Source organism: Lottia gigantea (assembly GCF_000327385.1).
Source record: "Lottia gigantea unplaced genomic scaffold LOTGIsca_5, whole genome shotgun sequence".
In the NCBI taxonomy this organism is placed as follows: Eukaryota; Metazoa; Mollusca; class Gastropoda; family Lottiidae; genus Lottia; species Lottia gigantea.
The window spans coordinates 1,567,890-1,697,038 of NW_008709715.1; the positions used below are offsets into that span (position 1 = coordinate 1,567,890).

The 129,149-nt window shown below is 32.9% G+C and overlaps 8 protein-coding genes across 8 annotated transcripts in view; 4 read left to right on the forward strand and 4 right to left on the reverse strand.

Annotated features, from left to right (window-relative positions):
* LOTGIDRAFT_106770 (hypothetical protein) overlaps positions 1 to 4,678 on the reverse strand; it is a gene marked incomplete at both ends in the record, with an annotated part of 19,245 nt that extends 14,567 nt beyond the window's left edge. The window contains 4 exons of the mRNA XM_009061813.1: positions 1 to 219; positions 795 to 906; positions 1,721 to 2,008; positions 4,396 to 4,678. The exon at positions 1 to 219 is cut by the window's left edge and continues 8 nt beyond it. Coding sequence (XP_009060061.1) covers positions 1 to 219; positions 795 to 906; positions 1,721 to 2,008; positions 4,396 to 4,678 — 902 coding nt within the window. The remainder of the gene's footprint in view (positions 220 to 794; positions 907 to 1,720; positions 2,009 to 4,395) is intronic.
* A 5,811-nt stretch (positions 4,679 to 10,489) lies between these two features.
* On the forward strand, positions 10,490 to 17,519 carry LOTGIDRAFT_154089 (hypothetical protein; the record flags this gene model as incomplete). The annotated part of the gene is made up of 16 exons (XM_009061814.1): positions 10,490 to 10,593; positions 11,016 to 11,117; positions 11,397 to 11,612; positions 12,360 to 12,537; positions 12,912 to 13,102; positions 13,237 to 13,333; positions 13,615 to 13,797; positions 13,945 to 14,060; positions 14,377 to 14,525; positions 14,854 to 14,963; positions 15,225 to 15,378; positions 15,618 to 15,768; positions 15,997 to 16,127; positions 16,407 to 16,561; positions 16,919 to 17,086; positions 17,277 to 17,519. 16 exons carry the CDS (start codon positions 10,490 to 10,492, stop codon positions 17,517 to 17,519), a joined length of 2,448 nt encoding a protein of 815 aa, XP_009060062.1.
* Positions 17,520 to 22,370: 4,851 nt separating this feature from the next.
* LOTGIDRAFT_228958 (hypothetical protein) lies at positions 22,371 to 30,982 on the forward strand. The gene is made up of 8 exons (XM_009061815.1): positions 22,371 to 22,725; positions 24,677 to 24,852; positions 26,226 to 26,331; positions 26,805 to 26,897; positions 27,806 to 28,023; positions 28,564 to 29,821; positions 30,223 to 30,366; positions 30,586 to 30,982. Exons 1-6 carry the CDS (start codon positions 22,525 to 22,527, stop codon positions 28,697 to 28,699), a joined length of 930 nt encoding a protein of 309 aa, XP_009060063.1. The 5' UTR covers positions 22,371 to 22,524; the 3' UTR covers positions 28,700 to 29,821; positions 30,223 to 30,366; positions 30,586 to 30,982.
* Positions 30,983 to 41,494: 10,512 nt separating this feature from the next.
* On the forward strand, positions 41,495 to 74,511 carry LOTGIDRAFT_228960 (hypothetical protein; the record flags this gene model as incomplete). The annotated part of the gene is made up of 37 exons (XM_009061816.1): positions 41,495 to 41,519; positions 44,037 to 44,113; positions 46,071 to 46,101; positions 51,036 to 51,568; positions 52,192 to 52,372; positions 52,725 to 52,891; positions 53,077 to 53,710; positions 54,260 to 55,726; positions 56,116 to 56,307; positions 56,645 to 56,853; positions 56,992 to 57,142; positions 57,425 to 57,525; positions 57,781 to 58,671; positions 58,845 to 59,083; positions 59,428 to 59,624; positions 61,195 to 61,461; positions 61,713 to 61,888; positions 62,276 to 62,444; positions 64,298 to 64,383; positions 64,602 to 64,667; positions 65,225 to 65,350; positions 65,793 to 65,915; positions 66,144 to 66,249; positions 66,516 to 66,592; positions 66,975 to 67,232; positions 67,640 to 68,024; positions 68,186 to 68,436; positions 68,680 to 68,907; positions 69,175 to 69,276; positions 69,495 to 69,610; positions 69,883 to 70,048; positions 70,290 to 70,562; positions 70,721 to 71,345; positions 71,467 to 71,720; positions 72,278 to 72,449; positions 72,703 to 73,733; positions 73,986 to 74,511. The coding sequence occupies 37 exons, from the start codon at positions 41,495 to 41,497 to the stop codon at positions 74,397 to 74,399; spliced, it is 10,566 nt and encodes a 3,521-aa protein (XP_009060064.1). The 3' UTR covers positions 74,400 to 74,511.
* A 1,568-nt stretch (positions 74,512 to 76,079) lies between these two features.
* On the reverse strand, positions 76,080 to 83,146 carry LOTGIDRAFT_228961 (hypothetical protein). The gene is made up of 4 exons (XM_009061817.1): positions 83,006 to 83,146; positions 78,001 to 78,230; positions 77,241 to 77,406; positions 76,080 to 76,897 (listed from the first exon to the last, which is right to left on the reverse strand). Exons 2-4 carry the CDS (start codon positions 78,225 to 78,227, stop codon positions 76,718 to 76,720), a joined length of 573 nt encoding a protein of 190 aa, XP_009060065.1. The 5' UTR covers positions 78,228 to 78,230; positions 83,006 to 83,146; the 3' UTR covers positions 76,080 to 76,717.
* A 3,546-nt stretch (positions 83,147 to 86,692) lies between these two features.
* Positions 86,693 to 87,916, reverse strand: LOTGIDRAFT_106290 (hypothetical protein; the record flags this gene model as incomplete). Its single annotated transcript, XM_009061818.1, has 1 exon — positions 86,693 to 87,916. The coding sequence occupies one exon, from the start codon at positions 87,914 to 87,916 to the stop codon at positions 86,693 to 86,695; it is 1,224 nt and encodes a 407-aa protein (XP_009060066.1).
* Positions 87,917 to 89,894: 1,978 nt separating this feature from the next.
* Positions 89,895 to 95,068, reverse strand: LOTGIDRAFT_106123 (hypothetical protein; the record flags this gene model as incomplete). The annotated part of the gene is made up of 11 exons (XM_009061819.1): positions 89,895 to 90,131; positions 90,567 to 90,689; positions 90,980 to 91,115; positions 91,354 to 91,448; positions 91,748 to 91,959; positions 92,636 to 92,879; positions 93,053 to 93,239; positions 93,812 to 93,894; positions 94,142 to 94,337; positions 94,581 to 94,694; positions 94,995 to 95,068. Coding segments are annotated over 11 exons (1,701 nt in total), but the record flags the coding sequence as incomplete, so codon positions are not given.
* An 8,747-nt stretch (positions 95,069 to 103,815) lies between these two features.
* On the forward strand, positions 103,816 to 114,658 carry LOTGIDRAFT_154096 (hypothetical protein; the record flags this gene model as incomplete). Its single annotated transcript, XM_009061820.1, has 9 exons — positions 103,816 to 104,506; positions 105,831 to 106,056; positions 106,327 to 106,519; positions 106,739 to 106,849; positions 107,397 to 107,875; positions 108,196 to 108,672; positions 108,804 to 108,989; positions 109,296 to 110,164; positions 110,706 to 114,658. The coding sequence occupies 9 exons, from the start codon at positions 103,816 to 103,818 to the stop codon at positions 114,656 to 114,658; spliced, it is 7,185 nt and encodes a 2,394-aa protein (XP_009060068.1).
* Positions 114,659 to 129,149: the final 14,491 nt, after the last annotated feature.

The following is a 129,149-nucleotide window of genomic DNA, read 5'->3' on the forward strand; positions in this document are numbered from 1 at the left end:
GTAACATTAGCTCTAGCAAATATAGTATCATAAGATGGTCCACCAACTATATTTAATATAGCTTCACATTCATATACACCTTCATCTGATTTTATTAGGGTTATTATTTGTAACTGACGGAAAAAAGGACTAAAACTATATTTAGCACTCTCTACTATTTTACTTTTTGTTCCATCAGCTTGAACTCTGTACCAGCTTATCCTTAAATCTGTCAACGGTCTGAAAAATATAATTCATGTACAAATAACATATCCAATATTCATCAGTAACTTCTTTAAAAAAAAAAAAAAAGTAAAGATGGATTCCCTTATTTTCATTTTTAGAGGTGTTCTAATGACTTGGAAAAATACAAGTTTGTCTCACATGTCCATAGCTAATTCATAATTAGTTAACTTAGAAGAGAATTACCAGAAGAATTTCAATGAGTTACCGATCAAGAAAGGTCACAAAGTCTTATTTTGTTTATCCAGATTGTACATACATGGACATTTATGATTGGTTAAAACTATTTTTATATGCTAATACATGATAATTCATTAGAAACACCAATTAATCAAATAGTTTGCTTAATTTGAGAATAAAAAATATGAAAATTCTACAAATAGCTGAAATTGAACTCCATCATCTTGTAAAGCAAAGATGGTTGTATTCCTATGAATATAAGCAAATAGGTATTTGCAAACTCAATAACAATTAAGCCAATAGTTAGTTTTTCCCAATAATCTTTTCCTCATCTTGAACTCCATAACGCCAACTTTATTGAAGGGTTATATGTAAAAGATAGTAACACTGACCTAGCATTAACAACACATTCTAATGTCACTTTTCTATCTTGAGTTGTAGCAGTAGTATCTTGTGGAGCTACAACAAACTGAGGGGCTATCTGGGATGACGGATCACCAGAACCTGAAACAGATCAAAGCAAGAAGTTATGTCAGGTATAAGGTATAAGATTTGATAATAAAATTTGGTTAATGAGTCATCTTGAAGACTTTTCGTGTTGATGAAATCTCAGTGACTATTCTGTGATTTTGCTTGGATTCATATACCCTTTGATGGGATTGAAAAGATGTTTTCTATGCTTCTATTTCCACCATTCCAATTTTCAGGTGATGACTGGTTGTAGATATATCATCATTAATATTATGCAGATAAGCATTTCTATGATTACAGACGTGTTGAAAAATTTTAATTGTGTATAAACACTACCGCTACACATATAAAAAATTTACAACCTCTTAAAGTTAAATAATTAAATTTTAATTTCCCTATCCATGTATATCAATGTGTCAGCAAAATTACATGCCAATATAGTTTGTATATTATATTATTGATGGGCTGAGATTTTTCTGTGCCTGAATGCTTCATTTAAATGATCAATCTATCAATACATGTCTTTATCACACACTCATTCAATATTCAAATTGCTCAAGGGAATTGTTAACAAAATATGTTGAAATTATCAAACATTTTAAATATTAATGTATGACAATCTTTTATGAGGAAGATGCTGTGATTGATTTGAAAAAGTTTATAAGTTAATTTGTACTAAAACGTAATTATTGTAGCATACAATACAATTTCATAACTAAATATAAATTATAATGGGGTTCATTGAAATAGCAACTGAAATTCAAGCGGTTGGTTTTCTACAAAGGTATTACTCTTTTATTGAGATGTCATTGATATAGTAAGTTAGATTCAATTAAGATGAACTTACTTGTTACTGTTAAAGTATAGTTTTTATGTAAATAGGTTTCTGTGGCCACATTATAGATTCTAGCTACAAAACGTTTATTATTACTAGTAGAAGATAATGATAATAATATTAAATCTTGATTTAAAGTCACTTGATGGTACATATCCTCTTTAGACATGGTGGTTCCACTATCTAACCATTCTACTGTTGGATCTGGTACACTATTTATACTTGGTATATTAAAAATACTATGGTTTCCTTGGTTAGCTGATTTTGTTACTATGCTGATATCAGATAATTCATCCATGTCTATAATAAAAAAAAAAAGAAATAATTACATTAAATCTTTATATATTTAGCAACAGAATGTGAATGGATTTGAATTGGTGAGAGCTGTTAGTAGTCTGACTACAAAGAGGTCTACTCCGAGTCTGGAAAGTCCAACAGAATCCAACAATTTCAAATGGACTGAGATGAATTGACTTTTCACACGCCTGATAGGGTGGGGGGATTGCCCAATGGCCCACCCAATAAATACGTCTTTGCTAACAGCCATAATTTACAGGTTCGGAAGTTGACTTTGCTTGGTATAGGACTTTTTTTTGAAGATTTTTTTACTCGACAAAAAACATTTGTGAGCCATTATTTTGATGTGAGAGTAAGAGGAAAAGTAAATGGTTTTCTACAATTTGTAAATAATTAAATAGCTGACTAAGAGAATGATGGAGAAAAGACAAGTTGAATGTGTATTGTTCTATTGATTGTTCTATCCTTCCATGTCATGTTACACCACGTACCTAGTTGATTTTTATTCATTGATTTGTGAACCTTATTTGCTTTATACAAAAACAATTCAAATTACATGAGGCTAGATTATCACTAAATAGATATATCTAACTAGGTCAATATGTTTATAAAACCGTCATAATGGTTAGAATGCACTGGCCAAGATCACCAAGAGCCTTGTTCATCTTTAATCTTTGAACATGAATAAATTTGGTAACTTGTTTTCAAAAATTGAAAAAATTAGCAGACTTAAGTGAACAATACTCTGCAAGTGTAAGCATTTAAAATTTGTGTGACATAATATGTAGATCTGTTAAATTTAGTAAAGAATTTTTCCCACAGAAAATAAAGTGAATTAGACAAATTACATGTTACTATTTACAGATAAAGCTGATAAAGGGACCAGTTATAAAAGGATTGGTATCAAATAAAAATATTAAGAGATCTATTATCTCATGCCCTGTAGTCAATGTTTAGTCATGTGTGATCTGGTTATTTCTACCAATAATAATAATCATGATATTCTAGTATACTGTTTTATAGTCAATAAATATGAAACTTTGTGAAATATTACAAACTCTTATCAATTATTAATCATCTTTATCTATTACTAATTACACTTAGATATCGCCATATATATTGTATATTGACATATAAAACCTCATATATACTATATCACATAACTAGGCTATCAACTGATGATTTAGGTAATGAGTAGGTCTGTATTCATGTAAATAGTGAATAGGTTATCTCAAACTTGAACAGAGAATACTTCTATTTAGGATGTAAAACAGACATTATTTTAGAACAATATAAATAGGCCATTGTTTGTCTCCTAAAACAAGTTGAATGATTGCAGTTACAACAAATATACAAAATATCATGAAAACAACCATCCAGATTATATAACAGGACCTAGTATGCATATCTGAACTTAAAAGTACTATCAAAAGGTATATTTATGTAAAATTAAAGATCAAAATTGTGAATATGTGATGTGGGATAGATAACATAAATATCTTGTTGTAGAACAGAGAGCATATCTAAATATCTTGTTGTAGAACAGAATATATATATAAATATCTTGTTGTAGAACAGAATATATATATATAAATATCTTGTTGTAGAACAGACTTTATCTAAATATCCTGTTGTGAAACAGAGAACATATCTAAATATCTTGTTGTAGAACAGAATATATATATAAATATCTTGTTGTAGAACAGAATATATATATATAAATATCTTGTTGTAGAACAGAGACTTTATCTAAATATTCTGTTGTGAAACAGAGAACATATCTAAATATCTTGTTGTAGAACAGAATATATATATAAATATCTTGTTGTAGAACAGAGATTGAGAACATATTTAAATATCTTATTGACTTGTTGTAGAAGAAAAAATATATCTAAATATCTTGTTGTAAAACATATCTGAATATCTTGATGTTAAACATCTAAATATCTTGTTGTAGGACAGGGAAAAGGTAATATATTTTGTTGAAGGACAGAGATTATATCTAAATATTGTGTGATAGATCAGAGAATATGTTTAAATATCTTGTTGTGGAACAAATAAAATATCCAAATATCTTGTTGAAGAACAGAGAATATATCTGAATATCTTGTTGTAGAACAAATGATATATCTACATATATTGTTGTAATACAGAGAATATCTTGTTGTAGAACAAATAATATATCTAACTATTTTGTTGTAGAACAGAGAATATATCAAAATATATTGTTGCAGATCAGAGACTTTATCTAAATGGTTATCTTGATAATATGTTTACCTGAATAACTTTCAGGAGGAGCAGACATTTTGTTGACTATCTAAATATGACTATCTAAATACAGAAATATATCTGAAAATTTTTATGTGAAAAAAAAATGAATATTTACTTACAGGCTACATCAATATGCACAGCTTCACTTAATAGAGCGCCTTTAATATTGCTGGCTAGGCATCTATAATAACCTGCATCAATACGTTGTAAATTTTGGAGGGTAAAAGCTGTACTAGAAGTATTTTGAGATACAACTGTATTATCTTTAATCCATGTATATACAGCGGGAGGATAACTATATGCATTACATGTTAATCTTTTACTGCCACCTTCTGGTTTTGGAACACCTTCCACTGGATTTTCACTAAATACTCTCGGGGGATAATGTTCAACACCTGAAATTCGAAAAGAAAAAAAATTATGGACTTGATAAATGGCAATAAATGTTTATACAAAAATCTTCTGAGTCTATAAAAATTTAGATTTTCAAATAAATATCAAGCATACCCAGAAGCTACTTCCATTTTTAGGTCATATACAGGTCATGACAATATCAATTTATCTTCTTATAACTGGTTATCTAATGATATTAAAAAAAAGTTCAGTTATCAATTTATAAATAATTCACTTGCTATACACTCACCTGTACAGTTATTGAAGAGACATAAATAATAGATAATAAAACAGTATCCACCAATTCTAGATACTAGAAACTTCTTCTTATACATAGTTTTTATTTATAAGTAATCCACACAGTTGAAAACATTCAATCTTCACGTTACACCTGACTAAACTTCTTGCACCTTGATCACTTTGGCTCTTTGATGTGTCAATTACTTCACTCTACACCTTAACTTATAACTCAACCGGCCACTCAATATACACATTATTCTTACACAAAATAAAAACAGACCTTTAAGGCGATTTTTTCCGAGAATAATCCATTCCGAGAGATAAATTAAAGTTTAAAAATTGATGTCAAAGTATTTGTTGATATTTGGACGCCATGATTGTTTTCATTATGACAAACCTGTTGCAGTCCCAACTTAGTAATTTTCTCACACCGTATCACGCCTAATAAAACACTTCCACTTAAACTATTCCATGAAATATCGGCTAGAAAATTATAATCCCATTAGAACACATCTAAAAAAAATGTAAAATTCAACTAAATATTGAAATATTATAACATTTTCAAGTCTTAATTAACAATCCCATGCTTTGTGTTCAAATACAATTTATCACGTGACAGATGGGAGTAAGTTGATTGGTCAAGAGATGATTGACATTTCAGGTAAAAGGTGAATACCTGTGTCATGACGTGTTGTGTCTGATCACAATTATTAATGGGGAACCCTCTTAATGTGATGGATAATATAATATATTGATGTAGCCCACACAGCTCTTTAAACCTTTTCACAAATTTCTCCTTCAATGGAATGCAGATCTGAAAAAAATTATTAACGTTGTTAACTTTTCTTCGCGGGACACATTACTTTCAAAAATTCCTCAGAACTTTAATTGACATAAAATTGATGGAAAAAAAAAGACGTTGCAGATTTGATTTGATAAAATATTGAAATGGACAAAATAGGCATTTTAAGATTCCCAACAAAAACTGATACAAACTGTGCCAGTGCCAATTCGAAATTTATCAAGGAAGGCTTCGAATATGTCGTACCCCAACTAAACTGTAACAATAAAAATAAACGTCCACCCTTTATCAATAAGTATTAAATTAATTGGTTAATATACCGAAGGGTTCAACATGTATCAGACATTCTTTTCATTTCATCCATATGATAACACTTGTCTAGTTCAGATAAAGAGGTGAATGGGGTGAATAATTGTATTGTCTTGTAATTTGGAAGGTTAAAGAGGAGAGGGCACTTAGAGTCCTATATCACATTGTCTTAGATCAGTCTCGTTATTTTAAACTCCAAGACTCTTTTTACTTGGGGTTCAAGAGTATCGATATCAAACCACAGAGAACCACTAAGACATTTTGGGAAGGTTAGGAATCATCTTTATAAGGCTTCAAAGATAATGTGATGGTTGCATCTATATTGCATGTAGAAAACGTAAAACATTTTATTGCGATTAGCGCTCTAGCATTATCTAGAAAAATAACAAAAATAATTAACTGCTATAAGCGCTCTATGTCTTACATTATCTAGAAAAACATAAAAGATTTTACTGTGATTAGCGCCCAATATAACATCGCATCTAGAAACAGACTTATAGATCATTTTTCTGCGAAGAACGCTCAAGATATAACATTGCACCTATTTTTAAAGGATCTACGATGATCTCTCAATACATAACATCGCATCTAGAAAACACTGTCTTACCAGATGACATATAACACCTGTACTTAAGGTACTACCAAGAACTATTTAACAGGATATCATGGCATGTGAAAGGTGCTCTTACACCCTAGCGATTACCAGTGGTGCATAGTTGCAAATAACGATAGTGGCAATGAGTTTTCGAACACAACTCGCAACTCAGTCGCATGAGAGATGTGTTCTAAACTTATAACCGCAATACTAATTCGCAACTCGTGATCGTTACGGTGAGAGGGCCGCAGGGAAGGCAGCAAAATAAATATTGTAGATTACGTTAAACACTGTTATACCCGTGAGATATCATAACTGAATAGAGACCTCCAAGTATTCCTTACATTATTAAAAAAAAAAAGCCCAATGATATGGTTTGATGAACGTGATATATCAAAGTAACGGACAGGCAAAAAATCGATGAAGCCATATTTCCAGTCTATACAATAAGTTAATAAGCCTACATCTGTGGTTCAACATTAAAAAGGCAATTATTGTCAGCACGTGCACTTCAAAGTCAGTTTCAGAGATAAACAGATACAATCAATATCTCCCTCATGTAACAATATAGAAAGTGGCAAAATGTGGAAATATGTTACCGACAATTTACATTTATCACATAACAAGACAGTTTTTTTTTTTGCTCAATAGCCTATGTAGCCTATTTAATTTTCACCCAGATTTGCATTGCACATTTCCGAATCATTCTCTTCTTGGATATTTTCTTTTATACAGCGAGTAAAGAAAAAAATCAAAGAGCCTTATAGATCTTAATCGAACCTTCAACTTGGCATTCGATTGGTTGATTTTTCAGGGAAAAAAATTGAATACACTTCAGGTAGGCCTATGCACCACAGAAAAGGGCGCATCTACATGTAATCAGCAATTTAAAAGATTATAGTCCATTGGACATGTTTCTGAAAGATGATAATATCTATATCAAGCACAAGTATATATCATAGAGTCCAGAGTATCGGCATAATGAATGGCCCATCATTGTCAATACCATCATGAAGTATTTATTGATTGAAGTATGGACAAAGCCAACAAATGTTATTTGAAGGAAGAATTTGCGAAGTTTAATTCCTTGTTGAATAGAACAGAAACTGTATGTTGAAAGAGGGATTATATTTGTTAATCGGAGATCAATGTCAATGAACTTTCATACGAGGAAGTAGTACCGTACTATATAAGTCATAAATGAGTAAGCATTTTATATTGAAAGTTGATGTTCAGAAGAGTTAGCATACACTGCGTGTTGTCGTACTGCCCAACATGGTGCACGACAAACAGGAAGCTAAAAACTCGAAATAATATTGTTCAAGGGAGGTAACTGATGAAAATATTAATATTTAATTTTGAGCAGTTCAAGGGAGGGAACTGATCACAAAAGTTATATTATGATAAAAAATTTTTTTTAAAGTAGCCTACGCACAACAATGAGTAAGCATTTTATAATGAAAAATGGCACCAAGTGTCCAGAAGTTAAATTAAGCACCCTGCCTTAGGCCACGTACCCGTCATTGCTGCACAATACTAGACCTAGCTAGACTAAATAGGGATGCAAAAGTACTGAGTAAAAGTCGACATAACAATAATGTGATGACAACATATGATACGTCACATGTAAAAAAAAACATGTAGGCCTATTTAAAAAGAACTCTTACTGAAAATGATTTCATGATGTCGAAAATATAACTTTTTCCTAAAACTTACAATTGCGTTCAAACCCTTAGAGATAAAATCGGCGTGTTTTGGAGCAGCAGTTGAAATTGCACTGATTATTCCAGACCTTTTGCTGATAGTACAGCCTACAAGTAATAATATTTCAGGCCAAATAGTGTTTTCGGCGCGTTTTCGGAGTTTAGACTCCACCGTCTACTACATACTAAGATTAACCCTGTGCCTGCTGTTCTTCATCGACGGATTATGACTTTACCATCAATCAACATTTAGAGAGCTAAAATTTTACATAAAAAATAGTTTTCTTTCAAAGGAAATAACATTATAATTTATGACAAAAAATAATAATAATGATTTACATATCGATATTATGACTTTCTCATCCGTGTTCTTTTTTCTTTTATGCCGACAATAGAAATTGATTTTAGGTGGCCATGAAAACAAATAATCTGTTGAAATGTTTTTTGTACAAGCAAATATTTGTGTAAAACTGTTTTCTTAGTTGATTTTCATTGAATTTACTCAAGTGTTGTATTCAAATTGACTCAGTCCTGTCTTAATCCACTCTGCTAGGTTGGATTACTGTAGAAAGGAATAGCCTGTATATCTTATATTTATTATTTATTGGGTTTTGCTATTTTTGTATACTACCGAGAAAAAGAAATATAATTCAGATTATTATTGAGCAAATCTAAATTATTTTAAGGGAAAAAATGAAGGTTATTTTCCTTTCATTCTACCTAGGCCTATAAATAGGCCTATAATCCCCATGTATCATATTTTTTTTGCACAGACCTTCATAAGTCGTTATTGGGCTATATTAAAGTGACAGTCCGCTTTTTGTTGGTCGAAATTTTTTTTTTGGCTCAAATTTGTGAAAACTTTAAACCAAAACCTTTTATTTAGAAATCGCAATAAGTAGCTAAAAAAACCCAAGCGTTCATTTTCTAACGTCAAAAATTTACCGAAAATGTTACGTAACCTTTTAAAGATCGTTATGCTTTTTTGCGAGTTGTTAGAAAAATACCGTACGGATTTGATAAAATAATGTCTCAAGATTTCAACTAAATATAACCAGCCATTATAAAGCCAATCAACGAAACTAGGTCAAACTGTTTAATTAACAATTAGTAGGCCTACTCTCAGTTTTAAATTAACCCTTAACAAATTCAGTTTGATCAAGTAGATATACGGTACATAAATATAAATAGCATACTTCGGGTATTATTTACGACGTCTTGTGTCCTACAAGAAAGCGGAATGCCCCTTTAATATATATAACAAGTGATGACTGTAAAACAAAGCCCGAAATCTAAAATAACAATTTGGGAATAGACTTCAAAGTAAAGTTTAGATAAAAAAAAAACAAAAAAAACAGACACAATCGTTTCATATCCAGTTCTTAAATTTAAATACAAATATTTCAAAATTCATGCCCTGTAAATTGGCACTCATTACCATTTTAATTAAACTCATTTTGGTAATATATTCACTAATATTTTTGTCTTTACAGTACAGTTGTGCTTTAGTATTGTGATTTTAACTGAAAACTCGGCATTAATTTTCATCTGTATATTTTTGAAAACGGAAGCATTGACCACATCTTGGTGTCTAGTTGTACCCTACGAAGGGAAGTAACTCTTAAATTTTAAGGTTAAATCATAATAAATTGAGAAACGAAGTTTAGGTTAGACTGTTTTTTTTTTTAGGAAAGACTTCAGATTTCAAAACTTCTGAAACCTTCACTCTTGTGGAAGGTGTATTTGGAAGTTGTAAGAGATGTTATGAATCTAAACCTGAATAATATATATGTTTTGCCAAAAGAATCTGAATCCGGATTTAAGAAATATGGGCTCTGACCACGTTTAATTTCCCCTTTGCTAGAAATGAATGGATTTTTACGTCCTACTTTTTTGCACTATGTGGGCTAACGCCATACAGGATACGAGAACTATTACCAGGACATAGGCATTAGCCTGCTCTTTTTCGATTTCCATCTGTTGAGGGATGGTCGATGTGAATAGCCTGTAGACGCTTTTACCATGTCAGAAGGATTATGACAAGCCTTGTGTTATTGTGAGCCACCCAGTGACTTAATTTCTTAATATATTACATTTGAGTCAAATTTTTGTTTCAGGTACAAGTGTAGTTCTTTGTAGACCTAATGTAGATAAGTTGTCTATTCTCAAAGATGGCAGGCTATATAAAATCATTTGTGGGTGGAATATTCAATGCTGCAGCAGCTAATATTAAACCTTTCAAAGTACAGATTACAAATCAAGACAATATTAAAGGGTATTTATTGATTATAAAATACTTTCACAAAGATAAGGTATAAGATGCAATTAAAGGGACAGGTGCGCCATTTTGTAGGTTGATTTGAGGCTTGAATATATGTAAATAGTCTTCAAAAGTAATAGCAATCTCATAATCCCTAAATATCATAAATATCTAAAACTCAGAATTTCTTTTCCTATTTCTATGTATGTCTTTTCTATATATGGCAAGTTCTCAAGATAATTCTGGACACACATGGATTTGAAGGCTCAAATATGGATGGTGAGCTGTGAACAGTATGATTGGTCAAAAAAATGTGACATCTGTTCTTTTAAGTGATCTTTGTTTTTTATTTTCAAATTTTTGACCATTCATACTACAGAAATAAAACTTTAATGTATGTTCTGGTTGAAAATGTCTTTGCATCTTCTATGTTTTAGTTTAACAAAAGTGAATGAAGATGATTTTTTATATCTATATAAAAGACCAGGATGTTTTGAATGTGTGTTAGTCGGAAATGGTATCAATAATAAGATTTACAGGTAATATCACAGTCATTCACAGATTATTTTGACATAATCACAGAATCTTGTGATTTAATCAAAGATTCTTGAGATTTAATCACAGATTTTTGTGATTTAAGCACAGATTCTTGTGATTTAATCACAGATTCTTGTGACATCATCACAGATTCTTGTGACATCATCACAGTTTCTTGTGACATCAGTTGGATATTGAAATCTGTTCTCTTACCATTTTGTGGGAGAACAATCAAGTTTGGTACCTTATGATTTGAATAACTGTATTGAATTTTATTTCAGTTTATTTCGGTTGACCAAAGAAGAAGAAGCAAAGAATGTTTTTAATAGATTTTGCTCAATTTTATTACCATTGGTAGTTAGTAGTAGTTCTGTTTTTCAAGAAGATATTCTACAGAAAATATCAGATACTATTAGAGAACACAATGGATGGAATGTAGCTCATGTTGCAGCTTTTGTCGGATTGTTTGAAGCTTTTCGACATCCTTCTATATCGAAGTAAGTAAAGGAAAAATGGTACTGAACATTTTTAAGTTGTATTTTTTTAAGTTGGGTAGGAATCTTGACATCATAAGTTTGATATGTTTCAAACAAAGGTGGAAGTTTTTCTTTTCTCATTATTTTAGGTAAACCTGCAGATGAATACAGATTAGTAAAGAGTGCTGGTAAATGGGATCCTTGTAATCCTAAGTTGTTATCCTTCTAAAAAATGGATGTTTCTTTCTTTTTTTCAGGCTCTATTTTTGCCTTTTTTGAAATAAAAAAATTCATGCCATAAGAGTAATATTAAAAAATTAAATGCTCTTGAGTAAATCTGTACGTCAAATATACAAGCTGAGGTGACTCAGTGAGTTAAACACTTGCTCACTAACACAGTGGTCCATGGTTCAATCCCAGCATAGTTTGAGATTATATCTTGAGATTTGTCGACCTGTTTTCCCTTTTTAGTAATTCAGGTAGAAATAGCTGACATCGAAAAAAACATCTAGGCATCAGGGAACAATAAACTAAGGTGTCCTGTGTCCTACAAACTATTAACAATAAAGAACCCTTGACAGTTGGAAACCTAAATAGATTATGCTGCTGTCCTGGCAAAATTTCCAACAGTGCACACTGCATGGCATTGGAGTCTTCATTAGTCCAATCAGGTGCTGTAAAGTAGAACATAAAATCCCAGTGAACTGTGTGGAAGAGCTACACAAAATTTAAACCTTAATAAAATAGTTATTTTATTGCTTTTTTCAGGTATATAAATTCAACATCTACAGATAACGAAACCAGTGCTCTAGGATGTGCTATCTATGGTCTACAAGTTCAGTGTGTACAAGAATTAATGAAATGTGATTTTAAATTAGATACTTGTGATAAGAATGGCAATACAGCCTATCATTTAGCTGTACAACATTTACCTTCTGTCATTCCAGTTAGTATATTATTCTGTACATCTATGTTTTGAATACTAAGAATACATTGAATACAAATATAGCATGGTAGATGCTCTGGGTCCAACCAAATTACCTTCTGTGTACACTGCATGTCATTGCCCTTTTTTATTTCGCCCAATTCAATTGAAAACAATTGTTATTCCTTGTAGAAAAATTAAATATTTCTTTGTATAACTGCTGTGAGGAGGCACGACTTTAGATATTTGAAAGGGTAGATTTCTTTGTTTCCACTGGGTATGCATGCATAGATAAGAAAAACTACTAATGCCTAACTAGCTTTTATGAGTATAAAATTTGATATTTCAATTGTATTGGTTGTCAGTCTGCATTCAAAATATTTTGTTATTATCAGATATTAATGAGGTATGATAAAAATGAAGTGATACAGTGGGTAAATGGAAAAGGTGAAACAGCTCTATATTTATCATGTAAATTAGATTTAACAGATGCCACTGAGATGTTGTTACACGCTGGCTGTGATCCTAGTATTTCTACTACTGATGCTTTACCAATACATATAGCTATACATGAAAATAGCTTGAAGTAAGTTTCAAATTTCTTCTTTGTTCTGATTTGTTCTTTGGCAATAAAGTCATTCAGTTGGTTGCGTTTTTCTTATGCCTGACTATTGTTCTATTAGCTGGTATAGAAAATTAAGGTAAAATTTTTTTTTGTAGATCAGCTGAGTTAATTCTAAGGGACCATCCAGACCAGTTATCTGTTGTAGATCATAAATATGGCTCTACTGCTTTACATTGGGTACAAACTAAAGAAGTAAGTTAAAACTCAATTTTGTTGACCTCGGTAAATCTTTAATATTAGGCCCTAGACATGCAATGACTTAAAGAAAATGTGGCCATGGATTCTAATCCCGGTCAGTGACAGTCTAGTGACCTTTAATGCCATCATTCAACTGTAAAGGGTTACAGATAATCAGGGAAAATTAATGCCAAGAGGTTTGATCAAGGACCTTGTGAACATTATGGTGTTATCTTTGTAAAAAAAAAAAAGATTGCTTCTGTCTTTTGTTCATTACATGTATTTTATTGCATTAGGCTGTAGAAATGTTGACTAAATTTGGATGTAATATGAATGCTGTGAGTAATTTTGGTGATACTGCTCTACATGTTATTGTTAAGAAGAAACTATTAGATATTGTTATGTCTCTGTTATGTCATGGTACAGACTGTAATATATTAGATTCTAATCAAGAAACACCACTTCATTGGGCTGTAATGGTAAATATTATATTTTCACGTTTATTTTCTTATAACTATATTTTGAATGAACTGAAAAAACTTTGAAAAAAAAAAGTAATCCAATAATATATATCCCACAACACCCTTCATTCTTTGCAATTTAGAATGTCAACTTAATGATTTCAGAATGACGATGTTAATTTTGTTCAAGTATTTGTTGTATTTGGTGCCAATGTAAATCAAAAGAACAAAAATCAACATTCTCCAAGGCATATTGCTGCCACATCGCGAGGAAAGAACAAGTAGGTATATTAAGCAGAGATTCAGGAATCATAATCAGAAGTAGAGACAATAAATCCTCTAAAATAAAATGGATGAATAGTTATAACATAATCTAAAATCAAGGATGAACTTCTGAATTTCTTTTCAGGTTTCTCCCAATTTGAAATGTCCCTTCATAATCCAATAATCCTTTTTAAGATCCATAACTTGAAGATGATTGACCTACCTCCCTCTCCCACCATAATACTGGACTAGAAATTATTCTTTTGTGTTTTAATTCTAGTATAATTTTAGAAACTAGTAAAATGGTTAACCTATATTACTAAACTATTGTAGAGAACTGATATTATACTTACTACATATAGCTGGGGCTAAGAGATGTAGTGTGGATATTAAAGGATGTTTACAGGGCTGTGTAGCAGAAGGCTCTCATAATGGTATAGCTAATGATACTATGAAAGGTTTACAGAAACTAGACAGTGTAGGTAAGTACCATCATTTTATTTCATTTTCTTCAAAGTTTATTAATGAGTTCAAGAAGAATGACATGTCATGTATAATGGTCTGAAGTGTATAGGAGCCCATCATTTTGATCTTGACATCTTCCTGAATTGAGCTCTTTAATATGTATCTTATGTCTGATAGCGTTACTATCTTGGCACATTCAGTTGATAAATCAAATTTTACTGATGTTTTCAGAGAATGATTGTAAACTTGCAAAACTTTATATTTTCATCAATCAACATCATTCTAAAAATATCAGTCTACATTGAAGTTGAAATTGAAATTGACTTTTGAAACATTTTTGTCCAGCATTATTTGATGAACTACTCTCAGCTCATGTTGCTTGTGGTGCTACAATGAGTCATAAAGAAGGATCTGTATTAGATATGGTTGGAGCACCAGTTAATGCTGGAGATAGAGTAAGTTATATTTGATACCATCCACTTCTGATGAAAGAGTATCACCAGCTGGTTAACACTATTACATGTAATTAGAAACCTTTCTTAATGTTTGGCAAACAGGCAACAATCAGATTCATTTGTATAAGAAAATTAAATGTACTCTTATGATCCTAATTCCACAAACATAGTCAAAGTGCTTTAAGTCTGCATAAGATTGGAGGAGCCTTCAAAGGTCCTGAAAAAGTATGCTCAAAGAAGTTTGTCATCAATTTGTTATAGGTGCTATGTTTAGATGGTGGTGGTATTAGAGGTCTAGTATTATTACAAGTATTAATGGATATAGAACAAGCCATTGGTAAACCTATACATCAATGTTTTGATTGGATTGGTGGAACTAGCACAGGAGCTATATTAGCTCTTGGTATTGCTAAAGGTAATATGGCTCATTTAACATACGGTTATATCTCACTTACCTTATATATACCATTGAGTCTTGTAGTCAAAAATCAATGTATCTGAAATTTGACAGTTTTTGGCTGTCTCCATGTCCATCCTAAACGAGACTTGTGATTATCAGATATTTGGGATGGCCTACGGACATGTCCAGAAATAGAGTCAAATCAATAACCCTAATATGAGTATTTAAAGACAGTATCCTTCTTTCCAATATAGGTGTATCTCTACAGTATATGAAAGGGCTGTATTTCCGACTAAAGGATGAAGTACTTGTTGGCAGGAGACCATACCCTTCTGAAGCTTTTGAGAATTTATTGAAGAAAGAATTTGGGGAAAGTGCTGTAATGTCGGAACTGAAATATGCCAAGTATGTACCATGTTATTATTTGTTAGATCATCTGAATGTCCTGATAATTTACAGGTTCATACATTTTTCCTGACATTAATTCTATATTTGAATGGATAAAGGACTGTTTTCTTTATGACTGTATTGTGATTGACATATAAAGCCCCGCCTTTAACACATGCATAGACTTGATTCAAAAATAGCAGTGTATATTTATGTATTAACTGATCAAATGAAATATTATTTCAGAGTAATGGTAACTGCGGTAAAAGCCAATACCTTTCCTGCTAAATTCCATTTATTTAGGAACTACACCAACCCATTTCAAATTCCACATACCCATGATCCACCTGCTGGTGATGAACAAATTCCACCTGAAGGTACAGTTAAGATTTTCTTGATATGCTAATTTTATATTATATCATCTTTCATTTAGAAGAATACAAATATTTCAAATACTATTTACATAAGAATTTCAAAATATAAACTGTATTTATCGATTTTCATTATATGAGCTTTTGGCATCACAGTCCTGAGAAGCTTTTCTAATTGATTGTAGCAAATTTTTTATTGCTTTTGACATGGTATTGTCTTACATAGACCAAAAAATGCAGAAGAGTTCCTGATGTCATTTCATAATATGGTTGTTATTTTATTAGAACAATTAATATGGAAAGCAGCCAGATCTAGTGGTGCTGCTCCAAGTTATTTTAGATGTATGGGATGTTTCTTAGATGGTGGTTTAATGGCTAACAACCCAACTCTAGATGTTTTAACAGAAATAAATGAATATAATCAGGGACTAAAGATGGAGGTAAGGAGAAAAGATAGTCATCTTATTTTTTTCTTACATTTCGTATGAAGTGGTAGGTAGGTAGAAATTTACATTCGCTTCCAGTGGATGCTGACATTGCAAACTAGGTGGTTGTTGTAGTAGTTGGTAGCTGGATTGGTTCAATTTGGATTAAGTCTTAGATCTATACTTCCTTTATGTAGTGAACAGTTCACTGTGAACCACTCTTCCTTGTCGAGGTAACCATGCTCATGTAAGCAGGGCTTTACTCTTTCCAGGTTATAAATATCATTATACTGTACTTCTTGCAACACTTTTTATGAAACTTTGTTGATGCATGCCAAAGAAAGTGTTTGACCTGTAATATTTTATTTATAGAATAGATATGATGAAGTACAACAGATCGGCTGTGTATTATCAATAGGAACTGGTAGAGTTCCAGAAGTAGTCGTTAAGAACTGTGATGTATTTTTTCCTGATGGTATATTTGATGCTGTTAATTCTGTAATGGGTTTAACAGCTTTAGGCAAACTTCTTGTTGACCAGGTTAGTTCTCATGCTTTTACTGAATGGAAATTCATGTATATTTTATGAGAGGAGTTAGTATCATTAACCACTTTCTTTACTTGCTGTATTGGTAATTTTTTTATCAGTGGTGTTATATTGATTTATATGTGGAATTGTGTATAAAATATGACCATTTTGATTTTTTTTTTCAAATTTAATTTCATTTTAGGCAACTTTATCTGAAGGTAGACCAGTAGATAGAGCTAGAGCATGGTGTAATATGATAAATGTACCATATTTTAGATTTAGTCCCCAGATATCAGAAGATGTACCATTAGATTGTTCTGATAATAAAACATTGATTAATATGATGTGGGAAACAACGTGTTATATGGTGGCCAATAGACAACGTGTTTTAGATATAGCTGCTTTATTGTCTGGGGAACAAATACCTTGTAAAAATGACAAATAATATCTTAGGTTTGATGCTAATTTTTATCTAGGAGCACAATCTGATTATAATACAGCTCGAGTAGTATGTTTTTTTATTGATCATACTTTTCGTAAAGATCTGAAAAATTTATTTTTAACTTGAAATTAGTTTTTAGAAGTTTTGATTTATTCACAATTTATTCTCCTGAATTAGAATTGTTCTGTCTGATTTCTTTAAATTAGTAGTAGGCCTACTTGATAAAGCTCATATATAATAATATTTCTGTTTTAGTAATATAATCAGAACTAGAAGACTAAACTTCTGTCAAAGATATTTTATTTGCAGGAACCCAAATTAAGGTTAGGTTTACTTGAATTAAGCATTCCAAATACTATCATCTTATGTCGACATTCTAGAGAATTGAAGGTTGAAATTAACAAAATAAAAGATCTGTATTTTAATCAGATTGACAATAGTTAGTTTAACAACAATAATGTTGATGGAATAGTTTAAATGTTGCTATCACCAATATATTGCTTTTAAAACATGCAAACAAAAAGTATTATTCCTTTTCAATCTTATTTCTTGAATATTACTTATATCAGCCTTGTCATTTCTATGATCTTGTTTTGTTGATAGAAAGCTGGACATATAAATATGTTGAAGATCTATACCAAATACATTAATGTCACTGAGATCAAATGACATAATTATTTTGGTATTTCAATAGCTGGCTGTGTTTAATAAAGAAAACCAATTAACTTGAAGATCAAATTTTTAAGCCCAACACAGACGAGGAACATTTCTGTCTACGAACAGAAACATCGAACAAATATATTTGTTTTCAGTTATCCGCAGACGACAAACATAATTCCGCAAAATGACCTCAAAATGGCGACGTCCGGGAGAAAATGTAAAATTGCGTTAGCTATTTTATTAATTTTAAAAAGACGCCAACGTAGACGGCGAAAATAGGAGCATTTGGGTCCGTACCTGGATTCAAGGTCGTAAAGAGCAAGGTGTGTTCGGCTACCTTGTACAGGAGCTGTCTGCTGACGATCCAGCAATGTATCGGCGATATTTCCGGGTTGACAAAGATGGGTTCAACACAATATATTGAGGCAGATTGCAACCACATATTTACTAAAATCTGCTCGTTCTCCACAGTCCAAAATTTTGTGTTGGTGGATTCACTGGACGTCGCCATTTTGAGCGTCATGTGGTCTGGCTTCGATCGCTGATTGGTCTTTCGTCGATGAATGTTCAGTGCTAATGTTCGTCGTTAACGCAGACGGCGAACAAAGAATTGTTCGGGAGGCGAACAATTTTAAAAAATCAAACATGTTTGATTTCATGAACAATTCTCTCGAACATTTTTGTTCATGTTTCTGTAATCTGCAGACGGTGAAAAAAATGATCGATGATTGTTTGCTTAAATTGTTCCTCATCTGCGTTGGGCTTTAGAAATAATTAAACATTTTACCTCAATAATTTTTTACCTCGATTTCGTTTATAGGAATTTTAAGCGGAAACATCTTAACTTAAGACTCTTTTTGTTATAAAAGTTGAAGATATTCGATTAGTTTTCATAATAACTACAACAATAATAACAAACCATCAACAATATTAACAATCAATAAATAATTTGAAGAAGAGATCAACAATGTTAACAAATCTTAACAATATGAACCTTGTAAATTTCAACAACCAGGTTAACAATTAACATAGGTCAACAAGTTTTGATCTTATGCAACAAGAGGATCATTTTGTCAGATCAACAAAACTTAACACATCTAAGATAACAAATTTTAGATATTCAGGGATCAACAAATTTTAGATAGTCTGGTATCAACAATATAAGCACTATGGAGCTCAACAAATTTTACCAATCAGGGATATTATATATGAACAAATAAAAGAACAAAATATGTAAACCTTTAGAGATCAATAATTATTAACCTTTACGGATCAACAATATTATCAAAGTTGGAAGTCAATGAACCACTCAAAATATTTAAGTTATATAACTGGAATCTTAAGGAAAGACGTTTTCTGGTGAAAAGATCCTGAATGTTGTTTTTTTTTTCTGTTTTGATTGTATTATACAACTTTTGTGATCTTAACTTATGATTTATTTAAGTTCAAGCATTTATTCTAAAGGTGCATACCATTTCTGTTGGCTTATTATAATCTTATGTACATAACCAGATAAGACCTCATATGTGTACAATTCGACAGAACATTAAAGAAATTGATACATGAATTGAATATAGATATTTAAGATTTTAGATTCCCTTTATTTTCATATTAAGAAAGACTCTATTAAGTGCTATGTTTGTGTTGTATACCTTATATTTTTATTTTGTTCTTATATCTTTTTGTTCTTTAGTATTTATGTTATAATACCATGCACATTATGTTTATAATTTATTTTGTTAATACTCAATCATTGTTTTATAGCAGTATTATAGTATTCTAATTTTCTAGTATATTTATTTATATTTTTTTTTTATTTATATAATCTATGTGTGCTTTTGTTATGTTTTATTTAACACTCAAAAATGACTTAAAAAATCTCCAAAAGTTGATTATTAGTCTAATCCTCAGTAAAAATGACAAATTATATAGATATTGTGAAATTTAAATTTGAAATATATACTAAAGATTATAAAATATGAATTAAAAGTTTCAATTATAGTTTGAATTATCAATATATATTTTAAACGTATAATGTATATTGATTGATATCTGTAGTCAAATGCTAATGATATCTGTAGTCAAGTAATACTGATAACTGCAGTCAAGTGCTACTGATATCTGTATTCAAATTTTACTGATATCTTTATTAAGTGCTACTGAAATCTATAACCATGTGCTAATGATATCAGCTGTAGTCAAGTGTTACTGATATCAGTAACCAAGTGTTGCTGATGTCTATCTATAGTAAAATATTACTGATATCTGTAGTTTAGTGTTACTGACATCTGTAGTCATGTGTTACTGATATCTGTAGTTTAGTGTTACTGATATCTGTAGTCAAGTGTTACTGATATCAATGGTCGAGTGATACTGATATCAGTAGTCAAGTGTTACTGATAACTAGTCAAGAGCTACTGATATATGTAGTCAAGTGCTACTGATATCTGTAGTCAAGTGCTACTGATATCTGTAGTTAAGTGCTACTGATATCGGTAGTCAAGTGCTACTGATATCTGTAGTCAAGAGCTACTGATATCTGTAGTCAAGTGCTATTAATTGTTACTGTCACCTTTATTCAGATATTGCTGATATTTTTGTTATCACTGGTTTAGTTAAATGTTACTGATATCTTATTATATCTGTCACTGGCTAAATATTTTAAGGTAGTTGTTGCTTATAATTTAATCACAAGAGCTAATATCTTTAATAAGGTATGAGTGTTATTAGTTGGGTTTCTGGCCCATTTTTCTTAGCTGGAAGTTCACTGGTAAACTATCACTGGCATCCTTTAGCTTATGTCTTATTACTAACAAAAAAAAACAGGTTGCTGTCTGAGATGATTTATATTTTGTGATGTGTTATAGATATAAGATTCAGTCTTTAGTGAGCTACCATTGAAATGATCAGTAATGGTAGTAGGCCTATATGCTATATAATCTTATTCTTATTAAGTTAGCTCTTGTACGATATAATGTACATGTGTTCATTCCATTGTTTGATGCTTAGAATTTGCTATTAATAATAATTTTAATGTATTCTTTTCTTTCTTATTTATATAAATGTGTGTATTTTGTGACACAGTCTAATAGAACACATTAAATGTGTGAAAGAGAAGACTCCCATTAAGTAGTTGGATTTGACCATCACATATATAATAAAGAACATGCTATTCTGTAGGCAGTGGAAGTAAAAGGATCTCAGCAAATCTTTTAATATCACTTCTGCTCATTATACCAGCCCATGGTCTTCAATGAGGAAAAAGACTTTATTCAAAATGGTTTCCATTGAGATTAAACAACCGTTATCCCGTATAGGCCCCACAATTATACAGTGGTGTAACCTATTTTCGTGCATATAAGGATTCAACACCGAATTTCGTCAAAGTTAAAAAAACGAAATTATTTTTTTAAGTCTTAGATGTTTCCTTAGATACTGTACAAAATAATTAAAATTGGTTTGTTTCGATTTTCTCTATGAACCCTTCACTTTGACCCATTTTTCATGAGCAACCAACTCAGCTACGGCGGCAAAATGCGTCACCTATTTTCGTGAACAATGTTTGATACTATAAATAAGTTGAGAAAAACACGTTTTATGGATACCCAGTGGTATAATTAACTTAACTATCGTTAATATCAATTCATTATAACTAGTGACAATTCCTTCAAAGAACCACGATTTTAAAGAAAAATAGTGACTGACAAAATAAGATACGTCACTGAAACAACATAAGAATATGGCCCACTTTGCGTTCCATAGAATTTTTCTGCTGACACGGAATCCGCTAGTTGATCACGTGATTTCATTCGTTGGACTACGTTCTAGCAGACGACACTTGGAATTCCGATTACCGCTTGGGATTATAAGGAAATTCAGCCGATAAAAAATGGTGACGTTTGGTAATAACTGAAATCCGCCATTTTGTATTTGTCAAAGTATACATTAATACATTTTCCCTTGCTTGAAACTACTGGATTCATTCTGCTTGCTGATATTGTAGAAATAACCCATGTTTATCAAAACAAGCAAATGCGGATTTCACGCGAGGCCGCACATTTAAATTATTAATCCTTTCCGTAAATGCACGAAAAATAGGTTAGCACGAAATTAGGTTACTTGATTGTAGTAACATAGACAACGGCTCTCTTGATAAATGGACTGTAACAAAATTCATTGGCTAACCTGTTGATACGCTACTCTAATGCTGAATTATGGCCGTGGCCTGTTATAGTTAAATATTAGTGTCAGAAAGTGAAATGTTGTATTAGATATCGGTGTATTACTAAACCAGTGCGACAGATTGTATTTCAGTGTGAATGTACGGTGATAACATATATTGATAATAATGTTTGTTTACTATATCGGTATACCGGCTGCCGTCTTCTTGACTGTGCGCTTCTTTCGTTTTAAGCAAATTCCCAAGGAAAATGTCGACTCATTTCTTAACTCATTATGGAACAAAGACGAATACAAGAGACCTGGCATCATTATGCATAGAGGTGGAGCAATAGAAACGCCAGAGAATACTTTAATAGGAATACAACAGGTATACAGTATTAGAATAAATATCAATTTCTATATTTTACTATCCAACTTATCGCATTAGATGCCGAGCTTGCGTTGATGAAGTTAGGTCGTGATAATCGGGTACAAAAAGGTCCGTAGGTGATCACCAATTTTATCATTAGCTATGTTCTAAAATATGTATGTATGCGCTTATATCTTCGTTGTTGAAAATATTTATATGATATCAAACTGACTACATGTATAGATAATAATAATATTCCATTGATTTCATATTTCATTAGTGTCCATGCAAAAACTTAATACTGTTATCAACATGATTGGATTGTGGCGTTTTCTCTTGGAAATCGGCATTTTATATAGGCTTCTGTAGGATAATCTCAAAGAAAATATATTTATAGATAAAATAGAGTAGAAAGTCTTAGAATAATACATATTTCCACCGTGAACTTTGTTTTAACTGAAGGCAATTTGTAAACAAAACTCTTGACTATTGTCGATCGAAATGTTAAAGGACAATGTAAAAAAAAAAAAACTTTCAGTAAGTTATGATGAAGATGATTTTCCAATTCACTTAAAAATAATTAGAAAAAAATATCGATAACCTTATACTGGCAAGTGAGAAGACAGTATTATGATTTTTCACAACTTGTGTTTGAAATGAAATTGGGTGGGTCTAAAATTAACATTTTTAATTGTGTCTTATACAAATATTAAGGACAAAGATTGTTATTTCTAGTGCGACCTAAAAAACTAAATGGCACAAATTAGGTCACATAGGTTATCAACCCTAGCTTTGTAATTCATTTCGGTCGAACAATGACCAACTTTGACTATATATTCAAAGTCCTAAGTTGTTCAACCATGACCACGATCATGACGTGGTAAATAATCAAAAGTTTGGCCTACATTCACTCTTCACTGGTTGACCAATCTAATAAAAAATAGATGATATTTTGTAGTTTCTTCTGATATTTTTCTTCTCTAATGTAATCTAGCAAGTTTTTTACCACAATCCTGTTCCAATTTCGCAGTGTTTCTGTAACATAGAGAATTGTGGGATAGCGAAACCAAACGTAGAGCAATCTGACAGCCATGTGTCCAAACCACACCCCCATTCGTCGGATCTGTGGTAATACAGTTGAGGAAAATTACGTATTCATAGATAAATATTGATCAATCAAAATTGGCCCTGGAATCTTTGTAGGAAAATTTCAGCCAATCAAATTAAACGCAAACGTAAACAAAACAAAAACAGCACGTCATTTAATGTTTTGACTAATATGAACGATACAGAATTAAGTAAGATGTTGAAATTAAGCCCAGAGAAAATCAAACCTTTTGGATATTTATTTTAGAAAGTGGAAAGAATTAATTCTTATCTCTTTAAACGAGTGGCAGCAAATCGATTTTGTGTTTTGTTTTCCCAATCTACCGATCTGATTGGTCAGATTTGAATAGCACCAATCTCTTTCCCACGCCCACAAACCGAATTGTAGTGGGCTGAGTTTATAACGGGTTAGTAAGACCATGTCAATACCCGTATTCGGGATACGTTGTCTGACACTGCTATCAAGAAACAGGTCCTGTGTGACACGATTTGATTGGTAACAAATATCGTCATCAAAACAAGACTTTGAAAGGTTGAATTTTTCATGCTGGTGATTTTAGCAGCTCTGCTAAATGCTCTTATTTAAAAACAAACATATTAGTAGGCGTATATTGACATTCCTGCCAATTTATAAGTATTTGATTCAGCAATCAATATTCGACCTTTAGATAGAATCTATTTCGCCCTAAATTTTATTATTTCGTTGATCAAGACGTTATTCTATGTACATGCCAAGAAATAGATATTTATGTAACTACCAACTACTATCACAACCAACAACTACGAAGCTTGCATTATCAGCATCCTCTGGAAGCAAACTGTAACTTGTAATCTACCAACCAAGCTTTTGTATGTATTTCAGGCCAAGAAAGACGGTTGTTGTGCTGTAGAAATTGATTTAGAGTTTACTAAAGATGGTGTAGGTGTTTTATTACATGATGATACGGTAGATAGAACTTCAAATGGTACTGGTAAAGTATCAGACTACACTTTCCAACAACTACAAACATTAGATGTTGCAGCTAAACATCCGAACAGGTTATTGGAACGACATCGTTTAGTATTTATTAGTCCGACACATCTGTCTCTATTACAGCCTCTGATAGTTATTGTCAAATGACATAAAAATCATAGGTTGACTCGGAAGGAGTAGTGCTACAGCATGAAACGTAGTATACATGGCATTTCCTGATACTAACAGTAGCAGCATTGTTTCTTTACAAATCAACCGACGCTGATTGGGTGATTTAAGACTTTGGAAAGTAAAAACAGAGACTCCACCTTTGTCTTCTTTGGAAGATGAGAGGTGGGGCGTTTCCACTACATATACTGTCCTTTGTCTTTGGCACGAAGTGGTGAACCAAACACTCATCTTGGGTTAGGAAAATGGCCCGACCTGCTTCAAAAAATGCCAAGTTTTCCTGTGGCATGACCAGCATGAGTCCTTTTGATCAAAGAAGTGTCTCTGGTTCTATTTTTTCTCGACTCACTCAAACAGCGTCAGTTGATCTAATATGAAACAATGTTGCTAGTATAGGGGAATTTAATGTATTCCAAGTTTCTTTGCTGTATAACATCATCCGAGTCAGCTTAAGAACTTTTCAGACCACTCCAAGTATTTATATATGGTGGTGATAGCGGAGGGGATGATTCGACTCATTGACATGACTTACAAAATTTTCTAAGATTCTATTCATAAAGCAAATAAATGTCTTGTTACATTAACTGAGCCGAAAGGGTTGTGTGGCTTTGATAATTGTTATATTAACGTAAAGCCTAAAAGTGCGGTTGTACCAAACAAAGCTGGCAAGCTTTTGCCTGATATAATGCTCTTGTTTTATATTTTGATAATTTGACTTACTGCCAACAACTAGGCTCTTAACCATGGGTAAACATTTCCTGCTTGGGTATATTTAATTCAATTGAATTCATTTAATTTAATTGAAAATTGATCTGAATAAAGGTTGTGTGTTAAAAGCTTGGATGAATACTAAACATATATGTGTATTGTGTCGGCCTTATAATTGCTTTCATTGGCTATAATTTTAATAATAAACACATTAAAATCAGAATAAAATCAAAACTAATCAATGAGTCAATGAGAAAATCCCCGAAAATTTTGATTTTTAAACTTCCTGCTAATATCGTGTGAAAACACGAGTAATCTTTTTATTGTGCTAACAAGCTGATTTTAACAATTTTACGAAGATGAAAAAACTATCAATATCTCATTATATCTGCATCTACATACAAAAGTTTTATGAAAATCGAAAAAAAACTCTATTCTACTCGGCTAAATTCTGAAGAAATGAATATGTAGTTTTTTCCTATATCCTGTTAAACAGAAGCAACACCGTTTTATATCTTGAATTTGAATTAAATACTGATCATTTCATTGATTCTGATTTCAGTAAAAAGCTAGGACCTCATAAAGTTCCAACTTTAGAAGAGAGTTTAGATTTGTGTTTGAAGTTAAATTTGAAAATATTTATCGACTGCAAAGGTAAAGCGAAAGAGGTAAGTTCTACAATGGAAAGAAATAAAGTATGATCTACAATGAAATGAAATCAGTTGATATGCAGACAGTATATAAGACCTTGACCTACATAATAGATGGATCATACCTTAATTCTGAGTACACATGTACATGTAATTAAATTCTAATATATTTGAATATTAAATTATTATCTACTAAGTTACGCCACTATTGCAAAAGTTTTCATTGAAAAAAAATTATTTAATGCATTTTTTTGTTTTGCTGAGTTAACACATGTTATCTGTATTGTGACTTTTCATGCCTTTTAATCGCTATCATTAGTCAAGTCATTATTTTTTTATATACATTTTCATGACTACTCAAAGATTAATTAAAGACGTGGTCAGGGGAAATACAGAAAGTAAAATCATACTCCCTTTAAAGGTTGAATTAACCAAAATTATGTTGATTTTCTCCTTGCTTTTCTTCTCCATTTTCCTGATTTCTATTTTAGACTGCCGAGCTGATCTCCAGATTATATAAGGAAAAACCAGAACTTTATAAAACAGCTGTAGTGTGTTCATTCTATCCAAGAGTTATATATGAAGTTAGTTTATCGATATTTTATTTAGGATTTATTAAGGGTCAAAGAGTCGGTTGAACGACAGCGATCTAACCCATGATTAACAAGGTCCATATTCTTGTTATTATGTTTGACTATGTAGGCCTAGATTCACTAAAAGAAAAGACTTATTATATATTACTTTCACGTGTCGTTACCTTGACTGATGCTAATGCAACATAATTATGAGACCTAAAATATGGAAATCCTTAATGAAAACTGTTCTGAATATAGTATAGGCCTCATATTAATACAGAATGGGCGTTGTTAATTGCAGGGCTAGGAGTGCTGTTATTATCCGTGTCAATTAGGACCTACATATACAAGCTGAGATATTCTCAACTTCCATCATTTCAAAATGTCGCCACTTTCGACGTTCGTTTGGAGAGTTCTTTAAAGAATCAAAACAAAACTACCAACGTTATTAACTGCATTTAAATGGTATTTTTGGACCAACTTGGAACATTTAGTTTTTAGTTATGACCTACATTGAAATATACAATATCTAAAAATTCCTGCATAAGTTATCTGCTTTGAAGTGGAAAATTTATAACGATTTGTAAAGAATACTTGCCATTGAGATAATAAAAAAAGGTTGCAAATTGCCTCCCTTGAAGCAGTAGCCTACAATAGTAAATATGTTACCTGCCTTTTAAGGACCAATGGTGGAAGCCTAGTATAGTCTCCAGCACATCGAACAGGCAATTTTATTCGGTGCATTTGCTTCTTTCCAATTCGCAACATTATCTTAACGCTGTTAACAAATAGCTCAGAAGCTGTGCCTTTGCAGTAGTCATTCAACGGCAGTTATTTATTTCCAATGAGTGAAAATCTTACCCTAAAATTTCTTTCTTTCTATCATTCTTTTATTTTTATGCCGTTTTTGTATTTAGGTAAGGAAAAAAGATTTAGCTATTATGACAGCGCTGACTTACAGAGCAAGATTCGTCAGTTCAACTTCCTCTGACCCTGGTGCTCCACCACGATTTACTGGAATTAAACAAAAAACAGCTTATGCAGCAGATTATGTGGCTGATTTTGCCCATGCATTTGTATTGTGGTATATTTTTGGAAACTCATTTTTTCTTCTGAATAAAGATCTGATATCGAAGTGAGTAAAATTTTGAAATTGTTACTTTAACATATCTCTTTCCCAGTCTGTCTGCTTTCGGCTCAATACTATTATCTGTTTCAAGCTAATTTGTCATATAGTTAGTGTAACTATTGCAGACTTTGGAATGTAATAATCTCAATGAAATTGGATTTCTAAATAGAAGTCATTTTATATTGATTTTTTCAATCACTCAATAATATATAGAACGTTACACTTATTACTTTTTGTCGATTAAATGTCATTGCATAAAACAATCATTTTAAAGGAACTGTACATTTGAAGTCGTTATAGTTTTAGAATAATATATCATATGATGAACATGTTTATTGGTCCCATCCAAACGACTAGACGCTTTTTCCATGCTAGCCCCTCTTACCTGCATCACTGACGGGGAGACCGAGTTGAAAAATCCGAAGGTATTATCTCGACCTATGCCGTGATTGAACCCTGGTCCCTGAGGTTAGCGAGCAAGCATCTAACTCACTGAGCCACCGCTTTTAGAAATATGAGAGACACTGTTGTTAAATTTACTTTCAGAGAAATGATGAATAGATGGGAGAAGAATAATGTACATGTTATAGCATGGACTGTAAATAATCCAGTTGAAAAAGACTATTTATTAAAATCTTTAGACTGTCCTATTATAACTGATGGTGTTAATTCAAAACATTAATCTATTTTTCATCTCATTGTTGCTCTTGCATATTCAATTTCTCTGCGTGGTCCAGCTTTTAACAAGAGCCACGAGATATTCCTTCTAAGGGCAGTCTACAACATGCATTACCATAGATTGCGATCAGTTGTTAATTGAACGGAGATTGCAAGTATGTTGCTAGTGGTCGGTCATTGCAATGACATTGCTCGTAAAATGTAGGTTCAAAGGGATACAAACATCGCATACAAATAATCCGCATTATAGATAATTTCATACATTTATTCTTTAAAAAATACTGTCAATGTAACTGTCATTTCACCTCATTTTGTGTGTCTGTAATCGAATCTTGACAAAGCTTTGTATAAAAAACATATTTGTATTATCGTAACATATTTTATTACATTGTCTTGTAACTAGATGTCTATCCATTAACAACTCTCCAGAAAGTACTTTGTGATTATGATTTATTTCATAAACATTTTATCTACGCATTTTTGTCATTATTTTTGTGTTATTTCCCCATGGTCGTACCCAGATTCTTCCCGACAGGAAGAAAGTCAAATGCACTAAAACTCTCTACCCAGGATTCTTATCAATAAACAACCACCAGTAATTCCTGTTTTAGTTGTTTACATCATACTATCTGGTGACCATTGAAAAATGAAATCGGGTATATCCTCTCTAATTGATCGAAATAATTAAAATACGACTGAAACGTATAAACCATAAAAAATTAACATATACAGATATTTCCTTCAGATTGATAAATTCCTAACAGATCGAGATGTTGCGTTTCGTGATTTTTGTGGTTACTGCACTCGTAATTATCTGTAAAACCACAGAACGAAACTTCTGCAGATTACGTAAATCTTGTCTAAACTAATATTGTTCAATGACACTTTCATGTCCGCCATAATGTAAGGTATTTTCATGTCTTGAATGAACATTAAATGGCACTGTTAAATATTTCTCAATGTCTTCAACTAAATTCATAGGATCCGTGTTGGGATTAAACCTTTTTCTGGTCATTCCCGATCTATCCACTAGGAAGGTTTCATAGTTCCAACTAATATCTCCAACTCTGATAGGTGAATAGAATAAGTTAGATTCGTATGTATTTTGAGTTTGTGGGCAGTATTTCTGAAAGGTATAAGTATTATCTTAGTTAGGGACACAAACTTATTACATTTGAGAATGTTACATATAGAAGGATTGTTCCTATATTGAACATAAGACACGTTCCATGCAGCGGACGAAATATGGTTAAGAGAACCATTTTCGAATGGAGCACATCGTTGAAAAGCTATAATAGTTCTGGAGAATCTGAACTTTCTATGCAATCTGAGTTATAGAAAATTCGACAATGGCTCATTCCACTTTCCCTTTATAAAAGATAAAAAACTAGTAGACTAATGCTACTGCGCCAGTACAGTTCATCCCAATGCGGAGCACAATATTAGTTTTCATTGATATGAAATACCCTGATATACCAAATGATTATTCTGGCCTGCATACATCTAACTAAGACGTCGGTATCTCACCTTTAAATAAGTATACAATGGTTCTTCTGTCTGACCATTGACTTGTATTTTGTGGAACATCTGAAAGTTTGGAACAAAGCCACCACCAGGACGAACATATCTGATAGCATTCATAATCTCTGTACCATTAGCGCCTGGTTCCAACTAAAATTGATATAACATTTTGTTTCGTGGTTGATTTGTGAAAAAGAATGTCATTATGACATGGATGACAACTGAGAAGCCATTCCTTAAAGAATTGTACTATTTGCCATTATTGATCTCTATCAGTTGAAAAGAATTTTGTAATAATGCAATTCTTTGTCATAGTATACGCGAAAAGAATTGCTTTAGGACATAAGAATAAAATATAGATAGACTTACCAGATTAAATTGATTACAAGGGAATCCTAGAATTTGGAATCCCCTGGACCCATACATAGTCTGTAGTGCATTTAGACCATGGTAATGGGTGGCTAAACCTCAGTAAGTCGCAACATTTACTATTAATATAACATCACCTCGATATTTACTTAATGTTATATTCCCCTTCTCATAGATATCAGGAATACTAAAGTCGTAAATGGTACTAGTAGATTCAGGATGACAGTCGACTCCCTCACCCTGGCTACCCTGAAGGCCAATGCAGGCCGGCAGTAGTACCGACAACAGCGAATTCATTTCAGGTGGACTAAAATCATCGACAATATTTGTATCTTATATACATGTAGCCTAGTAGTTTCAGATATTTTCAATCTTAAAGGGATTTTGCCTCTAGCTTTCTGGTACTGAAATATAAAATCGATGGGGCTTAACCACAAAGCAGTTCATTGTCGTAAAAGAATTGTTAGCTGTAGAATCATCGTACTCTGTCTTATACTCTTATTTTAGGAGGTTGTGGCATTATCGTAGAATGTCTTCGTGGAATGTCTTGAGCATCGTTCCAGAATAAGTATACATTACTTTAGAAAAGAAATATTGTTCTTTTTTTTTAAATGATCCCACTTTAAAACACCTTTATAAACATGTGACTTACTCAGTAAAAGATTAAGATAAAAGAAAAGTCATGATTGCTATGTCATTCATCTTGTGATGAAGAATTCTTTATCTTAATAGATACATTTCGTCTTACAATCTACATCTTAATTGTTATCAGTTTCGATATCTTTAGAAAACAAAATTATCTCATTCGTTTGACTCACTTTGAATTCTTTTGACCTTCACCCTTCCCTGAAATTGGTAAATTTCGTCTGATGACTTCGTGGGAAACACCCCATATTCTTTATCATGTCCAAGCGAGTGTAGCCAAATAATGGGTTTGGGTCTGGTATACAGCTTTTTTAACTCCGCTTATTCACTTTTCATCTCTACAGAATTTGTAGTTTACATGTGACAATATTGACATTGAAGTCATTTTATTGATTGTTTCTTTTTCTAGGTAGTGATAATCAAATTTTGATGCTCAAGGAAATCGCATTTGAATAATTCCACCATTCCCCCATTGCCCCTCCTTATAAAACACTTATATCTCTCATGTCATGTTCTCAGTCATTCAAATCAAACATAACGGTCGTAGCCCTTTTTCAAATGTTTGCGGTATCTAGTCTAGACTCAATCTTATTAACTTAAGTCCGGCGCACACACGTGCCATCTGCTCAGGCAGGATTCATTCATGCACGTCTCCTTAAGGCGATAGATTCCGTGTGCGTAGTTGAAAATCATTTGATAAAATCAGCCACGTTTGATTTTCAACTTTTTGCCACGAATGACCAAAATCTTACATAAATTTACCCGTACACGGATTCTGCCTAATGTATAATTGGATAACCAATAGTCAAAATATAACATTAACTGCAAATGTAAGTGTCAGAATTATCTCCCAAAGTGTCGAAATTTCTAAGCCTACATATCACTTGACAAATCACTACTATATATCGGAAGTAAAGAGTCTCGCCCAAGAACACACAACGGAATTTCACCATTCGTTACCGAGTCAGATTCAGCTTACGGAAAACTGCCGAGGATAGCCGAATGATCTAAATTATGACAATGAATTGCGAAATAGCGAAACCCAAAGTAGACGAAATGATGACAAATTATAAGAGGGCCGAGACCTGCTTGTAAATGGAGAGTGGTGCGTGATTGATTGCTAAAATTACTTGTGACGTCACCAGGTACGCGACTTTGGTATAAATATCGTTAGATTACATTGGAAATCGAAAAAAAAAATTAATGAAACGAATTTGTAATGTAATTTTAATTAGAATGTTCTAAACAGTTCTCAGTAACTAATGCATAGGTTATAAAGATCATAGTTAATGTTCGCTTGATTCCAATGTTCTCGCTTTTTTTACAATTTTTGTGTCACTCATTATTTTATTAACTTGATGACATTTTTTTCTTCTGTTCTGTACCATGACTTAAATTATCTTATAATCTTTTTAAGTAACAAATTGATTTCCTATAGAGCATTAAATAATTAATGTTCAAAAACATATTTACATACCGTGCATGACGTTTTTCTGTTGTAGTCGGAATTGATTTTCAATGGAAATAAAAATAAGCATAGAATGAGAGGTTTCTAATGAATTAAATTAAAATGCAGTCGATCTATAAATATGAAGATATTTATTTCTTGGCTGACATATTGCCAGATTGCGTATCTATCCAGTGTCAAATTTTTCTAATCTGGATTAGTGCACAGCACCTTGACTATGAGATATAGATTGTCCAAATTATCAACCAGTGTAAAATCTATCAAATATTGCTTGATAAAAACTTTTCCATCCTAAACGTTTGAAACCATTGACAAATGGTGAAAAGATGATTTCGGTTCAAGCATTTTGATCTTTGAGACTTTTTGAGTAGTTTGGATTAGTAAAACCGCCCTGGAATCATAGAACAGTATACAGTTCTATGCTGGAATGGTTTGATTGAATCTATTGGAAGAACTCTGTATAAAAAGTATTTATTAATAATATTGAAACATAGCACGACTGATTTGAAACAGTTGAATTCACCGCTCAATATGTTTGAATGTATAACGAGTCATCATAGTACAATGATTTCAATAAGTAGAATAAATGAATTTAACTAGCACAGAGTTAGAATTAAGCAAACATTGATTATTGTTTATCAGTAAACAATATCTACTTGATTAGTATTATAATTGAGTAGCGCAAATAATCATATCAATTTTCATTCGTTTGGAATATAATATCGATTTCCATTTCTAATTAATAGTCTGAGGCTTGGTTTCAAAAAAAGTTTAAACAGAATTCAATACACCAACCTATTGACTTTGCCACGGTATACTGAGAATTTTTAATTTTGAAAGTGATGGTAAAGTTGAAATCGATGTTTTCATCTCTATCACAGCATTGTCGATTACGATATTTTCTGTTTATACCTCTATTACGATAGTCTCAGTTTATACCTCTATTATAATGGTCTCAGTTTATACTTACATTACAGTATTCTCAGTTTATACCTTTATTACAATAGTCTCAGTTTATACCTCTATTACAATAGTCTCAGTTTATACTTCTATTACAATAGTCTCAGTTTATATCTCTATTACAATAGTCTCAGTTTAAATCTCTATTATATTGGTCTCAGTTTATACCTACATTACAGTATTCTCAGTTTATACCTCTATAACAGTATTCTCAGTTTATACTTCTATTACAATAGTCCCAGTTTATACCTCTATTACAATAGTCTAAGTTTATACCTCTATTACAATAGTCTCAGTTTATACCTCTATTATATTGGTCTCAGTTTATACCTCTATTAAAATAGTCTCAGTTTATACCTCTATTACAATAGTCTAAGTTTATACCTCTATTACAATAGTCTCAGTTTATACTTCTATTACAATAGTCTCAGTTCATACCTCTATTACAATAGTCTCAGTTTATACCTGTATTATAATGGTCTCAGTTCATACCTCTATTACAATAGTCTCAGTTCATACCCCTATTACAATAGTCTCAGTTTATACCTGTATTATAATGGTCTCAGTTCATACCTCTATTACAATAGTCTCAGTTCATACCTCTATTACAATAGTCTCAGTTTATACCTCTATTATAATAGTCTCAGTTCATACCTCTATTATAATAGTCTCAGTTTATACCTCTATTACAATAGTCTCAGTTCATACCTCTATTATAATGGTCTCAGTTTATACCTCTATTACAAAAGTCTCAGTTTACACCTCTATTACAATAGTCTTAGTTTATACCTCTATTATAATAGTCTCAGTTCATACCAAAACTGCACATACCACAGATTATCTGACATCATTACCTCTTATACTTAGCGTGTCGCTATTGTTTAAACGTAAAATGACGCATCTTCGCCCAACCGGAAATGACGTAGGACTTTAACCGTTCATTTTGTCTTTCCAATACCTGCTATTATTCTGAATCTATTTTGAACATAATTTTTGTGTTGTTCATTACTTTGAACTAATGTCTAAAAGATAGCAATTTAAGAAATTTCAAATTTTGACTTTTGTCGCTGACTTTTTGAGATTTTATTTAAAGCATTTTTTAAACTTCCACAATTTTATTTCAATCGGTCTAAAAAATTAACAGTAGATAAGCATTTTGATTCCCGACAAAAATCTATTTTCAAAATTTCGATATCACTTCCGGTTTTGACGTCATTCGCCTCTAACCTTGAAATTTCAACTTCCGGAATTTTGTAGGTATTTGAAAAATTCTTTTTGAAATTAGTTAAAATTGTCCCTATAACAATTTTGGAATCAAAAAATTTGACCCAGAAGTATTGTGTAAGACGCCATCTTGATATGACTCATTTTTATAAAACTCAAAATGGGGCCTCAGGGTAAAATTGGATGTGCGTAAATTTGATGTTTATGTAAACTACAATCGATTGCTAACAAAACATGGGAAGCCGATTTTTGAATTTTGGCTTTGTATGTTTTTTTATTTCCGGTTTTATGTTTTCAGTAATTGTCAAAACTATTAAGGCTGATATCTAGTGACTTTGACCTTTGGTGACCTTGTGACCTGAACAAAAGTTGTTGCCTCTTACGAGATCTATCCGATTATATCCCCACTTTTGTTGTGCATCGTTAACTTCCGGTTCTACAGCCATTGGAAAATCGCGATTTTTAACTTTGAAGAACTCTGTCACGTGACATGATTAACATACGACAAAAATTCTTATATATTCTTAGAGTGCATGATCTCTCCTTTTTGGCGATATATCACATTTGATATTTTGATCAAAATTGCGCGTTTTAAAAATTGAAAATTTTGTACTGACTTCTATAGTAACTGTGCGTAAATTCACGGTGTCTATAATTTACCGACAGTCACCGTTGCCTTAAAAAAACATTTAACTACGAATATCTCATGATCTAATGATTGTAAACACTTGAAATTTTGAACATTATTCAACAATGTACACAACATCACAGACAAATTGAAATTTTTTAAGTAGGCGTGGCACATCCGGTGTGCATTTACCGTTACCTGAAATATTTGCATTTGTTATAACTCTCATAGTTTTCAATGGTCACCCTAGAAATTTTGCATGAAAATAGATCACTGGTTAGGACAATTTGTGATAAGATTACAGTTGTTTGCATTCTTTACTTTAAAAAAGGGAATAGGTTTAACAATTTTATAAATTTTCATTTTTGATCTTTAACATGAATGACCTTGACCTTTGCATGGTCAAGGGTCATTGACTAAGGATGACCATTCTTACTTTGATCTTTGATGTCCAATATATACTTCCGGTTTTGCAGACGTCCGAAAACAGCAATTTTTGAAACTTCAAAGGCTCATATTACAAAAGTTGTTGCCCCTTACAAGATATATCCGATAATATCTTCACTTTTGTTGTGCATTGTTAACTTCCGGTTCTACAGCAATTTGAAAATCGCGATTTTTAACTTTGAAGAGCTCTGTCATGTGACCTAATTTACATATAACAAATTTCTTATATATTCTTAGAGTGCATGATCTCTCCTTTTTGGCGATATATCACATTTGATATTTTGATCAAAATTGCGCGTTTTAAAAATTGAAAATTTTGTACTGACTTCTATAGTAACTGTGCGTAAAATCGGGGTGTCTATAATTTACCGACAGTCACCGTTGCCCTAAAAAAAGTTTAACTACTAATATCTCATGATCTAATGATTGTAAAGACTTGAAATTTTGAACATTATTTTACAATGTAGACATCATCACAGACAAATTAAAATTTTTGAAGTGGGCGTGGTACATCCGGTGGGCATTTAAATTTGCAATTGTCATAACTCGCAAAGTTTGCAATTGTCATCCTAGAAATTTTGCATGAAAGTAGATCACAGCTTAGGACAATTTGTGATAAGATTACAGTTGTTTGCGTTCTTTACTTTAAAAAAAGGGAACAGGTTTAACAATTTTAAAAATTTTCATTTTTGAACTTTAACGTAAATGACCTTGACCTTTGCATGTTCAAAGGTCATTGATCTAAGATGACCATTCTTACTTTGATTTTTGATGTGCAACATATACTTCCGGTTTTACAGACGTCCTAAAACAGCAATTTTCGAAACTTCATAGGCTCATATTACTTTTATTGAACCTTTGTTGACCTTTTGATCTGAACAAAGGTTGTTGCCCATTACGAGATATATCCGATAATATTTTCACTTTTGTCGTGCTCCGTTAACTTCCGGTTCTACAGCCAATTGAAAATTGCGATTTTTAACTTAAAAAAAGGTCTATCACCTGACCTAATTTACATAAACGAAAATTTATCTTTTGTCCTTATTACACGCAATCTATTCTTTCAAATGATATATAACACTTGGTATTTTGATTAAAATTGAATTTGAAAATTTTGTATTGACTTCTATAGTAACTTTGCGTAATTTTAACGGTTTCTATAATCCACCGACAGTCACCGTTGCCTTAAAAAAAACTTTTAACTACGAATATCTCATGATCTAATGCTTGTAAACACTTGAAATTTTGAACATTATTTGACATTGTACATATTATTACAGACAACACAAAATTTTTGCAGTGGGCGTGGCAAATCCGTGTTACTTTTACCTTTACCATAAATAATTCAAATTGTTATAACTCGAAAAGTTTGCACTTTTCACCATCGAAATTTTACAAAAAATTAAAGCACTATTTGGGACAATACCTGATAGAGTTACATTTTGTTTAGGCCTTTTACTTCAAAAAAGGGAATAGGATTTACAATTTATAAAATTTTGATATTTTGACCATTTACATGCATAATTTTGGTCTTTAGAAGGTCAAAGGTTATTGATCTACGATGTCCATTCATACTTTTATCTTTGATGTCCGACATATATTTTCGCTTTTACAAACGTCCCAAAAAGCAATTTTCAACACTTTTAGGGCTTATATTCTCTTTTATTTGACCTCTGTTGACCTCTTGGCCGAAACACAAATAATTGTACCTTTCCAAAAATATTTTCATTTTTGTTGTGCGAATTGAACTTTTAACTTTACAACTATTTGAAAATTCGACTTTTTACTACCGAATGTTAACACCTTTTAATACCGAATGGTATCAAATTCATGCGTCTTTTCACTACCGAACGTTAAACGGTTTAAACGATTTATTTTACTATTGAATGTTTACATTCCTTTCTTTCCGGTAAGATATCTCATTTCGACTTTAAAATGCAACGTGTTATCGATGTATCAGGTTGGATGCGCACTGCTTCGGTACCGTTATAACGGTTCTAGTTATAATAGTCTTAGTTTATACCTCTATTACAATAGTCTCAGTTTATACCTCTATTACAATAGTCTCAGTTTATACCTCTATTATAATGGTCTCAGTGTATACCTCTATTACAATAGTCTCAGTTTATACCTCTATTACAATAGTCTCAGTTTATACCTCTATTACAATAGTCTCAGTTTATACCTCTTTAACAATAGTCTCAGTTTATACCTCTATTATAATGGTCTCAGTTTATACTTACATTACAGTATTCTCAGTGTATACCTTTATTACAATAGTCTCAGTTTATACCTCTATTACAATAGTCTCAGTTTAAATCTCTATTATATTGGTCTCAGCTTATACCTCTGTTTCAATAGTCTCAGTTTATACCTCTATTATAATAGTCTTAGTTTATACCTCTATTACAATAGTCTCAGTTTATACCTCTATTACAATAGTCTCAGTTTATACCTCTATTATAATGGTCTCAGTGTATACCTCTATTACAATAGTCTCAGTTTATACCTCTATTACAATAGTCTCAGTTTATACCTCTATTACGATAGTCTCAGTTTATACCTCTATTATAATGGTCTCAGTTTATACTTACATTACAGTATTCTCAGTTTATACCTTTATTACAATAGTCTCAGTTTATACCTCTATAACAATAGTCTCAGTGTATACTTCTATTACAATAGTCTCAGTTTATATCTCTATTACAATAGTCTCAGTTTATACTTCTATTACACTAGTCTCAGTTTATATCTCTATTACAATAGTCTCAGTTTAAATCTCTATTATATTGGTCTCAGTTTATACCCACATTACAGTATTCTCAGTTTATACCTCTATAACAGTATTCTCAGTTTATACTTCTATTACAATAGTCTCAGTTTATACCTCTATTACAATAGTCTAAGTTTATACCTCTATTAAAATAGTCTCAGTTTATACCTCTATTATATTGGTCTCAGTTTATACCTCTATTAAAAGAGTCTCAGTTTATACCTCTATTACAATAGTCTAAGTTTATACCTCTATTACAATAGTCTCAGTTTATACTTCTATTACAATAGTCTCAGTTTATACCTCTATTACAATAGTCTAAGTTTATACCTCTATTACAATAGTCTCAGTTTATACCCCTTTTCAAATAGTCTCAGTTTATACCTCTATTACAATAGTCTCAGTTTATACCTCTATTACAATAGTCTCAGTTTAAATATCTACTATATTGGTCTCAGTTTATACCTACATTACAGTATTCTCAGTTTATACCTCTATAACAGTATTCTCAGTTTATACTTCTATCACATAATTCTCAGTTTATCTCAGTTTATACCTACATTACAGTATTCTCTGTTTATACTTCTATTACAGTATTCTCAGTGTATACCTCTATTACAATAGCCTCAGTTTATACCTCTATTACAATAGCCCCAGTTTATACCTCTATTAAAATAGTCTCAGTTTATACCTCTATTACAATAGTCTCAGTTTAAATCTCTATTATATTGGTCTCAGTTTATACCTACATTACAGTATTCTCAGTTTATACCTCTATAACAGTATTCTCAGTTTATACTTCTATTACATAATTCTCAGTTTATCTCAGTTTATACCTACATTACAGTATTCTCTGTTTATACTTCCATTACAACAGTGTTCTCAGTTTATACCTCTATTACAATAGTCTCAGTTTATACCTCTATTACAATAGTCTCAGTTTATACCTCTATTACAATAGTCTCAGTTTATACCTCTATTACAATAGTCTCAGTTTAAATCTCTATTATATTGGTCTCAGTTTATACCTACATTACAGTATTCTCAGTTTATACCTCTATAACAGTATTCTCAGTTTATACTTCTATTACAGTATTCTAAGTTTATACCTCTATAACAGTATTCTCAGTTTATACTTCTATTACAGAATTCTCAGTTTATCTCAGTTTATACTTCTATTACAGTATTCCCAGTTTATACTTCTATGACAGTATTCTCAGTTTATACTTCTATTACAGTATTCTCAGTTTATACTTCTTTTACAGTATTCTCAGTTTATCTCAGTTTATACTTCTATTACAGTATTCTCAGTTTATACTTCTATTACAGTATTCTCAGTTTATACCTCTATAACAGTATTCTCAGTTTATACTTCTATTACAGAATTCTCAGTTTATCTCAGTTTATACTTCTATTACAGTATTCTCAGTTTATACTTCTATAACAGTATTCTCAGTTTATACTTCTTTTACAGTATTCTCAGTTTATACTTCTATTACAGAATTCTCAGTTTATCTCAGTTTATACTTCTATTACAGTATTCTCAGTTTATACATCTATTACAGTATTCTCAGTTGATACCTCTATAACAGTATTCTCAGTTTATACTTCTATAACAGTATTATCAGTTTATACATATACTTCTATTACAGTATTATCAGTGTATATATCTATAATAGTTTTATCAGGTTATAACTTTATAACAGTTATACCTTCAATTTCACCTTGATTTTTTCATATTCATTTGCCTTAATGCCTAGTTCACACTAACGGCGAATGCCGCGCTTTAAATCGGGGAGCAAAGTGCCATCATTTTTTGTTTACTTTTCAAAAAATATCACGATTTCTTAAGTAATGTTACGCTCTGATAAGCTCTGATACGAATTGGTTACGCTTTGGGGACGAATTATTTCCCGATTTGATCAGGCCTTGTTATACTATAAATCACGCTTTGATAAGCTTTATTAAGCTTTGATGCGGTTATGACGCTTTAAATCACGCTCTGATACGATTATCAAGCTCTTTTGTGCATTGTTAAGCTCTGTTACGCATTGGAAAATTTCGAAATGGCCGATTTCATGCCGCTTTTGATCAAGTGGTGACAGACCGTGAAGACTGGGGTCCCCGCTTTGAATAAAGCTCTGTTAAGCTTTCCTACGCTTTGAGTCAAGCTTTGCTGAACTGTCTTACGCTTTGTTAAGCTTTGATACGTTCTCGGCGCTTTAATCAATTCGTGATAGAGCGCCCACAATTTTTAAACAGTTTAAAAAATTTTGGCGCTCTTGCCGAATATCCAGCTTTGCTCAAAGCTTTCCAACGATCTATTATGACCCTGGCGCTTTAGTCGAGCTTTGTTACGCTTTGGTACCGCTTTGTACGCCGCTTTAAAGCGCCATCATAGCGCCGTTGGTGTGAACTGAGCATAAAGGAACTGTAAAGAGGTTTTTTTTACCGACATCAATTTGCACCATTTCAATTTTTAATCAGACGTCCGTGGTTCTTGCAATACCACTAAAACTAAAACTACTGGAGTCATCAAACATTTTGTTTAAGTGTGGTAAACACAGACATCTGACTGAAAATTGAAATGGTGCAAATTGATACTATCGGTGTCCCAATTTTTTTTAGACCTCTTTACAATTCCTTTAATGATATTTATTGGATTCCTATGATTCTCATTATAACAGACCTAGCATTAGTGTAAGTGTTCCTTTTAACGTAACATAACATTTTTGGGAATTTCGACAGTCGTAGCAAAGGTGACATGCATATCACATGGAACCGATTGGGTGAGTTCTGCAATCTAATTGAAGTTGAATAAATTAATTGATTCATAATTGGCGTGACTGCAGCCGTCTTTATTATTTAAGTGTATCTGGATATGGAATATGAATAGTTTCAGTCATTGAGGCGTGGATTGTCACATACGGAATAAAACAGTCTACCTCGAGCTACAATATATGATACAGTAGTATAGTGAGCAAATATTGACCTTAAATGTAATGATATTCCATTGGTTTTTGAGTTATCAACACAAAAAAGGTCTATAGTCTTTTAGTATTAAAGGGATTAAAAAGAGGTTTTCTAAATTTTTTAAGTGTATCGTGGGCACTGATAGCATCAATAAGCACTATTACAATCTTTGGTCTGTGGTGAAAAAGCATATTCGCCATTAGTGACATCATCAAAACGTATTTGTTTGTGGATTTTAGGAAGAATAGATGTCTTGTTGAAAATTGGAATGGTGCAAGATGGTGTCACCTAGCAATAGAGGCAAAGAAGAGAAAAATGAATAGCTAGATAAACTCAGATCCTGCACCTTCCTCCACACTTAAGACCTCTTAACAATCTCTTTAAAATGTATTGAAAACAACGGTTCAATAGAACGACATGTTGAGACATGAATTACAACATAGTTCCAAGAATTCTCGTTTATTGCCACCTCCATTGAATACAGGAGTCATTAAGACAATAATGGAATGCTGTACATAGAGATATCAAATGGAATTGTTCCCTCATCAATATTGTCAATACAATGATTTGTCCCATGCTGTGTTTTAAAGCGGTTTACCAGCCTATTACCTTGTATTTTATATAATCAAGACAGAACGGAAGATCAAAGACGATTTAAGAATAATAACATGTTGGCTCGAGATCTATATAATTAACTAATGAAATTGTTATATTTCACGCCTTCTGTTTATATTCCATTACTGTGCTTGATTAGTCACTCTTCATTGCTTTTACCTAGAAACTTTTAATTTATTTAAAGAGAGCTTGTAAACAACATGATCTAAAGCATTCCAAATGATGACATATGTCAGTTGTAAATAATTTTAATTTTTGCAGAATTAATGCGAACAGACATTTTTCGTAACTGAAATTGACACGGGGAATTGACAGTCATATTATGCGAAATAATCAAAATATCGAAAAATGATACCGCTCTGGCTATAGTTGTACGCGAAAACGTTTTCGTTCAGTCACCCATTGATTAAACAAAATACGATCTGATGAAAACATCAATACGCTACACTAAAGTTTTCCTAACTGACAACAAGTTGCTTGGTAAATGGCCAGTTAACGTCCGCTTCATACAGATATCGCAGACTGGGTAGATGTTGATAGTCGCGATAGTTGGCAGTTGGATCTGGGTCAATTGGGTGGTTTGGTAGTTGAGAAAACTATTATATGGGTCTGATCGGGTCAGATGATATGGCGGCGAATTTCGAGCCTTTGTAGCCCGACATCACCACAGAGCTGTTAACGAATATTTAGAAGATTGTGTTCCTTTCTAATCTATATCTAGAAAGAATGGTGATAATGACGATGATGAGAAGCATAAATTAATAATAACACTCATCACAACAAAGTTTAATGCTTTCCCTTTAATTCTACATTAAGTACATTATGAATAAGTAAACAAAATGCTTCCATTTTCAATGCATTTGAATTCGTCTCACATGGTCATGGTTGAGATATCTGTTCCCCTTTCATCAACTTGCCATTATCTCATTGTTTTAATTGTTTGTTGGAAACATGAAATGGAATAACATAGAAGCTTATTTCCTCAAAAAATGTTTTACTTAAATGTTGCATTTTAATCCACAAAAGAAATTATAGCCGATTTCATCTGGAATTGTGATTCATCATGGACAAAGTTGTCGATGACATCTGGATTTTTGAACCATCAAGGACATAATAGTCGATGATATCTGTAATTTTGACCTATCAAGGAGGTTATAGTCAATGGAATCTGGAAAGTCGACCCATTAAGGACGTCAGAGTCCGTGAGATCTTGAATTTTACCCTTCAAGGACGTTATTGTCGATGACATTTGGAAATAAGATCAATCAAGGACGTTATAGACGATGACATTTGGAATTTTAACTCATCCAGGATGATACATAACATCTGATCTATATTACTTCGTAAGCTTCACACATCCTAGATATATAATGTTACTGTTGAATAATGGCGAAGAAAGCACAATCGGGTTATAATCATTCTTAAATGAATTATGGGTCTGTAGTATTAAAATTTGAAATTTGAGAATAGAGATTTCCAATTCATTTGACTAAAGTCAAAAACCGGATACGGACTTTTATCGATTCACATAGCAAAATGAAAAAAAAAAGGGGAAATCGATCTATACTATAATGCTTGATGTGGGAGATTTCGGACAAAGTTTCAGACAAAACCATATTAAATTTCAAAAAATTATTATTTCCGTCCAGTTCAAATTATTACGTAAACAAATGTATGTTGGCTCCAATTTGAACTGAATCCGTAAAATGATATTTCAGACATCGAGTTGAGAGAATCTTGTGCTAGGAACTTTGCATTTGATCATTTTGATATATTTTTCGAGTTACACGAGGGGGTGAGTTTTTGTAACTCAATTTTCAATCTTGGAGAATTTGACCAATCTCTAGATTTAATTGCTCCAGCACGTTGTTCACGATATTAAATGACGCAAAACAAGAGATGCACAACTATTTATTCAGATCATAGATGACAATGGAGTTACCAACTAAAAAATTTGAAACCAAGCGTCTGGTCTTTCATTCTGTAAAGCGAATCTAAACTTTCATCGCATTGAATCGGTGTAATCGATTTTATTTTAAAACAGATCTTTGGGAATCTCTAATGATAAGGTATATTTTCAATATATTTTATTAATCAGGCATAACAATTGTATAAATGAAATTGTTTTTGAAGTGGTTAAAGGGGTAGTATGCATCATTCTATTTGTCAAAAACGCCGTGTCTAGTTTAAATGTAGATTATGGTCTATACTTTTCATTAATTGGAACACCTCACTTTCCCAACATATACTAAAATATCAGACTGTCTCTTTTAACATTAAAACAATTGATGACCCATCTCGAAAGACACAGGTAAAGGTTCAATGCATAGTTATCAGCCAGAAAAAAAAACCCATTCCCATTATTCTGTACAATCAAACCGTTTTCTTATTGATTCATTATGAAAATATCTTTAAAAATAACCATGAAAAGAAATGTTAAATGTCCCTAAAAAACAATAAACTAAGATAAAAGAATAGAATCGATGAAATATTCCCTCGATTTTAACATAAAACACATTTCTGGTCTCTATTATTTTATGGAATAAGAATGTTTTGATAATATTGAAATAAGTTAAGTGTAAAATATATCAATATTGGAAACAAAAGGTAGAAATGGTTGGGAACAATAGAGTTTGATCGTGGTGCGTCAAGTGGATTGCCATGGGACACGCACATCGTCCAATCAACATGTAGTTTATATAGTCAGCGTGAGGTCTCTGTGGAATTGTCTATTTATTGGAACAAGAAGTCAGCTTGGAGTTGGTAGAGGAAACACGAATATTATGTTCTCATGGATTTAATCAAATTTAAAGCATTTATCTTTACTTATGTAAGTATAATTAATAATAAGCTTAATTTTGGGCATATATGCGAATGCTAATAAAATATCAAGAAAAAGGGTACATAACAAAAAACACAAGGGGTATATTATGGTATAACTCACTTCTTTAATAAGTTATACCATAATATACCCCTTGTGTTTTTTGTTATATCTACTGTCCACTTCTAAATGTCGTTCAGATCTTATAAAAAGGGTATAATTGAATAAATGATAGACGTTTCATGAAAATTATCATCTTCTAAAGATCTGATACTTATTTTAAATTGATATTCATAATAATATGGTAATTTTGGGATAGATAACGCCATCATTAATTGCAAAATTCTGCTTCATATCTCCTACTATTATTTTACTTGTTTGTTTTTGAAAATTCAAAGAGTTATTGACGTTTTTTACTACGTGCAAGATCATCAACACCCCCACCCCCCTTCCATCTTATTTCTTTATTTTTTAAGTTGTTCCTATACCAATAATTTTTACCAGTTTATTAATCTTATCAAACAGATTTATCCTCCTATTTTCTTATCCCATGGGAGATCTTTGATGATAGGAGATAAATTATCGATTCATCAAAATTATTTTTTTAGTAAATTGAAAACGCTTCCATGATTTTTATTCTCCTTATTATTCATTAAAAAGGAATAGAGTTGTCCAAACATTTGCTTTACCAACCGTGGTCTTTTTAAGAATAACAATCCGTTTTTCTTCGGTTATGCAGAATGACCCATAGAAAATTTAGTCTATCGTCAGTTCCAGTTTCAGATAGTCCGCATCCCTGTAAATTGTTTAAATTTGTTAGTTTATGCCCCTTTATCTGAAGTTTTCCCTATGAAGGAGTCGCATCTGATAATAGATACTTCGTTTTATGCAATATTTTGAGGCTGATTTTACTTTTTTGTCTCAATTTTAGGTGTGTTTCTTCTTCATTACAGTAATATCCGGTAAGTTTACAAATGTTCTAGTGTCTTTTCTCTTTTTTAACCTTTCAGAGTTAGTGACATATAACAAAGACTTTCAGACATTTCTTACTGACCAGTTGGCCTTACAGGAAAAAAACTGGATTAGACAATAGTTATATAATTATTTTTGAGGTCACAATAACCTAATTGGGTTGTTTAATTACACGAGGGCTACTAAGGGGAATTTGACAAAAATTATTGATCGGCAAAATTAACTTGCAATTCCAAGATTTAGAAGCTTTCTCAGGTAATATCAATCTGTTCAGATTTCTCATTGCAAGTGAAAATTCGATTTCGATAGAATTTTATTCAAGTTTAGTCAAATTGAAATTTAAGCGAGTTCCTATTTTGGCACAATTTCCCACATTACCCAAATAAGCCACAAAAATATAACAATTTCTTATTTGATGTGAACTGGTATAGAATCAGAATTAGAGCAAAAGGTTCTAATGAACTCGTGAACTCAATCCCTTGGGGATTGATATTGGTTTTATTATTTTGCTTTAAAGGGACCGATTCGACACCCGTTTGGCCAATCATACCTTCAAATCCACTTGTGTCCAGAATTATATGCGTTTGAAAGTTGAATTGACATATTTAGAAATAGGTTTAAAAATACTAGTTTCAGGTACTTTCGAAGGAATTTTCGTACATTTTAAATACATCTGAAGACTATTTACATATATTCAAGACAGAAATAAATCCCCGAATTGGCGACTTTGTCCATTTATAGTAGTGCTTCTCAACCGGGTTGAGATTCACCCCCGGGTATTAATTAAGAATTTGACTTTGGCCGGGGTGAAAAAAGTCTGAGAGGTCAATTGGGTTTGACCAAAATGAAAAAAAAAGACTCGCTTACTGTGCTCAAAAACCTTTTTTGCCATGTTGTCCAAAAAAACGCAGATTTCCGGAGGTGGAGACTGACCGGACATAACATTAAATCTTTGATTCGTGAACATCAAGCTCTGGGCTCACACTTCTTTATCAAAATCTAACGATATCAATAATTTAAAAAAAATTAAATTATTTTTCGTAATAAAAAGTGATATTCAATAAATGTGAATAAAAGTATTTACTTGATTATTCAAAGGTGTCAGTGATTCTGGTAGTGCAGAGGTGGAGTGAACAGTCTTAAAAAGGTTGAGAAACGCTGCTTTAAAGGGACGGGAAAAGTTTCTGTATTATGTGCAGCAGGGAATCTTAAACTAGTTTGTAGTACCATTCTTATGTCCCGTTCAGGGTTTAATTCAATCAGTATAGAGTCAGAATGATCTCTTTTGGAAATCAATATATCCTCTGATTAGACATAATCTAAATTCGCCACGACGATATGCGAATCAAATCAAATTGTATTTTCCTTAAAAAAATCTTCTGCCCTATCTGAAGAAGAAATAGCAGAATCTATAAGCTTAAGGAACCATCGTCATTGGCAAGATCAATCTACACTGGAACATTTTTAATTATTTCCTATTTCCTAAATGTGAATCAAAACTAAAATTTGGTGTGATGGTATACTAGTTAAATTTATTTAAGTATCGTTACGTGCAGAAAAAAATGTAATTGTGACACAATAGTTTAGACAGAAAACTATTGATATTTATATTCAAATTCAGATCAAAACGTCACTTAATTTAAGGAAAAAAGAAAAGGAGAAAAATAAACATAGATTTTTCCAGTCGCCTTCCGAAATACATTCGATTTTTCTAACCATTGTGTTCATCTGAAATCTACTACCAAACAAACATAATGGATCCCCAAAACGACACAGTCAATTCCCTAAGTGAAATTTAGATATTCCTATGCAAGATAAAAGGGTAGAATTTTTGCGACCGTCTTTATACGTTCCATTGACTGAAATTTTGGGTGTTTTAATTTTTTGATTTAAGTCACCGCCATGGGACAAATAAGTCGTCATTTATGTCATCTTAACCGTCGACTCATTTGCTTGTGGAAACGTCTTTATTTCAGCCACCATAAAATTGTCTTTCAGTTATGACATTTCAGTGACTCCAATATTAAAATAATGTGTCGTAATTTATTAATTTCAGTTACCGCCACTAGACAAACCAGTAGTAATTATTAACATCTCGGTCTAACGTGTACACATTTACTGCTGGAAACATCTTCATTTCAGCAAATTCAAAATAACCTTTCGGTTACTAACCAAATAATTTCATTTTCTTGAAGTTCTCTATAAGATAATTTCAATTTTGTCTTCCTCATATATTTATAAGATTAAACTTGTTATCTTGGATTTATTCGCTTACAGTCTTCTAAATTACAGTGACCTCTGTCGTCAGACGAATTCTTTTAGATTATTTCAGATACCACCATTTACTTTCAGCGACCTCTGTTAAATGAAATTTCTTAGATTATTTCAGATACACATCCTTTAATTAAGTGACCACTGTAAGATGCATTTTTATAGACTATTTCAGATACCACCGTAAATGTGCACATCCTTTATTTTAGTGACTTATGTCAGATGATTCTTTTTAGACTATTTCAGATACCACTGTAAATTTGCACATCCTTTATTTTAGTGACCACTTCCAGAAGATTTTTTTACAGCCTTTTTCAGATACCACCGCAAATGTGCACGTCCCTTATTTTAGTAACTACTGTCAGACGATTTTTTTATAGACTATTTCAGATACCATCGTAAATTTGCACATCCTTTATTTTAGTGACTTCTGTCAGATGATTTTTTTTTTGACTATTTCAGATACAACTGTAAATTTGCACATTCTTTATTTTAGTGACCTCTGTCAGTTGATTTTTTTTTTAGATGATTTCAGATACCATTGTAAATTTTCATTTCCTATATTTCAGTGACCTCAGATTCGTTTTATGTCCATCTCAGAATAAGCTACTACAGTCAAATTAAAGTCGCTCTCGATTACCGATTTTCAGAGATTGTTTTTAATGGCTTCGTTCAGATTCACCTTCAAAGAGCACCTTAACAGATTTTTTTTTATATTGTCTGGCTTTTAACTGCCTATACATTTTGTATTATGATGTCAATCGTACTTTAGTCGGTCGCAGAATATCAAAATAACGGCGTATGGCAATGGCTATATTCTGATAACATTTTTTTAACTATATTGTTGTCTACAATTTTGTGTATGCGTTCAGACATTATTGTTCTGTAGTCTGATTCTTTCTCTTTTTGAAAATGTCTATTTAAAAAAAAATATATTTTTATGGATTATTTTTCCTCTGAAATTACAGACCACATAAAAAGAACAATACCACTTCAAACAGTGGAAATATTTGGTAAATACTTGAGGAATGACTTGTAAAATCGTTAAAGCCTCAACAGCATAGTGAGATACACCTCGCTTACATAAACATACGAGAATTAAACTATATAGAAAAATATCGATGATAAATTTGTTATTGATGTAAGCGATTTTACCTGTCGATGTCATGGTAACAGTATAAACAACGACACCCGAGAATAATAGCTTGAAATCAATGAAAAGAAAAGCCCATTCTGGTCCAAATAACTTTGCGTCCGGTGGAAAGCAAGTTCTTCAGGTTTAAACATCGTTTATGATTTAAGCGATAAATATGATCGATTTTTTGCTTCTAATTCTTTGACGTTAGACCATAGAATTTCATGGAACTTAAACAAAAGCTTGATCAATAATCGTTTATTGAAAGAAATATCAAGACTGGAGGCAAAATATTTTTAGTTTAAAATAATATTTCATATTTATTGTAGAAAGAGTGATTAAAGTCTTATAACTTACAGGATAGAAAATAAATATATTACACTTGAACCATAACCATATTCTTCCATCTTTTCATTAAAACCATGGCAACTAATTACCAATATTTGATCAAGAGCTTTTAAAAGATTTCTTTTATTGTCCATTTTCTACTTAAAAATGAAAACGCGGCACTTTTAACAATGTCGCTATTTCCTTGTTCTTGTTATTCTAAAATGATGTTTCCTCTTTGATAAAATGTAATAATGTTAGTACATTGTCAAGCATTTCCATACTATGAAATTAAACTGCAAACGATAGTATTACACAATAGGTCCTCTTGAACTCCAACATAGTGATTACACTTCTGAAACAACATATTATCATCTTAAGCCTGCCACAAACGAGAGGAACTGGCTGAGCTGTCTGCCTTAAGAGCTTGGGAGCTGAGCTGTTTCCCCTGTGTGCACTGAATTTTGGGTGAGATTTCTGTCTCGAGGGGCTGTGAAGAAAATAACTATCTTGTTCGATATTTTCTGCCATCAAGAGGCCATAAATTCACCGTGTATGGGCGTTTAAGCTGCTAGCTTAGTTAGAAAAAGTAGCTAACCAATAGAAATTGCGTCGCATGGTAACCGTGAATGATACAATTTTAAGAGATCAGCTTGCTGAAATACCCGTGTCTAAACGCTGTTTATTCTGTGGAATTACATAACAGGGAAATGAGGCCATTTTCTAGTGACAAGAGCTCTCGTCTGCGATGAAAAAAGTAGTGAAAATGTTGCTCAGCTGACAGCCTTTCGAGGCGAGCAGCTCAGCTAGTTCCCCTCGTCTGCGGCAGGCTTTAGCTACTGAGACACCATACAGATTATGTAGCTCAAAGTTTCAGTCACTTTATCTTGTTCAATGTCCATGAATATCAAACACCTTGATGTTAAAATCCGGAAAGAACACCCAAGACTGATCCAATGAAAATAGAATTGCTCAAATCATCAGTATTAAGTAACCTGGTTTTGTCCCATTCGAAAAGTGTATCATTAACACGGAAAACCGAATTAAAAAGTAAAAAAAGAACTATCTCTACCTTTACTGGAAGCAAATACCATACCTCCAGGAAAATAGACTCACTACTATTCGATAGTAGGTAATAGTTGATTCTCTTTCAGTATCTTAGTAATAGCAACGATTATTTTATTATTTTAGGAACTTATCAAGGATGCTACGAAGAAAACAAAAGGCGGCGCTATATGGATGTGAATCCAGGAGACTTTGATCCAACTGGTTTAACCATTGAAGACTGTTCAGCCAAATGTGGAATATTTGGTTATGCGTATTCCGGTGTGACAGGCGGGAACTTCTGTTTCTGTTCAGATACCCAACCACCACCAGAAGCATTACGACCTGACCTAGACTGCAATATACAATGTACTGGTAGAGCTGCAGACACTTGCGGTAGTAAAAATCATATTCAGGTTTACCAATCCTCAAAACCTGTAGTTGGTTTAAAAGTAGATGTTAGTACAACCCCAGCAGTTGGTAGTACATTCCTGTCTGGTGCTGCAGTTGACTTTGACCTAAGTATTGAAGATGGTATTGGTATATATTACCAGTTTGACTATGATGATGGTAGTGGACGAACACCTAAAAATGCAACGAGTATGTCCCAGTACACATTCAATACACCGGGTGTCTATAGTATTAATGTTTATGGTTCTGATTCAGCTAACACTATACCGGTAAATATTCTGATATATATATATATAAATCGAATGAATGAATTAATGAATGAATTAAACAAAAGCAGCTTAATTAAAATTTGAACAAACTTTCGTTTCGTTTTTTTAATTTTTAATATAGCCACTTCAGTTAGGGTCTAAAGTCAAGCCTCTTTCGTCAAAATAACCTATTTACCTAACCCTGCTTTAACCAATCAAATTTCTGCCCTATCCAGTTCTTCGCTGGCATTTTGTGTGAGATAAAAGGAATTTCAATGGTTAAAGCAGATGTCAACAAAGGGTTAGTTTGACGAAATAGGTCAGCCTTTAGACCCTAACTGTAGTGGCTATATTAAAAATAAAAGGTAATAAAATGGAACGAAAGTTTGGTCTAATTTTAATTAGAAGGATGCAAAAGACAATTTTAATTTTTATGCTACTTTTTCTGTCCTTCGTTAGTAATAGATCGGGATCAAAAATCTTGAAAATAGTAAAAGAGGGAAAGCTCCCGAGTTTTTTTTTAAATATGTGCGTTACACACACTATCAATTAGTGGGTGTCATATGTAATAAGAAAAATCTCTAATGGTTTTGGAAAGCAAGATGATAAAACAAACACAATGCTCCTTCCGTATATTTTTTTAGGAAGGACAAGCAGTAACAACAGTCGTGGTAGAGGATCCGGTTGGACCTGTATCCATAACATGTCCACCATTATGTGCCACATTTGAATACTGTTTGTGTGATGTTGAGGTATATAAGGGTAACAACATGGAATTATTGCAAACCATAGATTCTGTACCAGGCACTTATTTCAAAATTGCAGGTGAGTTTCAACCGTCCATCTGTAAGAATCCTAACCATACTCATTTTACTTTAAATTACAAGTGATTTTTCTTTTATAATTATCACACAGTTTCGTGCGTATCAAATTGATTGGACTTGAGGTTTTAGTCCAAATTCTCAATGTGTAGTTGTCAAGACGGTTGGAAATATACTCTGATATGTTTTCTCTTTGCGCCGGAAAATCATCAATTCCAATAATTCTTTACTGCTTACGACACAATTGCATGAGAACTTTTGCTGCATTTTATCACAATCTTCAACCTTTTTTAACAATCAAAGTTCTTTGAATTTATTTGGCGTGAAATGATGTGTAGTTAATGTCTTTTTTGCAGATCCTATATATGATACAGTTGGTATTGGTGTACCCACTAAGGGACCGACCGATCCTAATCCAACAGGTCCTGGTTACTTTGTGCTGGAGCATGCTGAATTTAGAATGACTGGCAAAATAGCTGGTTTTAATATTTTTGCAGATCCAGGTGGTCCATTAACCATACACGTGAGTTTTATAAGAGATGGGTGGAAACAATCAAGTTAAACATGATTCTTTCAACATACAAATAGTACAAAAGAGACAATTTGCAAAAAGAAATATACAAATTTCTAAATAGCATCTTATAGTACATTACAAAATTGAAATTTGTACCATATTGTATACATACATATTATTCTCTATCCTTTCAGATTTTTGAACCGAATTGTGCCACTGGTATTTATTGTTCAGAAACCAATACTTGTCAAGCTTCATGCTCAAATTTTGATGTAGATTGCTCACTAGGTGAATTCTGTCCTAGTACTAGAACATGTACGGCAACATGTACCAATGCTCCAAGATATACAACTGGAAATTTAAAAATTGGTCGAACTATTAAACAAACCGTGGAGATAACTGTAGCTGCAGGATATAACTATATAGATGCTCCATCCGATATGTTTGTAGCCCCAGGTGATGTCCTAGGTTTCCAACAAAATGTTAATGCTGTTGTATCTGTTTCTCGGGAAACATCAACTGCACCAATTGAAGATTATTTTTTCAATGCTGATCCACCATATACAGCGGGTGCCAAAACGGCAGAACCCAAAAATCTTCTGCTTAATGCAGTTATGACTGCACCTTCTAAAGTTCTGTTACACCATGAATTTCAAACGGCTAATACTTACGATATTAAAGTGGATGTTCGAAGTTCAAAAACTACAACCCCAGTATTCAACTCAACAACGGTCAACGTTATTGAAGGTATCAACAGTACCGACATTGTATCACCAATTTATGCAGCTGTAGGCAGTTCTATTGACTTCAATTTACAACCACATTCAGGTAGCTTTATGTCTCACTTTTCATATAATGAACACATAAAGTGTCGGAAGATACATCCTCATATACCATATAATATGATGCAAAAAATAAATTGCAATTGTTTTGCTCGTAATAACTGGTCTTTGATTAAACTAAAAAAGGCGCGGCACAGGGCACATTTTGTTTTTCTCTGTATATTGCCATAATAGCCGATCTCAACATTTTGAGTCCATTCTAATAATGATTGTAAATAAGTCCGTAAACGCAGCAACAGACATGTGTATTTTATTTTTATAGACTGTACGGTCGCAGAAATAAATAGATTCAGAAAGGAGAAATAATTTTACTTATATATCTGTGGTCGTTTAATGGGTTCGCTTGCCACATAGGCACAGACAGATTTTGAGAGGCTTGATATAAATGTGGTGTTTACATTATCGACAATAGATGTCATTAGAAAAGTTTCCAGGACACTAATATAGGTTCCAAGAAGCCAATGAGATAATTAGCTCAAAAGCTGATATAATGTTACTAAGTATATAATTATTTAAGTTGTTTGTTCTCTTACAGGTTCCGATTACTATTATACGTGGAATTTTGACGATGGCACTGAAGAAAATGCAACTACGTTACCAGTATCACATTCTTTCACATACGCAGGTGTTTTCAACGTAACATGTTCAACCCAAAATGCCTTGAGTCAGAAGAGTAACTTTACTGAAGTAGTTATTGAGCATACCATTACTGCAATAACTTTGAATACAGTCACCTCATCCAGAGTTAATCCAGTCAATCTTAATTTCACAATGGCCACAGGTTCCAATTTTACTTGCGAGTGGGATTATGGAGATGGCACTGCTTCAGAGACGAAAGACGATGCTGATACACCACCTGGAGGTGAAGTAACTCCTGTCCCACATACATATGCTGCAGAGGGAAGTTACACTGTAAATGTTACATGTTACAACAATATTAGTAAAATGACAAAAATAGCAACACAAGTCATAGAATCACCTATTACTAACCTTCAAATTCTCACAACAGGGGCGAGTAAAAACGAACCCTTTAAAATAGAATTTCAAATAGATCAAGGAACCAATCCAACAGTTGATTTTACCTTCGACGGCGTGCCCTTTACTAAAGATGCAACAACAAATGGATTCTCAGAAGTAACTGCTACAGCACCAGCAAAACGATGGGAAACAACACTAATACCTGGCAAGCCAACAGCAGAATATAATTTGACTATTATTGTATCAAATTTGTTAAATGGTGTACCAAAAAGCATAGCATTCATAGTAGAAGTCGGAATGAAGAATGTTGTTTCAACTGTGTCACAAACTACTGTACCGACTGCTGGCGATGTTGTATTTACCTTGGATATGGAAGAAGGTTCAAGTGTAGAATATTCAATAGACTTCGACGATGGTAGTTTCAGTAACTTTAGTTTATCAGCTGGAGCTGATTGGGCTAACGAGGTACCAAGAATGAAATCAGTGACTCACCAGTTTGCCGATGGAAGGGTTTACAACGTTAAAGTTACAGCTTGGAACTCTGCTGGAACAGAAACATTTTCTCATACCGTAACAGCCATTCAAAGTGTATTAGGCATCCAAATGAATAATGAAGACTATTATCGATTCACTCCACCAGCGTATCCTCATTTCAACTTCACAGCTCCAGGAAGTCCCCCTAATCAAGCCAAAGCTTTCTTTGATTTTGGTGACAATAAAGAGGAAGAGTATGATCTAACTATAGGTTATAATTACTACCATGAATACAGAGATATTGGTAGATATTTTGTCACAGCAAATGTTTCTAATAGTATTAGTGCGATAGTATTAACAACCAACATCACCATTGTGGAAATATTACAGGATTTGATAGTTAAATCAGTTCCACCAGGAGCTGCTGCTATAGGAGAAAACTTGGTATTAGATGTGTCATTATATAGAGGACCTACTGGTCAAGATTGTACTATTGACGTTGATTATGGTGATGCACCGGTTATGAATATTAATGGTCACATCAGAACAGGTACATCTACCCTTCATTTTTTATGTCACCATTTCTTTCGTACACAATTGTTATGAGTAATTAAGTACAAATATTAAAACATGTTGTTACTCAGAGTTTCATTTTTGAATTGACACATAATAATTACAAAATATCCTGGTCTGTCCTTGTGCTTAAGCTTACACAAATAAAACCAAACGATGTAACCTGTGTCTAACTGAGAAACTTTCCATCATTAATGCCCCACAGAACAGCGTAACAATAACATGTTTTTTTAATGTTTTAATATTCTATACCACTCTAGATTTGATGTATCTAACACTGTTTAACATTGAGAATTTTTTTGTTATTGAATAACAAACTAAACAAGTTGAAATAATTCGTCTGATTTTCAATTTTATATAATTCAGGTCAAGGGCAGTTTGGTACCGATAGGTTTGAGACAGCTACATACTCTACAGTAGGACCACGTACAGTCACCGTAACTGTGACCACACCATTAGAACAATTAGTAGAAACATATAGTGTAGAGGTTCAGGATAAAGTGTTACCTGGTTTCACTGTAACTATGAACCCAACATCCGGCGACGTTACACATAATAGTAAGTTAAACGCTATTCATTTTTATTTCCAAAATTAAACTTTCATAGATCTTCTACATTATTATCCTTGTGTATCATAGACGGTGTGACAAGGCAGTTGATTTGAATTCGGATTAGCAATGTACACTTGTAGTAAATTAAGGCAGAAAAAACCCTCAGCACATAACGCATAATTGTCAGAGAACAGAAGATATCTTTTTATACAGTATAAACAGAATAACCCTTGCTGCCATGCCCATATATTTCCCACACCTGCTTTTACTTTTAAACAATTATTGTATAATTTTGAAATAATTAGTTTACATCATTAGGTACATGATTCTTTTCTCATTTGCAGACAATCTCGACATGACGATTAACTATCCTTTCACACCGCTACCCACTGATGCCTCTTATTCAATCAGTTACGGAGATGGTACTTTTCAGAACGGTTCGCTTACTGGAACCCCAACAACAATTCCAAGTCATGTCTTTGCTACTGATGGTCAATTCCAGGGAACTGTGACCATTTATAACCTTGCATCGACTGAGACAATAAATTTGAATGTAAGTTTTCACCTACCGCTTTTCTGCAAGTATTTAAAGAAATGTTGTTACCTGGCTTGCTACTAATATCACTTAAAATTTATCTTTCACACCCGCAGATGCATCTATGATTATCAACACACGCTACTCATATTTCAGGTTGGTTCGTACATACCGGTAGCAGCTTTTACTGTCGCCACATCTTATAAGAAAGCATTACCACTGAATGCACCAGAAGAACCTGGTTTAGGTACCCCTGGATCGTTTCCTCGTGATCGACCAGTGATCTTTAGAATGTCACCTAACTCAGGTAAGCTCATTAGACAATATATTACATCCTGTATACAGTGGCGGAGCCAGGTTTACGTCCGGGGGGAAAGCGAAATATCTGAGAAATGTCTAACCTTATTATGAGATTTTTGACCGAAAATCTTGCTTTCGGGCTGCAAAAGGGGGGTGGGGGGAGGATGGGAGGGGCCTTTTGGTCATTTTATCCAAAACAATATTTTCAAAACATTTCGTGAGCGTAACTTTGACTTGTCTTTTAAACGATAATGTTTGTCACTAAAATGTATTAAAACAAATATTATAGGTACCGTTACAGAATATGCGATATCATATCAACTTACAGCTGGCGGAACCATAACAACACTTACTAAAACTACCAATCCGTTTACTATTGACTTTCCTGCGGTAAGATAATAATCTGAAATGTTTTTTAGAATATTTATTAGTCGATGACTCTGCTGGTTGACAATATTGGAGATCACACAACCTTCAGTCCAAAGCGCTCCATTAAAATTAGCAATATGATTGATGTCGTTATCGATAATGCATTCTCAACCTTCCAAAATACTTTCAGCTAAAGATTATGATGTACATATGTATGCTTTTTACTTCCTCTAACATACATTCGGAAGTCATTTTGTTATTCATTTCACATTTCAGAGTGGATCATTTGATGTGACAATAACTGCTAAAAATCCACTAACTTCCTCGTCAACACCAGTGACTGTTATTATATTAGACAGAGTTGTGAATACATCATTGGTTGATGCTTCACCAAGAGCAGGTCCTGGAGAATCTAAAACATTTAACTTATCATTTGCTATTCAAGGAGATATGACCTGTCTTTTGGTAGATTTTGGTGACGGTGTTCGTCAGACCTGGGCAGATGATCCTACATATTGTAACGTTTTCACCCCTCCTGTACCGACTCATGTTAGTAGTTTAACAGGACTTGCAACAATTGATCACATCTACAATTCCAATGGTTTTTATGATGTCATGGCAGAAGCTAAAAATGGATTTTCAAGTTCATCGGTTACTATAAATGCACCAGTATCAACTGCAAAATGCACAAAACCGACAGTCAACATTCAGGATCAAAGTTACCAATTCTATAGTCCACAGATATCTAACAAGGGCAGTGATTTGAGAGTATTGGGCAAATCAGATATATTCTGTGCTACAACACTGAATAATAAGAAAAATTGGAAGGTAGAAACTGTTGATGATAATACTGGTCTTGTTAATGGACCAGTGGATATCAATTCCCTAGCTACCAGAGCCAATGCTGAGTTTTACATCCCAGCTAGATTTCTAGATTATGGCCTATATAAATTCACCTACAGTATGGAAATGATCAGTGATCAATTTAATGGTGGCAGATATGTATCAACAACGTATACGTATCTCAGGATCCAGAAATCTGATTTGGTTGGTATAGTAGAGAGAGGTGGTATAAGTGAAGTTAAAAGAGGACAGGGAACTACTGCTGAGTTAAAACCAGCTGATTATTCTTACGATCCTGATGACAGTACTCCTATTGGATCTCAGGTATGTCGTTTTATCATCTTTTTTCGTTCTTCCATCACCTAAGTGCTGAAATCACGTGGGCGAGAATTGTTTGAAACCATGCTTAGTAGATTTACCGTTAGAGTTTAGGTATGAAAAACAGATAGCTGTATAAATGTGATTTTTGTTAAATACATACTCAATTTGCATTTCAGACGTTTAATTCATTTACGTGGACATGTGAACCAGTGAATGAGAATGCTACTACTGGTTATTGTGATTTACTATTACCAGCAGTTAATAGAGATGATTCTCCATTGGTTATAGATCTATCTCAATCACCATCTCAAGCAGATTATAAATTCTGTGTAGTTATTACTAAAGATACAAGAAGTACTAAAGCATGTTTAGTCGTGCAATTAGTTGATGGTACTCCACCTTCAGTATATCTTGAGTAAGTTACATTCAGTAATAATATTTACAATTTAGTCAAAATATTTGTTAAACACAACAAAACAAAAAGCATGGATGTGAGTGTGTATGTCCAAAACAGGATAGGCCTACCATCGTCCCACAGTACATCCAAAGTGTACAGCACCTAACTCCTTGGTTCTCAACCTTTAGAACTCTCTAACTTTATTTACACTCTTGTAATTCCTTCATCTTCATCAACCAATATTTAATATTATGTAACATACAATTATTTAAAAGTTAATTGGTGTTTGTTGGTACTCATATAGTACACCCAAAGGGCCTTGCTGTAGACTTTATAATATTTTTGTAACAAATGATTTTCAGATGTACTGCTAGTTCAGTATGCACACAAACAGCTTCAGGACAGGTTATACCCAGGTCTGGAAGACTAGGAGTGAAATGTGAGTGTTTAGATTGTCTACCAACAGATCAAATACTTTATAAATGGATCTTCTATACATATGATTATCGTTGGCCGTGGAAATCTATTGAGAATATTTCTGATCCCATGTATTCAGTCGGTATGTAAAACATTGATATCTATTACTTTTTCTTATTTTTTTTCTATAACTGTACATATTATGGTGTTAGTCTTTCTATAATCTTCAAAATTCAAAATGTAACAATTCTTATAACTTATAACATATTTATAGTTTTTGTATAATATCTTAACTTAATCTGTATCAGGATCTGTCAAAGATAAATTATATCATCTTACTTGTTATTGTCCAAATTTCTCGACAGTAGCCTTTTTCTCTTCCAAACTTTAACTTAAACTTTCAGAATCTTTTAAAATCAAATTACATTCATTTTCCCGTTCTCTGTGTTTTCTATTCGTTTGGATAATCTTAAAATTATTGTATCTTAAGAGAGTGCTATCCGTACGACGTTTCAAAACTATTGTCAGGTCCATGTTGCTATTAACATTCTATGTATGTACGCAAGATATATCGACTTGAAGTTTATTCTGAAAAGTACCACGGTTAGCTGTTATTAGATATTAGTTTATAAAGCTGTCTGTAATCTTTGGCTTCATGTAATTTATTTTAGCTTTGTATTTTCGAATTTCCAATCTAATAATACATGTATCTATATATTAATAATTGAAACATTTGATAGATGAAATCTACTGATATTAATTAGTATTATAATGAAAAGTTATATAAAGTTTAAAACAAGAAATGTTGAAAATGTAGATCGTTTTTAGTATTTTAGTGTGTTTTTACTAACATGTGTGATACCAATAGGCGGGGACTATCTTACGGTTTCTCCTTTATCTGCAAGAAACGCTAATAGAATCTCGAAATACATTGTTGATAGAAGATATATTTGTTTTTGGTCTATTATGAATATTTTTCTCAAGTGGTTTCTTATGACCTGAACGGATAAACGGGTTTAAATTTAAAAGGTCCTCTCCTATTGGTGGTTTGAAGTAGAATAACTAACACTTTTTATGTCTTTTTGTGTGTGCGCCTGGCATCTGCTGTCGCTGCATCTGCAACTTAAACTGCTGCGTTGCGTCTTACAGGAGTGGACGGTAAGAATCACATGCTAACCATTAGGAATTTCAATCCAAAGAAAGCAAACCATTTCACAGCACAGCTAAACACAAGTCTAACCTATTCCATTAAGGCCACCAATATGAAAACCTTTCACCTTATTGGCACATTTCTGGAATATTCGTAACGATCAGAGAACCAGAATCGGATATTTACCCCCTGCACATAATACACACAATTTAGGGTTGTTTAGATAACGACCATATTCACACAATATACCATACAATGAAGGTGAAGACTGTTCTCTTGGATTAACATATCAAATCGTTCCACAACTTCCCTCACACACCAGGTGCACTTTCCAGTCACATTAAGAATCAACGAATAACCATTGCTGCAGCACTGCACTGATATCTGGACACGCTATCGTGCAGCATCAATTTGAAAGCTAAATGCATTTTGAATTTTGTTTTTATTAAGCTTAATAAGCTTTTGAGTTAGATTATAGAATACTAGAATACTGTGCTTAGGTCAATTAGTAGAATAACAAAACAGAAAATAAATCATTTTAACCACTGTCGCTTTATTTTAGGAGTAAATTCTAAAGAATTGTCGGTGAAGATTCCATTGTTTAATCATTTTGAGGGTGTGTCTAAATTCCGAGCTGGTTGCGAGGCCACAAAACAAGGACAAACAACAAAAGGACTGGCATACATGAACTTCGAGATAAACGAAGCTCCATCCAATGGTAGCTGTACAATATCCAAGACAGAGGGTATAGTAAGCGTCAACAAAGAATTCTGCATCATGTGCAAGGACTGGCATGATGCTCAGGGAATTGCTGAGTATCAGCTAATAGGTAAATAGACAGATGATCAAATTAAATCATTACTGATAAGAGAGCAATCTGTAAAGTGTTCTTAGATCTGTTCCAGTGTACCATGTCCCTTTGACGTCGCATAGCTTAGTTGAAATCTAATAACGTGCATTGGATTCTAATCATAATTATATGATGGTGCTCAATACGAAGTTATTGGGGTGGTTTCAGATCAGCTGACCATCAAGTCTCCTTGGACAATGCCATGTCATGAATTTTAACATCTATTTCAGTGCGTTATTTAAACGATGATGTTGATAGAGAAGTAATAGCCCTCCCAGTCTTTGAAGAACCAATCTGTATAGATTTACCTATGGGAGCAGATTATAATGATTTTAAAGAAAAAGTTATAGTACAGATAAGAGATTCATTGGGAGCAGTAACTGAATATATTATAGACGATGTAACAGTACGTATCCAAATTGTACCAAAACAGCTAAGTACTATACCATGACCTACAATTCAAAACTGAACTCCTTGTATATGTTCTCTTGTAAAAGTTTCAAAACAAAATCACGTGATCTTTTTGTTAAGAGCTTTGACTATTCCGAATAACAATTGCGGGTCTTCGACTTTGCAAGTCTAGAAAAGATCTTAACATATAGTTAGTCACTGTCAGAATATTCTTAAATTCCCATGATGCATCATTCTGAGCAGAAAATATTTTACATTTTTTATTATTCTTTAAAGAATACAAACATTTCCTTTGGTACTTGAGGTACAATTGTAATAACAAAAATCACACGATTCGAATGGTTCAAAAATGCTATGTCATCCTTCATTTTCCATTTTTCAGGTAAGACCATTGAGTGCTGCCGAGTCTCAACAACTTATAGCTGATTTCCGTAATAGTGATGCGGATCAGTTTGACAAGATTTATGCTGAAGGAGACACTAATTCTATAGCTGCCATAACATCTAATTTGGTAGCTATATTAAATAGCGACAGTAAGGCTGATCAATCAGGTTATTAGCATGCTTTGCTTGGCTTTGTTGTAACTTTTATAGTAACTATTGATAGCTCTTTTTATTAATCTGATTGATATGAAGGTTTATTTCAGAATGGTTTAATGATAAACGGTAAGAGATAATCAATAACACAATAAACATATTTAATAACATTTTGACAATCAACCAGATAATATAATGTCTTGTGTCAATATATTAAAGATAGGTTCCCCGAAGTCGATATATCTTAGTATTGATCGTCTCTCCTTGTGAGATAGTTTCTTCAATTCCTTTAACAAGGTAACAATGTAACGAAATTTGGACGAAATCAATAAGACCAGTTTAGGATATCCAACAAGTTCATTTGTGGACTTTGTTCATTACAAAACGGTTCTTTAATTATAAGTATAAATTTTACGTTGACGATGGTGAAATTAAAGGGACAGGTGTGTCATTTTGGGGGTTGAATTTGAAAATATGCAAATAGTCTTCAGAAGTAATAGAAATGTAAGAAAATTGCATAATCCTTTTAAAAATTCTTCAAACTAGAAATTTTACTCACTATTTCTATATATGACAGAGTATCTTAAATTCACGAGTCGGATTTGAAAGCTCAAATTTCAACAGCGAGCTGTGTACACTATTGCTGATTAGCTCAGCTAAAAAATTCCAGTTTCTGAGACTAAAGTATGATTGGTCCAAAATGGCCTACTTGTCCCTTTAACACGAATTATGTACTTGCGGACAATGACATTAATACAAAATATTGTGTCAGTATTTCATGCATCTTGATAATGTAAGAACACTAAAAATGTTCAAAAAAATTATGAAACTCGGTCCAAGTTCTCTTTAAAAAAACACAACATGACTTTTAATAGAATATTCATTATTTTATTCTATTAGAGCATAACAATAATTATTGAATCGAGACTGAATCTATCATTCACATTTATATAGCAATTCTCCAGCGTCATTCCAATCGATCGGAAATCCAATTTTAACTCTAGAATATTATATTTATCACAATCAATATCTTAAGATTAATAACATTGGCTAAAACATGATAATGTATGTTAAAGAGATCAGCGTTTTCAAACTCTTAAAATATTACTATTATTATTATCATATGAAAACAGAATGTAATACCAAAAGGTAATGAAATAAATATGACTTCAAAGTTGGATGTTCAATACAAATTATAACGTTACTTGGACCCCAATTATAATGGCATCTAAGTCACATGAAGTGCCAAAATATACCGTACAATTTTATGTGTGGGAAAATTTTTTTTAATCTTCTAGAAAACGATCTAGAAATTCGTGAAATTGATACAAAATACTTTATATTATACTTTGGAGAAAATCCAACTTTAAAGTTTTTTTGATGTAGATAATAGATTTTGCATGATTTTCGTAAAGAATACTAACAAACTAGCACTAGCATGACTAACAAAATACTAACAAACTAACAAATTACTAACAAATACTTAATGTTTTGTATCTGTTTACTAGTTTACTAACACAAATGTTAACAACAGTGCAATACTAACATTAGATGTAAACGCATACACCGCATTACTAACAACATTTTATTTGGTTTAAACTTATCTATTATGAATTTTTACTCAAAGTGCCCTTTTCACGTGCGTAGCAGATAAATAGCATAGTAAAAATTAAATATTTTGTAACACCTTTGTCGTAAAAAAAAGGCCTGTAACATGTAGCCAGAGCAACATTTGAACTACTGTCAGTGAGATCAAAGTCCATTCCCAGCCTGAATGATAGTGCTATGAGAAATGATGACAATTAATACACCAAATATTTTTCAAAAAGACGCACAAAAATTTACAAAACTATTAAATTTGATTTTAGAATACAACGGTGTAGGTGTTGCTAGCAGTAAAACCAATACCGGGTTTGGACCATCAGATGGCAATAGAACAGGTGCTTTTGACGAGGTATGTTCATGGTCATAATGGTTACCTCGAGTTATTATATACATGTAATGATATAAAGCCATGTGTTCTCTGAAATAGTATGTTTAATACACCCAGCTACCGAGTTACCATCTCAAAGTAGAGACTTGTTATGCAAATGAAAGTTAGAAAATCGTAATGCCTTTTATGTCGTTTAGTTGACAAAGTTAGCATGCGAAATAATGGAGTTATATTTTCAGACTGATAGCGTAAGTAATCCAGAATTGAATAAGATTTATGAACAAGAAAAAGATCTGAGATCTCAAGTAAGTTTTCATATTCTTTATCTCAAAGATTCTCTTCAATGCATCTTAATAATAGTAGTTGTCTTTGTCAAAAACATCCCTTATAAAACATTAAGCTCAATGGGCATGACGAATGTGGTTAGAACATCCGCAAGAATAGGTTACTTATTATGTCGTAAATGACAATTAGACCTCAATTATTGAGGAAGGTCTTTGGTCTGTTATGATAAATGTATTCTCGGTTCTCGATATATATAATATAATGTTCCGTTGTTTGATTAAGACGAGATTTCGATTGTGAACACAATAGAGACTACAGTTTTTGTCTTAAATTATGGTAAATGTGGCTTGTGATATGATAGAGGTGACAATTTATGTCATGAATGAATTTTATTATTGCGTTGGTTTAAATCAACAATGTCTTAGACAAGTTAGATTTTTTGGAACAATTTGACAGAGATTGGTGATCATCCTTGATATACTGAAAATTTATCTGCGTATCTTGCTAGTCAAAAACTTGTTTATTCTGCATTCCAGAAAACATAAATGCTTCATAATGAATCCAATTTTTCTTGCAGTTGAAACAACAAGGTGTTTTAGCTCTCACATCATTAACATCTGCTAGTATCACTTCCATTAAACAGATAGCTAGTGGTTTAACAGAATTCTTACATTATCCTGAAGAGGTTACATTAAAAACTGCTGTAAGTGTAACACCAATCTCAATATTTACTTAATTAGTGTATGTTTATGTTTCAAATTGCTTGTTCTCTGATCAATAGTATATCAAATCTAACTAGGTTATATTGGGCAATTACGGATATGGTTAAATGGCCAAAGATCTGTTTAAAGTTCGATTTTGTTGGCTATTGAAGTCAATATTAAATAGGGAAAAATTAATTTCTTCATACCTGTCCATTTGATATTTTTACCTTTTGTATCATTCAAATTATTATCATTCAATACTTAATTGCCGCACGAAGTAGGATAGCATCTGTAAAAATTTGGAGAACATTACTACAAGTGATACAAGTGAGAATCCATTTTTAAACGTCTATCTTTGAAAAGGGCGATCTTTCCCTGGTGTTATTGAGCTGGGGTACGCTGTCGTCAAATCTTTACGGTGAATTATTGATATATTTACAGGAAGCCTCTCTTGAAAAGACACTAGATATGGCTAAGTATTTGTCAAACATGACTGGTATTTCATATGAAGATCGAAAACAGACGTATATTTATATGGTCGGAACTGTAGGCGCAGCACTTGACGTAAGTATTGCTAAATGGAACTTAACAGATTCTGAAACAGTTCAAGGATCAATTATTATGTAAAAAAAATAATAATATAATAAAGTACTGGCGCTGCGGTATTAAGACATGTAGCAATTGACTGAATATGATTCAGATATTGCGGAATTTCTTTGTATTGGAACTAATATAGGTTAGTAAAATATGTGAAAATGTGAGAAAATACTAATCTGTCTATTTTGTGCACAGGCTATAGGATTTAATGGTGATAACCCCTCTTTAACAGAGTTAGCAGAAGCTAAAGAATCGCCAGAATTTGAAATCTATGATACCAACTGGGAGAATACAAAAGGAGGTAACGCTTTGATTTTACAATTAATCAAATGAATTTAAATATAAGTAACCTCAGACCAAGATGTAATCCATAGAGCTGTAATTACAATAAGTTCCTTCAACTGTCGGTGTTCCAAAGGTCCTGATGCACTTTCTGGATTGGATTGTCTACAGTGAAAATAAAGTAAAATGACATTCTTGTGATTTGAAATATGAAAGTTAGTTATAACTGACTGATATACGAAATCTTGTTCGTTTATTTGTTAACGTGCTCTTTTTTTATTGCAGCAATCGTAGCAGAAGACATGGACGCAGCACGAAATGTACACAGTCAGCATACTCATAAAAACCATGCCGGCGAAAAGGTAGTTTTTCTATTATTACAAAGTGCGTTTTTTATATGTGTTTAACTTGAGACACTAATGGAAAAAAGAGTGGAAATTTTAGAATGGGGATTAGTTGGGATAAGTTAGAAATTTATACTAAATCTTAGTTAGATTTTTTATTTTCTTGCATTGTTGAAACAGTTCGTATTTTTGTTTGGATGTGTAAATCGGTTATTGACAGAAAACAACCCAGTATATACCCACTGATTATACTAAAATGATTCATTAATTTACATTGTGTTTGGATGGATATTCTTATATATTATGAATTATGATTTCAATGCTTGTGCTAGAAGCAAACCCCAGACATTACAGACTATATCTTATAAGAAACAATCCTTATACATTTTGTTTATTTCAGTCAACTGAGTATATAGATAAAGCAGTAGAAACAGTATCATTATTAACGCAAGGGTTCTCTCAGAATTCTGTACCCGGTGAAGAGATAGACTTTGTTACCAACAGAATCAAAGGTGTCATACAGAACCAGGATGCCAAGTCCATGTTAGGAAATACTGTTGAAATGAAGGATTCCAATTCATATCTGAAAATTCCTAATGATATAAATGCACTCTTCCCTGGTGGAAACAAAAATGAAAATGATTCTCTCGTTTTACAAGTAAGTGATAAATGCAAGAAAGACACACGGAAATTTAACTTATTCAGAATAATCCATGACGCAACAGTACGATAAAGATAAAAATGTCAGCATCGACCAAGGGACATCTTCTCAATGTCGATCTATTACCATCGGCTTATACCTTGACTCTAATAACCGTCTCTTTTGTATCACGGAAGTTTGTAAATTTAGTGATTTGATTGGATAGCACGCCACAAATATAACAAAACAGAGGCCTCGACTAAAGTCTGTTAACACAAAGCCAGAATGACATTCTTTCTGTCGAGGGCTGTACAAGCCAATTAAATCGCTTCATTCCTTGATGCAAAAAAATGGGATATAAGCCGAAGGTAATAGCTTGACATTGTGAAGATGACCAAGGCATACATATCATGTTTATTTTTCAGTTCTTACAAACTGCCAGTTTACCATACAAGTACTCGGAACATTCTGATGATCTTGGTCCAACAACTAATGGTTTGGTAATAGACATATTTGACGAAAATGGCAATCCCCAAATCATCAAAGACCTAGCAACACCTTTTGAATTTACAATTGAGAAGGATAAAAATTCACCGCCGACTGAATTCAAGACAGCAGATCCCTTCATTGTAAAATGGGACTATTTGTACTACCATAAGATGAACATATCTAAAAAGGGAGCTTCACTACACGTCCAATTCAATGTACAAGATATCAGTTTGAAATTTCTGGTCCTTGTTAGATTTGGTGATTTCCCAAGTATTCCAGAAAAGCTCTTTGATTTCATGGGAATCATTCCTGATAATTCTGGTGAGTTCTATCACACAACCTACGAAATCAATTTAGTGTAAAAAATTCTCATAAATTTATGATAACCACGAGGGAACTTTTAAATGTAGCCTATTTTTAAAAAAAAAAAAACTGGTATCAAGCTCATCCAAATTTTCATTTCATATCTCATCTCTTTTCAGCTGTCGATCCATACCGATATACCTATTTCTTGGATAACAAAAAGATCAATGATTATATTGGCACAGTATATATTGGTGTCAGACAATTAGATCCATCAGAATATACAGCTAACTACCAAACAGCTCTCGACTTACCAAATTATGAAAAAGGAACTGGAAACCCATCAGAGAAATATAAAATACGTGTATTTAGTACTGGGTGTTATTTCTTTGATAAAGACATCAATGACTGGTCTTCTAAAGGATGTTGGGTAAGATACCAATGTGTTACTCACATTTAGATGTATTCTTGAATTTCTTCGAGAATTGCAAAGATATTGTCTTATTCCTTTGTGGGGTTACATTTTGTTAAATTGTCGTTTAATAAATTATCTCATTGTCGGTTTGTCCTTGCGAAAATTTATGTATCATCTACTGCCCATTCGACATGGGAGCTTACTAAATGTCGTTGTCATGGTTTTAGATGTAAAAAATATTTATGGTTTAATTTACAGGTCGGCCCCAAAACAGATGAACTTGTAACTCACTGTTTCTGTAATCATTTAACAACATTTGCTGGTGGTTGGGTGGTGGTACCAAATACCATTGACTGGAACTTTGTGTTTTCCAATTCTGACTTTTCAAAGAATCCGACTCTGTATATAACCGAGATAGTCATAGCTGCATTGTATTTGATAGCTGTGATCTGGGCCAGAAGAGAGGACAAGAAAGATATAGAAAGGGTGAGTATATTTCTCATCATTGTCCCATAGATTTCTATGCTCGTCTTATAGTATAAGAATTATATAATTTTCAAACCAAACTGTCCTGCTGACAGATATGTATGTTTTAAAACAATTTCAGCAGTTTGTCTATCAGAAGGTTTTTTGGACCCAAAACATTGTAATTACAACACTAAGAAACCAATAATCTCCATGAAATGGCTGCTGAAGAAGTGTTCAAAAGTGCACATGACATCTGAATATGGTAATCTAAAATTCTACTTTCAGCTTGGACTCACACCGTTAAAAGATAATGATCCACGAGATAAATACTACTATGAAGTTTGTGTTGTTACTGGAATGAGACGAAATGCTGGAACCGATTCAAAGGTAAAGATGTCTGGTTGTTTATTGCTATTGATTTACTAAAAAATGCTTTTGGAAAGAACAAAATATAGTCTTTATTGTCAATGTCATGCAAGAAGTGTTACACTTGAATACGAACAGTGTAATTGGATGTGGTTGCCCATCTAACGAGACGAATGCAACGATCTTGTCGGCCAACCATATGATTGACGATATGAAAATCGGTGTTTTTTGTATTATAGGTATGCTTTATATTGTCTGGTGAATATGATGAAACTGATGTTAGAATGTTTAGTGATGATAAAAGAAAGATATTCCGTCGTGGCGCTGTTGATGCGTTCTTAGTGGCTGTGCCCAGGTATGTTAAATATTTTCTTTATTTTAAGAAAAATTAAGTTGACATCATGTTTGAAATCTCTATAGCTGAATACTGAATAATTGTCAAATTGTAATTTTGGATATCGTTTACATTGCGGATCGTTAGAGACTGGATTTACTGCTTCTTTTTATCTGCCAATATGATTCTCCAAAAATAGGAAGATGATTTGTCTTTGCCAACTAATCTGACAATCCTGTAGTATCATATAATTTTAATGCAAAGCTGTTACTTGAAATAAACTTCCTTTCCAGACCACTTGGAACATTAAATTACGCTCGAGTATGGCATGATAATTCTGGAAAAACCAAGATGGCATCCTGGTATTTGAAGTATTTGTTAGTACGTGATGTACAGACTAACCAACGTTTTGTGTTTATCAGTAATAAATGGTTTGCTGTAGAAGAAGATGACGGACAGGTTGGATTTTGACATGTCATTTTTATTTTACTTAAATTTAAATCATTTCTGCTTCATAATACAAACATGTTTCAAAGGAATTTTGATTGGAGCTTGTTATTCAAATCATGAAATCAGTTGTAGCTTCAGACCCTATTTCTGTTCCTCAATACATTAATATTGGCTGCAAACTCTGTACTGTTAATATAATGAGGCTGGTGGCTACTAGAACCATAAGCAATTACGCTTTTCCACATTTCAGGTAGACAGAGTTATCCCAGTCGCTGGGAAAGAACAAATGACAGAGTTTGGCCATTTATTCGCAGAGAAATCTAGAAAGAGTTTGGTCGATGGGCATCTTTGGTTCTCGGTGGTAGCAAGACCAGCTAACAGTAGATTTACCAGAGTACAGCGTGTATCGTGTTGTCTATTGCTACTATTTGTTTCTATGTTGGGAAATGCAATGTTTTATGGTCAAGATTTAAGCTCGTCTACTGCCTATAACTTTGGTCCGTTTGCTCTCTCTCCTGAACAGGTAGGATTGATTTGGATTGTACTCACTCCAATTAACTGAATTAAATCAAATATTTGACAATATACAATCAGATTATAAACGCTGCCGTTTATCTGCCAAGAAATACTTTGTTTTTACACTTTCTCGAGATAAACTGTTTCAACTTTTATTCCTTTCAGATATTTATTGGTATTGCAGTAAATCTAATCGTGTTCCCTATCAATTTCTTGGTTATTACGCTGTTCAGAAAATCTCGCGCCAGGAAAATGAGACCATCCAGAATAGACGAAGCATTAAAACGTAGCGGTGTAACCCCAACAGCAGATAAACCTAGTATGGAAGGAGTATGGACTAGTCAATCACCAACAATGATGGATGAAAAACGAGCTGGCACATCAGCTTCCATGAGACCAGAAACATCCTTCTCATCTGTATCGAGAATGGGAACTCAGCAATATGAGGCACTGAGATCGGAGAAAAAGAAGAAAAAGAAGAAGTTTGAATTCCCATGGTGGTGCAGTATTTTGGGATGGGTTGTTCTGTGGATTGGTGTTGGTTTATCTTTGGCGTTTGTCACATTTTATGGTATCACGTTCCAAGATGAAAAATGTAAGAAGTGGATTACGTCGATGTTGATGTCCTTTTTCACGTCTGTCTTCATCACACAACCTGTGAAGGTGTTCCTTACGGCCATCTTCTTCTCGCTTGTTGTGAAGAACCCAGGGGAGGAAGAGGAAGACGAAGTAGAAGATGAGGAATCTCATAAACTCGCTTCGGATGAGGAGTTCTTACATTTTGAAGATGGTAAGTTTAAGAAAAATTTATTGTAACCTACCAACAATGGATGAAATATACAGTTAATCGAGTTTAAAGATATCTAATTCTTCTTTAGTATCCTTTTATCATTCTTAATTTCTAATTTTAGGTTACGGTGCAACTCGACCACGAAAAATAGGCTATAAACCACCAGACCCTGCTGAACTGGAGAAAGCTAGAATTCAGAGATTGAATGAAATCAAGATGTGGGAAATCATTAGGGAGATTGTTTTCTACAGTTTCTTCTTGTGGATATTGATGGTGATCAGTTATAGAAACAGAAGTCCACATGGTTTTACCTATAAAAATAGTCTGGTGAAAACATTTGTAGATAACAATGATACCAAACAATGGTTCTCTAAGGTTAGTTTGTTGTCTGAGCCAGTTGCACCAAGGATTAATTTTGGATATGTTACTCATGTGATTATCGCTCTTATATATATATATATATATTTTGAAATTCAGGCCTAAGCACTTTTCATTAAGTTGCGATGCTGAATTTTACTTCAGCCTTGGGTAACTCTGTCTATAAATTTTCATTAAAGGGACATGGCCATTTGTTTGACCAATCATACCTTAGACCTTAAAAACTAGATTTTTAGCTAAGCTATTCGTTAAAGTGTTCACAGCTCACCATTATAATTTGAGCATTTAAATCCATGTGTGTCCAGAATTATTTTCGTTTGAAATTTGAAATAACGACTCGTCTTATCTTGAAACATATTATTGAATGGACATAAATAGAATTAGACAGTAAAGTTTGGGGTATATTTTTGTGCAATTCTAGTACTTCTGTAGACTATTTCTATATACAGTATATTCAAGACCAAAATCAACCACCGAAAATGGTGAATCTGTCTCTTTAATCTTCATTAAAGTAATTTGGTGATTTCATAAATGACGGGATTATCTTTGAACAGGTAAGAAATACTGCTGAATACTGGAAATGGTCTCAAAGTGGTTTACTAAATGGTATAAGAGCTAGTAACTATTATAATTCAGACCCACCCCTATTACTACGTGGTTTTGTCAATGATAAAGTTTCCAGAATAATGGGTTACGCAACTATGAGGCAGCTTCGTGTAAAACCTGGTAAGAATTGGTTTAAACTCTTTTCTTCTTCTGTATTACTCTCAGATTGTGTCTCGCAATTACCTCGGTATTAAAAATGGTCAAAGTAAAAAGCTTCTGTGATGCTGCAGCTGTTTCTGTTAGCTGCGGAACGAATGTAAATATCAAGAGAAGAAATCAAACCCTTCTTCATTAGAACAAAAACCCTAAAGGTTCACAAAGCAATTTGAAAATGCCTTACCAAGCTCTGAATTGTCAATGTTGTATTTCATAGGTCTGTGTGAAATTAGAGGAGTTATGAATGGTGTTATACCAGAATGCAATGAAGCTTATTCCTTTGAGAATCAAGATGAAGGTACATACCTTCCAAGATGGCAAAAACTAGCTAGCGGCGAGTCCTATAATGATACCTCAAGACCATGGAGATATACTACAGCAAATGAATTAAATGGCTATCCTTACTGGGGTAAACATGAAATGTATAGTGGAGGTGGCTATGTAGTGCAGCTTAGAGGATCCAAAGATAGTGTCAGAGATGTATTGAAGGAATTAGAAGATGATGATTGGATTGACCAATATACAAGAGCAGTTTTTGTTGAATTTACCATCTATAATGCCCAAATTAATCTATTTGCCATTGCAACCATTGTTGCTGAATTTGATTCTGCTGGTGGTGTAACAACATCACATAGATTTGAACCTGCTCTATTACTACCTTACATGTCATCGGTAATGTTATTCCAGATTGCATGTGAAGTGATATATCTAATCTTTACCGCATGGTTTATCATAAGAGCTTTGAAAGCTTTTTACAAGGAACGATTTGGGTATTTCACACAATTTTGGAATATAATAGAACTTGGTATAATTTCTGCATCATTAGGAGCTGTTATCATCTACTTCTATCGTCTATATGTGACCAATGATCTAACAGCTGTATTTGCTCGATCACATGGTAACGAATACATGAAATTTCAATATGTTGGATATTGGAACGAGGTCTTCTCTTACATGATTGGTTGGTTGGTCTTCTTTGCCACCTTGAAGTTCCTCAAGCTCTTGAGATTCAACAAGCGGATGGCTCTGGTTGCTGCAACACTTAAGAACGGTTCCAAGAGTTTAATGCATTTTGGTATCATTTTCCTGATTGTCTACATGGCCTTTATGCAACTCTTCTACTTGACGTTCATGAATCTCAGCACAGCTTTCCAAACATTTATCAACTCAATGGAATCTGGTGTATTGATGATGATGGGTAAATTTGATATCTACAGTATGGCTATGGTTGAGCCAGTACTGACACAGGTATGTCGTGCTATCCTACACAGACCCCTATTCAAGAACAAATTTGATTAGTCAAAATCCATTACAATTCAATGTTCATTGCATCTACGGTTAAGCGATATGCCACGTCTTGGAATTTCGGAGTTTTTTTCCGCGGTTTTGCTTGTTGAAGATGTTTTTTGTTAGCGCTCAGACAATACTTTGCAGTTACTCACCACAATGTCTGTTGTGTCAATAGTCATTGTTACACGTTATTTATTTTCCTTATTTCAGATCTTTGTTTTCTTCTTTGTGGTTACCATTACCTTTATATTGGTGAACATGTTCCTCTCTATTCTCAATGAAACATTTGGAGCTGTACGAGAAGATATTAACAAGGTTAACAATGATTATGAAATTGTGGATTTTATGGTAGGAAGATTCAAGCGATGGACAGGTATTGGAGCTGCTCCTGCCAACACTCTGGAACCTTCTAATATAGGAGCTGATGGCAAACCTCAAGACAATGTCAATAACTTCCCAGACCGTATTGATAAGCTTCTGACTTCTATTTCCAATATCTATATGGATGAAGATGGTATTGCTAAACGTATGAATGCTAAGGAACAAGCTGCAAATAAAGCCAATATGAAGGGAATGTTAAGAGGAAGTAGTTCCCATAGCGGACTGGCGGAAGTTGATAATTAGTTTACTGTTATTTGTTAAGTTTAAATTATGAAGATTGTTTGATTATTGCAAGTTACCCTACATATTAATTATTTTGTGATCATATGCCAAAAATAAACAGTTAAATTAATTCAGATTTCACGTTAGTATTTTTCAGTATCGCTTATTGCAAGAGTTAATTTGGTTGAAGTTATGAAATTTAAATTATAAACATCTGAATTATTTAACTTTATGTAGATAGACAAATAACTGTTGTAAAATTGTTGTTAGAACGAGGAGATTCTTTCTCTTGATACTGTTAAAGTCAATGTCAACACTATACATGAAGTACCCAAAAATGAATACAACCATCCGTCCATCTCCTCTTTGTGAATCGGAATAAAAGATACGAAATTTTATCGAATTGGTAATATTTTATACTAGTGATATCTATAAAATATGTATCTATTAGCGCATAATGCAAATTTTCAGAACGCAATATACCGAATTCTCTTTTTTCTTCATATTTCTGCGTAAGTTTTTTTAACTTCTATGCATTTCCGTCCACTTAATTTCCCGTCCAAAACGATTTTCTTCTCTCGTCCATGAGGATTTTTTTCAGGAAAAACTGCAACATTAAGATTTGCTCAAAACTTAATTTACTGCTGTGGGATTCTATATGTCTTATACACACTGCTTATTTACTTTTTACTATATACTGACTTATTATGGTACTTTTGTATCTATTGACTAATTGTGGTCTAAACTGCTGTTCTTATCTCTATATAACTTTGTTGTCTCTTGTCAATTATATTTTAGTTACTATTGTTGTATTTGTATGTTGTAAATTGAAGATAATTTGTTGGCCTTGTTATAGTGCTGAAACCTGTCTTATCGATTCCGTCCAATCTTTAAGAAATATGAAGGAAAGTTGTAATAAAATATTGTGTGCAAACAAACTGTCGTGACTTATGCAGCCCCATACATGTATTAGTCAATCATTGGTAGCTGGCAGGGACTGGGGTCTCAGTTAGGACTCGAATCTCTCACAATTTCCTTTTTTTTTAAACCTATTTAGATACCTCGGATCTGAAAAAGATCTTTGTAGTAAAGTCATGCCATCATTTTTTCCGTAAACCAATATGTCACGTGTGCGGTTCCATCAGAGTTTTTTTTCTAACGAAACCAATCTCACATCGGCCATTTAAAACGATGTTTGAACCAAAAGTTCAAACGTTATAGAGTCGCGTGATACTAACAAAACGATGCCCAAGACTAATTTACAGTTATCGTAAAGGTAATTTAATTTTATGTCAGAAAAAACACATCTTTGGAAGTGTGGCAATTCTCCATTTATGGCCTATTTTTCTGTCGCCAATGTCAGACCTAATAAAGTAACTACTGTATCTCGCCAATTCGGTAAAGGAACTTATACAATAAAGCATTAGGTACGTCCCGTGTACTATAGGCCTAGATTACAAACAATTACCCGCCCAACCCTTTTTGAAAAATATTATCACACTGTAAATATAGTTTATAACTACTTTGTTAAGTCCTTTTACCCGAGGAATGAATCGTGCTCAGTGTGTAGTACAATAGTGATTTGAACTCTCAAACTAAAACCATTGTTTCTAGGCCTTGATTAAGGGACGATTTCTCTTCAGTAAGAGAGTTCTAGGTAACGTTTTGCCAGGCCAGAACTTACAGAAATAAAATTATAAGTAGGTTTTATGATAACATTATTTAATAGTGAATCTAAAACTAGAAGATAAATGACAATATAAAATTAAATTAACAAGACAGTTCATATCAACAACTACTTGATTATATATCAAATCATAACTAATTTCATAATTAGTTGATAAAAAAGGCGAAATTGGTGAAATATATAATAGGAATGTTTCTTTTCTCAACATATCTGAGAGTTAGACAATTATTAACTTGCAGGGATATATTCAGAATACAAATGCATCTTTTTCTGAGGTGACAGAGGAAGTGGGATTTAACCACGTTCCGTTTACGTTCCGAGCTCTAGTCTAGTCCTATCTAACCCTCAAAGGCAACAATCGAAGCAGTTTAACAAAAAAGGTACAAAAATAAATAGAAGCACATAAAAATCATGTATTTAGATACAAAGTTGAAAATCTGAATGTTTTCCATATAAATCTACAGCAGTTTGATATCAAAGTCGAAAAATCTATAAAATTATTGAATTCAAAATGTTGAAAATATCAGGGACGAAAATAATTGCTCAAGAAAACATTACAAAAGTATTGCAGTTGGTTTTGATATTTGTAAGTTTCGAACATTTGTGGGTTAACTACGCCCCAGATCTAAAAACTGAGTCAAACATGAATAGATTATTTTTTGTTTGCATAAGTTCCTGCATTTTTATAATTTCCGACATAACCAGTATTAACAACCTCGTCTTTTCTACCACTGCCTCCTTTACCTTTACCATCAGCATCAAATCTTTCTTTATGAGATCCAGTATAACCTGATGCATCTGTTAATCTGTTTACTACAGCTGCGTCTTTGGCCTATAAAAATAAACAAATTTAACATTATCCAGCAGAGTGACCTCCAAAAAAGATGTCAAGTTGACAATCCCAGTGGCGGAATGGCATATAGAGTAAAAATTGTTAAAATAAATTCATTGTCGGCCTTTTGGTGTGCAATATACAAGTCGGCAAAACGAGCTATATAGACTAGAATAGGATTTCGAGTTAAAGTCTTAGAATGGCACGAGGTGTTTCAGAAAGTTGAGCAGTCCCACGCTAAGTACCAAATAATCAACCATTAAAATCAACAGAGTTAAATATCGATAAATTATTTCCAAAAACACTGGACTATAGTTAAAGATTCCAAACAAATAACACATACCACTTTCTTTTCTTTATTTAATTCTTTTTTGATTCCCTCTAACAATTTTGTTTGGTATTCTTCTTGAGTAGTTCCCTTTTTCTTTAAAGCTTCGATATTTTTTACAGCATAACTGGCTAATTCGGGAATAAATGTTGTTTTAAAGGTTTCTTGAGACATTTTCTTCCTAAAAGGACATGAAACGAACTGTTATTAATAGTTGAGAAAAATTATTTCCAATTCTGTTGTTATCTCCCTTTGTTGAGAGAAACTCATACCTTTGTAACACGCGTTACAGTAGACACAGAAGATTTTCATAACTACGTTTATGCTCCAATTCAATGAAAATTAAGAACATACGATTAAATATAAAATGGACAATATAACATTAGACCAGCTCAGACTGCGTCAAAAATATTGGAATATATCATAGGTGTGACGTACTTTTTAGGTGCTTTTATAATATAGCATACCAGTTGCTTATGGATGCGAATAAGGTCCGAACGCAACTCGAATCACAACTCAGTTGCATGAAACCTACGTTCGAAACTTATGACCACTATTCTTAATCGCAACCATACGCAACATGATCCGATGGTGTGAGGGTTCCTTTAATGTACAACTTTAGCACAAGCATTCGATTTTGAAAACAGCATGCTATAAAACCTTTTTGGGGTTTTCTAGAAACATCCCAGACAAATCTTTCTTATTAGTTATTACAAATATCAGTATCAGAGAACACTGACAAATTGAAGTTGGTGTCAATTAAAAAGTAACTTACGTGGTTCTATCAGACAATTTTACAATAACTGAATTTTCACAGAATCTGGCATTAGCTGCTCCCATAACAGGTTCAACCATCTTCATGACAGCTTTACCAGTAGCAAACTTCAATTTCTCTTCCGGTAATTTTTTAGATCCAGCAGCCTGAGATTCGAGATTACACCTCTCAAAATATTTGGCCAAATTATCCATATCTTCACTACTTAAAGAACTTGAAGCTGCCATTTTCTACAAAGAACAATAATATAGCATTCAATAAATAGGACACTTTGATACATGCCTTCATCCTTTGCCTTTGTTGTTGTTATTGTTACTTATATATCTTAATTTGGTATTTGTAGTCATTATATTCCTGATGACAGTGCGAGAACCACAACATTGAATACAAAAAATATTCTAGAAGACAGTATCCCACCATAAAATTGAATAATCTAAAACTTGTGCTTATGCCATTGAAGGATTAATAGTATTAAAGTTAACTCATAGACCTGTATCTCATCTGAACTTAATTTGATTTACTTGAAATTAAGTCAGCATTTAATTTGCTACAGCTGTGTATTGAATTTGAGCTCTTTATGTATTCTGCCTGGATATATTCTCCCCATGTCAGTGTTCGGATTGTCTTGTCTTTCGGTATTATAATAAATTAATTTCTACCAGTAATATATAGGCCTATACATGGATTGTAATTGGGTTTAAATCTGTTCAATGAGATTTAGATATTATTAAATTATGTCATTTTGAAATAAGAAATAATATGAAATAAAAATATTATTCCAAAAGGGGATATGGGTGTAGTCGTAAATCTGTTGTAACTCCTGCAATGACCTTCTTTGACACTGTGAATTTATTGACTTTGAAAATTGCAGACAAAACGGAATCAATGTAACCGCGTCTTCTCAATGGCAAGCAATTACGAAAATAGTCATTATATCTTGACTGTAAATTGGAATTCTTGTATAACAGTATGAGGATTTTTGATTGAATTGTATGCCAGCGAATATGGCCAATCAGAGCCTTCGACAGGAAGCCTGCAAACATTATGGCTTTGTCTTCACAAACTTTCTGTCGAGGTCACTAATGGTTGTATTCGCTAGCGTACAACCAAATCAAATCGCTTCATTTACAAACTTCTATCATGCAAGGTAGGTGACAATTGCCGTCAAGATATAAGTACGAAGTTCGTATAATACCTTGGCATTGTGAAGATGATATTACCGATGCTTGCAGTATATATATAAGTATAGGGTATTATTATTCAATCTTACACAGCATGTGAGAACACGTTCTCTTCTGTTCATTCATATGAAATTTATCTGGGCGTGTTCTTTAAAAATAACACCATCCTTCTTGTAACTAGGTCGACATTTAGTCAAGTTACAGTTCTATATTTAATCAAGCATGTGAAGCTATTGTGTAGAGGAACTTGAAGATCGACAGATCGAGTCCTGTTTGTGTATGATATTAACTGTGAATCATATGTATATAATTGTCAACAAGACCTGTTTGAACCTTGATTAATGATTTTCAGCAGTGTTTTGGTTACGTATTAGTTACGAATAATTTATGGCCTTGTTACGATAAACTGCTTCAATAATGCATAATATCCTATAGACTCTCAACTATCAGTGGCGGCGCCAGCTTCCTCGAACTGGGGTACAAATAGAGGGCAGACTGACTTCATGAGGGGAGAACTGTCGGGATGGACAGTTCAAATAAGAAAGCGCATAGGCGCAAGCCTGTCATGGAGGCTTTGACAAATTAAATTGAATTCATGAATACTGACATATATTTAGGCCAAAAATTGTTAATAGTTTATGCGAGGCGAAAGATCTGTAACAGAGTATGATTAGGTTATCTGGTTATTCGTTTAAATTTACGAGACATTAATATCTAATATGACCATTTTGTAACCAAGAAAATATGTTCATTGTGTTCTATGCAAATATTGTATACAAAAAACATTGTATAGTTGGGTCATGAAGAATTGAGTCATTTGTAGTTTTAAGTATATGCATAACTTTAAAATAAATTAATTGTCATTGTGGTTCCTTCGGTATTCGTTTTTTCTTGTTAGCAATTTATCTGGTTTAGGTTCATCCTGAAAGATGCTATTGATAGTTGAAATTGAGCTCCTTTAAAGGTTTAAGACTGTAAATTAAACGAGTATATGAGCACGGCAGATAATGTCATATCAACATAGTTTTAATATAGATACGAATGTCATGACCTTTCACCTTTCAAAATAACCTAACCAAATATTTCCAATCTTAGGTTAAGTAGTACTCGACAAATTTTTTTGTGAATCAAAGTTTCTATAAAATCACCGTCTGCCATCCTTTCACCCCTCTCATGTAAACATAGTACGTAATAATGTCAACAAACTGTTTTGTAACTTACGGACTATAAATGGTTACATTCAACTCAGTCTCAACCCACTTTCAACTACCTCGATAACACATTAACTAACGTATTTCCTTAAAAGCCTATTTATTCTGTGCAGTCTTTAAAAGTTACCTTCTATTTTATGTCATAATAATAGCAAAATACAAGCTTTTAATTAAAATCTAATGTTACACTAACGATAGGATAGAGAACCTCAACCTTACGAGCACAAAATGATTTCGAAGTTTAAAAGTTTATAACATTTCGAAGAAACAAATTTTCGATTATATTTTAAAAATCCAAAAAATAGCTGATGATCATGACTAATTAAAAGGGATTGTAAAGAGGTTTTATGTGTATTGCATCAATTTCCACCAATCCATGATACTATCAATGTAATCGATACACATAAAATCTTAAGAAAGCCTCTTTACAATCCCTTTAAGGGGCAAAAAATCTATCAGATAATAAAGGTATAACACAGAAGTCGTTTCAAAAACCAGACTGCTTATCTGTTTCAATGGCAATAAATATATCATCATAGAAAAACATATCAATTAGATTAGATTGTTAGTAGATAACAAGTTTCATTATAGATAATATTGAACCTATATCTATTTCAACTCTCAAAAGACCTGTATTTATTTTAGACTACACAAATCTATAGTCACGATCAATAATAGTTTGTACAAAACATCATCACCACAAACCAGAATAATATCCCCAATGAAAGAAAAATGTCATACTTTTATTGCATTACCAATCAGAAAAAGAGAGAATACAAGTATTTGGTATCAAAAGGTCGCATACTCGAACCCTAACTCCCACTTTCAAATTGCTATTTTGTCATTGTATAATGCCCTCTTTTTCGATTATAGTAATTAAATTGTGAATCCTTATGCTCAAACCTAGTATGACTAAATTTCATATCATACTCTATTCAGCAATAATATTGTTCTGAATAGGCTAAAATACTGTAAAACATTTATCCACAGTTATACATTATATCGATAATTTACATGATAATCATAATCTAAAACTTAACCAAAAACATAATATTACAATTAATGCTCAAGTATGTAACTCAAACATTAATGCATAATGAGTGATTCCTAAGTAGGTGTTAGTGTCAACTGTTTGCCCAACGTCTAAAACACCATGCCAGGTGTTGACACCGGTACTCACATCGGTGTGAACTCGTGTTTATTCGGTAGCAGGTGTGGACTAACTTTATCTGAAAACTATAACACCAGATTCCCAGTACTTACCCATCACCTATAACACGAAAGCAACGGAGTTATATTGAAGGAGAGTTCCTGGAAATGCCACACAGCTGCACCATGACTAAATTTTGCAATAAGTCTGGTGTTGACCAATACAAAAGCCCAATAGCTTGCAGCAGATACGGTTAAACTCAACAACCGACATGACATTGGGACACTTAAAACTTCGCTCGAAATGTGGTTACACACGTGTTAACACCAACGTGACCTAGGCCAGTGCTTTATTGAGACTCGCGACTGTGTTAATACCAACTGTGATATTAAAATACAAATTTCCTAGAAAAAATGTATACAATACAGTCGTACGTAAATAAATGTCAGGAATCGTGCAAACTGTATAGGCCGCATACATAGAAACTCATTCAAGTATATAAGGGATAATCTTTTAGGTCTGTACTTCTAAGAAAGATTTAATCTCAAGACAAAACATACATGAACTACTAGTTTGTGATAATGCTTTAGTTCTATCGATTCTTCATATATTATACTTACATAAAGTTTAAGTATGATATATATTGGACCAACAGTATAGACTCCTTAAGCGTGAAGTGGAAGTTCTATTCAGTATTTTGAGAAAGGTTTATTGACTTTAGTCCTAACATATTATAGATTATTTCTTTATATAGTGTATATTTACACACAATAATGGTCGTTCAATTACAAACCCATTCTATATAATACATTAAGAGTATATTACTATAGTCGGTGTAATGAACTATATATATGCACAATATTCTGTGATAGAAATCAATACGAATGGTCCGTATAATATTGTTAGACATGTCCGAAATGACTAGCTTAGGTCAATATAAAAATGATCGCTGATATCTAAACTAAAGCTTACAAATTTTTGAAGTAAATCAAATACGCCAATATTCTGGTTAAAGAAAAACAAGTTCGGTATGGAAACGTGGCATGTCCTTCGTCATACCCGAAGCAATTATTGATATGTAGATCTACAACAGTTTATGTTATCCTATTCTTCACAATGACCAATATAAATTATGATAATGTGTAATTAATGTGACCTATTTAGAATACAATCAATAGTTCCTGGATCAGCATAATTTATAAACTTGTACGATGCTTTATAACCAATGCTGCTGCACAGTGAATTGTTTATTGTGTAATGATTTGTTGAGAAGTCAAGCCTGATTTCCCAGAACGCGGTTATCTATGTCATGGACCAGCTCACAAATCTTTATTCCTGACATCTTTCGCTTCAGCCTTCCTGATATTTGCTGCTGTCAAGAAATTTACAGCAATTGACAGATTTCTTTGTTGTAATCATAAATACATTTACAAATCATATTATCATACTAAAGTGATACTTACTGCAAACTTTGTTTTGCTTTCTCAATGAAGAAAAAAGTGTTAAGTTGTCCTTCTTGCACTAGCCGTACAGGATATGTAGATATAAATCTGTTGAATACGAATGTATAGAGAGAGCGCGCGCGTCACCAATGTAAACAAAAATGAATTTAGGTTTGTTTAGTCTTGTTGCCCAGAAGAATCACGTGATATGATCAAAAATATAATTAAATTCCACTATATTAGATATAATAATCTTATTCAACACAAGTTATAGGTTTATAGTTCGATATAATGTGACCGAAAGTTCAACTGGCAACTGTTATAATGTAGAGGATATTAATACTGACTCATAGCTTTCTCGTAATTTTAAGTCGGTCTTGTATTATATGAGTAGGTCAGATGGGTGTGAGCCGTGCTAGAAAGAGAAACATAAACGTGATACTTTGAAATATTTACTCTCCACACGAAATTACTGTACATTTCATCAATGATATCATCTTAAAGTAGTCGAGTCATCAAAAAGAGAGATTGTCGAGAAGGCAACGTGTGTTGAAACTTATTGACCATTTATGGTACTGATACGTTGCCTTAATTTGTAAGATAAAACTTTGATAAAACCTCGATCACAAAGTAGGCCTAGATAGTATCTAATTAAACTATTAAAGAAGTATTATCCTCTTAAGCACCTGCCATAACTTTCAGATTTCATGTGAATTTGTTGTAAGCTTACCAATATATTTTGCGTTCACTTAAGTTGCTTAACATTTTACTCAAGGTTGGAATACGTTGGTATGGTACAACCTTGTTTTGATAATTGCACAATTCCACAAGCTTAAACGTTAAAAAATGAACTCAACACCTTGGTAACAAATGAACCTTGTAACAAATAAATCAAACTGATAAAGATAAACTTAATATCAACAGTCGATCACGATAGAGATTTATCGGTAGTTATTTAAATGAAACTGCTTTTATTCATCCAAATGAAGACGATCGAGTGCCTCACGATAAACCATCCAGGGCCGAGTTTCACCGCCATGTTATTCGACCTGACCAGATCTCAGAATTATCAACTATCAAACCAACAGTACAGAATCATCCACTTTGAACGAATCCAACTTCAACTCACTACCAACAACAACCTAGTTTGCGTTATCAGCATCCGCTGGAAGCGAACGTTTAAGTTGTCATCATTCTAATTGTAGGACATGTAACCGTTTGAGTTGATAGCCTACTGCGTAGAAGATCACGGTTAGCTACAGAATTTCAGAAATTTGGCCGCATTGAATATCTTTATTCAACGTAATGAAAATCTTATCCTCGTTTGTCCATTGAACGCGAGCCAAACATGATTCCAAAAACGATAACTGTTTTATTGAACTCAGTCTATCTGAGATAACTTGGCAACAACTTGCCTAATAAAACATTAAAAATCTATTTCATTGAAGGTTTCGGAATTGCTACATGAAATTCCAATAGCTGTTTCGGCTTTAATTACTTTATGAGAATTGTATGCATTCGACCGTAATTTGTATGTACTGTATTATATATACCATTCCTAGACTGCGTCCAAAAACATTGTTTTTATGCGAGTTAAGGCTACTAACTCACTGACGGAGTGGCAGGTGAGGTAGAATTGATTGTATCATGCACTTTTCATATTACTGTAGTTTAGTAACAACCCTTTATTACCCATAGATTGTTCTGGTGGAATGTTACATAATATATTCTTTATAGATATAATCCCAATCTAATCAAATAGATGTCTACACTGATTTTGACCCCACATGGTGTCATGAAATATAAAGTCCAGCTCACTGGTCGCTGGCTGAATTGGGCACGTTTGGTCATACATTATGCATTGTGAAATAGACTGGGTAGAATGGGGTCCTGGCCTCCGTAGTCTACAATATCAAGAACTCTCTCAGGAAACCATTTAGCATGTATGGCGCAAGGCTGTGGAAATCGCAAAGAAGAAACTCTGGATATTTTGAAGAATAGTAAGTCACTGGTTGATTAACTGACGATTACTGAAGCAAGAGTTACGCCAAACAAATTGTTTTCCCAGCAAATAAGTCAGATTAAACACCTTTCCGTGGATTCTTATATTTAAAACCCTTTCTCTTGAAAAACCACTTTGTTTTATCCTAAAATACGTATAACTTCTCTTATTTGAAGAATATTAGGATGGAAGAGGCGCCATAAATAATCCAATATTCAGGATTGAATGTAGTCTTATTACTCTCAGCCATCAACTTTAATATATATGACCGCTACTTCTAGTTGTATTGTTTAGTACTGACGAATTCAAGGTAAAGGATGCTTTATTGATTTAGACTATAAAACAATTTACCATGTTACTATGGCAGGGCAAAATAGTGAAATTCGCCTAACCGCACAATCTTGTCGGTAACCAAACCGCCTCTGGAACATTTCACTGTAATGCATGGCAGACATTATTTACCGGAACTATGCCAATATTGTTCATTCATCATTTAAATATCAGACGCTGGTAAACAGCTTAGTTTACATTTGTGCATCTTAAGCCATTGGAAGCCTTCACTTTTTGTTATATACGTTGACACTATTTTCTCCACATTGCCCATATTTTATTAATATTGACAGAACTTCAAGCGCATGTGACTCAACTTCACGGATACTGCCGGTGATAGTCGAATGATCGGTAACGGAAATGTGCGGATAAACGGGGCTCCAATGTACTTGCTAGGTAAAGGGAAACAACCCGGAAGACTAATGAACAAAATTCATCATTGATTCATTCATCTTAGATATGCCTAAGTTCTACAATTGGTATCTGATTTACCCATTTTAGTTTAGATCAAAATCCTGGAGTAGAATCTGCTGAATCAGTCCTGTACTACATAAAGGTTCTAGTTGAGTGATTGTTGCAGCTCCATTGTCAGACATATATACCGGTAATACAAATAAGAATAAAGATATTATTGACAACAATAAGGGGTTTACTATAATATTGCACAAATAAGAATATATCAGAACTTTATACTTATATGCCATAACAAGTCCCTAAAAACAAAGTTACTAATCACTGCTTTAAATGGAATCAAAGCAATATTTCAAAATAATACAATTCTTTAAAGTGATACTAGTCTTAGAATGAACATAATATTTAATTCTCAAGAATGGTCAATATGAGTATATATTCATCAGTGAACTTACCTGGTGTCATAAAGTTACAACAGAATCTCTTAAAATTTATAAAATTGTAAAATTCATAAAACTAAGTAAATGTTAAAAAATGCCATAATATTAAGCGTTTTTCAATAGTTAATTGCATTTTTATTAAGTTTTTGGATTTATCAGATTATATAAGGATCCTGTTATGTTATTTTTGACACCAGGTATATCTACTGATGAATATACGCTTTTATTGGCCAAGTTTAAAATTTTTAAATTTTATGTTTATTCTAAGACGTAGTATCCCTTTTAGTGTAGTGCAAAGCTGGAATTAATGTAGTAGATAATTTAAATGATAATGATACTGAACTGGTCATAGCAAGATATCAATTCCTAATATTTCACTTCAAATTCAAGAAGTTTGTATCCAAACACCTATGGACAAAATAAAGACAAAGCTGAAAAGAAAGCCAACAAGCTGCAAAAACAAAAGGTATGAAACTGCCTTATAGAGGATAATATTTAATGATACTGTATTAAGATTTCTTGGAATTACTCATCACTAACAAATATCTGAGCAATATCATCATGTTCATATGTTCTCTTTAAAAAGTTATCAGTTAATCTTAATCCACAAATTGATTGTAAGCCAGGAGTTACAGCTAGTAATGTCAAATGAATATCCATACTCTCATTCTGTGGTAATTTTCCTAACTGTTTACCTGATATACCACACCAGAGTAAACCAGTAGAAATATTTAAATTCTGTAAAACTAATGTTAAGTCCATTGTCCTTTCACAACAATTAGTTATTCTACATGTCACATTGAAAATTGATTCTAATTTGACACTATCTGGAATGCTTTCAATGGTCAGTTTAATATCACCATATCCTGGAGCAACTCTCTGAAGCTGACTTGTCTGTAGCCTACCCTTCTCTCCCATGTTGGTCTTCCAAACAATATCCAGCTTGCCTATATTATTCAACCCTTTCTTCTGTTTCATTTCTGAATGCAGTTCTGGTTTGGGCTTCAGACAATACAAATATTGCCTTGTGTCTGTTGGACTTAAATAATTTATACGACAAAATACTTCTTTATCTTCACCATCTTTATGAGTATTTAGTTGCTGGACTTTGTACTGAGCAGATGGTTCCAAACTAACATTCTCCATATAAATAGGAAATGGGGTTATGTTTTGAATTTGAGCTTCCAAATAAACTTCATCAGACTCAGCATTATAGAATTTGGTTTTAACATCTAATGGTTTCAGCACTTGGAATTTGAAAAATTTACGAAATGCAAGGTTCTCCCCAGTATTAGTAACATAACTGACAACACAGACTAAAATATGAGTTCCCAGTTCTTTGACTTCATGATGTATGACATCATCAATGCTATGGTCTGGTAATAGTTCTGGAACTGGCTGAGAATTTTTACTAGATAAAGACAATCTTTGAGAACTGGTTTGAAGGTCAGCCTTCAAAGTTATTTCCTTACAAACTTGATTGCTATCATTATGAACACTTATATAACTTGAAAAGGTTTCACCAAGTACAATGTTACCAAAGTTCTGTGGGAGTGTCAACAGGTCTCCCAAAGGAAAGTAACTCAAATCCCTTGGTTTAGACAAATCGTTCTGATTCTGAGATTGAATTTCTTTCCCACACAAATCATTATCGTCTGCGAGAATAAGGTTAAAGGGCATAAGGGTTGGTTTGGTCAATCTCATCACTTTTAGGGCCAAAAGCTGATCTCTATCTCTCGTCGGCTCCATTTTGTGAAGAATAAGTAAACAGGAAGTGGTATCATCAAGGGACACAACTCCACTTTACTTACACTTCGATTTGAATTTTACTTGAGGTTCAGAGAGGTGTTTTCGTATAGGCCATTACAGTTCTATAAAACACATTTCATGCCCACAAAACTTTTGGTCGGTACCTACTGCTTTCATCAGTTATTTTCATGTAAGCTACGGTTAAGTAGCCCCATCCCTAGTCAAAAACGTTAAAAAGCTCAACCCTTAGTCAAATACATCGAAAGTTGTAGTATGAGTAGGCATAAATGAGTATAAAACGAATAACTTTTTGTTGAGGTAGGGGCTTTTATCCTGGTGCAAAATTGCAGAGGGGCTCTTGTTCATCCACCCTGTAGCCCAAACTAAAAAAGACCTAATAGAGTATGCATACTGCACAGGATTAAGGCCTTACTGGTACTTATGAAATAAAGTTGCGTAATCAATTTCAAGGTAGGGAGTAGGGTCTGATCCAATCAGAGACACTGAAAAGGCATTAGTCATAAAGTTTGCTTTGCTCAACATTCCGAAACTTGAAATGGCGATGTTATGCAATGCTTTTTTCCTCAGCTTCCCTATTTCGCTTAGCAGAGTATTAACCAGCCTTTACAATCACTAAATATAACTTATATTAAATATATACTGATACATATCAAATACCAGTAATAAAAAACAAAATCATATTTAAATGAATTTTATTTTCATGTCATCTTCACAGAATCCTTAACCATCAGTGAAAAGTTACACATTTTCATCCGTCCCCTACCAGAAATATTATTATTATTTACATTAACTTTTTTTTAATAATCATCAATCTATGTACAAGGAATCAGAATCAGAATCAAAATCCTTATTATATTTGGTCAAACAATTCCTTACAAATAATCATAAAGCAATTAATAACCTAACAGTAACTTAACTAATGATTTAAACAGAAAAGTTATCATTCATATAAGGATTATGCTTTAAGACATTTCTACAAATAAAATCTTGATACAAAAGATAAATAATAACGATTAATGATTTATTGCCAAATGGCAAAAGAAAATAATTGAAGGTTAGCAAAAATCATTACCGATGTGCTGTGTATTATTGTGTGCAGATTATTTCTAAAATCTGACAAGGCAATTTTTTGTTATTGGTCAGATAATTCAGATTTTTACTGAAAATAATCAGACAGTTTTAATATGTCATAATTATTATAAATGTTTAAAAAAGAACTGAATGTTACATAATGTTCAGGACACTGAAAAACAAACAATGATGAAAAAACCTGTTAATTTGTGGTCAATGGGAGAATTATATTACAACTCTTACTATTCAGAAGCTTTTTTGCGTATTCACTTTCATATACATCAATATGTCATATTCAGTTATTGTCTGATGTCTGTCTATGACTCTCATAGTTCTCTCAAACAAAACATCAATAAATACAATAATAAAAACAATTTTTAAAACCCACTTAAATTTCATTATTGGGTAGAAAATATTTCATTAACAATAATAAAATCTTAACATAAATACAAAGATATATCAATATTAATATCCTTAAATCACAACTGGATTTGAGAAATAAAATTTGATATAGGTCAATACATATATCAATGGATCCCACCTATGTAAAAGAAAACTTTAGTTCATAAAATCTTTCAAAAGTTTTTCAGTTTTTATTTCAAGATATAAAGTACATCAAGTATTCAGAATTTCATAATGTCAATTAAATTTTTGTTTTTACCTTTGATCATGTTAGGGTTGTCAAATTTGCTTTGTCCGAAACTAATACTATTTCAAACTTTTGAAACTAATTTGATAATTTATTACAGTTTGAATGTGGAAATTAGTTGCATATATTAAGCATCAATATGCTATGTATCCAGAGTCAAACTACAAACATGATCAAAACTTATAGGCATTGTTACTAAATAATTAAAATTTATTCAGCCTAGAATTGTAGAAAAGATTACTTTTTGCCCCAAAACCATCCTTTGACTAATCCAGTGATGCCAGATCCACCACCAACCAGGTTTTGGTTCAATTTTTGGTCTAATGATGGTAATTCTACATGATTTAAAGCCAAATCAAAGAATAATGGTCTACTTGGTATGGGTTGGAACTCAGGAGGAAATTTAGCTATAGTCGGTTTTTTACTCAGTAGTGATTTATCTTCAAAATATTCATCTAATCTTTCATCTAAAGGCTGAAAATACAAATATAATTGGTCTTTTTTACTAACATGAAGAAAAAACATTTCACAAGCAAAATTTGATAACGTCTGACTCCAGATGATATTTTTATGCTGCCTTTCAAATCAGTGAAAAGTCATTTCTATTAAAGTTAGTCATCTGACTAATAGTGGAAATAAATGAAAGTATCGAACAAACAGTAAACGAGTAACCATGTCAAAGTATACTTCTTCAATGGCATAGTATAAGAAGCACAAGTTTTAGATAGATAAGACAATTCTATGGATTGATACTTGTAGAATATTTATTAATTTCAACATTTCGATCATTATATTCCTGATGAGCGTGCAAGAACTTCATTGAAATGTTGAAAGTAATAAATATTATAGAAGTATCCATCCATAAAATTGTCTTACTTATCATGTCACAAAAGAGAAAAGAAATTTTACCACATGTTGTAAATTGCCAGATGTAGAAGGTTGAAGTAATTCTGGACTATCAGAAGTAGTTAATATACTAGAAGCATGACAAGAATAAACCACACCATTTACTTCTTTTCTTAATTCTTCTAGCTTCTTCTCTTCTGTCTAATAATCAAAAAAATAACATCAAAATTAACTTTGTTCAAAACGATTTATGTAGATTTATTCATTAATGCAAAACAAATGTTTTATTTTAAGGACCAGATTTTTCAGCAAGGTAAAGCAAAAATGTACAACATTCTTTAGCAATGTAAAGCAAAAATGTACAACATTCTTCAGCAATGTGAAGCAAAAATGGAGAACATTCTTCGACAATGTAAAGCAGAATTGAACAGCATTCTTTGACAATAAGCAAAAATGAAGTAAATCAGAATCCGTACCTTAAATATTTCTTGTCCTTTCAATTTTTTATATCCTTCCAGAGCTTTTTTGATGTATTCTAATGATTTTTGATATAATGCTATTGCCTCAGTCCATTTCATACCATTTCCATAAGATTTACCAATATAGAATGTTCTGAAGTAAATACAAACACATGATGAGAATATGTATCATAATATACTCTTAGATGACTTAGGAAAATCAGATATTCAGAAATATATTTGGTAACATTAACTTTGTAACTTATTACTATCCATAACAGCTTTTGATTTTATTTGTTGACATGCGAATGATTACCTTTACTAACTTCTCACGAAAGTCGACAGAATAAACATCATTTATGAATAACCAACCAAGAACTTATCTTCATTACCTAAATGCTTTATATCCTAAAACTCTTGTATTTATCTCTTCTTCTAAATCTGTATCATCTTCTAATCCATTTAAATTAGGTATTTCACTCAAATTCTACAATTCAATACATACAAAAATATGTTATAGCATTAGGTTTCTACAGGATGCGAAATTTCACTCAGATTCTATGAAATGTTACAATTTGAATAACTAAGATGTTCACAAATGACGCTCTGTGTAACTAACACAGTTTTTTTTTTCTAAATATGGTTCAAAGTTGTTCAGAAATGACTCATGCAGTCGTTCACAAATAAGTCATTGTGTTGTTCACAAATGCCCTACTGGTTTTAAAAAGTGGTAGCACAGCAAAAACATGTTCAAGTCAAAAATGACTGATTTGTGTATTATCTCACCTGTATAATTATATCATATAACCGAACCATATCTTGAGGTTTAGTTATTTTCTTATTATCATCAACTTGAACTCCAGGTAAATTCTCCTTAGCACATTCTATTAAGATGAGGTTTCTCTCAATAGTTTTAGTTAATTTAATAAATGACAAGTAAGTATGTAGGTAATGATTATTACTGATCTTTCCTTCTACAGCTTGACCTCGTATAGCAGCTTTGAATACCTGTAATATAGCAATTTTTAACAGTTTCAATGAGAATCACTCATTATTGCAGTCTCTACGCATTTATCTATGTATTCATCTTTATCATGAAAGTGATCAATGATGCGACTATACAATTGGTAACCATGAGCGGATAACAGTAAATCATTAATGCCATATGATTTGTTTTGTTGAGAAACATGACTTGTAACTTAAAAGCAAGATTAAGTGTTGCTGATAAATGGTACACACATAAAAGCGATGAATTTTTATCAATAGAAGCATGAAACAGTACACCCACTGTAAAAAAAAATGTCACTTGGACCACCATAAGTTTTGATAAAGTTTTAAGTTTTCCAGCTGACATAAGCTTACCGGTAATAATAAAATGGTATAGGCACAAAATAATTATTTTAGACGAAAATATTGATGAAAGTTTATATTTATTAAAAGGACAGGTTTGCCATCTGTTTGACCAACATTGTACCTTAGATTCAGATACCGGAATTTTTTAGCTAAGCTTATCAGCAATGGTGTTCAGAGCCTCTGAATCCATGTGCTTCCCATATTATCTCAGACAGTTAAAACACGACTCATTTTCGTACATTTTTAGTGCTTCTTTACGATTTACATATATTCAAGATCCAAATCAGCCCCTCAAAATTAAAAATTCGGATAGTCTAGTACTTACTGGATCTTCCTGTAACACATCTCTCAAAGTCTGTTGAGCATCTATACATTGTTTAAATAATGATTCATATATAGACAATTTACTCTCTGAACCCTCTGCTGAATTTAACTCTGTAGAACTATCTTGTAAATTGAGGAGAAAGTTACGAACAGCTTCTATCTTAATAGGAATAGTTCTTCCTCTCCATGTTATCTCTGACAATGTTGAAGCCTGTTTTTCTCTTGTTTGTATGAGTAAATCCTGAAAATTTACCAGTTTTACATGTATATTCAAAATTGAAAATGTTATCAATCAAGCAATGAATAATTAGTTAAATATGGGAATCTTTTTTTGGATGTTCCAGGTACTTTTATAGTTCTAAATCAAGCAAACACATATATATTTATATAGAACTTAAAAATTTAAATACTTACATCTAATTTAGAAATAAGTTGGTCTTCTCCAGATTTTAGCCGCATATTCTGTAAATCTTTTAAAGCAGATTCATCTCCTATTTTATAAGCACAGTATCTTATATTAGGAGATATTTCCTCTACTCTTTGTTGGTACAGGACTTGAATATCTTCAGTAAATGCAGTTGATAACTTTTCATAAATAGTTCTGTAAATCAATTGCATAAGATATCATATAAATATTTTAGGAATTTTAATATTAAGAAGTTTTTCTATTCAAATCAATGATCAAATTGATTAGATTCAATCTTTAATATTTTGCAACATTTACATTATTGACTAATCATTACCATTTATTTTAGTGCAATGTAGTGACATTGAAATTGGTTTTTATTTTATTTCATTTATATCATTTATTTCATTAAGTCCATCTAGTATTTGGTTTTTCTTTCAATGGGTATTTTCTTTTTTTTCTTTTTAATACATCATCAATTTATAATTTCAGTGCAAGAATTGAAGTATCAGTTTTTTTTGTTTTTATTTTTATAATCTTATTGTTTTAGGTCTTTGGACTACCAGTACAAATTTCCATTTTAAGATATTAACCTTAACATTCATGAACATTGCTTTAACCCTGTGCCAGTGCCTTCTGTTGGATAGTAACTTGTTACCTTTCAACCAACTCTAAATATTGGAAACTTTACCCAAATCCTGAAAGCTGGGAAATATCTGAACATAAATAAATGATAGGCCTATCTTGAAGTTGGAGATATATCTTACTTAGCATTACTAAAAGCATCAATAGCTTTCTGCCAGTTATCTGTTTCAAACTGTAAACCCCCTAAAATCCATGCATGGTAAGCCTGTAAAGTATAGTTGTAAATAGTATAAAAGCAGTCACAACAGCAAAGTAAATATTTTGATCAAAAACGTCAGCTCCACCTTCAGAAATTAAAATGTTTCACAGTGTTATGTTGTTTTCTCCTAAATGCAGGAAATTGTTGAGGAAAATTTTGAAGAAAAGTTTTGCTCCTGCTCCAGAGCTGAGAAGCTAAGATAAATAAAATTTAATCAGATTGGTAATTATAATAAAAAGAAGTGAAACCTTACCTGGCACTCTAATTTTGTCCTAGCATCACATTTAGGACTTTCACACAATCTGAGTAATTCACTTGCATGCTGTAAAGCTTTTTTCAACCTCGACACCATGTGAAACTTCTTTCTTGGTTCAGTGTTTGACTCAGATTTCAGCTGCATGGCATATCCCCAAGCCCTTTCAGCTTCAAATATTGGTAAGTGCAAATATCTGAAATAAAAAATTTTTTTTTTATCTGAAAAAGTATCTGAATCAATTAAGTGATTGGGTACTGATTTCAACCAAACAAGAGATCAGAAGAGATCATCAGCAACAGAACTAAAAGAAAAGACTACTGTTAAGAATGTATAAAATACATCATTTGGTTGAAAAAGCAACAATAGATATCACAACCTGGGTTTTCAAAGTTTTCATAATCCATTAGATTTAAGACATTCAGAAATAAAAAGATACCTTTCATCATTCATCATTTCTGGTGTTATCTTTTTGGGTGCTACCTTATGTTTGGTGCCTTGCGTAAAATGAAGAGATTTACGCAAGCGGCGTATTTTTCTGGTACAATAAGACCTGAAATATCCAATTTGACATAAACACCAACAAAAAAAAGATTAATGTTCAATCTTACAAGCCATGTCAGGAGAAATATAGGTTTCTGAGTACAGGTGCAAATAGGCACTAGGCATCAAGTGTGATGCAGAATTATCAATTCTGTACAGTTGAAAATAGAGAAACTGTATACACATATCCAGGACCAGACAAGGTAAGGTGTATCATTCTGTCAGTTATTTTGCAATGGGATGCAAAGGACATTGGCATTTAACAAATTTTAATTTAAATATAACAGATTCAAGTTTATTAAAAATTTACCTATAGCGCTGGTGGTCTCCATGACGTAAACCATGTTGTTGCTGTGCCTCCTTTATCAAATGCAAAACTGGAAGTTAAAATAATATAACATCTCATATTATGTTGAGTACTGAGTCGAGCTCCACCCAAATAACTTCAAAAGAAACTTTTTTTTCCTGATAAGTGTTGTTGAACAAGCTAAATTGGCCCCTTTCATTTGATCTTTAAGGGTTGATTTTGAAAAATTTTGATTTTTTCAATCTTAGACTGTGAAACAATACATCATTTCCGTGTTTCCAATTCTACTAAAACTACCATATGCTTACTTACATTATTGGGTGAGAATGCATGATCGTATGGCCTCAGGCCATTCTATCTGGGCATACAATAACATAAATTTCATTACCATATGTTGCAAATTTTGTAGCAAGTTCCACTTTCTGAGACCATTATATAACAAAATGATCACAATTCAAGCGAATAGATATAGGCCTACCAACATAATACACTGTGTAGGTCTAATTACCACAACTAAAAGTTATGCACCAAATGCTGAAGCCTACAGAGTAGGCTACAGTGTAAATTTATCATTATGCAAGAATTTGAATATATCTCAACCAAAGTGTATCAGCATGTAGAGCCAGACCCATTATCCAACTATGTTCAACTTGACTTCAATCTGTCTGATCTCAGCAAATCAAAGCTGTCCAACTCAAAGCTGTTGAGATTCATACATTTATCATTATGCTAGACCACTCCATAACAGAAGTTAAAATGAGAGGTTTTCAATATCCACAGATAATATGCATAGTCTACCTTCTACTGAAAATGATTGCAAAATTGGAGTTTCGTTATCTGTTTGTTCGTCAATATTTTCCCCTTTCTCTGTCACGTTTTCTTCGTCGGCAGCCATTTTCATTGACACGGATGTGATGAAGTTAACCGGAAGTTGCTTTACACGCTAAAATAGGTTTGTCTTATGATCGCAATGTACAGCCATACGAATTAATGAAAAATAAAGTTATACATCTCAAACGGACGTAAACGTTATGTGAAACTTATAAATGCAATTATCAATGAAGTTTCTGTTCTATTTCTTATAGTTAAAAGGGGAATTGTCTTCAATCATAATTATGAAAAATCATTATAAAATCCTCATTCCCCTGAACGTGAAATATACAGTTCAGATTTCGATACGTTTATGATCAGAAATACAATATAACCTTTTATGGGAGTTCTATCAATTTAAATGCCTGATTGGCTTGCTTAGAATTTATCGCAAAATTGTTTGAGGTCGTTTCCTGTCGTATTTCTGCTCGGTTCTTGGTCGTTGCCCGTTTTCGTTGGTCGTTTCCTGGTCGTTTCTGGTTGTTTCTTGTTTTAGTAAGACGTGTGTGGGACACAGGATCAGTCATTCAGTGTCTTGATGTCATTAATTAAAATTAGAAAAAAATGTTGTTCCATTTTCATTTTTATAAGCTTTTATTATCATAGCCACAAACACTGAAATTTGGTCTAATTTAAATATGACTGATAAAATTTTATATAGACCTGGTTTTCTGTCTCTACACCAGCTGACAACCTTCAAATTAGCTGTCAGAGGACTTGAATAGAGTCAGATGTCTCGGTCTAATTATAACCCAATGTTTAGATAGTATTATAATAATTATAATTTTTACTTCGATAGAAAATTTCTTTGAATGATTTTGTCTCTTAAATGAATTCATTTAATCTTATTAAAGAATGAATTTAGACTTTGTGCCATGTATTTATTTTCATTTTCATAATCCATTCTCGTCTCTATTGCATATTGGCTGAGAAACTTGTATTCTCAAATTTTGAAGTACTCTGAATGAATTTGGATGACACTTGGAACGCAGTCCCAATAAGAGATCATAACCGACTCAAAATTGTATTTTCAAATCGCTATTTATAGTGCTTTATAATATATATAGCTTTAGCTCTATTATTGAATGACATCATAATGATATCATTCTGATAACAATAACATTATTAACTCACAAAATGCAGATATGGAAAGGATTTAATTTATTCTTAGCTTGTGAAAGTAGAAGTAGAATTCTTCGAAGGTTCATATATATTGATATAAGCCCAGTTTTTAGCCGTTAATATTGTTTAGTGCCAAAACTATTAATAAGGTTTTCGTAAACTTCAGATATATGTTTTTCTGTCTAGAACCTACTGCACGGATATGCAAAATAAACGCATAATAAATTTTAAATTTTATTGTAGAGAAATATGACTTCTATGTTTTCTTAAGGTTTCAAATAAACATATCGAATCTATGAGGCCCAACACAAAACTTTCATTAACACAACTTTACAGGGGTGCTTTAGAATTAAGCCTAAGCAATGTACGCTTTGATGACACTATAAATAGTTTACATTGCTTAGGCTTAATTCTAAAGCTTTTTAAAAGCTCGTTATATTTTGTTGAAATCTTTAGAAAACGCAGGAGACATATTTCTCTACAATCAGGCGATTATTTTACACAAATCCGTACAGTAGTTTTCTTACAGCTTGCAAAAAGCATAGCGAACATTGTAATATTTTACGTAAAGTTTTGGCGTTAAAAAATTAAAGTTATGCGATACATTTCTATAGATTTTGGTTTATAGTTTTTACAAATTAGAGTAACAAAAATTTCGACCTACAATCAAAGCAGAATGTCCCTTTAAATCATGTTGTTACTCAGAGTTTCACGCTATGCGATCTTCCGATAATTAAACTATTTTAAGCCCCACTATTTAGAATTCAGAACATAACCATGCAGACCCTGTAACATGTTAAATTCATCTAAAACACTTTATAGTTCACTCACTTATTCAGGCTCATAGATAACTTAATGTTCATGAACTCTATCATCAAACGACCTACCGCAAAAGTTACGCTTATCGCACTGCAACATACCACGGTAATAGATGGCGATGATTATTTACCGGAATTATGTCAATGTTGTCACGCGATCACGTAATTCTGGTAATTTAAATATCAGAAGCTCGTCGTTCAAGACTACGAGTATTTGTAAACATAGGCAATTAAAACAAAAACTTCGAAATTCAAACTGATGATAAAATGTATAATTGGTGAGCCAATAGAAATGCATAAGTAAGTGATAGGTTTATCCCCAAAGACTTTAAATTTATGGACTACATTTAGATCGCAACGTAACTATGACTTGACAATTCACCGGAAGTAAAGAGTCTCGCCAACCTCGTCTCATTACTGAGTCAGATTCTTTACGGAAACTGCCGAGGATTGCCGAATGGCCCTTTCATAAAAACCTACAATATTAAGATATCTATGATAAAAACATAGGCTAACATGTGCATGCTCAAGTTGGTATGTCAAGGTATACAAAACAAGGACTGATGTGCAAGAAAATGAATTAATGTTAATGATCTATCACCGACAACTGTCAAAATGGCTATCAGAGACTGGAGTAGAGGCAGATGTTTCGGACTAATAGGCCTACTGCTTATATCTGATAACGTGAATGTTATTGACCCACAAAAAGCAGATATGGAAAAGATCTATATTTATTCTTAGCTTTTGAAAGTAGAAGTAGAATTCTTCGAAGCTTCGTATAATATCCTGTAGGCTATGTGTCTAGTTTGAAGCGTCATTTGCCTTGAAGACTGGGATAGATGAACACCTTTATGTAAGTGAAATTATTTTAAATATTTGATATATCGGGTGTCTCAAAAAAAAAATGTCCCAAAGTTTTTGAAAAAGATCAGTTTACCAACAGCTGAGATATTACCCGTCAAACTTTGGAATTTTGGACACCCGATATTCTTTGATCCTTACATATATTATTGGTTACATTAAGCATTTCTTTCAGCTAAGATATCAACAGGGGGAACTACATAATATGTATAGAAATGCACAAGAAAGTGAAAGGTTTTCTCCCAAGGCTCCAAATTCATTGACTTCATTTATACCGCAAAATTACTATCACTTGTCAAATAAGCTTTAAAAACCGGAAGTAAAGAGTTTCGCCCAAGATGACAGAACGAAAATCTCATTCATCGCGAGTCAGATTCAGCTTTACGGAAAATCCAGAGGATTGCCGAATGGCCGAATCATAAAAACATAACATGCGCATGCTCAAGTTAAGATATGTCAAGGTATACTAAAAAAAGGATTGACGTATATGAACACGAATTATTGTCAATGTCAATTAAAATATGTCACCGACAACTGTCAAAATAGCATTCAGAGACTGGAATAGAGGCAGATGTTTCGGACTTATAGGTCTACTGTTTATATCTGATAACCTGAATGTTATTGGCCCACAAAAGCGGATATGGAAAAGATCTATATTTATTCTTAGCTTTTGAAAGTAGAAGTGGAATTCTTCGAAGCTTCCTGTAGGCTATGTGTCTAGTTTGAAGCGTCATTTGCTTTGAAGAATTTGATAGATGAACACCTTTATGTAAGTGAAATTATTTTCTTTCATCCTTAGATGAAGGCCTATTGGTAAATTTAGTAATGGGACTTCCCGGAAACTAAGTGACTATATAACTCTTCTTTTAGCATAGATATCAACAAGGAGAGCTACAAATATATAATATTGGAATTTATGGATAATGATATTTGTTTATTATTTGTGCAGGAGGATATCACTGGATTGACTTTCAGTTACATTTTGTGATAACGTAGTAAACTTACCAGCATATTTCAAAGATTATCTATTGAGTGTTAGGCTACATGGGGTATAGATTTTTACTTAAAGAATATATAGAAATAAACAGTAACATAACTCGTATTGTATTATCAATATTACTTCAACAAGGAAGTTAAAACTATGTACAGTATATGTAATACCATACAGGATAGTAGACCTACCACAAGATGCTAGCCTATACCACAGATTTCATAGAAATAACGCGTGGACGCATAAGAAACTACGCAGGGTTCTTACATAGAAATAACACTGACATAGTTCACTATCATTTTGAATCAATTCATCGACTTAAAAAGTCCTATTTTTAAAAAGCCTATTAATATTTCAACTAATATTTCACTTTTTAAAGATTGTCAAGAGGTTTTCTGGCCTTTTTTTGTGTATCGGGGACATCGTTGAATTCTATTTGGGACATTCCAATTCTTCGTCCAATGCTTATGGTTCCTGCAATTCCAGCGTATATTGGAGTCACTAATGTCCGTTTTGACGAAAATTGATATGAGTGTTTGTAGTCACCCATTGATGAAAATCAGACAAATCGAAGAAAATATTTAGTATGAGTTATTGCCATTTTTCTTGAAATGCTAGTAAACACTCTAGAAAACACAGTTCTTGACGGATTTTTGTGAAACTTGGTGTGAGTGTTTTTAATCACCCAAGGAAGAACCCTAATGAAAATCAGAAAAATCGGAAAATATGTATTGTCAGCCCTTGTTTTTGAAAATACGTTCATATGATATAATAAAAATAATAAACTCTTTATTTAACATGGGTCAAACATTCAGTCCTTGGGAACAAAATAATAAATTATATGAAAAATGAATTGAAAATAAACACAATATTTCGATGTACAATTTGTTTAAACATACACAAGAAGTATTTACAAAGTCAAACAAGGCCTAGACTTTACAAAGTCATATTTCAACATTACACAATTACAAAATAAACCTTCCTAAAATCAAACTTTATTTCACATCAGACACCATTCAAACTATCCTTTACGAAAATGAATTCTTAACTTTGCATTATTGACATTATCAACTATGTCTTCTTGACTTTGCATTCGTGAAAGATGTAAGTTCAACCACTGTATTCTTGAGAGTTGTAAAGTCAACTTCTGCATACTTGAACGTTTACCATATAAGGTAACGTGACCTACTTCATTTACATATCCGGAAATTCACAGAAAGTAACGGAAATATAAATCAATAATTGCACCTTATCAAAGTAATTTAACTCTAAATAAGCGTTCAAATGCGGCATTGGTCAATTGACACTTCGTCATTACTTCAGTGGCCGGCCAATTTTTGTGGCCGATGGATACACTGATTTTTGGATTGATTGTAATTGTTGTAATTGAATCAAAAAACATAAAATTTCTTATTCAAATAAAACCTTAAAAAAGTCGTGTAATGAATAGAATCGTCTTTGACTGGCCAGTCCGCCAAATTGGATATTCGTCACTGGCCATATTTTAGCGATTATAGGATAAAAAGCATTTCTCCCCATTGTACACCTTAATATGTTAGATTGGCATCTCAGGACCTCAATGGCACCAACAATTGCATTCATAATTCAAATTGGCCATTTTTCAATATCCATATTGGATATCCGTCACTGGTCAAAGAAATGTTGAGAACTATGTAATGATTCTATTCATTACACGACTTTTTACAGGTTTTATAAGAAACGAATTACAAATTTTTGGTTTTTTGATTTAATTACAACAATTACAATCAATCCAAAAAATTAGTGTATCCATCGGTTACAAAAATTGGCCGGCAACTGAAGTAATGACGAAGTGTCAATTGACCAATGCCGCATTTGAACATCCGGTTTTGAAGCTTATTTAGTGTTAAATCCCTTTGACAAGGAGCAGTTATTGATTTATATTTCCGTTAGTTTCCGTGAATTTCCGGATTATGTAAATGAAGTAGGTCACGTTACCTTATATGGTTAACGTTCAAGAATGCAGAAATGAAATGAAATGAATGGAGTTTTACGTCCTACTTTTCTGCACCATGTGGGCTAATGAAGACGGGCAACGCCATGCAGGGTGCGATGAGGGAAATTTTGCCAGGACAGCGGCATTAGCCTGCTCTTTTTCGATTTCCAACTGTCGAGAAATCTTTAAAGTGCACAGCCTGTAGCACACGGGGCCTCGGTTTGTTGTCCCATCCGAACGACTAGACGCTTTTTCCATGTCAGCCCCTCGTACCTGCATCACTGACAGGGGGAAACCGGGTTAAAAAATTCGAAGGTATTATCTCGACCTATGCCGGGATTGAACCCTGGACCTTCAGGTTAGAGAGCAAGCAAGAATGCAGAAGTTGACTTTACAACTCTCAAGAATACAGTGGTCGAACTTACATCTTTCACGAATGCAAAGTCAAGAAGACATAGTTGATAATGTCAATAATGCAAAGTTAAGAATTCATTTTCGTAAAGGAAAGTTTGAATGGTGTCTGATGTAAAATAAAGTTTGAAAAGTAAACTATCAATATCTCTACTTTGTAATAAGTACAGTGACTTTTTGATTTTAGGAAGGTTTATTTTGTAATTGTGTAATGTTGAAATACGTCTTTGTAAAGTCGAGGCCTTGTTTTCAAGTTTGACTTTGTGAATACTTTTGTCAACGATCCCCTTCTATACTGGTTATGTTGCTGCGATCAAGTACATGTTCACAAAAAGATGTACAGGCTATCACAATTTAAATAAAATGTTACACAATACTATAAATGTACAGTTTGTTAGAAAATACATATTACAATGGGTCGAATTTGGCTTGTATAGGCCTGATAGAGACTACATTGTTTTTCGATCTTGATGAAACTTGGTATGAGATCTCAGTAAAGCTTGAAATCAGTAACAATCGGATGATTGGTCCACATAATAAAACACTACAGCCTTTATCATTTCTGACAGCTGATAGTCGGCGTAAGATACCTTGCCTGGCAAGCTATCTTTGATAATGGAGCAACTTGAAATTCCAAAATAATTTTTATACGCCCACATGAAATGGGGGAGGGCGTATATTGCCGTCACCCATGTCCGTCCGTCGATCCGTTCTTAATTGCTTGTTAACACTCTACAAGACACAATTAAGGACGGATTTTGACAAAACTTGGTAAGAATCGAAAAATATTTAGTATTAGTTATTGCCCTTGTTCTTAAAAAGGCGTTTAATTTTTAGCTCGTAAACACTCTAGAAGGGACAATTCTTGGTGGATTTTAACGAAACTTGGCATGAGTGTTCGCAATCACCCAAGGGTGAACCCTATTGAAAATCTGAAGAATCGAAAAATGTTTAGTATGAGTTATTGCCATTGTTCTTGAAAACGCGTTCAATTTTCAGCTCGTAAACACTCTAGAAGGCACAATCCTTGATGGATTTTGACGAAACTTGGCATGAGTGTTTGTTATCAACCAAGGATAAACCCTATCGAAAATCAGAAAATTCGACAAATATTTAGTATGAGTTATTGCCTTTGTTCTTGAAAACGCGTTCAATTTTTAGCTCGTAAACACTCTAGAAGGTACAATTCTTGAAGGATTTTAATGAAACTTGGTGTGAATGTTCGTAGCCACCCAAGGATGAACCCTATTGAAAATCAGAAGAATCGAAAAATATTTAGTATGAGTTATTGCCCTTGTTCTTGAAAACGCTTTCAAATGTAGCTCTAAAAGACAAGATTGTTGCTGGATTTGACAATACTTGGTTTTATTACTCAGTCCGGGCTTAAGATTGAATATTTGCCTTCTAGAGTGTTCACGAGCTAAAAACACGTTTTCAAAAACAAGGGCAATAACTCATACTCAATATTATTCAGTATCGCCCTAAAGAGTTCAAAAGAAGTGTATCGCTGAAGGTTGAATATTTCATACTGTACTGCTAAATATTTTTATTCAAAATCAAAGCTGCCAGTGGGCGTATATTATCTTACCTTGCAAGCTATCTTTAGAATTTAAAACGGAGTAAATGGTCAATATGTCTGAATCTTTTGATGTGTATATTTACATTTTGAGGGTCCAAGCGCACACTCGTTGGTGTACATAAGGACTAGTCTCAGCTACTGACAGACATTGATAATTATCATCTTATTTATTTTGATTTTTAGAAATTGGTTGTAATATGGCAGAAATGACAAATCATAATGTATTAGGAAACAGATTACCACCAGATCGCCACAATAGTTCACCCTTTATACCCACCACAATAGATTATCATGCTGACCTGCAATGGTTTACACAATCTATTCCGTTCAGAAAGATGGCGGATTATGGTCTTGGTTGTGACCAATGCTACAAGATTAATAAGTCTTCTGGAAAACATCGATATATAGCACACACAACTACTTACTGCAAATGTAACATAATAGCTTTAAAGAACAAAGGCTCTTTGATATGGGATTTATCTATTCGATTATGTCCTGTAATTACGATGACAGAATCATACACACCATGCATGTTTGCTGTAAGGAATATGATTTGCCGTCGAGGAAATGAATGTACAAATCCACATAATCCCATTGAACAGAGTTGGTGGAACTTAGAGAAGGCAAACAAATTGAATATCAAAGCATTTAGAGAATATTTACAGTTTGAACGTCTTATAAAAATGTTTGGTGGAAGATTTGTCTTCATTTGTAAAGAGTGTTATCTTTCATTCAGAAAGGTGACTATTGTTAATCAAGAAAGAATTTGTCCAAAGCATCAGACTTTAATGCGTAATAGGCTCTTGGTACATGCTGGTTCCACTGGTTTCACGCCTATTTTTCCCAGACCAACCAAAAACTTCAGATTGTGCAAGTATATGGACAGATGTAAAGATAATAGTCGTAACGCTTGTTTTTTTGGACATTCAGAAAAAGAGATTGCCATTTGGTCCTTGGAAGGAAATCTTAATGATTATCAAATGCTGGTGAACTGGAGTCTTAGTCGAAACGATTTCACATTTAATGGTAAAACATATTTACAAACTTCAGGGACAGCAATGGGCAAACGATTCGCCCCTTCGTACCTTTTCATGGCAGAGTGGGAACGTGAGGTGTTGCCCCTCTGTCCATTTGACCCACTTTTTTACGGACGCTTTTTGGATGACATTTTTATGGTTTGGACTTATTCTATCGAACAGTTTTGGGAATTCTTTGGATAGCAGCTAAAAACAGACTTTATGCCGAAGTACCTCCAGGTTTAAGAAGTGCTCCATGTTTGTCCAGTAGATGCAAAACATGTCCCTTTATATCAGAAACTCATTATTTTGTAAGCAACTCTACGAATAAAAGGTACCCGATCCAGGAACATCTAACATGTGAACATTCGAATGTAATATATTTAATTTCATGCAAGAAATGCCCCAAACAATATGTAGGAGAAACTAAGAATAATTTACGAACTCGCTTTAATGCTCATAGGTCAGACATCAAATTAAAGAAAGACAAGCCTGTTTCTAATCATTTCAACCTCGACGACCATTCAATAGACGATCTCACCCTAATCCCAATTGAGCGTATAGAAATTGACTTGCCCGAAGATGAAACTACCAAATTCCGTCAATCTAGGGAGGCCCATTGGATTGAGACATTGAATACAGCAAGACCTATAGGACTAAATATTCATCATAATGTAGGCATAGCACCCTTTGTTGTCCCGTTTAATACAACCAGCAATTGAGCAAGCAAGATAGTTCATGCCCACTATAAGAGCCTTCAAGAGAAATTCCCCCATAAGCAGAAAATGATAGTTGCATATTCAAAAAATAAGAACTTAAATGATAATATTGTTCATAGTAAACTAAAAACAATCAGTACATAACAGATACTATACTTCTCGCCCATCGGGCGAGTTATTTTTTCTAATTTCAGATCAGAATAAGAACAGAAGAAAACCCAATATCAAGACCCTTAATCCTAATTTCTAAATAAAGTGTCTGCTCCACCCTAGGCCTGTACATTTGGGAGAATCAAACCCTCCCTTCCCCGAAACCTAACCCCCCCCCCCCCCCCCCTCCCCCGAAAACAAACAAAAACACAGGTAACATTCGTGGGAAAATTTCGGGCAAACCAGCCTATTCTCTTTTTCTCGGGTATATTATGTAACTAAGCTGGTTTGCTAACTCAATACAGTTTGGTTTTTGAAATATTTCAGTAGATATGTTCAAAGAAAATAATATTGAGAATATTTTAACGCCACAATCTGTAAAATGTAGAGGTGATTACTGTGAAGATTGTAGTCTTCAGTTTAAAACGAAACAAGATTTACTAACCCACAACAATTCAGTCACTCATTTAGATAACATTAAGTTTGACCAACTACGCCAGTGGAATTTCAGACAACCTAAATGGACTTTAAGTATATTTACTATGTGTGACAAGTAAGTTGTAGATACTGTTTGTAAGACATATAGAAATAGGCATAGGTAAACTTTGAGTTAATAAATGTCATAAATAGCATATCTATATATATCTTGTGCTTCTTTACAATTGTAGATAATTTACAATCGCATGACAGAATTTACAGAGATATTATGCTACTCTGGGATCTATATTCTGTTATTAGAATCTTTAGGTACCACGGTTATTGGTCTAGATATAGACCAGAAAATCTCCGTTATACATGATTAAATGGTATTTTTACCATTTAGGCACACGAATGGACGATTGTGTTCATTCTCAAATAAGCCTGATCACCTGAATTATTGCCCTGAAGCTCATAGCCAGTTAGAAATACAAGAATGGGAAACGAGAAAACGATGGAGAGAAATGAACAAACAATTAAGTGACGAAGTAGATAAATGTATAAAGATGCAAAACCTGATTACATCTGGATCATTGATGGTAATTGAATTAAAAAAGAAACTTTATACAACCAAATATATAGAGTGAGGTTGCATATCACATCTTCAAATGAATTATTAATTTTAACTATTGAACAGTGGCATGTTCAGGCTTTGTAAAAAAAAGTTGGTTAAGGTTAAAGCCGACATGGAATGTTGTGCTGTGTGATCGTACAGTCTTTTGAGCTCTGATAATTATCAAAATGATAATTTTTTACAGATGAGGGAAAACCACCCTGGCATATCAATTGAATGTGATAGAGATTTTCATCAAATAGTACAGACTGACAAGTATTCAACAACTTGGAAATTTATTGTTACCTCAAACACTGTAAGCTTTCTGTTAACACATAAAATAGGGCCTATAAGAAAGGAGGAGTATTCAAGTCAAATTTTATTGTCAAGCTAGGTATTGGAAGATCCGACCAGATGTCTACTACCTCTGGCCTTGGCAAAAAGAAAATTAGTCTCGGCGATTTTATTTGAGCCGTTCCCAACCTTAGATATGAGCACCACCAGACAATCTGAGAAGCCTTCCGTTATTGGTATATTAAGGACCTATCCGTTTTTATTGTGGCGAAGCCGGAAATATTTAGTGAATGTAAAAGTAACAAGGTTGGGAACCAAGGAGTGAGTAGGTCCCCTGTAGAAAGGATCAAACAAGGAATATATTTTTTTCAGATATCTTAATCAGATAACTTGTTCCAGACACTTGGCCACCAATAGCCATGTCCAAGCTAATTTTAAGGTGCTGCTTCAGTTAATCCAGCCTAAACTTGTACTTGGCATTTTATTTGAGTTCTAATTATTTCCTTTAAAACCTTGTAAAATTGTAGACATCATTCAAGTACTGATTTTCTATTTTCAAACAATTTCAGATGAAACTTCAAAACCTTGTTTTACTTGATCACGACGACCGTTTAGAATTTGGTTTTCTGAAATCACAAGACAATTCTAAACATCAACTACTGACCAGTGATTCAGTTCTAGAAGAAATTAATAATGGGCTCCTCAAATTAAACATTGACATTTATTTTACAACAAACAAACCAGGCTTTTATGCACAAACAATGATTCTAGAATTTGATGATAATATTATCATTAGTCAAAAAATATCAGTTCTAGTAGACACTAGTATTGTTAAACCTATTGGTGAAGTAATATTAGAAGATGTATCAATTGACCAAGCAGCGAACCATGATGCTTCTTTAAGTAAAAGGTATCCACCACCATCTAAAGCGGACTTTATGAAAGCTAAATACGATGAATGTTTTGTTATAAATAGATATAATTATAAACATAAAATGCATAAATTGATAAGCAGTGAAGAATATACTCGACAGTTAATACTTTCTCAGTAAGTATTTTGCTTAAATTGCTCAACAGCTTTCTCAGAGCACTTTTGTACGTCTAGCCTTTACCAAAAGGGTTTTGAATCAATCCGAATATTTCTGACCTATTGCTAAAACTATAACTAAAAAAAACAACATCTCCTAAAACGCTTTCGTTTTTACATCAAAATCAAAATCTTCGGTATATTTGAATAGATTATGAAGTCTTGAATACTTCTCGTCTGAAAATAATTTGTATTTATTTTTTTTTAATATTGTATAAAGCACAGAATGTTTCGAGTGTAGATATTGCTACTTTATACATGACATACAATTTTTACTACAGATACAACATGGAAACTGAAATAAATATTACCAATGAACTACAAGGAGAGACGTTTCTTTTTGCTCAAAATGGTGAATTGTTTGGAAGTATTGTTTTACAAGAAGATCTTTGTGAAGATACAGATAAAGGGAGGCTATTGTTAGAAAGTGTACAATCAACCATCATTCAATCAACCACCATTCAATCAACCATCAACAAGCTGTCAGATAATGTCTATGAAGTTCCCTTAGTCCGAATGGAAAAGTTTTCTGGCAGGCATAAAAACCATATATTTATTAAATTCAGTTCTGAAATGGTAACATATTTAGACTTAAAGCCAAACACAACACTACAAGTAAATATAAGATTTAAAATGGACAGAGGGTTGTTCTACAGAATGCACCATGCTGTTGATATTCTTCAGAATATGGATGTCGTGTTTCCTCCTGTCAATAAATTAAATGTTATTAATTGGAATGAAGAAGATATCAAGATAAGGTAAAAATATCTTCACTATTTTAAATGCCACACAGTGTGTTACTCTGAATGACAACAAACTTCCGGTTTGTTAAATGTAAATCACGGGGTAGATTAAGCCTGAATGTAATATATTTTTCTACATTGTCTAGTGGTGGAAGGCTATCAGAAGATCAGTTAAAGACAGTAAGACATATAGTCGCAAAGAAGAACTACTCACCACCGTTGATAGTGTATGGACCATTTGGTACAGGTAAAACAGAAACCTTGGCTGAATCAACGAAGATATTACTGACTGAGAAGAAATGCCGCATACTAATCTGTACTTTCACTAATAGGTATGTTATGTTTACTATAGACCATTATTCCTGCTCAGGTCAGCTGACCATTTAAAACATCTCATTCTGTCATTCTGTCACACTCTTCATAAGAAAAACGTTCATTGTTGTGCGATATAGAATCATATCTTCTATACACCTTCTTCCGGTAACAACAAATAAAGAATTTTGGTCCAAATATATCGCATTACGTGAGTACGTATTCTATCAACAAGCCAGTTTCGAAGTATTTCGGCAATGTCTTTGGAAATGACTTAAAAAGCGACCTTGAAATATTGATAAGTCCAACTGTTTTTCTAATTTCAGTGCAGCTGATATATATTTCACGAAATATTTAGATGAATTTCTACAGTCAAAACGGCTGATAAACTCAACATTAAGAATATATCACAAAGATAGAAGATTAAATACAGTACCAGAATCATGTCGACCATATATACTATATTCAGAAGAAGACAACTCTTTTTATTTACCATCTAAGGAAGATATTTTATCTAAAAAACTTATTGTAACAACTGTTGAAACTGCTATAGAACTTACAACATTGAACGTGAATGAATTATTTACACATATATTTATAGATGAAGCAGCACAAGCCTTGGAATGCCAACTTCTTATTCCTCTATCATTAGCTAATGATAAAACCTGTATAGTTTTAACTGGAGATCATCGTCAAATGAATCCAACTCTTTACAGTAAAGATGCTCAAAAACAGGGTTTTGGTCATTCGTTATTAGAACGTTTACACAATTATTACAATGGAGTTTTTCCAGATGATGACAGTATGGTCAACCTTTTCCTGAATCGAAACTACAGATCCGAAAAAAAATTGCTTGAATTTATATCAGATACCTTTTATGGTGGATCAAACGTCCTAATATGTAAATCGGGCGATTGGGGTACTAACGTTTTAGAATCTATGAACTTTTATTGTGTGAATGGCCAAGAAATTCAGGAGGAAAACAGTACGTCGTTTTACAACGAGAGTGAAGCGGACCTTATTGCTGAAGGAGTCGAATTTATGTCTAAGAATTGGCCTCGTACCTGGGGAGAAATTTGTCTTGAAAGTATTCAAGTTGTAGCACCTTATGCCCAACAAGTAAATTTGATACGATCCAAGCTAAGAGATAGAAGATTAGGTAGAGTTAGTGTGGAGAGAATATATAACATCCAAGGTAAGTATTTCTCTTCAAACAGATTTAGGAAGCATAGAAGATAAGTTAGGCAATAACGAAAAGTACAATATTTTTTGTTGAATCTTGTCGCCATATTGATACGGGTTAGCTAATCGTTTTTGAAAAGAAAACAATTGTCTGCTTCCTTTAAAAACTTAAAAAAATTAAAAATTGAATCCCCTACTAGCGAATACATATAACCCCCAGGTCCTATTTAAAAGAGTTAAATGGCAAATAAAAGACGAGAGATCCTCGAAAAGACCCCTGCGCTGCAATTAGACAATGTCAATAATTTTTAAATCTAATTTAATCTCGGCGTTTTCTTTCTGTTACCAATTTCACGGAGACGTATAATACTTTTGATATCAAAGTTCTTTTTTCCAGTGGCCATTCGAAACCGATTGTCTACAACCCTTTTGCGACAGCCAATTGTCTACACAGGGTTCTCATCCACTAGTTTTTGTGATATCCCGGGTGTTTCTAAATTTTCCAGAATAGATTCATACAACTTAGTGGATGTTCAATTTTTATTTTCTTACAGGAAAGCAATTTCGAGCACTTTTTATCAGTACTGTAAGAACAAAAAACATTTTGAAGTCTGCAGCAATAACAAATTGTTTGAAAAATGATGGCACAGAGATTGGTGAATATGCGTTTCTTACCGATACAAATATGTTGAATACGGCCTTTACTCGTGCACAGTCCTATGTTGCAGTTGTCGGTGATGCAATCGCACTTTGTAGCATAGGTCAGTGCCGAGAGATTTGGAAAAAATTCATTAATTATTGTCACGATTTGGGAACACTGTATCCCAAAATATTTGAAAAGATAAAGCAAGAAGTTAATGTAATTGAAAACTCCGAGTTAGGAATGCTGCTTCAAAGGAAAATAGACCAAAAACACAAAATACAAAGGTCGATAATCCCTGAGATCAAATACCACCAGACCAATGCTTGGAAAACTGGAAAACTTAGCGACAAGATCAAATCCAAACAGTCACTTCCACGTGGCTTTCTACGACTGCCTGCTGAAAACAATGGTACTAGGTTACCTGAAGCTAGGCAAAGAAAGGTACCAAAGAAAGTTGAAACGCCTTTTAAGTATGGGACACAGGTGGAGAAACATCAAAACGCTATTGATGATACTGATGATTGGAATGATTTCAAGATGAAGCCCGATGAAATAATACAAAAACTTGTTGAGAATTCCACAACAGCAGATGAATTAATGTCTGACACTACATCAGCACAAAATGAAAATAAACCATTTAAAATCTTGTATAAAGTGAAGGAAGAAAGAGGACATGCGGTCGTTTACCCTGTTAAATCTGTTATCCATGATAAGGGAAGACAAGTTATATCTAAAGATGATGTACAAGATGAAGAGAGTTTAGAAACATCAGATGAAGAAGGAGAAAAATATAAAGGTGTCACTGACGCACCAATAAGACGTTCCCGAAATAAAACACTCCTTCTACAACTTCTAGCTGATGAACCCAACAAATACAAGAAATGTATGATTGAGATTTACAATGAAATTAGAAAAGCCCGTTTAATTTCACCAGAGGAAAATATCAGAGAAATTAATTTAAGTCGAGCTGGACAAGGTAGAGCTTTAGAATATGATTTGGTTGTAGTGGAAATCCTGTCTGATATCACCGATTCAACTCAAGAGATAAGGGGAAGGGTAGTTGGAATTCTAGAAAGATCTCTTAAACTAGGATATAAAGTGTTTATATGTAGAACAGACCCAATTAATACCAGTGTCATGATACCAATAAATAAAAACATGCTTCCAATCATTAACCTTACCTTACAGGATCGTGATAAAAAACATAAAGATGGAAAGGTGGTTATGTACAACTTCACAAAAAACGGCCATATTAATTTCAAAGGGTACGAAACAATTGATCCTACAAATCCGAATAGTAAATTGTTTAAAGTAAGAGTATTGAAATTTTCTAAAACGTCAAATCTGCCACTAGGCATAGTGTTCGGAACACACCCAATAGGTGACAACTTGACCAGTGGAACATCAATCATTGATAATCAGTATCATGTAAAAACCACATTTACTCAGCAAGTCCTTGAACTTTGTAAACCATTTAAGAAATGCAAGATAAATACCTCTTTATTTCCACAACGAAAAGATTTGACTCAAATGATGTGTTTTACGATCGACCCTCCAAATTCTATGGATTTAGATGATGCTTTGAGTCTCACTGTCGAAAATAATTTGTATGTTGTTGGTATCCATATTGCTGATGTTGGCCATTTTGTTACCAAAGACAGTGCTGTGGATTTGGCTGCATTTAAAAGTTGTTGCACATACTACCGAATAGATGAGAAACCAATCAATATGTTACCAGAATCCTTGAGTACTTCAACTTGTAGTCTTTTACCCAATGTCAATCGTCTTACAGTATCTATTCTGCTTTATCTAGACGAACAATGGAACGTTGTAAGAGCGGAACCTCACAAAGCTATCATTAATTCAAAACAAAGACTTACATATGAAGAGGCACAAAATATAATTAAAAGCAAAGAAAAACGTGACTATGTTTCTTACTCGATCCAAATACTTAATAAAATAACTGATGTTTGGAGAGGAAGAAGGGTCGGCGCAGCCTGGGTTTACAAAGAAAGTGAGTTTATCGAGAAACATCACGCTGAAGCTCACACTCTAGTAGCAGAGTTAATGATAATGGCCAATCACCATGTAGCGTTAATCTTACAGGAAGCCTTTCCAGGTTGTAGCCCAATAAGAGTTCATGGAAAGCCAAAGGAAAAGTCAGCAGAGGAATGGAAAAGGGAACACTTTGAAGCAGCTATAAATTCAGTATGTTTGCTTCGACCATATTGTTCTGAGAACTGCTCACAAAATGGTCCATGTATATGCTTAGATGAATACGCAACCAGTGAGAATTTTGAAAACTCACCCAACTTTCATGTTCCACTGGATACCGTAGAAATGTTATCAGAGGCAGCAGATGGTGGTGATTGGTTGTTATTCCAGTATCTTTTCCTTTCACCAGAAAATTATCCACAAATGGCAATTGCTTTGGCGCAGATGAGAAAGATGCAAGAGCGTAGTTATTATATTTGCTCTCGTTTAGCCTCTTCGCCACTTAATGCTCACTACGGCTTGAATTTGACTTCATACACACATTTTACAAGTCCAATAAGAAGATACTTTGACATTATAGTTCATAGAATGCTGGACGCTTATATAATGAATCGTGAATCCCCTTATTCCGAAGAGGAACTGGATAAAATAGCCTGGAAATGTAACACTGCCTTTAGAAACAGCAAAAATTATGAAAGATCCATTTTCAAATTACACTGTAGCTCAGCACTTGAAAAATTACCTTTGATATATTATCCGCCGATAGAGAATATTACAGAGGACAAAATATCAATTATATTTCCAACAATACCAGATTTAAGAGATAGTGGAAGTATCAAGATGAGATTATTAGCTCCTAGCTGTATACCAGAGGTGAAAGAAGATAAATCCGTCGTGATTTCATGGCGGGAAAGAATCTACAATTTGCAATCAAGTGAGGTCATAGATGGTTCGTCTGTTACACAACTTGTTTCTTCAAAGAAGAATTTGTTAGTGAGCTCAGAGAAATGGCAATCAATCTTAAAGGCTGTATGTAATAAAGAAATTGCCAAAGCTATTTTAGAATTTAAGGATGTAACTAGTACTGTGGAAGATAACTCAAATTATAAATGGGTCCATGATTTATCAGGCGAAGCATCAATTAGCCAAAAATTAAGCCACTTTGTTCGTTTCTCTTCTGAATATAAACCGGGTTCACTTTTAAAAATCCAGATGGCAGCGGGGTTAGAGCGAGGAATTTCCACGCCAAAGATTCAACTTCTCTGTTTAACATCGCAGTTGTCATTGTGTCTTGAACATCGCCAGGATCCCATATCGTGCTTTACGGAACTTGCGTCAAGAAGAGCTTCCAATTCCACTTACAAGTCCATAGATGAATATAAGGGACTTTGGTTACCGGTTCTAGCAATGGAAGCCGCCACGGCTGCAGTAAAAGGTCAAGAACAAGTATTTATACATAATGTTGAAATAGAATGGAAAACCGTACCTCAAAATGGTATTGAGGGGAATTTCATTTTACCCTCAAAGTTCTGTGATGAACGTGGTCTGAATTTTTTATCAGATTACGTTTGTGTTCGATATAAAGACTTGAGAGTTGACCATTCTTCCGATATCTCTGATAAGATTAAAGGTTATCTGAACCATAAAGAGAAAGTGACGTTTGTTTGTCATTGTAAAGTTATCAATGTAGTGTATAGTGTTAAAATGGTGGATGATCCAGAAACCGGGACCACAATGGTTACTTTAAAACTGCAGCAGTGTGCGATGTCATTTCCACAATATCTATTGGAATATACTTGTCGATACACACTAGAAGTTATACCGAAATCATTGCCTCAATGGCAAGTTACCACATTTATTTATTTTTAGTTTTATTAATATAACTAATTTGATTTTACCAATCTTGTCTCTTTGGTCCGTCAGTTCATTGACATCAACCAACCTACTTATCTTTATTGCTTATGTTATCACGTATCACAAAGTTTTCTCTTAGGAGAAAAGTTGTAAAGTCTAGTTGTACGGGAGTTTTCAAAATTAAGAATTTTTAGACCTCAGAACCAAAAGATTCTAGTTTATATGTTTTCGTAGATGTCGAGATAATTCAAAGATATTAATTGGTTCAACTGTTAAAAAAATGAAATTTCAAATTATTATACATGTTTTACAGGAGAGTAGAAAAAGCCATAAAGTTTCTGACCGAAGGCGGGAGACTCGTTCAGAAAATTGCTCTGGGAAAAGAAATTGAGAACAACGGTAAATTCTTATTTACATCTTATAGTCAATACAGCCAAAGATCTGCTAAATTGTAATCATTGCCCATCTGGAAAAGAATGATTACTGCACTAAACTTGACAGAAAGTGTAAACTTAATCCATCCGTGGACGACTGGTTTTGCTGTAATTCTGTAATTCCACATGGAAATGTGGACGTATATTGCCGTCGCCGCTGTCCGTCCGTCCGATCACCATTCTGGTAGGCACGATAGAGGCTACAGTTTTTATCCGATCTTGATGGAACTTGGTATGCATGTATATATTGATGAGATCTCAGACCAGTTCGAAATTAGTAATAATCGGATGAATGGTTTCGGAGTTATTGCCCTTGACTTAGTAAAACGCGCCAAATTTGCCATGTAGGCGCATTAAAGGCTACAGTTTATTTGAAACTTAGAATGCATGTATGTATTGATGAGATCTCGGTCAAGTACCAAATTGGTAATAATTGTTTGACCGATTTCAGAGTTTTTGCTCTTGACTAAGTAAAAACGCGTCAAATTTGGCTTGTATAGGCACAAAAGAGACTACAGTTTTTATCTGATCTTGATGAAACTAGGTATGCACGTACCTATGTATTGTTGAGATATCAGTCAAGTTTGAAATTGGTAATAATCGGATGAATGGTTTTGGAGTAATTGCCCTTGACTTAGTAAAACGCGCCAAATTTCGATTGTAGGCATGATAGAGACTACAGTTTTTATCTGATCTTGATGAAACTAGGTATGCACGTACGTATGTATTGTTGAGATCTCAGTCAAGTTTGAAATTGGTAATAATCGGATGAATGGTTTTGGAGTAATTGCCCTTGACTTAGTAAAACGCGCCAAATTTCGATTGTAGGCATGATAGAGACTACAGTTTTTATCCAACCTAGATGAAACTAGGTATGTATGTATATGTTGATGAGATCTCAGTTGAGTTCGTAATTGGTGACAATCGGATGAAGGATTTCGGAGTTATTGCCCTTGACTTAGTAAACACTTGTCAAATTCGGCTAGCAGGCACCATGTAGATAACAGTTTTTATCCAATCTTGATGAAACTAGATATGCATGATGAGATCTCGGTCAAGTTAGAAATTGGTAATAATTGGATCAACAGTTTCAGAGTTATTGCCGTTGGGTGTACAGCGATGAGACATTGTTGATGTTTGAACTTGATGATAATATTATGAACAGCTTCGGATTTTTGTCTTGACTTTTAGATGATTTTAAGATTATTTGAAAATTCATTATTAAGCCACTAAAGATTTTGTTATCATTTTTGACAGCTGGTAGTGGGCGTATGTTACCTGGCCTGGCAAGCTATCATTTTCATACATTTTACCTTTTTATATGCCCACATGGAAATTGCCGTCGACCCTGTCCGTCGTCCGTCTATCCATCCGTCCGTTCACATTTCTTGTAGACGTGATAGAGGCTAGTTATTGTAAAAACATGTCAAATTTGGCTTGTAGGCAGGATTGAGACTACAGTTTTTATCCGATCTTTATGAAACTTGGTATGCATGTATATATTGATGAGATCTCAGACAAGTTCGACATTGGTAATAATCGGATGAATGGTTTGGAATGAATGGAGTTATTACCCGTGACTTATTAAAAACGTGTCAAATTTGGCTTGTAGGCACGATAGAGACTACAGATTTTATCTGATCTTCATGAAACTTGGTATACATGTATATATTGATGAGATCTCAGTTAAATTCGAAATTGATAGTACGATTAGTTCCAGAGTTATTGCCCTTTGACTTAGTAAAAACGCGTCAAATTCCGATTGCAGCTTTATCCAATCTTGATGAAACTAGATATGCATGTATGTATTGATGAAATCTCGGTCAAGTTAGAAATTATCAGATGCATAGTTTCAGAGTAATTGCCCTTGTGTGTACAGTATGAGACATTGTTCATGTTTGAATATGATGATAATTTTATGAACTGTTTCAGGTTTTTGCCTTGATTTAAAGATTTTAAGATTATTTGAAAATTCATTATTAAGCCACTGAAGACTTTGTTATCATTTCTGACAGCTGGTAGTGGGCGTATGTTATCTTGCCTGGCAAGCTATCTTTTTATGTCTTCTAGTAAAATATTCCGACATCGATAAACTCATGACGACAACAAATGACGCCAAGCTCAATGAAATGCAACTGAGAGTAATTAAAACAGCTTTAGGACAACCATTCACATTAATCCAAGGACCACCGGGCACTGGCAAAACCGTCACAGGAGTGCATTTAGTGACACTGTTTTGTGAAAGAAATAGAAATGTTGCCACCCCAGCCCAGGTTTTATACTGTGGTCCATCCAATAAATCAGTTGATGTAGTAGCAGGTTGGTTTCCTTAACGTTGATTAAAGTTTTATTTACTTTCTTTTATCCAAAGAAATATTGATCTCTTTTGAACTCGACTTTGATATCATCAATATTCTTATTAATAGTTAGATACAAAATGATTGGAAATAACTATAGCTAGATAGTTAAACATTGCTTGAAAAGCAAAAATTTCAGAATTTTAATAAAGTCGATATCGCCTTGTAATAACAAAATTACACACGTATCAGCGACACTGATATCATCGATTTGCATCATCCCAATAATTTCTGTCGTCTTTTGTCCTTGAAATTCAACTGACACTAACGTTATGACACTAAAGCAAAAGCTGCTAATATTTTTCGAGGACCTTTGCATTAGCGACGTTACAACAGTAACTGTTGTAGTTGGAATATCAAGAACCAAGACGTCTGACTGAAAATTTGTATAGTCCGTCGTGCCGATTATCTCAACTGAACAGGTCATGTGACTTATCACGTGACTACTAGCATTTCCAGTACTGTTAAGAGTTCATAACACGCTGAGTCAATCGTCATTTGTCCCATTCATATCAAAGAACATAGATTTATGACGCACTGTCTCTCGAGGCAAACAACCTAGAAAAAAGTTACCCACTCACGATGAGAATTCAGTTACTTGTGTGACGAGTTGTTGACTCGCGTGTGCCCCGGATTTAATCGATGCAATAAGTGTCCCCGATACGTGTGCATTTTGGTATGAGGTAAAGGTGATACGTACTGTCCGTAGTGATTTTTATTAAAAATCTGAAATTTGTGTATTTCAAGCAATGTCTAGTTTTCAAAGATTTACCCTTTTAATTCATATTTTTCTCCAGAAAAACTGTTAAATCTTAAAGAGCGCTGTCCCAACTTTATACGAGTTTATGCAGAGAGAATTGAACACACTGAATTCCCGTTACCTCGTGATATTGTACCAAACAAGAAGAAATTATTAAATGAAGTGTCTAGCTTTGAGGGTGTTAAAAACAGAGCACTTCATCACTTGATACGATCAGAAGCCAACTTCTTTGCTGAAGAGATTAAAAAGTTTGACGAAAAATTTAGATTAAGAACAGACGAAATAGACGACGAAACCATAAAAGAATACAAAAAGGTGGTTTCTATGGCAAAGATTGAAGAGTTGAAAAGAGCAGAAGTAATTTTGCTCACGTGTTATACAAGTTCTGGACCTCTAATAGAAAAACATACCAACATAAAACAGGTAGGTTCAAAGGAATTTTACCTCCTAGAATGGACATAAAATATAAGGATTTATTGGTCCACAGGCCCTAGAAGTTCTGTCAATATTAATAAAATATGGGCATTGCGGATTAACTTTGGCCAAGTTTAAAAATTTCAATTTGTGGTCGTCCTAAGAGGAAGTATACCTTTAAAGTAATATTACGTCTTAGAATGAACATAAAATTTAATTCTCAAGAATGGTCAATATGAGTATATATTCATCAGTGAACTTACCTGGTGTCATTTAGTTACAACAGAATCCCTGTAAAATCTAGAAAATTGGAAAATTCGTGAAACTAAGTAATTATTGAAAAACGCTTAATCATAATATTAAGCGTTCTTCTATAGTTAATTGCATTTTTATTCAGTTTTTTTTTATTTCTGGGATTATATAAGGATCCTGTTATGCTATTTATGACACCAGGTATATCTACTGATTGATATAATATGCTCTTATTGGCTAAGTTTATTTTTTTTTAAATTTATGTTTATTCTATGACGTAGTATCCCTTTAAAGCTTAAATTGATTTAATTCGAAAACAGAACTACTCCCCTATCTTTGTGGATTTTTAATTAATCTCTCAAAAAAGACCAAATGTCCAAATAGTTGATTTGATTGACCAAAATTAACGTATAGGCCTACACCTACACACACACACACACCTTATAAGCCTCGAGCTAAATTTTTATACGCCCACGTGAAATGGGTGGCCTATATTTCCGTCATCCGAAACTTAGTATTGTTGTTTGTAACAACCCAAGGATGAACCCTCTAAAAAGCAGAAAAATCGAAAAACATTTAGCATGAGTTATTCCCCTTGTTCTTGAAGCGGTCGTAAACACTCCAGAAGGCACAATTCTTGACAGATTTAGATGAAACTTGGTATGAGTGTTAGTAATCACCCAAGGATGAACTCTATTGAAAATCAGAAGAATCAAAAAAAAATTAGTATGAGTTATTGCCCTTGTTCTTGAAAATGCACCCAATATTTAGCACGTAAACACTCTAGAATACTCAATTCTTGACAGATTTTGACGAAACTTGGTGTGAGTGTATGTAATCACCTAAGGATGAACACTATCGAAAATCAGAAAAATCGACAAATATTTAGTATGAGTCATTGCCCTTGCTCTTAAAAACGCGTTCAAGTTTTAATCTGTAAACACTTTAGAAGGCTCAATTCTTGACAGATTTTGATGAAACTTGGTAATATTACTCAGTATCACCTCAAAAAGTTCAAAAGAAGTGTATGTTTGAGGGTTGAATATATCATACTGGTAATTGTTACTGTACTGACATTAAATTAAACTCAAAGCTGCCAGTGGGCGTATATTACCTTGCCTGGCAAGCTATTTTAAATTCAAAATTAACAATATAGTCATTAACGTCGTTGACGGGACGATATATTGAAGTTACTTTACAGTTATTGACCGTCTTAGAGATCTGTATATTTTTACCACAATATCGAATTAATATTAATGTTAAGTTTCGCGATTTTTTGTAGGTTACAATGACATGTTTGTTCTTTAATTGTGCTACTTTCAGATTATTATTGATGAAGCAGCTATGTGTACTGAACCAGAATCAATGATTCCTATCACCACTCATCATGCTAGAAATATTGTCTTAATTGGTGATCATAAACAACTTCAACCTATCATATTGGAAGAAAAGGCAAAACATCTTGGTCTTCAAACATCATTATTTGAAAGATATTCAGAGAAATCTAGCATGTTGGAAAAACAGTATCGCATGGTATTTTTTTATTATTCATTTTATACGATAAAAATAATGTTGCATGAATTTTGTCGTTGTCCATGATCATGATCATGACATAATGATATAACTTCTGCAAATGGAGATTTCGAAGTCCTAGAATTCCTAAAAAAGATAAAAGTTATAATCGACATAGAAAGTAAAAAAAAACGCATACCCGCGGTCACAACCCTTGGCAAATACAGGATTTTTTTTTACTCAACGTAACTCTTTGCCTATAATTGAATGTTTGTCATTTTTTCAAGCATAAAGGAATAATGGAATTTCCCTCAGAAATGTTTTACGACGGGAAGCTAAAATGTGGAACTAAAAAGCAACGAAAACCAGTGCAACTGGATATTTGGCCAAATGGAAAAGATCACCCTATGGTTTTTTGTCACGTTGAAGGAACTGAAGATGGCCTTACAGTTGCTACAGAAGATGGTTCAGAGATGTCCAAATTTAATCAAATTGAAGCAGAATTTGTAGTAAGTTTCTCTCTTTATGTATACTGTATGTATGATTTTGCAATTGATATTACGAACATTAATATTGATAAGCCCTGATTTGAATGAAATTTGGTATGATCATTTATGTTCATGAGATCTTGGACGTTCGAATTTGACGATCTTTCGGTGAACGGTTTTTGAGTTATTGCCCTTGACTTATGAAAAACGCGTCAAAATTTGGCTGTGAACACAATAGAGACTACAGTTTTCATCAAATTTAAATGAAATTTGGTGTGAATATTTATAATGATGAGATCTTGGACAAGTTCGAATTTGGCTATCTTTCGATGAATGGTTTTTGAGTTACTGCCCTTGACAAACGCGACAAACGCGTCAAAATTTGTTTGTGAATACAATAGAAGAGACTACAGTTTTCATTCATTAAAATGAAATTTGGTGTGAATATTTATGATGAGATCTTGGACAGGTCTGAAGTTGGCTATCTTTCGATGAATGGTTTTTGAGTTATCGCCCATGATTTATGAAAAAGGCGTCAAAATCTGTTTGTGAACACAATAGAGAGTACAGTTTTCATCCTATTTAAATGAAATTTGTTGAATTTGACAATTTTTCGATCAACAAAATTTGAGTTATTGCCCTTGACTTAGTAAAAACTCTGAAAAACTAAAAAATTTGTTGGCGATAGAGGTGACAGTTTATGTCAGAATTTTATTAAATAATGTGTCTTTGTTTAAATCAACAATATCTTGCACAAATTAGATTTTTGGTATGATTTGACACAGACAGGTAGCTGCCCTTGATATACTGAAAATGTATCAGGAAAATGGGCGTATCTTGCCAGGCAACCACTTGTTTAAATCATAACATCACGCAATCTACTTGCATTCGCATGTTTCTTGTATATCTGGTATATAAGTTTGCAACTGATATCTCCAATATTTTAGAAGACTTCACTCCGTTCTAAATCAGGATATCCACTTCCATTTGCGCGGTTCTTGAAAATAGGTTAAAAATAGAGATACCATTACGAATATGGAAAAACATCATCATCAAGGGTAGAAATTGAGGTACTCCTTTTCCTTTCCCATCAGATGGAGCCAACTTCTATTTGTCTGAAATATGGGTACCCTTATTTTCATTTATGAAAATGAAAATGCTCACACGGTTTATGCTCATGAATAGAAAGTAGAGGTGTTCTAATCACTTGGAAAATTACCAGTTTGTCTCACATGTCCATAATCAATTCATAATAAGCTAAATCAAAAGGGAATTGCTAGCAGAAATCCAATGAGTGACCGATCAAGAAAGGTCGAAAAGACTTTTTTTTATTTATCCAGACTGTACATAAATGGAAATTTATTATTGGTTAAAACTCTTATTTCTATGCAATAAGGACAAAATTATATGATTAAGAATACATGATAGTTCGTGAAAAAAACCAATGAATCAAATAGTTTGCTTAATTTGACACTAGAAAAAATAAGGAAACCCATCTTTAAGACTATGTTTATACACAACGTATATGTCATATCTGCTCCTTTGTCTTCGTGTACTTCCAGGTTAATGCTGCCATCAACTTAGTTAATAACTATGGTGTAAATAAAAAAGATATTGTTATTTTGTCCCAGTACAGAGCTCAATGTGCTACTATCAAAAGACTTTTTAAAGAAAAGAAAGTTAAAGATATGATAGTTTTAACTGTAATAGCTAGTCAAGGTACGCTCAGAAAGATAATTTGGCCGTGTGTGTACTTGGGGGTTATTATTTACTCTACTCGATAGCGTACACTCCAGAAAATCGATTCAAACTTCCGTAATACAACTAAGGTGATAATGGCAATCAAGGTATTAGACTCGTAGCTTGTAATAGATTGCCATTGTGAATATAGAGACCGCAGTGGGTTTTTAATACAATTTATACGTTTACATCCTCCAAACCCTCAAGATTTACTTCGAATTTGGATTTGGTTCGACAAATTATTGATCTGAGTTTCAAACCTTGATATACAGAAAATAAATTGGGAATTCTCGTTAGGTAACCACCTGTTTGATTGATTAATTTTCCCACTTACGTATATCATATTTTTTTTTATATTGAATAGGAAGTGAATGGGATTTTGTTATATTTTCCACTGTGAGATCTCAGCCTCAAGATAAGATTGAAGAGTATCCATCTAAAAAATGGTTAAAGCTAAACCTGGGATTTATCACTGATGCTCACCAAATTAATGTAGCTTTAACTCGAGCGAGGTGGGGCCATATGATAATTGGTAAGTTAGATAAACTGGGTGCTCTTTTATTAGCTTTCATATTTTATTTCAAAATTCCATTTACACAACTTTTTTTTCCCCATTAGATAGTATTTTGCCACCCCGAGTAAATTGTGTAAATTTCTATGAAGTTTGTTAGTATCAGATTTGAGTAATGTGTAATGTGTTTTAAAGAGAGGAGAAGGACCGTTAGTTTGATTTGATTGAGTAATTTGTTCCTATGGAAGATAATAAGATTATAAGAATTCTAGCAATCTGGAAGAATCTAATCGCAAAGTGACGTCAAATGTTGTGGAAGCATCTTCGAGCACCTTTGAAACAGTCCCATAGCTACGGTGGCAAGGTGGGACAATGCCCCCACCCCCGCCGCAACAGTTACGTCTGGCTACGGGCCCGCTTTGAAATTTTTAAGACATGTAATTTGACGATAGATATACTTATTATGTTTTAGGTAATAAACATTTGCTGAGCTGTGATCCAGTTTGGGATGAGTTGATAAATAATTACGAAGATAAAAACTTAGTTGTTGAAGCAGATACTTTCCATTTAACTAGACACCCACAGACGAGAAATACTCAACCCTACCGTCCAAATCAACGAACCCCATCAAACACACTCCTGACAACCCAAAATCCGACCCCCTTTCAACCAAACCATCCTAATGATCAACTCTAAAAACATACCGGAATCAACTTAAAGTAAGTCATCCAAATCAACCGAAACCAAACCACCCAAATGACCAGAACATTATATTAATAGAAATAAACAACGCTATTATGCAATACTATATAATAAGAATAATGATAAACATCCTTTACATAACTTTATAATATCAATATTTGGTGGCAAAGAAATAGATCTCTATCCAGATTTCGTGTGCAGATTTGTAAAATAACTCGACCAATGGCAACTACAGCAGATATATGTCAATATACACTAAAAGTAAACACATTATGACTACTTAATTAGATGATATATTTTAAACCAAAATATAATATAATTAAATGTTATTTAACGTGATATATGCCTTAAGAAATGTTTAATAAAATACGGCAGCCAAATAATACGTCCTCAAAATTCCACTCAGTCTTCAACAACTGTTTAGCACATTCCGCATCGTGTTATATTTAAGAAAACAAATCCGTATAAAGTGTTATATATTTTGAATATTGGAGAATACCCTCCATATGTGGTGTTATATATATATAATAAATGAACACATTCCATATACAGAGTTATATACATTGAAAATTGAAGAATACATTCTGTATAATGAAGAATAGATTCTGTATATTATAGTGTTTCATACATTGAATAATGAAGAAGACACATTCCTAATAATTGAAAATTGAAGAATATTATACATTCATACAAACAGTGTTTTATACATTGAATAATGAAGACACATTCCTAATAATTTAATCTATATTTTGATAACGAAGAACATATTTCTTGTAGTGTTTTGAATAATGAAGAATACATTCTGTATATAGTGTTTTATACATTGAATAATGAAGACACATTCCTAATAATTTAATCTACATTTTGATAACGAAGAACATATTTCTTGTAGTGTTTTCAATAATGAAGAATACATTCTGTATATAGTGTTTTATACATTGAATAATGAAGACACATTCCTAATAATTTAATCTATATTTTGATAACGAAGAACATATTTCTTGTAGTGTTTTCAATAATGAAGAATACATTCTGTATATGGTGTTTTATACATTGAATAATGAAGACACATTCCTAATAATTTAATATGCTTTTTGATAACGAAGAACATATTTCTTGTAGTGTTTTCAATAATGAAGAATACATTCTGTATATAGTGTTTTATACATTGAATAATGAAGACACATTCCTAATAATTTAATCTACATTTTGATAACGAAGAACATATTTCTTGTAGTGTTTTCAATAATGAAGAATACATTCTGTATATAGTGTTTTATACATTGAATAATGAAGACACATTCCTAATAATTTAATCTATATTTTGATAACGAAGAACATATTTCTTGTAGTGTTTTGAATAATGAAGAATACATTCTGTATATGGTGTTTTATACATTGAATAATGAAGACACATTCCTAATAATTTAATCTATATTTTGATAACGAAGAACATATTTCTTGTAGTGTTTTCAATAATGAAGAATACATTCTGTATATGGTGTTTTATACATTGAATAATGAAGACACATTCCTAATAATTTAATCTATATTTTGATAACGAAGAACATATTTCTTGTAGTGGTTTGAATAATGAAGAATACATTCTGTATAAAGTGTTGTTTTATACATTGAATAATGAAGACACATTCCTAATAATTTAATCTATATTTTGATAACGAAGAACATATTTCTTGTAGTGTTTTGAATAATAAAGAATACATTCTGTATATAGTGTTTTATACATTGAATAATGAAGACACATTCCTAATAATTTTATTTATATTTTGATAACGAAGAACATATTTCTTGTAGTGTTATATGTTTTGAATAATGAAGAAGATGTTTATAGTATTATATTATTTTGAAGAAACTTTCCTTATAGTGTTTTATATACAGTAGTGTAACCTATATTCGTGCATACAAGGTTTCAACATCGAATTTCGTCAAAATTAAAAAAACGCAAATTTTTTCATGAGTAACCATCTCGACAATGGCTGCTAAATGCGTCACCTATTTTCGTGTACAATGTTTGATCTATAGATAAGTCGAGAAAACACGCTGTATGCATACCCAGTGGTATGATTAACTTCTCTTAGTATTTATCTTTAATATCAATTCATTATAACTAGTGAAAATTCCTTCAAAGAACAATGATTTAAATATAAAAATAGTGACTGACAAAATAAAATAAGTAAAACGTAAGAGTGATTTATTGCTAAAAGTCTTTGAAACAACATAAGAATACAGCTCACATAGTGTTCCATAGAATTATTTTGTTGACACGCTGATTTATCACGTAACTTCGTTTATTGGACTACATTCTAGCAGCATTCTAATTCCGAATTCCGATTACAGCTTTGGATTATAATGAAATTCGGCCGATAAAAAATGATGACTACTGGATTCATGCTAGGCCTACTAGCTGACATAAAGATAACCCATGTTTACCAAAACAAGCAAATGCGGAGTTCACGCGAGGCACACGTAAATTATTAATCATTTCTGAAGATGCACGAAAAATAGGTTAGCACGAAATTAGGTTACTTGACTGTATATTCGAAAACGAAGAACATACTGTATATAGCGTTATAATTTATGAATGATACATGTATTATCTCTTTTAATCATTTTGATAAGAATAATTTAGATCTGTGAGATGTATCTAACATATTGGATAGTTATAGGTAATAAAATGTGTAATTCATTATAAAATTGATAATTATCTATAGTTAAATTGTATGATACTATGATGATTTATATTTACATTGTGTACTACTCTGTACTATTTAGAGCTCACTTCTGAATTGTATGATTAAAAAATGGTAATGAAAATTTTCTACTTTTTTTTTATGCTGATATATTTTATCTCTATGGTATTCTAAATAGTTTTCTTCCAAAGACCCGCTCTAATGATGTTATTTTTAACCAATCAAAATGTGTCAAGTAAAACCCGTTTCTTGATCAAATAAGGAATTTGGTTTTTCTATTTTTTCGATGTCCATTGTAAAAAGAACTAGAATTGTGGACAATCCCCCACTCTAGGTATAATTTTGAATTCACAGACGCCTACAGATACTTAGGTATTTGGATTGATGAACATTTAGATATGAAAAAGGCAACTTCCGAATTAGCAAAGTCAGCCAGTCGAGCCCTAGGCGCCCTATATACAATTTTTGCTCAATTTTATAAGATTTCCTTAGAAGTTGTACTGATCCCTTCTTTTTTTATTGCGGCTTTTACGGCGATCTTATAGGTATGATATTGTTGTAAAGTGCCGATAAAGTCTGATAACTATCTGCGTGAGTTATCCGTAACCGGGCAGAATAATTCTCATATTCAAGAATACGATCTTCATAATGCATCCAATTAATTTAGTATGATGAGTTTTTCCGCAGAAATTTTTTTCCAATGGACTAAATCACACTGCTCTCATGTCTCAGGTTTTTAAAGATATTTTATAAGTCAAGCAATAGGCCTACCTTAAAAACAGTGTATCACATTATCATCAAATTGAAACATGAATAAGATTGCATCATACACATTCGTTTCAAATTTAATTAAAATTGGATAAATAGCCTACTGCAGTCTCTATGCTTTTTATAGATCAAAATTGTTCTCCAAAGTTCAGATAGGCTATAAACCGTAGTCTCGATCGTGTCTACGGGCAAAAGCTGGTCCAGACCTAATCAATATATACATACATACCATAAACATCGGATAAATACTGTATAGCCTCTATCGCGTCTACAAGCCAAATTTATAACCGTTTATACGATTATTAGGTCTACCAACTTTGAGCTTGACCGAGATCTTATCAATAGCAGCTAATGAACTTTTCAAATGAGGAAGTATAACAATCATAAGTGATTGGACGTGACCATTAAATTTAAAACTAAGCATTATAAGATGTAGTAAGAGTTATATACGCAAATGGTGAAGCAAAATGTGAATTTTTAGTTATAAATGCCGCTATTTTGTTAGGTGAGATAATCAAATTAGCCTATAATGTATTTGTGATCTGGTGGAAGCTACGACATTTTCGGTTAACTCTACCACAGGCACTCTAAGAATTAGAATGTCCCAAATAGAAGTCAACAGTACACAAAAAATGCCTAGAAAACCTCTTTACAATCCCTTTAATGAAACAATACAGAGAAAATAATATAAAACAGTATCATAGAAATAGAAATATTAAAAAAGAACCTAAAAAACATGTTGTTGTTACTCAAAGTTTTACACTAAGCGATCTTCAAACAACTGACCTATATAATTCAGCCTGTATCTCTACTTAAGTTGGACAAGTCATGTCTACCCTTCGAGACGAGATCGGAACATTTGTTTAAAGAAGTGTTCTTGGGGGGGCATTGATGATGGAAAGTTTTTCGGTTAGACAAAGGTTACGTCGTTTGGTTTTATTTGTGTAGGCTTTAGCTCTGCTATCAATAGACCAAGAAATTTTGTCATAATGTAAATATAGACTAGTACCACACAATACAATGCAGAATCATAATGTAAATAATACAGATGCAAAAAGTTTTTTTTAGAGATTCTATGTATTGGTTAAAAACATAATACAGGTATCAATAAAAATTTATATATACTATATACGGAACGTGTTCTTAAATACTCAAAATATTTAACACTATATAAGGATATTATTCATCTACTGACGAACCAACCATTCTTATTCAAAACACAACAACATTATTAAAATATGTATACCACGACTAGGAATACATTCAACATTATTCAAAAAATAAATACGAAGTATGTTCTTCATTTTTCAAAATATATAACATTAAATACAGGCTTTTCTTCCATTGATATATAACATATATAAAATATGAAATGTGTTCTTCATCATTGAATATAATTATATAACACTAAACGATATGGAATGTGTTCTTCATCATTGAATATAATTATATAACACTAAACGATATGGAATGTGTCCTTTATCATTGAATATAATTATATAACACTAAACGATATGGAATGTGTCCTTCATCATTGAATATAATTATATAACACTAAAGGATGTGAAATGTGTTCTTCATTATATAACACTAAATGATATGTAATGTGTTCTTCATCATTGAATATAATTATATAACACTAAAGGATGTGAAATGTGTTCTTCATTATATAACACTAAATGATATTAAATGTGTTCTTCATCATTGAATATATATAACAGTAACTATTGTAAAAAACCTTATACTACATGATATGGAATGAGTTAAAATAATTGTTGGAGACTAAGTCGAATTTTGAGAACATCTTTTACAAAATGTTTTACAAATCTGAATCCAAAGAAATCCGACATTTCATTC

Excerpts from the sequence above, each read along its gene's own strand:
- LOTGIDRAFT_228958 (XM_009061815.1), top strand. The coding sequence starts at position 22,525 with ATGTTTGTTTACTATATCGGTATACCGGCTGCCGTCTTCTTGACTGTG. Across the intron at positions 26,332-26,804 it reads GCAAAGGTAAAGCGAAAGAG|ACTGCCGAGCTGATCTCCAG; the intron begins GTAAGTTCTACA and ends TTTCTATTTTAG. Across the intron at positions 26,898-27,805 it reads ATCCAAGAGTTATATATGAA|GTAAGGAAAAAAGATTTAGC; the intron begins GTTAGTTTATCG and ends TTTTGTATTTAG.
- LOTGIDRAFT_228961 (XM_009061817.1), bottom strand. The coding sequence starts at position 78,227 with ATGGCAGCTTCAAGTTCTTTAAGTAGTGAAGATATGGATAATTTGGCC. Across the intron at positions 77,407-78,000 it reads AAATTGTCTGATAGAACCAC|GAAGAAAATGTCTCAAGAAA; the intron begins GTAAGTTACTTT and ends ATGTCCTTTTAG. Across the intron at positions 76,898-77,240 it reads TAAATAAAGAAAAGAAAGTG|GCCAAAGACGCAGCTGTAGT; the intron begins GTATGTGTTATT and ends TTATTTTTATAG.